Below are 121896 nucleotides of genomic sequence, written 5' to 3'. Positions count from 1 at the left end.
GCCATCAGCCCTTTCTGTAGTACAAACAGTGACTTCTTTTGGGGTTCTTCCCACAAACACACTTTACTCCCTCTGGTGCAGTGTCCCTGTTTTATTATATAATTGCAGCTGACAGCCTGGATTGGTAGTATCCAGCAAACACTCAGCAGCATCAATCACTCGCAGGGTGATTGACATGAATGCTGCACAGAGAGGCTCTCGCTCTGTGAAGGTTTTGGTTTGCAGCAGCATGATAAACAATTGGTATTACTGGAAGTGTCCTAACATCCTGCATGTTAAATAGAGAGTCATTTTCCCCCTTTACAGGGAATTTACTGATCCTGAAGCATAGGAAGAGCAAGACGTGAGTGGACAAAACTGTGACTCCAACACTAGGCTTTTCTGCTGTTTGTTTTACCCTGTGTTTTATTACCAAGTAATGTTAAAACCTGTAGTCCTTACGAAGGTAAGGCACCAGTGGTCTGAGCAGGACACTACAGCTGAGCCACCATTAATCCAGACAGTATGCAGGAGTCTGCATTCCACCAACATCTTGCTTTACCTTGCATCTGAATTATACACTTGGGTGTGCACAGGACATACATATCAGAAACTGCTATAAGCCTGATAGCTAATCTAGGACTAAAGAGTGAATACGATATAAGGGTCAGGACCTTCTCAGGGCAATGGTGAAAACTCACCTAGTATTGTAAGTTCAAGCTTGCACACCAGACTTGAAGACCGTCAATAAATTTGAGAGGGTTTTGTTCTGCAGAGGAACAAAAATAAGGGGATTGGAAAGTATGCTTGCTGAAGGGAAGATTTGTCTTGTCCCACTGGTGTGTGCTGGACCAGACTATATCTATCAAGTAGCTTCTAGTGTCGCTCTCTTCATCTTAGGTCCGCTGACATCAGGGTAGGCATGTCTGTGCTCCATCTGAGGGTCAGGCCCTCTTCTGCCTTCATCGTTTAGCAAAGGTTTTTCACATTGTTGGCAAATTGCCCTTAGAAAATCAGTCTTTTCTCTACAGGTTTACATGCAACTGAAATTGCTGGACTGGCACAGGAATATATGGGCTCATGCCAGCATCACGGGCTTATATAGCTCTAGGATCTGATGCCAAAAAAAATTTATCTGTAATTTTCTTGGCTTGCTGTTAATTCAGTGCTCTGTCTGCCATTCCAAATTCCACAGTGCAGCAGATGCACCCACAGAGAACTTCCCTGGAAAACAACAGCAACTATATTGGAGAAGGTAGAAATATTGCTAGAAGTTTTGTGATGTATCTAGACTATGGGCTTCAAATTAGGGGTTAATAAAATGTTGTTCAGTGTTCCAGGAAATTGTCGAGATCACTAAGTATTGTACTGACTTGACCTGTGTTACATTGAACTCACTCTTTCCATGTATCCAATAAAAACATACAGCAGATTGTTCCAGAACCAGTGTCAAACTCAATTTCAAAAGAAATCCCCTCGTAATTTAAACGCTTAGTGTACATACTAAATATATAGCCCAAAAATATATATCTCATAAGGAAAACTATCTAAAATATATCAACCCTGATATCTCTCCTGGGTCTTACGTGAAATCACAGGTTTCAGCTATGATTCCTAAAAATTGAAACAATCTTTCCTCACATATAAGCCACCTAAACCTATTTGTTTCACTCTGTTTTTGTAGCAACACTCAACCAGCTTTGTTTTGTTCAAGCTCAGGTTTTGTAAATAACAAATTCTAGCCCTGTTTTTCCCCCTTGAAGCATTACATTTGGCACCTCGGAGAACAGCCCCCTTCCAACTACCGGACAGTTCAGGGGAAGCGGTGGACTTGGTCTCAAAACAGTAGGGTACTGCTGACAAGCTCTCTTGGACCACTTCACCTCCTGCTCTCGAAACAGCAATCAGATGAGCCAGAGGGCAACTTTAGGAAAATATTTTTCTCTAGTAGCAGTAACATCTGCCTCCTTGGCAGCCTCTGCTGGCAGTTGTGTTGGAAGCTGTGGGTTTGCCCCTGGCCCTGCCGTGTATTTACATTGCTGAGAGGTTATCCTGAGCTCTGCTGGATCCTGTTACCTGATTTTCTTTTGTTCTGTCATTTTACCCCTCTGATGCTCTGGCTGCTTAACTCTTTATGGGTTACATGTAAAGCAACACTTAAGTGTCCAGGATGAGATGAAATGTATTCATTTATACGTATTAACTGGAAAAATCCTTTTGGATTAGAGATTCAGCTTTTCTGATCTGTTTAGCTGTATTTATTTTGCTTCAGCCTAGGCAATTTCACCATTGCGGTCTGAGCTTTTGAAGGTGCTGCTCTCCACATCTGTCTTCTTCTCTACACCAGATTCTCTTTGGCACTCTCATTTCTCTTGCATTTTACTCTCCTGAGTAACTGATTTTTGACCGGTGCTTCATTTCAGTGGAATGATGTTGTTATAAAGACAATTATAAAGTAATCAGTATGGGCATATCAATATTTATTGAAATACTGAGAGAGAAAAAAAATTCCATTGGCGATGAGAAACTCCTGGCAAGAACTGACATGACAATATGTATTTCACCGATACAGTAAGAGAACTTCAACTTCAACAAGTAACTCACTGCACATTCTAAGAGTTGCATGGATTTAAATCCAAGGCAGCTGCAGAACATCTGTAATACAAATAGTCAGACTTTACAGATTGTCTGTTTACAAACACAGAACAACTATAATAAACCAGCCAAAGCCAAACCCTTTGAATTTTAGTCTGCTTTTACTAATATGTCCTGTAATCAATAAGGCAGTCAGAAGTAAATGTCTGGTTACAAAGTAGTTAACAATTAACATGAGGGGGGGATTTTGGTGATTTCCCCCCACCCCCATGTACTTTGGGCAATCTGGTGGGATTCTTGGAACCACAGATGTTAGTTTATCTGAAATTGTTTCCATTAAACTGTATGTAAAATTCTTCTTTTCTTCTATGACCTTATTTTAACTCTTTTGTCCTGTATATAGATAGTGGTGCTGTGAATATAGTTAGCAACATTTTTTAAAGCTTTTTTCTTTAATATGCAGTGAGATTCACTGTAGCATTTCAACAGGGAAAAAAATACAGAATGCAAACACTCGAAATACACTTCGTCTTTCTTTTAAGAAGGAAGGAATGACCATACATATCTTGTACACGTGGGTATAGGTATTTCACAGGCACCGTCAATTGTCACCCGCACTTACTTTCTGTCATTGTAGTTTGTTAGAGGGAGAACTCTGTTATTTAAATAATGCTTGCATGTCTGCTGTGTGGGATGACTGAGGGAGCTGTGCTTGCTTTGCTTTTGGTCCGTATGACAGTACGTGCATTCTGTGATATAAGACAGGCATCTAGGAGTCGCAGACACTAGGCTTTGCTGTGTTTGTACCCTACGCATGGAGAGAATATTAGAGCTGATTAATACAGGCAATTAAAATAGTGTGCTTTGTACTAATGCAGATGTAATAACTGATGTCTTTGGTATACAATGTATGAATGGTTGGAAAAAAATAAGAGAAATGCACCTTTTCAAGTTCACTTGAAACAGAAAAAGCTATAACTCACATAATTTACAATAGATTTAAATAAACTACATTTAGGGTTATGAAGATTTACAGACATTTAGTCAAGTGAATGATTTTAATTTGTAAAGACCCTTGTGTGTCCCTGAACTATGTTCCACTAACTTGAAGACATGCTACAGTAAACACATATATTTGGCTTCTTCATTCTGGCTATATCTTATATAAAGATGAAACCAAAGAACAATAAATTAGCATCATAATTGTCTACAGTGGAAACTATCATATACAATATAAATAAACTATTCAAAAGCCAGCAATCTTCATGAAAAAAATTAAAAGATTAGGATTTTATACAGTTTCTACAAGTGATTGTGCAGCCAATAATCTCAAAAATTAAAGTCAAAATGAAATACCCCTATTGATTTTAGTGTCTCACGACATACAGTAATTAAGTACTGGTAAAATAATTACCAATTTAAAAGAAATAATAAGGAAATCACTGCTCTGCAATTTTATCACAGTTTTTTCCCCACAGGACCTAAAGAATGTAAACACTATGTTTTTGTTAATATTAGAGATTAATACTTTATTTTAAACTTATGTTGATCCACACCTGCACAGTTACCTTTAAGGATAATGAAATAAGGCAAGACTTATAACTGTGGCACGACATGTTAATACTGATATCTTCATTTGGACAGAGAGAGAATTGTTTGTTCTTCTCTAATATTTGTTCTGCAGCAGACTTTGGCCTACACAGACACAGCAGTATCACTCTTCTTTCTTTGCGTAAAAGGTGTGTATTACCTAACTTTTAAAAGAAAAAGTTTCATTAGATATTGGATGTTTGAGTTGAAATTTAGTTCTTAATTACTGGCAATTTTAAAGAGCATTTCTTAATAAGCTCCATGGCGTCATCAGGTCACACAATTCATTTGTCTACTCTTGCATCACTAAATGCATTTTTTAAATTTTGATTTTTAGTTTTTTAACACCAGTATTTGATGTCCTAGAAAATATATGTGTGTGTGTGTGTGTGTGTGTGAAAGAAGTTATTGTTTCTAATGGCTAAAATACCGCCATTTCTTTTATTTGGAAATGGGCGTGAATATATAGCAGAGTCATATTTTAGCCACTCCGCTAGTTATGTACATAGTTGAATTGGCTGATTTGTTTTGGAATATTTATCTTAGCTATTTAATAGCTATCCAGTAACAGCAGTAGAAGAGGGATACTGCCTGATAGAACAACATGAACATGTGACAAAACAAACTTCAGAACATAGTAAGAATGCCAAGCTAACTGGATAACAGACTCGTCATATTAGCGATTTGCAGGCCTGAGAGACCAACAGTCAAAACCAGCTTCTCAGGATTTGGTGGCGATTCTACATAGCACGTGGCCTAAGCCAGCTCTCTCTTACAGACTGTTGAATGGATGCCACATCATTTATCACAGAAGAAGTAAGTGTTGGGTTCTTGGAAGGATGACAGAAGATGCTATAGGTGCAGTTTTGCATCTATTATACCTGTTTTAGAAGTCCTGCTATACAGTGAAGGAATTTAGTGCACTCAAATCCCCCACTATCTTAGCTCGATAATACGGATCAGTTTTTTCTTCTCCTAAGTTTCTTCATATTGGCAATCAGTAGAGTTAAATATACAAGAATCATTCTGTCCTTTTTCACGTCGAATTGGTGATAGTATCCACTTGGTAAGTTCACTTCACTCCATATAAAGTCCTATATAGATTCCTCTGGGGATGTGTAGCATATGATTCACAGTTTGCAATACAAATACCCTGATACATCACTTATTTACTATTAGTATTTGATTATTATACCATTTTACAAAGTCTTAAAACCACATTTTAATTAGTGTTGCTTGGAGCAGTTCAGAATATATTTTTTCTTCTTGAAAGCAGAAGCTCTAATGGGTATAATTTATGCTCTCTTTGCATGCAGCATTTCAATGAGAAGGTTATTACACGGCACATCCCCGTTCAGGTGTTTGTAGTAGAGGTATTCTTCGGCCTGCATACTGATGGCCCGGATTTCTGGTAGTCGCAGGAGAAGCTGCCCAAATTTGTCTGTTTGCTGTGGGTAGTTACACATTGTGTAGTCCAGCAGAGCAGCATTCACTTGTTCCTGAACACCTTCCACAAGCTGGAAGTTCTCAAGATTTTTGACATCTGAATGATAATAATAATAAAAAAGTAACAATTCATTTTCATTCCTGTTTACGAAGGCAGTGTTTCACTAAATGGATGTATTTTTTTCCTCCCAACAAAAGCATACTTTACAAACTGCTGAATATTCAGTGAACCCTTTTGCCAACTTTCCTGGGAAAATGATCACAAAAGAGCTTTAGCGGAGTGTCTTGTTGAAATTCTGCATATACCTCAAATCAATTAGACACCAATGGAGTCTGAGCAAGGTCAGCTCTTTTCATAGCTTACAAAAAGAAAGGTTGAGGATTCCTAAAGTAGAAGACCATAATATATTGCTAGCAAATGAGTCCCGAGAGGAGGCCCTATCTTTAACCTAGTATGTTACACAATTCATATAATTCTGTATTAATTTTTCTGACCCAAGGTGAAATCTGTGTCCAGGGTATGATGTAGTTAATTCTAATAAAAAGTGACAGGGTTCTTGTTTCTGTTTGACATTTTCTAAATGATTCTGAAAGCCTTTGACTTGTCTAGCCTATGTTAATGAACCATCTGGTACACTCCAGTGACTGCCAAAATAATCTTCCCTACTAGAAACTCTCTAAAATATATATTTCACTGACTAATGATCTTTATAAAATGAAATCATTGTCCTTTGGGTGGAATACCAGATAAGAATGGTGCCCTTTAACCTGAATATGGTTTCTGAAATCCAACACTGATTTTTTGTGTGTGTGTGTGTGGTATTGGACAACAGGGGCATTTACATCAGTGAGGCAGGTACAGTTTGTTCACTCTGCCTCTGTTTGATTATCTTCTGTATCTATACTGCAAGTTCAAGCTCTGGAAATGCTGGTCAGAGATAAATGCCAGTATATTAACTCCTCATTATTTGCTTCCCTGTGTAAAAAATTACTCTGATGGCATTGCCTTTCGACATGTCTGGAGACTGCAGAAGTTATTCTAATGTTTGCAAATTAGAGTGCTGCAATAATGCAGAAAGAGTGAAGTGATCAAAGTGCTCTGGCTGGGAGAACTTGTTCTGGTTGGTGTTTGATCGTTTATAGCATCAGTAGACTACTGTAACAGAGTTTCTTGTAATGCTAAAGCATGGCAATACTGAGCATGCTGCTGATTCATTTTGAATAAAGGCAAATCTGCTCTTCTATGGATGTTCTTGGAGCACTGGAGATGGGGAATTTGGCAGAATTCTGTTCATTGTAAATGCCAACCTTTGATTGGAGGGGAAGTGAGTGTTTTCCTTTGCAAAACAGGAACACACGTTGGTCCCCCAGTCCATTAGTAGCTTGGGTGGCTGTGTAAATTGGGTCCCACTGCACCTTTTCCCAGAAGTACTTTAAATAGAGCAAATATTGGTTCCTGCACATAACTCTGTGCTGGAACATGAGGGAAATGGTTGGAGAAGGCAAATATTTTCTTCAGGACAAGAGGATAGGAAGGATGCCAAGGATCCCAATGGCAGCCCAGGGTAGCACACGCAGCCTCCGGGGCCTGAGTTACAGGCTTTGAGCAGGAGCCTCTCTGGAGCATGCTGGCTCTCAGCTACACTGCAGGTTCACTCTTGCATGAGCTGGGGTGAATGTTTCCTGCTGTGGTTGTTACTGCCTGCCTCTTTCCTGTCCCAGTTTCACTGTGGAAATGAAGCAAGTGGCTCCAAGATTTGTGCTGCTTGTTTGGGAACTAGGGACATGACCTCCATCCGAATTTTGCCAGCTGGCTTAAGGAACTCACTAGCAATACTTAAATTATGGCAGCTGTCCAACAAGAATCGTTTCAACTTTGCATTATCCAGAGTGAGGAGAACTGGTAACTGCAAAGCTGTTATGCTTGGTCCCTTAGCTATTCAAACTCATTTATCCCAAGTCTTTTTGCCAGTGTCCCTGCAGATCTTTGTATACTCATGTTTTCATGTATTTCACTGGAAATTTTCTCACACAAAATATAATTGTTTATTATTTTACATACCTACATGAAACTCCCAAGTGAATTCTGTAGTGAGTGTAACCTGGTTTAAAAATTGGGTGTTCTAGGCATATTTTTATAAAATTAAGAAAGAAGCAGTGTCAACTATCACCACTATTTTAAACAGGTTGCTTTCAGATGCAAAATGCAATCATGAATGAATTGTTAGAACATAAGAAATTCCTGCAGAAAACAGGGACTCCACTGGAGCTTAAACTGTGTTAAACAGCAAGATAAAATGTATAATGATTTCAAAATCAGTATTTTGAACTTCTTTTCCCTCTTAAAAATAACTTTAAACATCAGGAAGTTTTAGAAACTGTTAGCTGATTCAACCTCCTTTAAATTCAAAGGGTATCCTTCTGTTGCAGTTTGTTTTGAATCATACTGTGAGATTATTGTGCTGACTTCTTGGAAAGTCAGGTTCATTCTCATTTTTGCTCTCCGACTAAATGTTACTGCATGGAATATGTATTTATTGGCAACATCACAAAGTCAGTTTTTGCAAAGATCAAGAAAAAACAAAATCTGGGAATTGTACATTTTCTGTATTTTCCTGCAAAAGTGGTGAATTCAACCTGCATTTTATAGAGATGAATTTTGTCCTCAGTTGTATTGATAATCATACTCCAGGTCAAAAGGAGGCATAATATTTTATCTACATTACGACTGTATACAGGACCGGTGGCTTCTTGCAGTAGGTGTACCTGTGTGTGGTATTGGTGTACCTGTTAGCTCATCAGCTACGTGGCCTGGCTGAATTGCATGGAAGTTGCAGAACTACAGGGAAAGAAGGGTCTGTGTTGTTATTTTTTCCTTGTCTCAGTGGACAGTTCTTTAAATACTCATATGTGGCAACGTAAGCACTGAAGTCAGATGTAAAAACAAGTCCAATTAATACTAACAGTAAACAAAAAGTAGTTCTGGGGCTGGTATAGCACATCCAGCCTGGGGAAATACTTCTTAATATATTTCCCTTATAATAGTTAACTGGTGAAAATATGCAGAATTTTCCTCTTTCTGTACTGAATCAGATACTCATGGTCCAAATGATTACAGTTTAGAACATCACTATATAATTAATCTGTGTGTAGATCTCCGCAGGACTGCAATCATAATAGTGGGGGTGGAGGGCAACCTGATGACCAGTTATGTATTTTGGAGTGTGTCTTCAGGGAGTAACCAAGGTTTTTGGATATCACTTTTGAGAAGTCCTCTCCTCCCATGTACATTAACAATAAATGCTACAGTAAAGCAAACAAGACAAACTGAACAGAGAGAAGTCAAAGTGCTGAGAGCACTGTGTAAAGCTCCACTGTCATGTCTCAGGCTCTCGTATGATATTTTGTATACTGTTAAAAAAGAGGTTTGCTGAACACATAGTTGTAATCTAAATTGCGCAGTTATTTTTGGGAGAGAACTGCAAACTCTAGCTCTAATAAAGATGAATAACAACAAAGGAAAACGTGAATATTAAGTTATTTCTGCAGGTGGAACAAGAAGTGCTATACAGTTTTCACTCCTGGTACTTAGTATATAGCTGACAGTGATGCAAATGTTATTAAATAATAACTTTAGTTTGTAAGTAGATGGTTTCTCTGTGCTTTGGGTTTGGTTTTGTTCTTGGTATTTATTATATAACTCTGGCTAAAGCTATGTGATTTAGTTTTCCAAGTGTTTCCTTTTTGATAAAGATTCTTTGAATGCTAATGTGTTAACTTGGTGAAACATCAAGCAATACTGGTGTAAGTCTCCTACTGATGTCTACAGCACAACAGTCTTTTACACTTTCATATAATTCTTCATTGCTGTCTGCATTTTAGAATGGGAATGTCTCTTATCAATCTTTACATCGGTTAGTAACAATTTAAAGTACACATGTTTAAGCTTAATGCAAGAAACCATTTTCTGAGGTTTAGAGGCTTGTAAATTAAATGTGTAGGAATAGGTCCCCCCCTCCCGCCCACACACCCTTTAAAGACTAGCAGCTAGAAAAAGTGTTTTGTGTTGCTACAGTAAGTATCAGTCTCTTATCTCTTCTACTTTATTCACTCAGGGACTAATTACCAACTTTTTACATGAAACAGCCTTACTGTGAGCTCACAGTGGGGCGCACATCTTTTTCTATCCTTATTGGAAAGTAAACCCTTAGGTCTTCTGGAATATATTATATGTTTTACAAGAAATAGCAATTGCTTTTCTGTCAAGCAAAGAATTTTTGTTGTCTATAGCTTACTTTTGACGATTAAGACAAAAACAGTATTATAGTGTGTCAGGATCTGCTCTGCAGTCACAGTAAAGATCTGCCAGTATTCCCAGAAATCACCTTATTTTGATTATTTTCTACATCTGCTATAAAGCTGTGCATTAAGCTGAAACTGCATACAACATTCAGCCTGAGGAGAACACTTTGCATATTTTCCCCCAAAATGGGTCTGGTCTTTAGAGGGGAAAAATACTTAGGTTTCAGAGAGATTTTCTCCCTCTCATATTTCAAACATGAAATACTGAAGATTTGGTGGTCTACTAATCTGTAGAGAGCTTCCCTTGGTCTGGGAATTTTGAAAAGAAAAATGAAACAGAATGAGAGATTTAAATTTGAAAAATAGTAACTCCTTAGGAGCAGCGTAAATATTTCCCAAAGAAGGCTGGTTAAATTTTACTGCTTGCATCTTTTATCACATACTCTTTCTACATGAAGCAACGAAGAGGTGCATGCACACACAGCTCGGCTGCCTCTCTGCATTTTGCATCACTGCAAGTCCTGGTATTGCGAGGATGAAATAAGGTTGTATTTAGGATACTCCACAGAGAGAAATTGCTCACTTTGATAAGGCTGCAAACAGTCTTACAGATACTCTAAGCAATAGGACTCGATACCAGCCCAGGGTTGATCTTCCTCACCCTTGATGAGCTGACAAGCCCCATCATTTAAGGACTTTATTAAAACCCAACCAGCCCCAAAGCTTAGTAGCTCTTTGGAATGACTGTTAAATGTGAAGGGTATAATATGATGTCTCCCAAACTCTGGCGATGGTATTTTTGGCCAGGATGGCCTTCAGGCTCATCCTCCAAGAGGTTTTTCTGTTCTTTCCAGCTAGACTGCGTGGCCCAATGCGCAGCACTGCCTCTCCTCAGAAACATGCTGTTTTATCAGGGAAAGATAAAATGTGCCTCCTCAGCCTGAAGTCGGGGTTCCCATCAGGGGCTTTGGTGTGAGCCAATTCCCTCATTGAAGAAGGAATTCCCTCCCTCCTTCTCTCCTTGAAGAAGGAACATGTTAATTCTGATGAAGGTTTTTCCCCCAGAGTAGTTCAAAGAAGGGGGACTACCCAGTATGGAGGTAAATGTTACCAAACCTTCCTCTGTTTAAACACTGCTTTTTCCTAGTTTCTTTGCCCACTTTCTGCTAGCCTTGCAAACCCTCTGGGTTACAGGACTTAAAACACAGGTAGATTTTTGACATATGATGAAAAATTTTTGGAGGGCAAGAGTAATAATGGTTGATAAAGTGCCAATCTCTGAAAATTACCCACAATTCTCCTTCATTGAAACTAATGGCAACAACAGTGGTTCCATATAGCACATCTGTCACGAAGGCAGATGTATGCCATTCTATAGCTAAGCCTTCTTGACAGACAAAATGCTACAATGAAGGAGGATTTATGGTGAAGATAAGCTCCTTACTGCAAAACTCCCCTCAGTTTTATTACAGCAGGGTTGTGCCAAGTATTATTTCCTTACAAGTCATGAGAAACAATTTTTGATAGATGTGTTTGTTAATCAATGGTAAGATGTTATATTTAGTACTTTCCAAACCTTGAAAAACCTTTATATTATAAAAACATAAACCACTTTTATTGTCTTTATTAAGAAGGTGAATTTAATAACTAGATTACTATTTATTTAAGGATAGTAATAATTATTATTTATATAAAATATTATTTATATAGTATATAAATATTTATAATAATACAAACTAAATAAACTCCCAAGTCCAAACTGAATGCATAGAAAACTTTTCTTGTCTTCAGGAGGATCGTTTTTTGGCAGTGGTTAAGCTATCTGTAACAGTGCAACGATCGATCTCTGACTGTTTACTAGGGTCATAAAGTAATTTTCATTTTCAGTTGAACATAACATCAGATAATGGGCACATTGTTTTGAAAATCTTGACTAAATTCTTCTATAGCAATGTATTTCATTCACACTGTGCAAAACTATATATATTTTTAAAGCGAAAATAAGATGATTAGGAGAGCACAAGCTGTAATTCTTAGTCTGAATCCTATTTCATCTCGTCAGTATTCAATCTTGATGGACCTTTGGTTTGTTTCAGAATGACTCAGATTCAACTAAAACACACTTTGGTGTTGTTTTATAGTGGTAGGCTTCTTTCTAGTGTTATTTAAAGTATTGAAATTTATTTTTCTATTCCAGCAGACTGTAAAATGACAGATTCTTACTGAGAATATAATATACTAATGTCCATTAAGAACTGTGTTTACTGACTTTTGTGAAGAATTTTATAATTGTTTTTGCTGCTGTTAGCTGTGCAATGGAAAGGGAGGTACGGGGGAAATAAACTGGATTCTTCTCCTTGTCCAACCGTGAAATTATTTTACTCAGTTTCAGTTTCTTTCCTTGAAGTCCCAGTAAAGACAAAGGGCAAAGCCTAATTTGATCTCTTGCATCTATGACTTGTTTAATTACTGAGTCATCGCTCAGGAAAATAAACCAGCTTGACTTTCAACAGCTCAGGCTGAATTTAGTGACTTGAAAATTAAACAAACAAACAAAATCTCCACCCACTTCTTGTGCTGGCACCCCAGAAACTGACATCCTTATTACTTGCAAATGAGGCATATGGGTGATACGGTGGTCATAAACACAATGAAACAAGATTCCGCCAGGCCTCTTTGCAGGAAGAGCTGCTCACAAGCCCTGGCCCGAAGTCCACCACCAACTACACCCTTAAATAAAGTCCAGTGTTTCTCACTGAGACTTATGAAGGGACAAGCATGTCCAGGTACAGCCACAGAGGTGGCGTGTGGAGAGCCAGTCGGGATAGCTGGTTGATGAAACTATGGCCCACTGGAACAGACCACAGGCACCAAGTCCCAAGAAGTGGTTCCACTGCTGGTGCTTCATCTTAGCTATGCCCAAACTCCAGTACCACCTCACTTGCTTTCACTTCCTAAAACTTCCTCCATGCCTGGAGTTACGGTCCTGTTGATGTCTCAGACTTGCTCCTGCTTTGGGTGAGCGATGCAACGTGTTGCTTGTCTCTTGCTCATCTGGGACTGTGGGCCGCCTGTCTATTGCCTGAAGGTTTATTCTGTAGGTATTTTAATCCATGCCTAGTGTCACAGATAGGATTAGGTTCCACATAAAAGAGTAGCTGCTGCTTTCTTTGAAGACATGACAGAGTAACAGGAATTTGAACAGCCCTTGCTCTGTTGCGTCTTCAAGGAAATTCCCCAAACAACTGGAGTGTCCCACCATGCCAGTGCGTGATCTTAGCTATTGCTAGCCACAGGCTGTTCTCAGCGAAGGTGTGTTCCAGGCTTTGGGTTGGAGCTCTGCTGCTGTGCTAGAAGATTTAACCCTAGGTGATTTAAGCCCAAATTTGTAGCTTGCCTTTGTAGGCTGGTGGTGAGGGAACCTGCCTGGACTGACACGGATTTCTGGTTCCTGCTTCCAGTTTTGTTTGTATATTTGACCCAGTGACCACTTAAGGTAAACAACAGATCAATCCTAGAAAAAATGTCTCAATCTAAGTCTCTCTTTTCCAGGAAAAAATTGTGTAATCACTATCCTGTGGAGCCATGGTCAGATTTGTATGCCAGCACACGTTGATAAACTGGGGCAGAAGTGATTTAGCGAAGGTCTCACAGATAAACTGAGAAAGAATGTGAGTCTAAACTCATTTTTCCTAACTCCTCACCTAATCCCAGGTTCATGTCATATGTCTGGGCTAGAAATATTTGTCTTCTGAATATTCAGTTGGAATAAGCATAGATAAGAAAACTAGTACGTTAATTTTCATGCTATCAGCAGCCTTCCAAAAAAATATATATGCCTAAATGCGGAGCCATAGCACTAGTTTATATCAACCTTACAGTCAACAGAAAAAAGTACCACATTTGATAAAAACAGAAACTAGGCTTCTGATAAAAGGAAAAAAAAAATCAGAATAAATAGTAAATTTATTGAACCAAATGTTTTTCCCAGTTAATTTCTGAAACATCATTTTAATCTTCAATAGCACATGAACTATACAGGATTGTTGGTGTTTTAAGGGAACTGGCTGTCAATGTCTACCATTTGTAGGGTGTGAATAGTTTAAGATGTCATAAATATTTATGACGTTCCTGGGAATGTTGATAGGGACATCATACAAAATCCTTGAAGTTATGAACTGAGGCAGAAAGGGTGTTATATGCAAGTTGCAATAATAGACAGTACAGTATAATGTAGAGAGGAGCAAGAAACAATCTATTATTTAGCTGAGAAGAAGCTGAATGCTTAGAAAAAAGAAATGAAGATTTTTAGAAAGACTTGCTTTTATCTAGAAAATATTTGCTCTGCTTTTGCTTAGATCTTTGCAACTTTTCTGAATGATTGGCTTTATTGCACTTATGAGAAGCTTGCACATCATCTTATCTATCTTATTATATGTGCTTATGCACATTATCTTGCACGTTAGTTTTCCCTTTCTATCCCTCTCCTACTACTCAAATACTGTTTAAAATGGGAATAATGGACCAGATTAATCTCAGAGGTATTTCTACTGCCACCACTGGAACTGCACCAAGGGGTGATGTAGTCCTAAAAGAAGAAATATAAATATTTTCTGGAAAAATATCGAATATAAATTTCTACTGAGGGTAAAACACAGAAGTGCAGCTGCCACTGAAACCCTTTTGAGTAGCAGGCTGTATCCTTTTATAAAGCCCATCTGTCTCTGCAGAGTATAAAAAATGCATGATCATAAAAAGCAGTATTCCTTAGGGGAAAAAATCTCTCTGTACTAGTCTTGTAGTCACTTTACAAAACAGTTTTTAATCCCAAATTTGCATTTGATTTTCAGTCAGGAACTTTTGTGGTTTTTGCAAAGTTTTCTTATTCCATTAGAATAAGATATGAGGTACAGTTTGTTCAGGTGGCAAGTCCAGACTATGAATAAACCAACGTTATCATATGAAAGAGAATTAAACAGGCAGACCCAAGTGGGGATATATTAAGCCAAATTTAAGCTCCAGTAGTTGAATTTAGCCTGTACTAGATGTCTGGTTTGCCTCAGGATATATTCAGCTTTCCAGCTAATCGACTGAGGAAAACTGCCTCAGGTATGATAAAATTTACAAGAGAGCTCAGTCGAATAGCTCTTGTTATAAATACTAGCTTAAAGGCATCCTTCTGGTCTTTGGGATCAGGACTGTATTTGCATTTAATTAATATATTTCAAACTTTTTTTGAACTTGGTTAAAAATATTAGACCAGCCAGTTATATCATTATAGTGGCTTCCAGATAAGGGTAAAACTTCATACCACTTTTTTATTACTTGGTGAATTTTGTTTGGCTTCATTCTTTTGTTTAGGTCCAAAGTCCCACAGGAGCAAATATTATTACAATATATTATCTTTAAAAGAAAGAAATACAGTTAAGCAAAGGTGTTTTAGTGACATGCTGATCAAAGAGGTACAATACTATGCCCTTTTGTCAATGTAACTGACAAATAGTTTTGTGTCTTTTGCACTATTTTGAGACAAGGCTTAGAGTGAGACAGTCAACCAATCATCTTTCAGACATACTGATTTCAAAACACTATTTTTTCTCTTTTTTGAGGTGTTTAAAGACATGATTTTACTAGTTTTGTGTGCCAATATTTGCACCAACAGCTTTTTTTTTTTTTCACTGAACTAAGTTGTGTCAGTGGAAACTGATTCTAGTTTAGAAAGAACATGAAAAAGATAACCACCTCTGCCTGTGTGAGATATGAGAAGTGGAAATCACCAAAAGAACTATTTTCTTGTATAATTGTGTTGAAATAATATAAAGCATTCATTTAATTGCTCAGTCCTGAAAGCACTACAGTAGAACAACGGTAGAAACAAATATGTGACTCCTATTAGCCAAACATTTGAATTTTACTATTTTTATTTAGAAGAGCTAGATTCTGCTTGGGGCAATTACAATTATTTACTACGTAAATGTAACTGCAGGCAGCTCACGAGACCATTGATGGTACACTGAAACCGTTGTCTCTTAGATGCTGTTTCAGCTCCCTATCAAATTAGCATTGACAAAAAATCTGCTGGCTTAGACGAAAAGCACCAATAAGTTTGGTCCCATTGTATACATGTGTGTATCAGTGATGAGATCATTAATTACCACCCCTGACTGCAACAGCCCATGAATTTGCTTAAATGTAATGCACCATACACTGGTGCCTCCTCACTGAGTGACAGCAGAGCTGGTGGCCCTGAGACAGGGCTCCTGCCCTGTCCCCCTGGCTGGCCCAATGCCTCTGGGCCTCCTGCTAGGTGGTGGAAAAAAGACATACTTTGTTCTCCTGTACTCTCAGTCTTGTTTTCATGGACAGTAAGCACGACTAGGGTAAGTAATTTTCTGCTGCAGTATTTCAAAGCATATTGTTTCTGACATTGCCTATTGATCTGAGCGAAAGTTACAAATTTAATTTTTTTCTGTGACATATGTCTGCACTTAGTTGTGGAAGTGGTTTGGCAAATGAGAGTGGCAGAAGCCCAGATGGGGACATCTGCAACTACACTGGCACTCTGCAAGTGTCAGTGCTGGCACGCGGGAAGCACTGGAGAGGCACCCAGATGTGTGTCAGCCTTTGGGCTCTTTTCGCAAAGACTTTGATGCATATACCACTGTTCTTCATACTCAGTGCTTATGCTCTTAAACATACAAATATGAAAGCTAGAGAAAAGCTCACCTGAAAGTTACTCTGGCAACATGGTTGCTCATCAGTTAAACAGTGTGGAGAAGTGTGGAAATATTCTTGTATCTGTGTTTCAAATATGAGGCTCTTAGAGTTTTCTTTCTCAGGTATCTCTGATTTCTGATAAAAAGCCCTGATCAGAAAGGACTGGAGGCTCTAAGATAAGGTCATGCCTCAGCACATTTTTAACATTTCAATTGCTCAGTAAGGAACAGCAGAAATAAGTCAGGTAAACTCTAGATTTGTGCTCACTGCTCAGCTCAGATTGGAATGTTTGGTCAGATATGGATGAGAAGTTTCCACAGACAACATATAGGTTTAACACGAGGAGCATGAATTAAGGGGCCCCAGATCCCCCTTAGTCTCTGCCAAAAAACTCATCTTCCTTGCACAAGGGCAGAGGTACTTTTTGGTCCCCTGATGCCATATGCCAGATGAAGGAAGTGAGCGCACCTCTGGAACTGCACAGTGTCTGCTATGGTCTGCAGAGGGGCTTGGGAACATGAGGGGACCTCAGCCTCCTGCAAACTGAGGTTTGCACTTTTCCTGACCTGGCCAAGCTCACCCCACCAGTGACATACATACCCTCAGGGTCCTGGTGATGCTCTGCTGAGTCCCTCAATGCTTTATTGAATTAGACTGCCTTTAGTCCTTAGGATCTGGAAGGATTTTAATTCCAGATCCACCTCTACCTAAATCAACACTCATTGGATTAAGGTTGTTTTTAGCTAAATCTCACTGTACTCTTCAAAGCAGGGGTGTTGCCCCACCTGTAGGTATCTTTTTACAGACAGGACTGTGAATTGCCATTTAGAATGAAATTTCTGTTCTGTTTTTTTCATTTTATGGTAAAAGTTGTATGAGTTAGTACTATGAAAAATGTAAAAACAATTTGGATTTCTTTAAAGGTTAATTTTCCTGAAAGTTATGTCTAGGTCAAGAAACAGTGCTTTCCTGCAACCTTGTGGCCACAGCAGACAGCGGGATATGTATTTGGTGGGATACAATTCATGTAAGTACCCATGTGCACACTCGTGCTTTAGTCTCATAGAAATGCACAGGCTTTCAAATCTAAGGTATTCAGCAACAAACAATGCATTTGCAGCTGTAAATCACCATAGTCTCAAAATGCCAAAGTAACCACTAAGTCCTACAGCAGAATTGCTCTGCAGGAACTCCTACCCAGTCACTGGAGATACGGCCCGAAATGCCAAATGCTCTGGACATATTCAAGGCAAGACACTCATCCATTTGCTGCTGTTCTTGCCATTCTTTGTTTACATTTACTAACTGGAAATTAATGTCTTCCCAGAGCAAATAAATATATTTAAACCAAAAATTATACTATTTTTTTTCCAAGCTGTGTGCTGAAAAGCAACTCAGTGCTTTTCCTAGTGCACAGTCCTAGGAGCACTTTTGTGTCTATGGTAACACTGTAGTACCTGTTTCACCTCTATTCTGTGTGTCTAACACAGACATTATTGGACTGTTCACCTTAATCAAAGTCAGCTTACTTTGACTAGTAAGATATAGACCAGTTCAACAAAGTTTGACACAATTCTTACTGCTTCTGTCCAACCAAACCTAATCAGTTTACAGTTAGGCACAGCCCAGCAATACTTTATTTTGATATTAATTTCCTGTGTCAGCTTCAGGTTTAAAAAAATACACAGATCCCAGCACAGAAAAGGCAAATCAAGCCTGACACCTGGGAAAAAAAAAGTCACATCCTGGAAGAACTTGACATAGAATCCAGTGGTGTCAAAAATCCTAGATATTTGATGTTTCAAATTCAGACATTCTTCATTTGGACCAAAATAACAGACATTTATAGCGCACCTTACTGCTGGTGACTATTTAACAGCTAGGTGCTCTCACAGCATGGTACTCTTTATGTGCACAGTAATGAAAGTTCGCTATTGATTTTTCTGTAGCTGCTTGTAACTATTATAGTTGATACATCAATAGAAAAGGAAAGCACAATGTTTCACAGGAGGCAGAAAATCAGAGAATACATGATGCTGTGACAGTAAATCATGGCATAATCTCAAGAATTGATAGATGGTTACTGCTAACTTGAAACCCATGGCTTTCTCTGAAAAGACTAGCCTATAATCGCCCAATATGTTCTAACAGACTGACTGCCTGTAATAGTGGTAAAGGACACAACACAATGTTTCATCTTCAAAATAATGGTTTCCATGAGCCAGGTTGTTTTGTTGTGGTGGAATTTGTTTCGTGTGTAACTGCAGAAGGAGGGAGAAAGAGTGGTTTGAATGCCATTTAGACTAATACTTAAAGGTTGTAGGAAAAAGAATTTTTTTTTAGAAAAGAGCACAGAAGGCTTTTGTTTAAAAAAAAAAAAGAGGAAGAGAAGTTGTCATTAATTTTTAACTTGCAAAAGTCTGCAGTTAGTTGAAAAGGAAACGCAAAAGAGCTGATTATTCTTGAGATCAAAATATTGGAGCTGTTTTGTCAAGAAAGGCAAATGCAGAGAAAATACATTTACCATGGCTGTTTCCAGTTCCACAGCACCCTGAAAGGGAGCCAAAGGCAGGTAAGTAATTGAAAGCTCTTTTAAGTGTCTGCTTCTCTCTGCCATGTTTCTGAGGGGCACAACAATCTCTGAATTTTACCGTATGCCTAGTGAATTTTTAGCAGAAATGTTCTTAATTGCTTTGTTCCCTCTTTACTCCCTGGCTCATCTCTGGTAGTTTCACCTATGGTTCTAATTAATTGTGAGGGTCTTTTTCCCCGTCTCAAAACAGAAAGGGAGGAAGAAACAGGTAAGAGCTGGCCAGCTGGAGCACAGTGGGGAGCCTAGATGACACTGCTCCCACAGTAACCTCTTAGCAATGTTCCTCTCTGAAAGAATATTTTCAGTGTGCAACATTGTTTTCCAGTACTTTAGGGCATGTGAGACTGATACCTGCCTTTTGTGACCTTGCTGGTGACTCCATTCTGTAAAGCCAAATGCTTCCCAGAAGAGATGGACTTAGACAAGCGAAAAGGACTTTCTCAAGCTATCCAGCCTGCCTCAGACTGGGCTTGAAGAACAGTCTGTGTCATTTATTCTGCTTAGGCTACAGGTTTTCCCTCAGTGAAAGACTGGATAGCATTATCGGTCTTGTCCTGAGCTCTATTACAATTTTTCGTGTTGGGAGAGAGGAAAGATGCTGTTGTTGAAATCTTTCTCTTGACGAGAGACATCAAACCCTCCCAGTACTGGAGATTATGTTAAATGTAGGATTTTTCCATATTAATCTTTGAATAATCTTATAAAGAACTCTTAAAATATCCTTAGGAGGATGGCCATGTGCAGATTAAACCTTTGCAAGCCATATGGACTGTTTTGGGGCTTACTCTCTCAGTTTGTCCCACGCTCAGTGGATATGCACAGGACCAGAGCAATACTGGGAACCCCTGCTCTGAGATGTTCATCCAATCTGAGTAGCAGCTTTGCTAGGGCCTAAGGAGTGACAATTTTCACTCCCCTCCCCTTTCCTGCCAGCAGAAGCCATCGGGACATACTCCAAGCCATGAGCTTGGGAAAGAATGTTTCTGCACAGTCCCCTTCTGCCTCCCAATTCATGATCACAGCTGCGTTCAAGGCTGGGCCATAAAGTTGTTTCTGAATTTTTCTTCATTGTTTCTTTCCTGTTTGCTTCTATTTCCTCTCTCTCCACCTCTGGCTTGGCTTTGATCACAGTTCCATGGCTTTTCTTTCCTTCCTGGCCTTTCCCCCCTGTTTTCTTGACTCCTTTCCTATCCCAAGCTCTCCAAACTCTCTCTGTTCTTCTGATCCACATCACTGCTGTCCCTCATTTTCATCAATCGCTCCTGGCTCCTGCTCTGACCAGATATCCTCTTCTCTGCCACTCCTCTCCCATCACTCTTGCAGATCCTTTCTTTCCCCCTGGCCTCCTATTTAATTCTTCTGCTACTTTTTCTCCTTGTTTCCTTACAGTATTTCACCTCTCTATTTTAACTCCCTCAGAGACAGCCATTGTTTTTATTTCTGTTCCAGTGTCCAGTCTTGCACAAGCAGCAAAGGGATAAGAGAGAGGAATTTGGCATAGTCTACAGTGTGTCTCCAATAAATGGCCGACTGTCACCCATATATAAACATTCAGGTAAGAGCCCCTGCAATGTGTGTTTTTAACTAGAAATACATGAACAGCTGTTAGTCTATACATTCTGGTATAAAAAGTATTGAATAAGTTGTCCGTTACAACTGCTAAGTGGATTTAGCCATTATATTCCTTTAGCATGTTCATCATTCAGTGAAGCATTTAAGCTTATGTTCAAATTAAAACTATAGGGTGGTCTTACTGGGTCCAAGATTAAAGGTATTCATTCATTCATCTATACCTTCATATATAGCCATTTATTCCCATGCTGGGAAACTTGGCTAACAAACGCAGCTGCTGATGTTAACCACTTCTGCCCATAGCATCTAAAAAAATTCTATACAATCCCATATTTCCTCTGTTACATATATAATACATTCAAACTTGCACATTAAAGATCTAAAATGTATATTAAAAAATGGGTCACAAATTTTAAAAGTAGACACATGTAAATGTGGGTTATGTGAAGGTAATTTTCCCCCGTTATAGGAGCTGTATAAAAGTCATACTTACTCGTATTCTATAAACACATTAGAGAGGGAAAAAGTGCAGAGCACACCGGGTTATTCTGAAATCCCCACTGTCTCCACACAAAGGCAGCAGCACAGAATACAAATATTGCTTGATACCCATGTTTTAATTACTTGCGAGATTTGTATCTAACAAATATATGACCTAATTTTCTCTCAAGCATCTAATCCTATTCTTATTTCAAAACCTTCTAAAATATGCATTTTAGAAAAAAACAACATGAAAAGGAAAACTACTTGCTGAAGACGGTTAATATTTTTTCCATGGCTTGCAGCTGTCAGACAAGCAGACAACATAAACCAGTAATGATAAGATTGGATTGAATTCATGACTCAAATAATGCCATTGTACTGAACAGTTACATGAGAGATGGGTGTGCAACATTCGTTGCATTTTATGAAATAAAATTAGGACAAATCAACAGTGATTATTAAATTCCCTCAATAATTTAGTGTAGTTTATTAAAAAAGAAACCTCAATCAGCCATGAAACAGAAGGCTATCTCTGGAATTCCTGCAAGAAGTTTATCATTCACGACTCCTACACTCAGGGCTGAGGTGAATGATTAAGGATTTATTTATTTAAAAATACTGGTTTATTTCTTAACCATACCTTGTAACCCCAGCATTTTTATTTTATTCCTTTTATAGTAGGTGGGTTTTTTTTTTCCCCCGAAATAATTGATTGGAGATATCATTAAGATAGATCCCTGTAAGATAGATACTGTCCTACTTTCTCTCAAACTGCCTGCACAATGTGCGGAGCCTGCATGGGAAGCTGGACAAAAACCTGTCAGATCACTGAAAAAGTGTTGTCAGGAGCAAATAGTTGTTTATCAAAGTCATCACTCCATACATCATCATTCAGTATCTATAAGAAATTTAAGGACTGATTTTTAATTGTTTGGCCTTTCTATGGGTTTTGACAGATAAAGTGAAGGGAATATGTCTTTGCTTTTATTTCTCTATAAAATCAGAAAAAGCAGAGAAATAAAAGAAGAGGGCAAAAGAAAATCCACTTTGTCCTGCATGTGCAGGACATGCTAAAATTTACTAAAATGCTAAAATTTACTTCTAGAAATAGTCTCTCAAAAGATGAATTTTCTAACTTTTTTTTCAAAGTTTTAGACCCTAATATGAAAATACAGCAAGGAACTACTTTGATGTTGAGCAATTTATTAAGGGAAAGGATAAAATTTTCTTAAAATCTATTCAAGATAATTAAAATCAGATTCCTTTCAACAATGGTCTTTGTTACGGTATCTGTAGATATTTCAAACAATGTTGTTTCAATTTGTTTTACCTTACGCAGTAGCTTCAATACTCTGGATTTCACCACTATTTACAAAGATAGATAACTATTGTTTTCATTTACCAGATAGGGTAGTTGAGATATTGTTTAAGAGACTTCAAAGACTCATAGTCAGTAATGGAATCAGAAACAGAATTAGAGACGAGGGTTGATTTCTCTGTTGGGCAATGTTGGCTCCATGAAAGGAGAACATCCCTCATGAGATGATTCAGAAATGAGGTTTTGTCCATATTCATTTGCTTTACTTTCCCAGAGGATTAAAGTTAAAAATTGGGATAGCTCTTCTAGTGGCAGAGTGGAGTAGCCTGGCTTCTTTGTGTGAGACCCAGAGAAGTTAAATGTTCCAAGAACTTAGCTGTTCTCGGGGCCCTCATCATCTCTAGTAAGAGGTTTATCCCTAGTTTCCAAGGCAATGTGGGACATGCAGCAGCGAGGAACTATGTAAGATTGCTGACAACTGCTCACATTAGAAGTTATCGAATTCAAAGTTGGCAAATGGACAAAAGTTTGTAAAAACTGTGAAATTAGAAGGCTTATGATAAATTTAAAATTCTTGCCTATGAAATTTACTTTTACTGATTTGGGGACAAGAAAGGACCCATATAATAATTATTGTTACCTCCTTCAGCATTCTGCTCAATGCAAGCCATAGATCTGCATCCAGCAGGTAGTTGGACATCAAGTCTGTAACTTTTGGTTGAGCTGTATCACAATAATTCAGAGAAGTGGTCAACTTGGTTTCAGATTTCATTATACCAGATTCATTATAAGCAGATACCAGATATCTGATACCATTATATTCAGATACCAGATTTCATTATATTCAGATCCATTATACCCACAGATGACGTCTTCTAAAGACAGGGATCTTCACCTTTAAATTTGTCTATTTCTAATATAATTAACCCCAAACTAATATTACATAGCTAATCCTGCAAATGTGTTCTCATTGACTTCCATGCAACATGCACAGGAGCCATTGTTTACTACATTAAACTTTTAACAAATACGATGTTGCCTCATCATGTTACATCTCAATGACCACAGCATTTCTTCCTTTGGCCTTGGCAAAAGGACACTCTTCTGAGCTCATTGCTTCCCATCTTTTTGCATCTTCCCTTTTCCCTGCTACATCAGACATAAATTGTGTTCACTTTTAAGGTCTTGTAGCTGTTCCTTCCTTACCTATCAATCATCAGTCATTCAGCATCATGAGGTCACCTCCTGCCTCTGACTTGTCCACAATGCCATCTCCTTTTCGCACTCATCACCCTTCCAGACCAAGTACTTTTCTGCTTTCTCCGCTCTGTCTGTCATGCTTAATATGCTAGATCTCTTTACTGACCTTCTTCATATTCCCTCTCAAAACTCTTTGCTGTGACATTTGAGACAAGCCTGGCGTGTAGGTGTGCTGGAATTGTGCCTGTTGTGCGTGCATTGTCTGTCAGTCAACACCTGTTCATCATCACATACATAGATCATATACTTTAAAGGAGCATTTAAAAGTGTCACCTGCCATTAAGGATTCCTAATCATAAAATTAGGAAATGTTGCTATTAATAAGTTTGTCACAGGGAAAGTATTGTCCTAGCTAGATGTCTCATTCTGTGTTCACTGGTTGCATTCCCAGCGTATCTACAGATAAGACATTCATTTCAAAAAGTCTTTCTGAAATACTGTTAGTATAGCAAAAAATAATTAAGAATCAAAGGGGGCAAATATTTTGTCAGAAATTAGTATGTGGAAAAAACTTACTTAAATAAATCTTGTTTTTATCTATTAGTCAGCTGTCAGCTAATAATAAATTATATTTGGTCCCTCCCTTGTTATAAATACATATTGATTAGTTTTAAACTCTGAACTTCAGAATGAGTTATATCTGGTCATTGCTAAACTGCTCTCTTCACTATGAAAAAAAAATCCCCAACACCTATTATACTCCATTTAATTAAGACAAGCATCAGCTTTATGTACCATTATTTGCTTCTGCCAAGTCTCTGTGGTATAAATATTGAGCAGTCACCTCTCCTGAATACTAATCAATCCTTCCTGAATTCCAAATGATTACATAAAGTTTAGGAAATGTTTCTTTGCCAGTATTATCCTCCAGTGCTTACTGTAGTTAGACGTTAGGGTTGAGCTATGAGCCTGAATTTGACAAGTGTGCAGTAAGTATTTTTCTGAATTCAAATGTAATGGGGGAAGCCTGAAAGCCCTGGCTGAATGCTAATCATACAGAACCCCTTGACTGCTCACTTACTGGTGTTTACCAGGTGTAATCTTACTAGTACACTTGGGTAACAGAATGGACGAATATAAGAAAACTGCCAATGGATTTTATAAAACCACTTCATAATAACAGGCCAGTTATAATTGTGTCTTATAAATAATATATATGTTAAAAAACAGGTGTAAAAGTAGTTGGATATTAACAAACTACCAAAAATAAAAATGGCTAGAGTGACCATTTTGAAGACAACTGCATTATACCCTAAGTACTGTTTGTCACTGCAAGCAGGAAGTGAACACATTTGTGATGACAAGTCTGTCCATGGATAAGTGCTCCATTACCGGCTTGCATAGGCTTGCCGAGGAAGACTGTCATGTGATACTTTTTGCTTTAAGTTCACAGCACCTACTTCAGATCCTGGGGCTGAAGGTGCTTAATGAGGACACAGTAGCATTATCTGTGAGCTTTTTGGTATCCTGCCAAAGAACTACCAGGTCAATTTTACAGGAAGGAGAACACAGTACCCAAAAACTACAAATGGCTCACACCTACCCATTGAGGGCATGAGAATGGCCATGCTGGCACTCTGGATCATCTAGACCACTGTCCCATCTTTGACAGTGACCAAGACCAGATGCCCTAGGAAACAGTGTAAGAAGACTAAAAGCATGGAGTGATACTGCCCAGGAGCAGTCACTCAGGCTCCAGCAGCTGGAGGTTAGCAACACCCAAAAGTAGCTTTTTTTTTTTTGTATTACATAGCTTTCAATGGATTTTCCTTCTGTTAAGTTCTCTAGGTGACTTTGGTAACCACAAAAACTTTAAGCATCCTCTACATCACATCTTGGAGCAAGGGGTGCCAGAGCTGGATAATATGCTGTGTTCAAGAACAAACTCTTGTGTTTTGGACCAGTTGTGTGCTAGTTTAATTAGTTTTGTTCTGATACTAAAATATCAGAAAGATGGGAGGAAGAACCTTTCTGGCTAATATTCTTGTTCTTAGTAAGTTCCTGTGTCTAGTGGACTGTGCTTTGAAGAGCTAGTGCAGTCCTTTCAAACAGAGAGTGTAAAAGGTAGATCCATATTTGTTGAAAGTATGATGTGATTATTAGGAAGGCTGCAATAAAAATCTACATGCCAAAATTTGCTAGGTTACACCTTTATGTCTGTATTACACTTAGATGTCTATAATCCGGCATGAATTGGTTCTTGTCTAATTTTCCAGACTTGTGTTTTCCTTTTGGTCTGACAAAACCTCCTGCCTCACTAATTCCTTAATTTCATTCTCCTATTCTTTTTGTTTGTGTGCCCTTAAGCATAAGAAATACTATCAAAATTTAATCAATATTCATTGTTAAATTACTTCCAGTTGATACTTAGACACTTATTTTCCTATCTCCAAACATGATATCCCAAATTAAACCCTCAGCAAAAACTGTGGAAGTGAAAATATGTACATCCCCATGTTTCATCATTGTTTGCTGCTGCATTTTTTCCTATCTTTTCCGTATATTTAGATTGCAGACTAAGGTACAGATGCTGGCTAGTCTGTAAATCTGGTAGACCGATGGTGTTACATGAAGTATATTAAAAAGTAAAATAGCTAATTTAAAATGGGGGGGAGGGGGGAGATGGATGTTGTTGGTTTTTTTTTCAGCTCCAGAGTGTTTCATAACTGCATTGATGTGAGTTACTGGAATCAGGTGAAACAGAGCACAGGTAGGCTTTGTGCTCCTTGCAGGAAGCTCCTTCTAGTCCTGTGAGTGGTGAGGGTAGAGTCTGGCTCAAAAATCACAGAATCACAGGTTGGAAGGGACCTCAGGGATCATCTAGTCCAACCTTTAAAACGCTTCATTTCGGCCTGTTTCATCTGCAGTGAAGACCTTAACAGGCAGATTTCTGTTCCGAAAGTGCAAATAGTGAAGCCCAGTCCCTCCAATACCACCCCCCATCTCAGCTCTGATATTTTAGGGAGACTAAAAGCAAGGAAAGATCTATTTGCTAATATTCCTATTATTCAACAGAAATGGGAATGGAGCATTGCAGATCTGGATAGATTTCTGTTGAACCCTTAAGTAAGGCTGTGGTTTGTTTGAAAACTGAGTTCTGTTTTTTTTTTTTTTAAGCAAGAGTCCATTGTTTGCCATCCACAGCGATTAAATGTTTACCATTTGTACAGGACTCTCTTGTCTCATGTTAAGTGAGATGTGAGATCAATAGTGGCTCTGCAATTATTTGTCCATTGATAAAGCCTTCATTTCTTAAATGAAGTACATTTATCTGTGTCCTGACAATGATAAGGGAGCAGTACCAGTCAGCTGCTGCCTAGTCTAGTATTTCGCTCCACAGGCAGGCGAGTGCCTGGACATGGGTCAAATGATGTCTAACTTTCTTCTTATTGGCATTTCACTTTACAAACTGCTCTGATGGGAGGTTTGACAAATCATCCTTGCTGAGTTCAGATAATAAAAACTAGCAGGACAAATGGGAAGTTTTGGTAAGAGAAAACAATGGCTGATTTCAGGTTAAGTGACCAGCCTGTAAAGTGACTGGATGGTAAAATGAAGAGATCTGTTACGGCAGAACATGACAGGAAGTACCCTATGAAGGCACTCATTTGGTTCTTCAAACATCATTTAAATGTAGACATTTAGCAAATTTAATTGCTGAGAAATTGATCTGAACTTTACTCTTTGGTAGGAGGAAAATCAAAGAAACAGTGAGACAAATTTTGGCTCCAGTAAAAACAGTGCAAAATTCTCTTTGGTTTTAGGGAGGCCAAAATTTCACCCCAGCAGGGGCCAATCTATTTCAGCTCCAGAATTAGAGAATTCAACAGCACATATGGGTGTTTGGTTTTTTTTTTAATTTCTAATTCTGATTTATGACAAAGAAAGAAGGGAGTTTCCAAACTAATTTCAAATTTGGTAATGAAGATTCAAAGAAATTATTCAAACTCAAATTCAAACTGACACACACATTTGCTTTTTCAATCTGTAGTGTATCTTCATTCAAACCAGCAATTATTAAAAACAAAGAAACCATTTTTGTTTATCTTTAGGCCCACTTTTTGATAAGTGTGCTGTGGGCTATACTGATGATACGCTACAGAAAAATTAGGTGTATTATTACTCTGGGATTAGGATAAGGAAATTGCATTACTCTCAATTTGGCTAGCTTTGGGAAAGCCAAATATGTTTATTCTCATTTAGTGGTAAATTTGATAAGTAGCTATGCAACTATGTGATCAGCATCTTTCACAGATGTACTCTTTCCGTGTTTTAGACATGAGTTCATAAAGATAAAACCTGCGGATGTAGTATTAGAAGTAGGTTTAACACTTAGGTCTGTCAAAGATTTCCTTCTTCTTTTCCAGTTTTGCAGCATGTGCCTGGTCACTAACTTTCCATCACCTGGGTGATTACAGTTGCTGAGTTGTTACGGCTCTGTCTTGACCCTTTTTCCTTGAAAAAAGCCTGTCAAATGCAACAAAGTAGGCAAGAAAATCCAGGTTTGCATATCTCTTGAGCTACTGATTTTTTTAACAGCATCTCTTGAGATTGTGGGGAAAAAAAATTGGCTGACATACCTGAGTTAAGTTGTGGTTTGGTATGTTATTACCTTCACTCCCTTAGTTGAAATTAAGGGGAGAATACCTCTTTATGTGAAAACACAGGAATGATGCCCCCACAAAACAGGCATGTTTTGGGGTTTGCAAATATGATGTAAGCCTCAGTGAAAGAAAGGTTGGTAAGGATAATTGTTATCAGAAGTGGTGTCCTGATTTACCTCAAAGCAAGCTAATAGCTCAGGATAATTGAAATGGAGATTGATACCAGAAAGGACTATTTCTAGGCCACCTAAACAGAATAATTCTTTCAAATAAATCATGCCGATGGATGGATTGCTCCTTTGCAATAAAATGCTTTGGCAAGTCCAGCTCGTCTTCAAATAAAACATTCAATCGGCATCTAGTGTATAATTTGCAGCAAAGACAGATGTTGGTAGAGAATTCAGACATGTCCATCGCAGATCAAGTAGGGGAAGAAGTGACTAGAAGATGGCATAGCAGTTATACCAGTTTTGATCACAAGACCTGTTTCTTTTTGCTTTACTATGATCACTGTTGTCAGTTAGACTGGTTGATTCGTGTAATGCTGTTCTGGTGTGCAGTGGGAGAGGAAAGCAACATACATTTGTTTATGTGTAGTGAGGAGGTTTGCAGTGAGGGAATTGCCACAGAGGACCGACTCACAGAAAGACTGTGATTCTTTAAGGGAACCCTGATGGACTAGTGTAGTAGATCTATAGATCATGAAAGTGGATCAGAGTAATGTGATGGAATTTAAATTTAGTCCAAACTTCCTATGTCTTGACAGAGTAATTGACTGATGCAGTGAAGCTGTGAAATAAGGGGTCTCTGCTGGTGCTTTCATGTCTTTATGAGTCAAGGCTCTTGTTGATCTAAAATACAGCTGAGTCCAAACCATGCACAAGATGGTAATCTCCAGTGTGATTGTGATAATTATGCTGGCTGTAAGGACTGATTTATTCTCTGACTTTTTAACTTGTGGGAGCACAAGAGCTGAAAGACTGATTCAGCTGAACTGGTTATCTGCCAAGACCAGCAGTCCAGGTGTGATAGTCTTGCTCTTCTCTGGAGACTGGCAGTGACTGGACTGAAGGATGGCATGAAGGAACCACCGAGGTTAGACAGGCGATCACTGAAGTAGGAAGATCCGTGGACAGGAAAAGAGACTTTTATGTACAGAGAGGTAAGAACTACCTAGCTGTAAAGACACTTGCTTTTTATAACTGATAGAGGGAATTTAAAAGTTACCTAACTACTTATATTATATAGAACTAAACTAAAGAGATGTCACACTTAAGAAACTAGTTACCAAACTATTCTGGCTTATTAAATAATTGCTGAGTCAACTGTGTCATTATGTACTTGGCAATCTTGCTCAGATAGGCACAGGCAAACTAGATGGCCCACTGGAGAAAGGAGCTGAGCTCTTGTGCCTGGGTATATGCAGTATGACTGCAGGAAGAGCTGTGCACGGCTAGCCACAAAGGCTACTATGAATATGCATCTGTGTGAGCTTCAACAGCATATTCTTTAATGCTACCATCAATCAAAAGCATTTTCCTGTATAGACCCTTTGGAACCATTGACAAGTAGATAATGAACAATTATGTATCTCATTTAAAATCCAGCAAGCAAAACTGATATGATTTAATTGTGTTTTGAAAAATTATTTTAAGTGCTTTGGGTTTTGTACGCTATTTTACTGTTAGTTTACTATAATAATCACTTCTGAAATGTTAGGACAAAAGGCAGAGGCAAAGTTCTTTGCCCTGAAGGAGATTGCCATCTTGTGAAGAGACAGACAATACGGTACAGCCATGAATAACAAACAGCTTTACAAGACAGCCTCCTATCTGTATGGTTATAAAAAACAAACAGCTTTTTCTCAATAAATTAATTCTGTGGATTATTGACTTTGTGTTGCCTTTGAGGGGCTTTATATTAGACATTTATTTTTCATCAAGCACTATAGAAAATAACAATAGCATAAGGTTTTACTGGTTTGGTTAACACTGTGGTGTGAACATCCTTAGAAATGTAAAAAGGCTGGTATGTCTTGAAGTGCTTTTTATTCCATTAAACATTACAGGACCAGATTTTCAACAAAAGCCAGCTGAGGTTTTTGAAATATGTTTTTGATTAAGTGATATGTTTTTGGCATTAAGACCCCTTTTTTTGTTGAGATGCCTAAGAGATGTAGATATGTGTCAAATGCACCTAGATAGTTAGGTACAATAATTGCTCCCAGTTACTTATGTAGAATTTTATGCTTAGCTACTTTTGACAGCCCTGCTGAATGCCTACTAGCGTTGTCAGGCACTTCAATGTCTTCACAAACCTGACTCTCTTTTAGGATGTGAGGCATCCGGCTTATTAACTTCAGCCAGACGATTCATTCATATTTTTAGGCACAAACTTAAGTACCTAGCTGGAAAGGGTATCTGTGTTTTTAATTTCATTTTTGTCATCATTCTCATTAAGTATTTGCTTCAGTCCTGTGGGTCAAGTGGTGACATCTTTACCTTTTACGCTTTGCAGAAAAACATCTAGCTTTGACTATTACCAAATGGAATTACGCAGCATGCTAAATAATGAACTGATCTGTTTCAAATGTGTTGAACCTTTCTTAGCTACATCACTTTTATACGCAAATGATGTGACTACAAGGCTCCTATTAGCAGCAAAATTAGTTGTTTTTATTGTAGCATAAATAAGAGAAAAACTGGATAATGTGGCTTGGTACAAGCTTGCAAGGTATTCCTGACCAACTTCTTCAGAAGCTGAGCTACCACCTGGCAGACTTAGAAGAGCTAAAGGTGTAAGAATGATTCCTAAATCAATGCAAAGTACTAGAAGAGCCGATGAAAGCAGTCAAACAAAAAGGCCACCTAAAAGTCAGAATTTTCCAAATGTACTTCACTTATTCAGCTAATTTAACATATCACTGAACTGAGATGAAGTCTCTAAATATTTTACCAGAGGAAAGCTACAAGCTCTTTAGATGTTTCTGTGCCACTGTCTAATGACTGAAAAACCTACTTACTAGGAATTAGGAAATCTGAATTCTTGTTATTCATCAGATTAATTCATAAAACATAATTTCTGCAACAGTTGGTTTGCTTTTCCTTCTCTGAATCTAAGACGTGGAAAGCAACAAAGCCCTGAATACAAAATGTTAATAGTTACCAGGGAAATCCATCATCTCTTACTAGGAATCAGAATGCACAAACTTCATAACAGTTGGTTCTGTCAGCATCGTTCTAATTTTTAAAATAATTCTTAATTTTTTTCTGTGTGTTCTGTGTCCTATACGGCTGAAGTATGTGTTCTTTTATGCACCCTGTATTTAAAGAGAGCTTCATGTAAAATTCTCCAAAGCAGGTTCAAATTCTATAAACACCACATGGAGGGACATATTTAAGACAGTAATTAATGCTTTACAGTGTAACAAAACCTGTTCCCTTTAATCTAATTGCAACTGTATTATAATAACTTATTTGTAGAATTTTTTTCCTTTATAGAATTTAAAAAAAAACAAACCTGAAAATTAAAGAAAAACATTATTAAATGGCACCGCTGCTGATATTACTTTCATTGCTGTGCTTGGCTCAACTGATCACTTTCTTTGTAGACAAAATACCTTTTGAGTAAAACGGGAGGTTTGGCTATGGAGGTATGGCTGGATCTGACCTTATTTATGTTTTTAAGTCTCTCCTTTCAACTGTCTGCCAGTAAATAAAAATTCACTTGGCCAGAGTTTATTTAGACCAGCTTTATTAAGTCAACAGAGCGCACACCTGAAAAATTTGTTCCTATGAAGTCAATAGGAATCCATCTCCCTAAGCCTTTTTTTATTCCTGGCACTGGTGATTTTTCTTGACTGATTCATTGGAGGGCACTGGTTTAACTAATTTGTCTTGCATAGGTATCTTTCCCATTCTGTGTCCTCTCCACTCATACAAAACAATCTTCCCTTTAAAGGTTATTTCCAAGCCAGCTCTGTCATAAAGCTATTATCATTAATTTGCACTTTAAGAGTTCCTTTCACTTTTTAAAAACTATGAGATACATTCCTGATTTATGGGTCACGATGTGACAGCCATCATATGCAAGGAAGATTGTATATACTTACCACAGATGCCTTTGAAAAAGAGGTATATTCCAACCATATCCCTGCTCCATCTGCTTTACATAACTATATTCGATATAATAGAAAAACATGGTAATCTGTATTTCCCACTGTTCTCTAGAATTTCTAATAGAAGCTTATCCTTGTTCTGGAATATTCAGCAATCACATACAGAAAGCTTGTAATTCCAGAGGATTTAGGAGCCGTTTCCACAGAAACCTATTTTTAATTTTTATACATACTCTTCCTGCAAGTGATAATTAAAAACTAATCCTTGGATTACTCTGAACCTCATTAAATATATTTCAAAATCATGTTTTTCAGGAAAAAATTAAGAAAAGCAATATATTTTCATTTTTTTTAGAAAAAGGAACAACACACTTATGTCAGGTATGAAGGGTAGAGTGTACCTACCTAAACTAAACAGCACCAGGAATTTGAGACATACAAATTCTCGCAGATCAAACTGCAGGGAACGAAGCTTTGCTACTAGTTCTTGTGCGTGGCTCATAAGATTGTTGAGGGTAGCTCCAGCTTGGGATGCTATTATGGAATAATCCACCTGTAAAAGAGAATTGTATTTCTGTCTGGATGTCACGCCCACAGAACTGCTTCAGAACATTTTAAGCAGTCATATACAACTGGGATACTCCTGGATAAAAGAATCAGTCTCAATTTAATGATGTTACCAAGTCAAGATGATTTTACATACAAACCTATTTTAGTACAATGGTACATACTGAAAATATTATTAAACCATGTATCTTAATGGTGTGTCACATCAGTGTGAATGCTGGTTTGTCTGTATTAGGTTTTTTTTAGAACCTTTATATATGACAACTGCTCATGACACTGGTAGCTGTGCTCCATATCAGTCTGTTTGATTCACTTGGTGTCTCATGTTCTACTTGTAATTGTATGATCCTGCGAAGAAAGACTGGTGAAATGAGCCTTGCACCTACGCTGGGTGTATTAGTCCAGAGGGACATAATGGCATTCATGGGAAATGGTCCAGTGTCCATAACTTGGCCAGAAACATCTATTCAAGCCCAGAAATGTCGGTGTATTCCCACAGGAAACAGAAGTATTGTGCGGGTGGTTTCTGTTCTCCTTAGCTGCACAAAGTCCTGGTATTTGTTGGAGTTGGTTCCAACTGACTTGTTCTGGCGAGTCCTCCGCTGCTAGTGGAGGAGGAGCAGGCAGGTGTGTGACACAGCTGCACTTGCATTGTCCCGAGCAGCAACCACAAGGCACGAAATTACTTTCTCTGGGCACTGAAAAAAGCAGGACTGCTCTGGGGGTCTGCTGCCCTTGTGATGCCCATTTGTTTCCAGGGGAGGCTGACCTGTCTATGAGCTTTCCTACGTAACGCTTGTATATAGAGATCCAATGGAAAGCTGGAATTAATACACCACATTAAAAAAAGGTAATATTCACAAGCAAAGTATTCTTAAAGCCTGTCATAGCTGACACCCCTGTGCAATCCTTGAACCTTGGACAACTTCCCCACTGCTTGCACGCTGAAACTTTTCTGGCTAATGCTAGTCCCATTAAGGGGATGTTCCCATGCAGATAGCTGTACCAGCCTCGGCCACTCTGAAGATGTGCTTGCTTTGTTATAGGATGGTGACCAGCGGAGAAGTGTTTGGGTACTGCAGCCTATGGAAATGCCGTGATGCAAAGGTGAAACGTGGGGGCTGGGGTGAACTGGCTCTGAGACAGTGCTGGTGGCTGTGAGACTGGGCAGCTCCAGTGCAGAGAGAGCAGCGTGGAGCAGGGCATAGCTGGTGTACCAGGGTGATCCGAGCAACTGCTTCAGCTGAAATGCCTTCAGCTCAGCCCTGTTCTCATCAGTGTGTGTTACATATCCCCTACAAAGTGGCACTGTCCCATGAAAATGGCCAGGTGTGTTGCTTGCTCCTGTATTGAACTGCTCCTGGCCACCTGGCTGAGATCTAAATGGGTTATTGACGCTTTTAAAAAAATTCTTTTCTTGCCTGGCTGCTCTAATATTAAAAACGCCTTTCTCTTTTAGGAGCCTCCATAACAACAGGGAAATTACTCATACCTCATGTAAGCACACATAACTGAAGTCCAGCTCTAAACTAAGACTAAGCACAATGGTAAGTGCACACTTTGGGTTAATGATGTGTTTAAAGGTATCGGTGCTCTAATCCCATCTTTAAGGTCTCCCATAATGAAGTAGTTAATAATGAACAACCAGGTATCATCAGAGGAAACAGACGAATACTGCAAAATTTTGTTTTTCCAGGCACTGATCCCTTAAAATCTGGTTTTTAATAACTGTTAAGGAACATGTATTTTGGAATATGTGGGTTTTTTTATTTTTATTTTAAAACCTGTGAATTGATTTTGCATAAAAAAACTGAAAGACTTTGAACTTGACAAAATTTCAGCTAGGTAAGATAGATAGATGACTGAAAGGAACTGAAAATGACTTCTCCTAGTAATGACCTTATTATAATCAATAAGTTACTGACTTTTGATAAGACATTTTATTTATATGTACTCTTAGTGCTCCCAAGACATTGATTGAAGGTAACTGTACAAGAAAAATGAAGTTACACTTTTTCTAGTGATGTTAAGAATAACACTGCTCCAACTCTGTAAAGCATTTAAACTTGTGCTTATATTTCAATTAAATCAATGGATTATGCTTAAGTACCCTGTGAGGCAGGTTTTATTGCTCTCTTTTACACCTGGGAAAACTGAAGTAGTGATATTAAACCGCTTACTCAGGGCGAAATAAATCTGTGGCAAAACTAAGATCTAGTCTTTGGAAATCCCAGCCAAACCATCTTTCATAAACTAGTTTATAGTTCATCTGTTATTTCTCTCTCTCTCTGCACATATACATAGTTCTTTATACATTAGTGTATATATACTTATATAAATAATAAGAAAAAAAAGTACCATACCTCAAGTACTTTTACTCGAAGAGCAGTTTAATATAGTGACATGGTTCAGCTACTTCATATTGAGAAACTAGTCACATATAAATATAAACTTTCACAACTTAATTTCCCTTTTGTAATTGTCAAGGGGGAAAAAAAGCTCAAAATCCCTCACTGAGGTTCCAGATTGCGGGGGAAATATGCTATTCACTTCATAATAAGAAGTTAAGATGTCTGGATGTCAAGAATATCAGTGGCCTTAGTGCAGTGATTATGCTATAATGGAAAAACCCAGTAGATGCCCGGATCTCCCACCATCCCTCTACTGGAGAGCTCTCAGGCAACCTGCTACTCTTTCAGGTGCATTTAATAGTTGCAGCACCAGCAAATTTGTCTGGGAGGCAAGTCCTCATCTGCCACTCACCAAGAGCAGGCTGTATTAAATTTTTATATTTATTGACATTTCATTACCATAATTGACTGCAGTTGGTTCTCTAGTAGAAGGCACAGGGCTGCCTCCTAAGCAGGAGAATTGGTCCCTTGAGTAGGATTTGCAATTAAAAACAACGCAGAATAGATTTTTTTTTATTGTGTAAATATGATGAGTTGAATTTTCAGCTTTAACTAGAGAATACTGGGTGTGCAGAAGGCTTTTTTCAAGAGTGAGCAAAATTATGAGTCAGTGGAAAGACGACCCCCAAAGGTGTCAATCAGTTTATACAAAATCAACTGTGCATGAAAAAGCCTCTGTTAACGTCTGTTCTGAAAAAGTGGTCATAGCAAAGACTGTGCTGTCCTGCTTGCTTGGTCCTGTATGCAGAAATTGACACTAAAAGGTGTATTAATTCTTTTACCTTCCAATTCATGATTTAAAATGCTTTTAAAAGACAAAGCTTAAAACAGATTGGACCTTGAGCAAAATTCTTAATTGCATACAGAAGTCTTAGTATTTACTTTCCATTGTACCATTAATTTAATTTGGTAAAATCAAACCCACAACTGAAATAAATTATTCTTGCTTCCCAATTAATAGTATTACGTTTCACAGTTGATTCTGACGTTGAAGATGATATGTTGGCTGGTATTTTTGAAAACAGAAGCTTTAGTGCAGCTTCCACATTACCTAATTCAGAAGTAAAATGCTGGGCATAAATGTTTAGCTGCACAGACAAATGGAGGTGTGAATTCCTTGTGTAAGGGTACACAGTGCTATCTTGCATGATGAATGTAGTAATGATGAAGAAGTATTGAAAGAAGCTTAATTGGGTTAGCTTGGTACCAAAGCAATGCAGAAAGAACAGCACTGACTGATTTACACTGCTGCCTGTTCTTGCCATTCTGGTGCTTAAACTGGCATGTTTAAGGTTAGTATGGACATAGCTATGTATGTTATACTGTAGGCTGTGCTGTAGTATACTATTTGCTAACTGAAGCGCCTAAATCTAAAATAGATACTTAAAACCTCTGCTGTGCTGCCGCTGAGCTTTGTGCTTAAAGTCCTCGTAGCTTCATGTTCCACTGGCCCTTTGGGTGCCAAAATGCCTCTAGGCATGGCTGGGACTACTCAAGTCATGTCAGTGATAAGTAACTGTGTGTCCAGCACATGCCTCAGCTCTTTTTAGATTTATGGACTATGTGGCTTTCATCTACTTAAGGCAGCAAAAATATCAAAGGTGGGATTTGCTATTAGGCCAGGGGCTGGAGCAACCAAGATATGGGAAATCTGAGGTCAAATCTCCAGTCCAAAGGCTGCATGAAATACATAAGGCTATAGTCTGGTGATCGGGGCATCTTTCTGAAAGTGAGAAATATCGAGTTTCTTCAGGTAAATCTGGCATATCTTGTGGATATCTTCTGATCACGAGTATTGGGTAGAAAGGGGGTACTTTTGGCTTGGTTTGGAGAGCAAGGATTTGCTTAGTGCTTAACTCTAGGAGGGAACTTCCAACTGGGATTCCCAAGTAGAAAAATATGCGCAAGTCCCTTGGACAGGCAGCATTTGTGTCATACCTCTCTCCTCAGCATTTCTCAAGGCTACCTCCTACAGTTACCACCTAGTCTGCTGCTGGCCTTTCCTGCTCCCTGCATTGCAGAGGTAAGGGCTGGATGGATGAGGTCTAGGCTCTGCGAGAGGGCATGAGAAGAAACAAAAAACCTGATAGTATTAGTCATAACTTAAGAGGGTCATAACTTAAATGGGACTACAGAAAGACATGGCAATATAGTGTATTTTTTCTAAATCCTTTTCTTGATACAGTTGAGAGTGATTTAAAGTCCAAATCCCTTTAATGTCACTGAAAGGAAGTTAGGCCAGCGCTGAATGTTTATGAAAATTCTACTTTAAAACAATGCATCATAGTAAAGTATTTGGAGGTCAGCAGCATTTAGATATTCAGCTATCAAATAATTTCTCGACTGATAAACAGAGAGGTAAGAGAGTTGGAAGTGACTAATTCTGCCAGTTTCTTCTCCTCACATGAAGGTCTCATTTAACACGGTGAGATATTGTTTGAGGCAGAACAAAAGACAAACCTTTTTTACAACATGAATCTATACCCTGGGCTAAATAAATGCTGAGGCTGAAGGGCAGAAATGCAGGGAGAACTTGTGCCTATTTGTTTTGCAAATGATTTGTCATGATAATGAATGATTCCTGAAGCCAAATCCCTGCTTTCACTGGGCTCAGATGGAAACTTTCTGGTGCAGTCAGGTGGTGGCCTCTGGTATCAAGTCCTCTCTGTGCCCACAAAAAGGACTCTAACATTTAATGGTGGAATCAGGTTCCTTCCTTCCTTCTAAAATTAAATTGTGTTTGATTTGTAGTATATGACAGTGGGGGTCATATGGTGTGTGGAGTGCTGTGTAGAACTGTATCGTCCATTTTCAATACTTTAGCAAACTTGCAACAGTCTCCAGAATATAGGATTAGAGTGATTTTACTTGTTGATGGCTGTTACCAGGTACCAACTATGGCTGTTATCAGGTATCAATGTCACCGAATGACATTCCTTTCAGCCAGAACAGGAATTGTGCAAATAAGGAATAAAGCCCCTGCTGTGGCTGTATACAGTACCTGTATAACAAATAAACGTTCTAGCAGACTAAGGCAGTTCAAGTTAGTGAAAGATTGATTTCATAATTAATTTAATAAATTAGATCACTGTGTGTTTGGGGCACAAAGGCAAAGGTGCAGCAAAGGGACCATCCTGCCGCTCCTTCTCTGCTCTGCGCAACCCTGACCAGCACAACTGGCTGCTGCTGATGGGGGGCTGCTCCCCCCAACACCCCCTCCTCGGTTACAAACTGCACTGAAAGTCTGGGGAGTGGCCAGCAATGGTCTGCCCTGGGTTTTGAAGTCCTGACCCTGCTGAGAGCCTGTGAGTTGGCTCTAGTGTATGGCTATGTGGGTGGATGAGCCTTTCTCTCAGAAGGATGCATTCAGCACAGTATACAGCAAGTAAGTTAATTTACTATCACAACCGTAATTACTATTCCACTGTTTCCTGAAATATATATTTCAGTGGCAACTACAGTGCTTATTAAACTCATTTTGAGCTTTTTGTATAATTAATACTTTCATTAAAAACACTTAAATCAGTATTTGTGTCACATTTCTAAGCAAATGAACATGGAAAATCACTTTGAAGAGGCATCTATGTACAAGAAATGAGGAGGACTCAGCATGGACAAAACCAGCATATATGCTTATATCAGGTTTGGACATATTAATTAAAATTGTGATGACTTATACAGCGTAACATGCTTGTCATTTTAACATGATACACAATAATAGAAGATAATGAATTAAGTTGCCAGTGGGCCTTTCCCCATGGATGATGCTATTGTGCTTGCTAATTAGCTATAATATGCAAATAGTAACACTCCAAAGTACTGCATTTACTTTGTCTGACTTAGTTTCAGAAAAACTACTACATCAAGACTGGAAAAAGTCTATGCCCTGTAGCTGGTCATATATAGATTCATTTATAGTAGATACATTTATGTTATAAAACACATAATAATAAAAGTATTGTTACGTTTCATGCAGATAGGTATTTTAATGAGTACCATTAAATTTTCCACTCTAGTAATGGTGACTATTGGGTTCTTTGAATTATTACTATGAAGACGTTAAAGTAATGTGCAGAACATAGCTAACCTGGAGTACAACTGAATCCATTTCTTTACCAAAATGTGGCAATGCACTTTGTGTTATTTATATAGAGATGAGATGATATGTAATCACTGCTGAGTTTGAATATCCACAAACTTCACCGGAAGACAGACCATTACTGGAAATTTTTTGTGAATGTTTAGGTAACATCACTGTGCTAACTCAGACTCTTTCTTCAGGAGCTTTTAGCCATGCAAGTTCATTTCCCCTTATTTACCCTCTTACCTTATACAAATTTCTACTGTACTATTTTAAATCCTTTCCCACCTGGATATGCTCACTTTGAATCCCACCAGTATCACTACTCCAATGGGTGGTTGGGACAGAATGATGTGGTGCTTTCTTCTTTGAGCTGGGTCTCTGAACAACTTGTCTCTCATGTTGGGCAAGCTTAAAAGCAAATACAGGACTTGACAGGAATTTATATGGATAAATTAGTTCACTAGTATAGGACTTGTATGGAGGACTAGCAGCCTTGAAGAAATGCTGCCAGACTCCAGGCAAATAGCTTTTGTTCTCTTTATGGGCGCAATGAGTACAGAATACAAAAGAAATGTGTTTCCTATGAACACAACAAAGTTAGCATGTGGGAAATGGAACAGTTCTGGCGTGCAGGGATTCATGTCAGGTGCCCTCTCCATGACTTTTTACTGGAACTGGAATTTTAGAATTAAAACCATAGTGCTACAATGGTTTCATGGCAACATAGCAAAGCAGATGTAAATTGGGATCAGTTTGTTCACAGGTCCTTAGCTACGTGGACGGCTCAAAATGTTTTATGAATATTTGGACAAACCTGAACTGGGCACATCATGATTATAACTGAATTTTGATGTGGTTTACTTAGTTTAACTAAGAACATCTAGTTTACCCCCAAAAAACTAGCATAATATCTTCATAAGGTGTGAGGCATTTTAACAACTAGCACAACCTTGTTTTCCTTTAGGGAGAAACCATTAGAGTGGGGAACTGTGCAAGCCTGGATACAAAAGAACAAACACCACACTGAACAGCAGAATAATGATTGCTTGACCTCATTTGCATCCACCTTGAATCAAATCCTGTGTTTGTTTGCCTATGTAAGGACTTCTAGATTTGGCCCCCAAACGCCAATACCTCTTTTCTGCCAGCTACAACTATGAAGCCTCACTGACTGCAATCACAGATCTAATGGAAAAAAAAAACATTAAAAAAAATATTACTAATTTCCAAGAACCTAAGAAGTAATAGCTTTCCATTAGATATCTATTAGATTTCTTCACCTATGACTAGTGTATGTATTTTTAGTCATTTCTTAGGATGAACAAAAAAGCCTGTTCCCTTATTTACTTTTTTTGCCAGCCCTTTCTCTTGTCCTTTGAAGACACTCCTTCCTCTAACACTCTTGTAACTTTTTGTACAACAGTGATACTTCTACAGGGGTGATCTCTCTATTTGATACAGTCATCTGTAGCCCACAGTTCAAAAGTTCAGCTGCCTCCTGAGAACCTTTTCAGTGGCAAGGTGATCTTTCCTTGAACTTGCAAGTCTGTCGCCTAGACAAACAGATTTTCCAAAGGCCTCAGCAAATATGGCTACACTGGGATAGTAAAAGCCTTCTTTGCAAATGAGTAAGTCTAACAGTAATTACATTGCCACAGAAAATTCCCCAGGCCACACATCATCACCTTTCAATATGGTACAGCTGAAAGATTTACAAAGTATCCCATCTAGGGAGAGGTTCAAGCCACAAAATTCTGATCTAAACTGAAGTTAAATTTTTATTTGCTTCAAAAGAGAACATTGTCAAGATCCTGGTTCTCTCTCATACTCTTCTCTGGTGCTATGCTTTAGAATACAAATCCAGGTGGCAAGATGTATTTGTGTGATGACTTTAACTAAAACAGTTTGAACAATCTCAAAAAAATCTGAGATTTAGGGACATTTTCGGATGGCCTTTTTAATATGAAAGACTTTGACTAAATGCAGCAGAGGGAAGATTTGGAAACAATGAATTGAAGGTAGGTATGAACAAAATGAGCAGCTTGTGTCTGGGCAATACATGTGCTGTGTGTGAACTGCTGCATGAAAATGCATGAACAATGATATTCCATACAGAGCTGTAGTATCTGCCCTGTGTGTGCTGGATCTTGGAAGCTGGTAGTGTATTACTGGTGTAGAAGATACAAAAGGGAAGTACTCAAGTTGGAGGAATTAAAGTTCTATAATTAGAAATGGTCTGTTAAAATTACATGCCACATAGCAAGCCTATGAAACTTGCCATGTGGAGAGCATATTGGCAATGATTTACAATTAACCACCACATTGCAAATCACTCCTTAGCTGTTTTCTATTATGAAATTTGGAGAGCTGTAAAATGCATTTGTGCTACTTTATTTCCTTTTGAAATGGTAATTGCTACTGCTGAGGGGCAGTACTTAGTGCAGAAAATGAAGTGTGCAGCATAGGGAGGAACTCGTTTCTGAGGAACTGCTGAGGAATTGTAACGATCTGAAAAAAAGTGTTTTCTTGAAACACGTACACACAAAAGAGCTTCATTTATGAAACTCCAACCAAACAAATAACAAAATAAAATAAAGCATAGTCTTTTTTTTTATTTTTTTGTGCATGGGCCAATGCTTACTACTTTGTTGCTGACTGCACTTTTTCCCCATCGAAGTGGGAACAGTGGATTGACACTGGGTAAAACTCATAAGCCAGTGGCTTGAGGGAAATGCAGATGTATGGAAATGTGATAGGAATGCCCTAAGGTAACAGATTTTGAGCCAGTGCGTTTGAAAATTATTGAGTGTGCTTCTAACTACTAGCCCATTTTAGATACCTAGTACAGAACTGACAGTGGTGTGGCCCTGGGGAGCTGGATGAAGTTTGACTTTTGTGTCTGAGGAACAGAGGCTGTGCAGCTTAAGTGGAGAAAGCAGGTATGTTCTAATTAAGTGGTGGTAAGTTCCCCGCTTACAGCTTCCCCCTTGATTGTGATTGTAAAAAGGACTGTGTTTATGAGTAGCTTTTATGGAGGGATATATTAAGGAAAGCAAGGAGTGAGGCTTCTGAGGTCTTAAATTTGCTAACTTGTGACAATAATCATGATCTCTCAGGTAATAAAGTAGGCTATCTAGCTCAGGTCCTCAGTTTAAAGTTAATATCTTTGAAAGCCAGATGATTGACTGTAATTTTGCTCATAGTGCTTTGCCGGTAGCAGTAAATAAAAACATCTACAACACTTTTCATCAGAAGTGTCAGAGTGCTTTCCACTCCTTAATCAATTAATTTTTATGAGATGGTGGCATGGTTATTTCCATTTCTCTACTGGAGGAATTGAAAGGATCAGGACTGCAACCAGAAAGCATACAGCATTTAATTCAATAGCAAAGACTTATAATACCTGGGTCTAGAAGTGTGGCTTTCCAGAAATATTTTACAGTTAATACAGAGCAGACAGACACGGTCATAACTGTCCTTTCATAAATACATTTGAACTGGCGTTGTGTCTTAGAATGACAACAGACTGAACTGATGCTGCCAAGATGGTCCATCCTGACACTTAGGAAAAGAGGCAGTTGTATTGGATCAGCTTGCCTAAACAAGTAACTCACAACAGAGCCACAATGTAGAAAGGTGGTATTACAGCAGCTGAAGCCAGGAATGGCTCTGAACAAGTAATTTAGAAGTGCTGTCCAGGCATGTAGGGATGATATTAACAAAGCCAGTGTTCAGCTACAGTTGAGACTTGCAAGGGATGTCAAATTGCTAGTTACGGGATGAGCAAGGAAAATATGTGACTGCTGCTGGATTCAGCTGGTGATTTAGTGGCAGCAAACACAGACCAGGGTACAGCGTTGACTTTGCCTCAGTCTTTACTAACAAGGTCTCCCAGGATCTATGCTTTGCAGCAGGGCCCAAGGAGGAGAACAGTGACCAGCATCGGGTGTATGTTGGAAAAAAAAAAAAAAAAGAGATTTAGGCCTGAACTAAGGAAAAACTTTCTCCCCATGAAGATGGTCGGGCAGTGGCACTGACTGCACAGGGAGGTTGTGCAGTTTCTATCCTCAGTGGGGTTTACAAAGCCCTGAGAAACCTGGTTTGAGCAGGGGGTTGTACTAGAGACTCCACAAAATCTCTTCCAGCCTGGATTATTCTGTGATTTTAAGATTTCTGGCTCTGGCAATTCTAGACATTTTAAACCTTCTGCTTATAGCTCACCTAGCTTTGTCCATCTAAATAGAAGAGGTTCTTCAATGAATGATTTTCACCCATGAAAATAATTTAGATAGAGGATGTTTTAAAGTAAATGCTTTTGAATGACAAATTTCATACAACTCGCGTACTGGCATAGCGGTAGCATTTCTGCAGTACCTCAGCTACCAGCGGTCTTTCTGTGAGCACACGTGCCACATACAGCCCAGCGAGAGCAGGCGCAGTCCGTGCAGCTGTGCCCACTCCTGTATGCAATCTGGCTTTTAATCTAGGATGACAGTGACCAGAGCTGAATGAAATCAGAACACTACAGTGGCATTACATGTAGATTTCAAACTCTTTCCGGTTTCAAAAACAGCAGCCAGAGACTGTGTATTTACTTCAGGTCTGGTGTCCCCCTATTTGCCAGGCAGAAGCTCTGGTGAACACATGGAAATATTTTCTCCATCCATTAGCAAGCGTGAAAGAGGAAGGAGTCCATCCATAAGGAAAGGGACTGACTGCAGTGTTCTTGTTTGGTGTTCTCGTAATATGACTCCTTGCTCTCCAAGCAGCTTAAGTGCAAAGATGAATGTACAGAAGATTATGGGAAATACTGGGGGTGCTTGCACTGACTTCAAAATGACAAACTTTGGCATAGGAAAGTGAAATTGGGTTGAAAGAAAATGGATGCAATCAGTCCAATTTAGCCAGGTTTTAATTTCGTTGGAGACTATAATTCTGCCTGGAAATATACAACCTCCAAAACCAGCTGATGATTTGCAAGCAGTACATTTAATAAGCATCCTGCTACCTGTTGTCCAACAGTGATAAAATGCTCTGCTTTGCCTTGAGATCACGTACAGCTGGGTTTTTTTTTTGCAAGAAAAGATAAAAGAGGCTAATGAGGTAAGAATTATTACTGTGAAAATATGGGGACAATGGCTAGAATTTAAGGGTATTTAGATGTCTCTAATGATTTCAGTGGGACATAGGCACTCAGTACCTTTAAAAACTAGCTAATCACATAACCACTGAGACACTAATTTAGCAGTTCTCTCAGGAACAGAAAACTGTCAATATACTTACAGCTTTATAAACAAAGGAATAAGCAAGCACCCTGTGTGGTAAATGCAATAATTGTTGTACAATTGTCCGTGTCTTGCAGATAGTGAAATGGAAAGGGGATCAGTAATTTTCTCAATAGCACCAATATTAATCAAGAGTAATGAAACCGATTTTTGCTCATATAATTAGGGAATACAACTTTATCTCAGAGAGGTTAGTGACTTTCCACAAAGGTGTGGGAGCCAGTTCCATAGCCAGAATTTTAATTTGCCCACTCTTCTTAGACAAGTTGATCATTGCTGGAGCGTGTCCAGAGAAGGGCAACGAAGATGGTGAAGGGTCTGGAGAGCAGGTCTTATGAGGAGACGTTGAGGGAACTGGGGTTGTTTAGTCGGGAGAAGAGGAGGCTGAGGGGAGACCTTATTACTCTCTACAACTACTTGAAAGGAGGTTGTAGTGAGGTGGGTGTTGGTCTCTTCTCCCAAGTAACAAGTGACAGAAGAGAAAATGGCCTCAAGTTGCACCCGGGGAGGTTTAGACTGAAAGAGCTGTCAGGGATTGGAACAGGCTGCCCAGAGAGGCGGTGGAGCCACCATCTCTGGAGGTGTTCAGAAGATGTTTGGATGTGGTGCTTGAGGACATGATTTAGTGTTGAACTGGCAGTGTTAGGTTTATGGTCAGACTCAATGGTCTTAAAGGTCTTTTCCAACCTATACAATTCTGTGTAGCTGTGTAAGAAATGGCTACGGTTCTAAAATTATAACTAAAGCTATAAGCAGATTCCACAACATGCAGCCACAAATGATGTATCTTAGAAAAAGGAGCTCTTTCCCGTGTGCGTATAAATTGAGGCAGTTCAGTTTGCGGTTACTTAAATACCAATAGGCCATTGTTTTCACTTTGAATCAGGAACGTAATGTACAAGCACACTTTGCTTCTCTTTGATACTCATTTTTTTTTTTTCTGTTAAAACCAGAATAAGAATATTAGGGAAAAGGTTCTTACTTTACTGTCAAGTTCTTTGTCCTTTGGAAAGTATGAGGGAGACAAAAGTTTCTATTTCCTTTGGGTTTTCTCACAGGTTTCCTAATATTTGCCACATTATTGTTCCTGGATTTTGGGAAATCTACGCATCTGACACCTGTAGGAAATTAACCCTTGGAAAGCTGTGCAAAAACTGCAGGGTGCATACCCTGAGACAGCTCCTGAGACAATACCTCCATTTATAGCCTAGGGACTGAATAATTTTCCTGGGATTACATGTCTCAGCTCCCCAGTTTCTCACACGTGTGCATACTTCCCTCAAAGTAAGATATTTCTGAGGTAGTAGCTGCAGGTTCTCTAGGTTTCTGACCCAGCTAGTGATTCTTTTCAGTAAACTACAATTCTGAAGGGAAAATAATCTATAATTTCATAGACATAAAGATTCAGGTTTGGGAGTTTTGTTGTTGTTCCTGTCAGAAACAATTTTAGCCCCAAGGAAATACAACTTCTTGAGAAACACTTCTCATCTGCTATTTTTCAATCACTGAAGTATACAAGTATATTTGAAAAGGAAAGTGCTTATGATTATATCTGCTTTTATAAGTTTAACTGTAATCAGCAGACTAGGAACAGAGTGCACAAGCCATTTTATCTACATTATTTGTGGAGAATCTCTGAGAACACAGGAGTGCTTCTGACCTAGTTAAACTCCTGCTATTTTGAAAATGATTATTAAAAAGCCATCAATACTTCTCTGAGCCCACATACTCACTTGTTGCCCGGTAACCAGAAGGATGGAGCCTTCTTTCCCGTGTACCACTTGCCGGTAAATATGATCTAGAATTAAGAGTTCACTCCAGCAGTTCTGAAGCAACTTCATTTGGTCATCAACCTGTAAAGCAAACATGAACATTGGTGGCATCACTCTGGGAATAAGTCTTACATACATCACACTATAGAGTCAGTCCTTCTTCAAGCATCTGGTTAATGTCACGAGAACGGAAATGCTATCGAAAATTATTCACCCACAAAATTGCTATTCTCAGCTGAATAAACAGGCACTGCTGAAACCCTTATCCATAAAATGTATAGAATATTAACAACTTATTACATCCTAGGAAAGCAGAACCACAGCATTGTTACGCAAAGTAATATAATAATAATAGTATATTTATGAAATGTTCATGGAAATGGGATATTTTTTTTACCCTAAACAAGAATAGCAGAAATAATGCTAATGTGAACTTTCCCATACTCCCCATTCTTGAACTTCAGCTTCCGGAAGTCGTAAGGAATCTGCAGATTCAAGAGCATTATTGCTGCAACAAGGCCAAATCAGAGATAGGTCGCTTGCAAAGGGAAAAGTGAAGAGAGAGGTAAAGACTCCCTCTAAAAATGGTTGTGGTACTATGAAAAAAGAAAAAATACTCTTCATAGGCAGAAGCTGAGCAGCTTCAGGTGTCACCGGTAGGGCAGGAAAGGGCTGTGCACAAGGCAATAGTGAGCAGTGAGAAATATCACTGACTGCATTTGGTAATACAAGGAATACTGGGCACTCAGCACAAGCAACCTACCTTAAGTTTTTGTGCAATGTTATTTGGGATGTACCCATTATAGGACAACATTATATCACTAAACTGATTCCTATTGCAACTGGATTGCATTCAGTTTTATTCGCTTTAAAGACTGAAAAACAATTAAGATTTCCATGGAAATGGAAGAGAAAAAGATTCACCAATTAGTGGAAGGCAGACTATGAATCTAAGTCATGGTAAGCACCAATATCCTCTGGACCTGTTCTTACTGAACTTACTGATTTCTTCCTAAACTCAATCAAAGTCTTTGTCTTCAGACATGTGTCCTGAAAGAGTTAAGAGATGTGTACATCAGCCTTGCTACAATTAAGTGTCTGGTGCAGAAGTGGTAATAGCATGTATATAGTAAAAAAGACTCTAAGAACCTGCATAGATAGCAATTGCTGAACAGATTAAAAATGCTACAAATTAGGAGAAGTAAAAAAGAAATTAGCAAAGAGAATACTTAAAGTGGAGAAATGCCTAGAATTTCTTAGGCATGGAATTATTAAAACTGTTTTTCAGGGGTTCTAATTTCAATTGCTTTAGTGCTAGATTTGATAATGCACCAGAAACTGCATTATAAGGAGCAATCTTGCATGAGCTGAATTAGCTAATGCAACAGATGTTTTCAAATTTTATCACCTATGACCTAATGAATTTTTGAACTTTATTCTTTCAAGCTTGTTTTCTGGTTGTGTGGTAGAGAAGGAAGTAATGTTTGTTACAAATAGAGTTTTGTAGTGTCATCTGTGAAAGTTAGCTAGTATTGTCTCCCTCTTTCCAGTCACATAGCTCAGACTTTAACATCTTAAACATTGAAGTCTCTGCTTGCCTCCTTCATTAATCTTAACTTCCCTTCTCCCCGCTCACACTCTTCTGACTGTTTTTGTCCCAGTTTCTCCCCCTTAGGATCTGCCTCAGTTTATTCCCTCTTGCTGGACTGTGCAAGCAAATTAAATCAGGAGAGAAAGGGAGCAGATTAGCACAAAGCCAGTGGGGAGAAAAGGGCGGAAGAACTCGTGTGCCAGATCATGTTCTCCTGCACAGCCTGCACTAGGACCCTCGGCTCCTGCTTTTGCCTGCTCCATGACTTCAGCAGGTATCTGTGCTGGAAAACTGTCCAACTCATTCCCTTCACTACTGCCTTACCTAGAGAATGATATATTTTTCATGGGTTTTGTTTTGTTTTGCTTATATTCCCCCCAATTTGCTCTTCAAAAAAAAAAACAAACCCCAAAAACAACCCCCCCCAAAAAATATATCCAAATATCTATGCCAAAATAATAGCTTACCGTTGTAAAATCAAACACTGCAGAATTAGTTAATGCTTGTATTAAGATTGTCTGTCCTATTCTTATTTCATCTTCAATCTGCGTTCGTGTTATAACAGATTTTAATGCAGAAACATAAAAGGGCTGAATTAGTGTTGTGCAAAAACACTCTGAGTTCCGATATTTCAAATGTTTTGCATGCTTTGGCTTTCCAGTATTAAGCATAATGTTTTATCACAGTTGCTGTTCTGCATACAGTAACAGTTAATACATGTATGCTCAGATAAATCCTATAAGCTACATATCCTTTGGCAATAGAGATGGAGGAAAGACAGAAGTGTGGACTCTGTAGATGGATGTATTACTAAGTCAAAGTAAAGCTACTGCTATCACAGTCAGCCTTGCTCCGTCCCTATGCTGCCTATGCCCATGACAATTAATTTCTGTTCAGATCACAGACCAAGGCTGATTCTGTATTAAAGATTTCTTCTTCTGCCCACATGTATTCGACTCAAACCTGTTTCAACCAAGTGACTTCTTAGCTCAAGAGAGGACAGTAAATTACCACATCGATATACTCCCTATCAAAACATGGGCCAGGTTTAAAATAAGGCATTATTTGAAAAAAATACTTTAAATTTACAGATTCTAGTACTCTTGCTTTTTCCACGGAACTGTTTTGTGATCATTTTCTCCTCTGTACAAGTTGTTACAAAAATCAAATAAATCATGCTAACATGATAATTTCATCCAAAATTAGCATTTCACACAAAGCTATCACAGCTTACATCTGAACAAAACAAACTGTGCGACAGTTTAAACACTCAGTATCCTTGTCATAACAACTAATACCTGAATAAGAGGTCAAGCATTTGAATATATTATAAATGACATATTTCCAGCTAACCCATCTGTCTCAGCCACAGGCTTTTGAAAACAAACTGCACTTTACAGGTCTGGCTTTCTGAAGGCCCCAAGAGCAGCTAGTCTGCAATCAAAGCTTACCTCCCAAGCTTTGTCATATCATTACCGAGCCAGCGCTGTGAGAACAGTATGAGATGGCAAAATCACAATAAAAAAATGTTTTGCACATAGTCTGTTCCTGCTGTTCTACAAGACTCATAAAACTAGCAACAGCGAACATCTGCTAGTGGTTCACAAAATCTGCTCCTCTGTATTCACTGATATTTAACCAGTGAAAGCCTATAAAATGGATAGCATAAAAAGCACAATACACATCCAAACACAGTATTGCTGTCAGAAGACTATTAGGTCCAGCTGCTTTTGTCATTTTAAGAAAGCTGGCAGGGCAGCAGAATGCTTCCCAGTTTGCCTTAGGAAGAAACAGAGATGACTTTAAGGCAGGCCATGGATTACTAAAATGTAGGGCAAGTGATCAATTCTAGCCTATTTCTGAAAGGCACGTAGATGAGGAAAACCGCATACTTTATCTCTGTTAATGCATACGAAATAAAAAATAGAAAACAACATAGATCATATTGAACAAAAATGGAAATGCATCACTTCTTACGTTAGAATGAGCTGGTAAGCTTTATGATGTGTGTAACTTCAGCCAGAACACAAACACCTTTGTGTTTCTGTGGCATGTCAATAAATTAGTTGCAGAAGCATATTATCTGGCAAAATGAAAAAATCAGCCTTTCACAGAACAAGTATGTAACTTAAACTGATCCTGAAGGCAATGGGGCTTAATTTTGGTGGCCAAGGTGCAGAGTGAGTTTTGAAGAGGAAGGCCCTCTGCAGAAAAAGCACCTTGTGGACTTCAGTCTTCTGACTCCAAAGACAAAGCATGCTAGTCCACCATTAGCAGGTTAAGCAGGAGAAAAGATAAGATTCTGCAACCAAGATAACTTAGCTCCAGTCAGGGACTTCCTTATAATCAACATTATTTCCAATCATGGTATACATTGAATTAGAAATGAGCTCATAAACTTGTACTACTGGCTAAACTTTGAGGTTTTTCAGATTGTGCAGATCTTTAAGAGTATTATCGGTATTTTAACAACAATGAGAAAAAAAGCACCCTTTGTCCCAACTACTGGGAATGCTTATAAATAAAAATTGAACATCATATGTCCAACAACGGCTGCTGCAAGAACACTCCCCAAATTTGCAGCTGCTCCCTGCCATAGCAGAACATTGACACAAGGATAATGTAACCCATGTCTTACCTAAGCAAGTTGTCAAATGAGATACCCGTTTGACAGCTATCTAGCCTCGAGCGAAAGTGCGAGTATATACCATGCCCAGATGGCTAAATTTAGGTCCTCTCTGGCCAGTGGCATTCAGATGAAGACACACCAGTGAGGATAGCATAACTGGAAATTGTTGCTGAAGAAATGGCTTTTAACGGAAGATGTGAAGGAAGCTAAGGGAGGGTGTGTGACTCAAAAGAAATAAGAGACCATTTCCAGCATGCAGAGTGGTAGGAAAGAGTAATGATGTTAGGACTATGAAAGGAGTGAAACATCACACTTGTAAAACTGCTGCTAAGTGACAAGGGAAGCAAAGAGAGTGCTTAGGAGAAGGCTTTAAAGGAGGGGAATTAGGAGGCAAAGACTGCTCTGCAGTGGAAAGAGGAGGCAGAGAAAAGACATAAGGGAAGTTGAATGTCAGGTAAAACCTTGAAGGTGAGGATGATGAGACTGGATGAAGCACAGACTTAAAAAGGTTTGTGTGACAGTAAGTGATGTTGCTGGGGCAGAGGAGGAGCAAGTACTTTGTGTTAGAGAAGATAACCTTGTATCTCATGCTGTTCCAACTACTTGTAGCATATTCCCCATATTGTAAGCCTGAAGACAAATGGTCATTGCCACAACCATCCAGTGCCATCCCACTAAGCTGCCTACTAACTACCAAGCTAGCCAGAATAAACCAATGTGAGAGCATAACTCATTATCCAAAAAGGTTCTCCCAGCATCTGGAATACTGATAGGTAAACAGGTAGACATGGTGAACGAGACACTGCCTGGCAGGATGGAATGCATTTTATTCTGATAAGATTTTGTCCTTCCCGTGTTGACCTGGAAACATATCTTCAGTGACCTCATGGTAGGAATGTGCACAGTATCAGTATTTGACTGTATTTCAGTATTGTCCTCTGTGAAAGAAACCTTTGGCTTTTTCTCTCTCTTTCATCCCACCCCAGCAGGGAATCAAGATTTGCACAGCCTATTTGTTGCAGCATTCAGGAAGGGCTGGCTGCAGCCTGCATGCTCCCCTTGTTGTCCCAGCCATTGGCCATCCCAGTGCCTTCTCAGTAAAGCACCAGAGCAGAACTGCTGTACAGCTCAGCTGGAAAGAGTTCATGTGTCTTGGGACAGGAATGGATGAGGGTGGGTCACAGTGCAATAGGAGAGCCTATGCCCAAGCATGGGAGGGTGACTCTGCTCTCTACATTAGCTTACTCTTAAATTTGACTATAAAATAGCATTCCCCATTTTAAAATTAAAATCAGATTTGTGAAGAGAGAGAGACAGAGAGATGTGCCTCTTCTGCTAAGTCCGTTGACCTTTTTCCTGGGGGTTTAATAGAGCCATGGAGCCTGATGGAACTGTGATACTTCGTGTCCACTGTGAAAGATTCATATGTTATTGTTCATCTACACAGTGAACTTAATACTGTTAAATATCTGAGTACAGGTTTGAACACAGAATTCCCTGGCAGCACGCCCGAGTTCCACCACTGCAAGCTGGAACTGTAAGGTGACTTTAAATCAGCTTCCTGAGTTCTCTGCTAAGAAGGATTAGAAAACAGGCATGCATGAGAATACATTTAGATGCAACTCTTAGCTTGCATATTTTGTTACCAATATAATGCAAGCCACACAGGATATTTCCAGGAGTGGAGGAAATAAGACTCTTAATTTGAAGTGTAAAGGTCTAATCCTGAGCATTGTGGTGACACACTATCTCTTGGCAGGACAAAATGACAGTCGGGTTGGGGATGGGAGTGTGACGTACATCTGCTAAACCCCAGACTTCCACTCAGCTAGGCCCTGAGCTTTTGGTGCAGGACTCAGTGGAAGTTTGTCAGGCTTGTTGAGGCCTCTGTTGACACTGCAATACACAATCACGCATTATCAATTGTAGGTAAAGGAAGGACTTATCTCAGAAATGCCGGTTACTCATCTGAAAAACTATTTGTGCTGATGTTATAGATGAGGAAGGCTAGTGCGACACAAGAGTAGTATTGTTGTAGAGTGTATGCTTCCCACAGCACAGAACGTTAATCATTATAAATTTTTGTTTTCTCTGAAGAAGAGCATTGAAATTGCCAAACAGTAGAATGAAGAATGATGTGTATGCTTTGCTGAAATGCACTTTAATCTTATCAAAACCACACTGTGTCTTTCTTTTAGGAAAGTGTTTCACAATATTTAGCATACTGTAACCAACAACTGCAGATTTTTATTACAATTTTTCTTCTGAAGAAATATTTTCAGCCTGACAGTTGATGAATTACCTGATAAAAGTTTTGGGGTAACTTTTTTTTCTTGTGTTGCTCTAAGTTAAATATTTTCCTTTTAATTATTGCTGCAGATTCAGTTAAACAATGCACTCACCTTTTACCCAGTCTACACATCCCTCTCTGAGAAGTTGGAGATTCCTTTTTTAATCTCTTTTCATTTGCATCAACTTACACTATAGCTGTGGGCTTTTCTGCTTCTAAAAATTTAAAAGGGTATCTAATGATTAAAAAAAAAAAAAGATGAGTGAAATTTATGTGATAAAACCGTGTTGGATTCAGCTGAATTGTTTTTACTTATGCTTCTAGAAGGGAATGCCAATACAGAAATAACATGAAGCATTCATCTCATAGTGCCACTTTTAAATTCTACGGCCATTGAATAGCCATTTCCTAGTGAATATGAAGTGATTAAACATCTGTCTGAATTGTTCAGCCTGAAGCATACAGGTTCAAGGGATGGTTGAACTTTCTTTCAAATGTAGTTAGGAGATCACTCACAATTCATTACAGACATGTAGCTAGAGATGTTACTCCATTTTCTTATGCTATAGTGAAGCAAATCGCCCCAAATCAAAGTTTTACAAGACAAGTGCACTCCAGAGGCTAATTTTTACTCCTGAATGCATGCATGGTTTCCAAATCATTACGTAGGTAGAGAAGGATTTGGACTCTCCAGATGGGTTGCTGCTAACAGTGGAAAACCTCTGCTGCAAGGTTGCTGTCGAGAAGCAGTATGTAACACCCCATGTGGTTTTAAAAGTAAATGCATATAACTTTCAGAATCAGTGAATGCCCTAATAAAATGTGATTACTTCCTATAACCTCAGTAATAAAATGCTACAAAGTTAAAAAAAAATTTATTTAATATTAACTATGATTGTTCCAGCTCTTTACTAGAAACCTGTGTTATATAAAATTTCTAGGTAAAGGCAGGGAGCGATCTTTACAAGCCCATGTTGGGTTAGACAACTGTCCCATTGCTATCTAGCTCTAGTGTGAAGTGAGTATAAAATCTGTCCAAGTTTGGTAGCATTTTACATTTTTTCATGATTTAAAAATGAAAGGAAATGCAGAAATACTTCAGTATGTGCCTTTTCCTGCTCCTTTACAGCATGTAAAGAGGTTATTATAAAGGTGCAATTATATTTGGTGTGTGCCTGTGTCTGTGTGGATACCTCTTCCTTCAATAACTTCTGAATTCATCACTCAGTGTCAGCTTATTTCAACAGGGAGTTCATCCATCCAGGATACTAAGTTTCTATATGCTTTGTGTGAATCACTATCCAGACAGAAGAAAGTAACTGCTCAAAGAAAAGCTAACATGCTCACCCTTTATTTAACAGCAGAGAACCAAGACAGAGGAAGAGAGAAGGACTAAAATACTTCATTAACTCCCTGCTCATGGAACAATTAGTATTTGGAATAGCAAGCCACTTTTCAGCTTTTTAAAGGATGCAGATAAGGAATTTATAGCACAAAGCAACATTATGGCTTTGAAAACCCCCATGCTTTTACCCTTCCAAAATACGAAGCCGTGAATATGTGGCGCCCATGCTCTGAATGGCGTGTGGTGTTTCCTGCTTAGCAAATGTACATGGGGACAGTGATGGCTTTGCAACTGCTTCTCCCCTCGCATGTTCCTGGACAGCTATGTGTAAGAACATTGTGGAAGAGGGGATCAAAGCAGGAGCGACCAGCCATTTCCCAGTTTCAGTGCTAATCTTCCATTGAGTCAAAATACTTTAATAAAAAGCAGCCTTGAGCATCAGTTCACACTCATCCCGTTTTCTTGCAGCAATATAACACAAGGTGCTTCAGATTGCTGAAGGGAGTATGGGCAAGCAGCAAATGGTGATCCTACTAAAGAGTAAGACCTCTCTTTTATGGATCTTTGGACTCCATTTAGAAATTATTCCCCTCTATTAAGGAGAAGGTAAACGACACATCTCAGTTCTTCAAACATCAGACGAAAGGACTGTTACAATATACTTTGTGTGTGCGTGTGTGTGTATTATACAGCGTGTCAAATGCAACATATAACACTCCTATTTTTTCTCCTTTTCTTCACATTTATCTCTGTGCAAACTGCATGAAAATGGCTTAGTATTTCGCAGTCAGCATTATTTCTGATGAATTATAAATGTGTTTTTCTTAGGTTCTTTTTTGGGTAGTCTTTTCTTTAAAATGAAAATAAGAAAAAGATTTCCTTTTAGTCCCAACTGAAAATTTTGCTTACAATGCAGTGTTTCTTCCCTATCAAAGTGAATGCAAAGATAAAGAAAGATGAAAAATAATTCTTATTCTCAGCTTCTGTTTCACAGGGTGAAGAATGAGGTGCCTTCTTCAGGACTGGACCCACAGAACTGACCTTCAAAATCCTACTCCTGTAAGAATCTCTACTGATGTTAGTGCAGCATAAGTTTATGCATAGTTGGGTCTGGAATTTTAAAAAAGTCAGATAATGCTACATAGTTTGTGTAGCAATTTTGGTACTAAAGCTGTTTTTTGTTCCCTTGAATTACTCCAGAAATACACCTGTTTGTTCTGATGTCAACAAACTAACTGCAAAAATATGCTGGGCCGTATTCTTAACCCTTAACTTGCATGAACATAAGTCCTTTTACTTCCATGTGAACAAAATCAGAATTAGGCCCACTTGATTAATCGTCAGCCTTGTGGGTCTGATCTGCTTTTTAAGATGCACAATTATGTCCTGCGGGGAATCAGAAGACAAGACTGAGTCTAGCAAATTTTCATGGTACTGCTAGTGGATTTATTCTCAAGATATTGAATCAGCAGTTTCACTCTATTGTACAGCAGCCTTCGATTAAAGTCTCTGTGGTCTTCTCCAAGTCACACAAATTTTAGTATTAATCTGAAAGGATTTCTAATATGTAATGTTCCTTTCCTGTTTGGTGATTTATTGGATAAATTATGATTTCATTTTTCTTACAGCTACCCCATTTTTCCAGCTGACACTTATTCTAAGAGTCTATAGGTAAACTTCACCTCCTACATTAGCGCTCATTTGTAAAATTTCTTAGAAAACAGCAACATCAAATTTTGACAGAGATCAATACAACCTATGGTGGATTGTTGATATTAAAGACAAAGTCCTAGTAAGAACTAAATTTATTTTCCACAAAATAAATATTCTATTAAAATTCAATCGACTAAGTATAATATGTGACACAAGAGACATGCTAATTTCAGAAAGACTCTTTAATACGGTAACAGGCAGGCAGAGTAATCTCTCAGCACTGGTAGGGTCCTGTTCTTTCAAGTGCTGCATGCCCTAGAACACTGGCATTTGCATGCATTAACACAGGAGTTACTTAAATTGGCTCTTGTTTAAATTACACTATGAGGTTACTCTTCTGTTTAATAGGGTTTACATTTACTTCCAGTACAGCTATTCAAGCGGGTCTGGAATAAGGGAAAAGGGCAAGCCATAAGAGAAGTATAACCTTACTCTTTTAACAGGGGAACACCTACAAAGGTTGGTTTGTGTGCACAGTGTAGGACTGTATTCACAGTTATGCACTGGGAATATGCAAATAAACTTCTGATGTCATGACTAAGAAGGAGTTACTTTAACATTACAGCAGTGTAAATGAGAGAAGAATAATTTTCCAGGTAAGTAGTAGTGATACCCAGGGTTGGACACTGATAAACCACACAAAGAATCTAACACATTGGATGTTCCATACCATTTCTAGGTATCATCAAATCAGCAGTTCCGTAGTTTAAATGCTCTTTCTTTTTTGATTGCACAGCATTGCAATCTTTTTCAGGAATCAAAATACGTTGGTTTATATTTTACTTTTCATAGTCCTCTTAATACTTTTGACAAACATCCAACTATGTAAGGGCAAATATTTCCTTACGCCCATACCTGAATCACTGAAAAATGGATCTGAAGTCTCAAGACTGGGAACTATAGTGTGCTGAACAGGACAGAAAGTCACCTGCAATACACCTTTGGCAACAGAGGCTGGTGTTACTGCAAAACACTGCCTTTGCCATACAGATGCATTCCATGGTGGTTTCCTCTGTTTTGTAATATAACCGCCAAAAAAAAAGCCACAGCAAAAGCAGTAAGGAATCATGAGAAACAGCATCTTCAGTCAAGATGTGAAAGGAGATGGTATACCGATGAAGAAAGAAATACAGAAAGGTTGTCTTACATCCCGAGGGCTGCAGCAGTAACATTAAGTCACTGGGGCAGAGATTAAATGAGAAAGACCCAATGATAAGGGAGAAAGTGAAAGAAAATTCAGCATTATGAATGGGGTTGTCATGTATTAAACCAGTATCCATCTGACTTGATAGAAAAAGTTGCTTAAAAACACCACCAAAGACAGCTGAACTCATATTAGAAGGTTGTGGAGAAGTAGTGAGAACCAGTGATGCATGATCCAATGAGCTACTGTACATGGGAATGATCCAGAAGACTTAGTACTCCTTTTTACATCTTAAAAGCATTGCAGGAGGTTCTCGGCATGCAGCTACTACCATCTAGCTAAATCCTTTCAACTATGAACATCATCTTCAAAAAAATTAGCTCCTTTCCCAACAAAGTCAAGTGTAAAAGAGCAGAAAGAGCCATGCTATTAAAAATCACAGGAAGTGTTGATTGAATTAATGTTTAAGGAATAGGAAAGTATGTATTAAAATGTTTTTTTCCATTTATCCTTTCATTTGGCTTTGTTTCATTTATTCCCACTTCCTGTTTCCTGTATTCTAATTTGTAAACCTCTGAAGTATCATTAAAATAAGGTTGTCACAACTCTGCCTAGGTCCCATACAGACATTAGCACTCCAGTTAGCATTAATATTAATGTTTGAAAATGTCCTTGAAGAAACTGGTTTTATTTGGGCTGCTTGTTATATTGATGAGAGGAACTTTTGCCGTATAAAACACAGAATAAGCAAGAACCTTACACATAAAAATGAGCGTGGACTGTGACAGAGCTCTCAGCCAGCCTCTGACTTTTTCTGTCACAGCTGGACACTGGTATCAAAAGTTTGAGTCTCTAAACTGGGTTCCTACATGCCTGTATGCAACAGAAGATTAGCTGTGAGTTTAGGAGAAAAGGAGACACATCTAATTTATTAAGTTTTTCTTATCTCATTTCTGAATGACAGCAGGGGCAATAAACAACAAAATCACGTTGCTCTGATTACTACCTGTTCACCCACGAGTGCACCATACACCACAACTGTGGGAGCTAAGTTTTAATCAGACTGGCAGAAACTCAGTCAATGGGCAACAGCTTGTAATAAAATGGCAACTTTTTCTTAAAAAAATCATTTTTTGCATAGCTTGTGTTCCAAGTGTCTGGCAAGCTACCACTAATCAAGGTCTGAGTACCAGCTGCTTTGGTTTGTAATTAAGTTTAATATGAGTTTTATTTTTGAAGATTTACCATGACTAAAATATTGCTTTGATACTGAAATGTAAGAAGATTTATTGCTTAGTCCCAGATTTATTGCAGGAAAATACATCATGACTCTGCCTCTAATAAGTTTTTCTGAGGTGTATTAGAACTTTTTTTTAGTATAGCTACATAAGTCTATACCAGGGCAATTTTCCTGGTACATAAAATAGCCTGAATGGTTGAGAAGTATAAATGAATGCAAGATTAAACAATTATTCAGCATCATCTCACTGACAGGTAATGGACTGAATTCTCTCTTTGGCTCTCTTCTTTCTTTTTTTAACTAATTTGCCTGAGGGTCTGTTTCTTTAAGAATATAAGGTCTTTAGGGAAGGGACTGCCTATTACTATGTTTTTATGCAGTACCTGTTTACGTTACCATAAATCTAACAGTAGAAAAGGATTGCCTGACTTCATGGAGCATATATAGACACTTCTGTGTAAATAAAATTATCTATCTTTCAACTTAAACTGCCAGCCCCCAAAATAAACCCAGAATGGCCAGTTAAATACAACAGGATATCATTAGTGAAGTACACTGTCTCCTTACATAAATACATCTTAACAACACTATGAAAATATTTTGCTCAATATTTTTTGTACTGTGGCATAACCATATAACCTGACATCCTATGTAACACCATCCTAGGTATGGTATTATACTGTATCATGAGCTTGGATGTTATATAATAAATTATTTCATTATAAATGTCTTTGAGACTGATTCTACAATTCATATGCAGACAGAAATACAAAAATGCCTGGGCTTCGACAGAAGATTTCAAGGAGCCAGTCTTTAGTTTTATTGCTTTATATCTGTGAAGGCTCTGATAATGCACACATTTTTTAAGTACAACCTAACATAAGCCAACTTCTAAATTCAGCTTCTGGCGACAGCTGCTTTTATATTTCCTCTTGCATGAGCACACACAGCACCAAAATCCAATCTCCTGTGTCAAATATATGCATTTTGCAAATATATGACTATTTGATAAATGGAGTTGAATCTGGGTTTTTAAGGTTACTTTTAACAACTGAGAAATGTGCATAGTTTATTTTTTAGCTCACATGATGCATGCAAATTACCTTTTTCTACAGTGCAATGTGCATATGAAGTTCCCTGAGACGTCTGAACTAGATTCACTGTACTTATCCAGAATATGCAATTAAGATGTAATTCATTTCTAGATATCATCAATATTCTGTCATTGCATAAGGGGAATGGACTAGATGACCCATGAAGTCTATTCCTACCCTCGTATCTATTATGATTACCTTATATTAGCAAAATTGCTTTTTAAGGTCACTTATATGTGGTGGTTCCCTTTATGCAAATACTTGGTACATTTGGTCACCCATGTGTATTTCTTCATCCTCTGTTTAGAATGGGTTCAGTACAGGTAGAGCACCAGATTAAGCAAAAACCTGATACTTTGTTGTAAATAATTCATAAAACAATGTTATGACCTTTATTCCCCGTGAGGCATCCACATAATGAGCCACCCAAATGAAGCAGCGAAAACATCCACTTCCCCTGCCATGGGTGTGCCCCTGACAGACTCCTCAGGGTCAGAAACCCATCAATCTCTTTTCACACATGAGCTAATCAATTCAAAGAGGGAAGTGCCAATGAGCTATTAGATCAATATGGTGAAGTATGGAGATTGATCTTATCCCAGAGTGACTACATTAACAGACTCGGCAGTGTGACCTCTGCCCTGCGGTGCACATTATACAGGATTGCAAGTCTGATATCTGAATGAAGACCTCAGGTCATTGCTTTTAATAATTTGCTTTGCTGAAAGAATTAAAAGTAAATCTGTAAAGGGATGACTAATGAAAATATGAAGTGCTTTCTTCTCCTCTAGTCTTGGAACACCTGCAGAAATCACAGAGCTTTTCACAGCAACCAGCAACATCGACTGTCTCACACAGAAACCTGCTCAGCTGTGCCTGGCTATCGGCATTTGAGATAACACATATAATACAACCAATGATATTTTGCTCTCCTGACACAAAAATTTATAAAAGAAACCGAATACGAAATGATAAAAAAATACTGGCTGTGTCAAAATCGATTAAAGTTTTAGGTAAATTACTCCAATTGGTTTATGTGAACTGCCGGATCCAGAGCTATACCGGAGTCCTGGTGGTCTGAATTATTTAGCTGGTGTAAGTGGGATCACAATAGCTGCCACTGCTGTGAAAGTTGCTCACACAATGCTGCCATGTACTGAGCATACTGCCCGGCAAGCAAAACGCTCCCAATACTTGCATCAACTCAAGGTCCAACAGTCTTAGTCTGTTTTCATTTAGGCCAAAGGCCAGTGACTGTGGGGAACAGATCTGATCAGAGGAGCCTGGCTTCGTAATATTTAGGAGCAATAGGTGCATACATCCTATAACACTTTTCTGTCCCTTAATCAACCTATGCTCGTGTCACCAACTTTACGGGAAGTCTGTACATGAAGTAACCGCAGGTAATACCATAAGCAACCATTTCAGGCCTCTTGTTTTAAAGACTACTCTTTTTGATACGTAGTTTCAGAGGTGCTGAAAAAAACGTCCACTTTGTCGTCTCAGGGCATGATATTAGTATTGTTAATATTTTTAAAACCCTGAATAATCTCATTGCAATGAAATATTTATGTATATATAACACATTTTAGTACTGTATTTTTATTATACCAAACATTTTTATTGTTTGTTGTATAATTGAATCAATGAATTAGAAGAAGGTTACTAAAAAAGGATTAATGCATTTTTAATGAAACTGAATGATATAACTTCTGTTAGTCACTAAGAATAATGGCAGATCTATCAGATTTATATAGATAAGAGCTTTGTGAGTTTATCTGAAAGCTCACATAATGGCTGTCACTTAGCTGTAACCTAGAAAAACAGACTTAGCAATCCTATTCAGGGTTTAAATTCATTGTTTATGTAAATGGTCCTTCTTCCACCTTGTGATCAGATCACCTGTCTAATCACGAAAATATGAATCCGTTTAGCAGTTACATCTATTTCTAGTTGTAAAACACTTTTTGAAAACAATGCTCTTTCAAAGTCTAAATGGAAGAACTGAGCTAGCTATACAATACCACTGGAAAATGTTTCTGAACTCTTAGGTTAATAGACGGGGGAACTGAACTTTGTACATTAATAGTGAGAATGTAGATGTTTCAGTGCTCACACAGCTTGAATCCTTCATTAGCCCACCGGCCTAAATTATAAATACTTCCCAGGTAGAAACTGCTATGCTTAAAAATATGCCAATAGAAAATCCTTATATTAGTGTAACACCAACTGAAATTTTAACACTGCACAAAATGTTATATAGAAAATTAAAACAGCAGTTGCAAACTTAGCTCTGAATCCTACACAGATATTGTGTTCTTTGCAATGTAGCATTTAATTTTCTATTACTTTGCAATGGATATAAAAATAGATAATGAAATTTTACATTAGTACAAGATATATATTGTGGACTTTATAATGACACCCTTAAAAATATATTTGCGTTTTTCAATGGGAGGTATGTTATCAAACTTCTTTTAAAGAGAAGGATTCTAATATTTCTTCTATCTTTAAGTACAAACTGAGAGAGTACATGCATAACACACACATGTGTATGGCACTCAAGGTGCTGTAGTATTGCTCAAGGACTTGTGTGAATTTTGTGAGACCACATAATTCATAGTGGTAAACCACAATTAAATAAATCATACCACCAAAACGGGCGTACATTTTTTTCTACCATTATGATGTGGTTTTTACATCATGTTCTTTCCAAACAAACTAAGAAGCTATTCTATAATAGAAGTGGTTTAGTTTTAAAAGGGTTTTAGAATACTGACATATTATATTTGTATCTTTCCACTTAAAAAGCAAGGAACTTAATACACATCCAATAGCACAGGCCTCAGGAGGACTTTGATTCAGGAAAGCACTTTACACGTTTATTGAAGCATTTGTCCTGATCTCTGATGGGAAGCAGGTGCTTATGTATTTTCACTAAAATGAAGGTGATTCTTCTGAGCAGGGGCAAGGGAAATTAAATGTACAGCATATACAGAATTAAAATACCTTTTCTGTAAATAATAATAATATCTTTTTTAAATTCAGTGCGACACACTCAACAAGTGCTAGAAGTAAATGCTGCCTCCCAATGGAAATGTGAAGTTTGTTTCCCAGTAAAATAAACCACACAGTTTCTAATCCTGTTGTTTTATCAGATGTTCGGTCTTTAACTTACTTCTAGTAAGAATTGAACAATTGTGATTCTGGATTTCATAATAAAATGTTTTGTTTTATGAACTTCATACCATGGGCTCAAAATGCACAGTTTCTGGAGTAAGGAAGATGTTTTTTCCCTTTAAAAACAACTTGAAAACTCATCAGGAATATGAGGAAGCAAAAATGAATTAGTCATAGAGTTCAAATGAGGTCATGAAGTTCATGACAAATATAATTTATCTTATCATTTTGCAATTTACCACATAATGCCACAACTCATAACTGCAGTATCACTGTCAATGTGCTATCAACAGATCCATCTGTCTGGTCACAGAATCTGTGGCTGCATTAGGGATATCTGCTAGTGGCACCTATTTAGATGGTTGTTTGGATTCCGAGTACAAATAAGTGATACTCATTATTTTATAATCAATGGAACATGTTGCTAGCTTCTGTGTAACAGAGGAATGGCTGAATGGATGTTTCTTTTAAAACCCTCTTTCCAATTTCCACTATAGCAAGCGCTTACAGGCAGAGAATGTTCATGAAAACTTTCAGAACAAAAAGATAATCTTCTGGGAAAGTTACAATAGATTGAAAATACATGTCTAGAATTGAAATGCTTCCTCAGCCTCGACAGGATAAATAATAAATGCTTTCTAGGTAACTACTGCAGCTCTTTTGATAACATATATATTAATAAATTAAAAATGTCTGTAGATTGACAAGTGTTTTGTGGGCTTATACTGGAAAGCCAACAGCTAATTATGAAAGCCTGACTTGACTAATCAATTATTCAGATGAACATTAGGTGCCTATTATATGCGTAAACATGGGAATTATATTTCCCCTAAGTAACTTTCTAAAATAACAAACCCAAAACATGCAAATTTGAAATAGAAAGAAATGGCATTATTTTGCACTTATTGCACATGCAGAACTCCCACTGAATTATTCAGGGAACACTGAATCGGGAGCCTCAGTCTTCTGACTCTGAGCAACACAGCAATAGCAGCACATGCCATATTGTATTTGCTATGCATGTAATATTGATTTAGCTCGTTCTTGCTGGTCATGTTTCAAATTCATTTCATGTTTAGGAGGTAGGCGAAAGGAGAATTATCCCTGGATTGATATTTGCAATATATTTTTACGCCTGTTGAACACAAGATTATCCGATAAATTAATAAGACCATGGCTTTTGAGTGCAGGAAGAATAAGCCTTTGAAAAGGAGGACAAGTGAGGTAATGAACTGTTTTGAAAAGGTTTATATTAGCTTCATTCCCCACCTCCTGTATGTAAGGATTGGGAGAGTGCTAGTATTACAGAACGGATTCACTGGTGTTTCATTTAATTTGCATGGCACAAAACACAGTAAGGTAGGGCATAATTGTCCTTTGCATTTAGAAGACACCATGCTCTTAAACAGAATACAGCAACAGGGAAACCAGAAATAGATGTGACCAGACACCTGCTGACAAACAGTGACAAATCCCACTGACACTGCAGTGACCCCCAGTTAGTCAAGATTTAATTAAGGGGTATAATTAAGTCAGTGGAACAGAACACTAATGAGTGGTGGTTTTTTATATGGGTAATTACACATAAGAATACAAAGTAAGCTAGGTCCCTAAATATATCATTAAAATGAACAGTATAGAATGACAATCAGAGCTTTAAGTACTTTTTTTTTCTTTCTCTGCAATAATGCAGGTTGAAACAACACAGCTCATCAGGCATCTGTGCACATGCTAACAAACGCTGTTGGCCCAATCCTGCATGTGCCCAAGCATGTTGGTAATGTGACCGTGGTGTCACAATACACACCAGTGAGGCTAGGCGTGCATGGGTGTGCTGGGCTCGGCCCATCATTGTGTTTGCATGTGTTTGTACCATGCAGGGGTCACTTCGGCTCATTTTCTAACAAACTACATTCTGTTGCTATTCTCTTACATCTTCTAGATTTCATTTATCAAGTGTGTTGATTACAAGGAAGACATATGTTACAAATTGTTCCTATGATTATCTGCACATTGGGTGCAATATACCTTTACAGTCAAACCACAGAGATACTTTACAGCAGTGGTATTTTATGCCTGAACCAGTTCTCTGGAATTTATTTTGGAAATCTTAGGCAGTTGAATGAAATAGCTGAAATATCTTTGTCTACATGATATTTGCTTATATTTCAAACAGGAAAGTATTGTAAAGTAGATTTACTTCAACAGCATTTTAAACTGGGGGTGGAAAACATCATCATGAATAATGATGATGATGGTAGGGAAAAAACAAATTTCCTACAGTCTCGAAGATTTAAAAGAATGCCTGTGTAGTTTGTGGCCAGCCCTCTGCTGGGATTACTCTATCTGCTCCCAGCTGGTAGCCTGCAGTTCATGACAGCCTTTTATCCGTTATCAAAGCAACAAGTGGAAAAGCAGATCCTCCTGCCTGCTAACACTGTTCAGTTCTCTCTGTAGAATTTCTGCTTCTAAATCTTTCCTTTTAACAAGTCCTTAGATTTCCTTCCTACTGCTGCAGGAGATGCTAAATATGTCTCTCGACTTCAGCTCAGTTGTCTAACCTAAACCCTGCAGGACACTAAAGGAAGAGAGAATAATTGAATTACAACAGGACATTTTCTACAGGAACTGACTGAAATGCAGAATGAGCATGATCCTGCTCATGCTAGAGTGCTAAGAGTTTAGCAACTGAGGTCAGTGACAGCAAAACCAGATCCTAATTACGCAAACAACACAGTACCAATATAACACTTCAATTACAACTTCAGACTGAGACATGAGTTAGGCTTAAATTTAACCTACTAACCTACTAATCTACTTATTTATGAGTACAAATTTTACTGTAACAAAAGCAAAGCAGACAAACTACATTGAAACTTATGACATATATACTGTGCTTACTTTGCTTTTTTAGTAGTACAAGAAAAATAAAACCAGGTAGAACTGGGGGATATTTAAGTATAATTAATGTGAATTCTTTCAAGCAAAATCTGTCCACTGAAACTGAACAGTTATTTGTTATTAAAACAAATCTAAGGTAATATAGTTTATATAGCAAAACTATACATCCCACTTTCCTTAAACTGTGCTGTCATAGAGTAATGGGTCTTAGAAACACAATCCTATAACAGTTACTACAAGTATATTTTTAAAATCAAGAGAACAACATAACAAGCTGTTACGTAGGCTATGTGAAATCATACTGTATGTTAAAGGGTTTTCATTCTTTTTTAAACTCTGATTTTTTAAACTGATTTTCCCATGATTTATGACAGTTATGCAATGACAGAAGATGCTGTGGGAATGCCAGCGTGGCAGTGAATCCAGGACTTGCTCCCTCTCTGAACTGAGGCCTTTGCCACCAGGCTTCTCCGTGCACACTTAAGTGCCTCCTCCAGCCGGCCACAACAGATGGAGCAGGGGCCAGATCCTGCCAACACTCTGCCATGCCTGCAGTACAGTCCTATCACACTTAGCAGAATTTGTCCTCTGTATCTAACCCTACTCATTTAAGCCTGTTAGAGATCTTTTAATGCATGCAAAAGCACGATTTGGCTCTGAATCCTCTGGCGCTTTGCTAAGACATCGGCAGTAGTGTCTCATTTTTATGAGGTGCCTGAGTTAACTGTTCCGGATAGGGCAATAAATGTAATCCTGAGGTAGAGAGTCACCATTTTTAGTTTTTCCCATGAGTTGGAGCACATGTGAAAAGCCTAATGAAGCCGAAATACAATAAAAGGGGTCGCAAAAATTATGTAAATTATTTCCCCTTTTTTATTTTTCTGTGGGCATGTATAAAGTACGGGATTAGCTGGAGCGACTTCTGCCCAGGCTGCAGACACACGTACGCATAATGGATCCCTGACATCTTCTTCTCCCCCATTTTCATCCCTGCGAGGCCACCCCTGCCCAGCCGCGTATGAATGAACAGAAGCGCCTTTCATCCCCCACTTGCCTGGCGCTTCAAAAGGAACTACGAAAATAGCAGCAACAAAAATCCACCCGCCTGCCAAAAGGCCTGCACACGTCCCATTCTCACAGGCATGCGAAAGGTTGGAGAGCTCAGCAAAATTTTTATGTACGGGAGCAGGCCCAAGGAAAACTCACACGCCATAACCAATTGTGGACAGAGGATCATCTATCAGCAGACAAATGCAGGAACTCCAGAATGTCTCTCCTCAAATGAAATAATATATCTTTGAAAGCCAATGCCCGTTTTAGGCCTGAGGCCCATATATCAAGCCTGAGAGGCTTGTGGATACGCTCCAGGGCCATTAACCTTCCACCTGTTTCCCCTTGTCCTTCAGGATGAGACCCTGCCCTTGATTTTACTCCCTTCCCCTGTTCATCTTCCGACAGAGTGTAAATGTAAAGCAGAGGACCTGCGAAATAATTCAAAGGCAATGGACCAGGGACATGGTTACAAATCTCTGCCACTGGCACTGTGACTTATGCAGGCAGTTTGTCACACATGAGCCAGGTGACCTCTGTGACATAACAGAGAAAAATATCGCCCGAGATCAAAAGACGAGATTCAGGGCACTCTAACTAACTCTGGTGTACACAGCCGCACTACGCGGTGGCCAAGCGTTTCCTCTCTTCCGAATACTGCTCGCTCTGATCGCTAGCGGGCAGGCCGTGCTCCTGCTAATTTCAATAATCCCTTTTTCTCTCACGTCTTCAGAAATCTTTCCTGTAACCTGAACATCAAAATTTGCCTTCTCCTGAAGCGTCTCTTTTTCAAAAAAGATAATTAAATTGACAAGGAAAGACAGCAAAATGTCATTCAACAGATAAAAATTAACACAAGAAAATCAGTATCATTGAAAATGGTGGAACAGTTGCTTTTGCAAACAGGTCTGGTTTAACCTGGTAATTTTTGAAACGCAAAGTAATACTAAAACTTCATATGAGCACATGCTGTCTCTGGTGTTGCAACGAGAAGTCTTCAAGTGTAAAACATTTATTGGGATTCAACTGTCACAATGGTTAAAATGACAGTAGAGTGAGTATTAAAAATGATGTAATGCACCCAGATAACACACACCTGTACTGATTTGGCTTTTACAAAGAGATATACTACAGAACCAGAATAACAGTAATTTGAAATAAAGCCTAATCAGATTGATTTTTTTTTTTTAATTTTGAATTAATTTTTCAAGCTGTGTGTTACATAGGAAGTTTCCCAGCTGTTCTGTACATTCAGGACTTCTCTGCTGGGTGCAGACAAAAGAATAAGGCCTAATGCAGTGTTTCTCTTTCACTCCCCATAACCTAATGGTATGTCTGGTATGAACATTTAATTTCGTCTATTTCATAAATTAAAAAAAACCAAACACCACAACTGTCACAGTACTCCTGGCATGATGATGAAATGAGAAATACAACTGGAGCTAGATCAGTCTAAATCCTGTTCTAATCCTAAATCACTTTGGCACTTGCCAACATGTAGTTGATGAAAAACCCAAGAATATATATAAAAATACATGTATGCAGGCACACACACAAAATTCAGCACATTGCTTGCAAGCGTGCTAAGCTTTATCTCATCAGCTAATTTCATTCTGTCTTATCACATGCTGACTTTGAAAATTTTACACAGAGTTCATGCTCTTACACAAAATAATCTGAAGGGGTAGTGTTCCACTATGGAAATATATCTAAATTCACTAAATCTAAAAGCATAAAAAAGTTGAACTATGGATAGGACTTGAAGCTAAATCATGCAGTAGTTATAAAGAAATGCACAACTGAAAATCATTTCATGTTTTCCACTGACTAAAGCCTGACGTAGAGCACTACATGACTCTGCTGCAGAACAAGGCAACAGTAAATGCAAAATTAATACTACAAAAAGATTAATGTGAAGTGTTACCACATGCATTTGTAAAAATAAGACAGTTGTTTGATTTTACAGTGCTAAAATCTTTTGCTTCTGTTCAGGCCTTGTGATTACACATACTTTTTCCTTGTTTTAATGTCTCTAAAGAAAGCCTGCCAGAGATACAACAGTGAGCAACTACATGCGAGTTTTGTCACTGGTTTCAGTGAACTCTAATTTAGATCCCAGATGTCTTCATTTTTGAAAGTACCTAGAGCGTTACTTTTCCATGTAAAATATAGGTGATATATCCAGGAGTTCTGGCAGTTAGATCTTTAGCTCTCTTTGACACTCCTACTTAGGCTTTCTGCATCCTTTTTTTTGTTTTATATTTGATGTATACCTGAAAAAAATTAATATTTAATTTAAAGACCACCTAGCCCAAGCCATTGCCCTTTACAGTAAGTATGATCTAGTGCATCTGTTTTTGTAATATTCATGAAATTTGGAAATCAAGGCTAGGCATCATATACTACTCTAATAGAGGATTTTGCTAATTTGAGTGTTTGATCAGTTTTGAATGCTGAAATGACCTATTAGAATTTCCAGGGCATAAAGAAACTGCTTAAAATGTTATTATATGTAGAGAAATACTATTATATGAATATAATAAATTATAATCTTTATAAATACATACTCAGATACACATGAAATTATTTGTCCCATTTACCTCCTACCATGTGATTTTTGTGTAAATAGCTACTGAGCATCAAATATTTTATAAGACTAAAGTTTACAGCACCCTGATTTTAAAGAAAAGAAATTGACTCTTGTTAGTTTTAATATAACATAATGTCTTGTCTTGAAGAAAAAGTCCTTACATTAATTGGTTGACATACTACACAGATGCTACAAGTCCAGTTAACTGTATTTTTGAGCACCTATGCCTCTCTGATTCAGTCATTTAAAACAAAAGAAAACAAGGAGTATTTAATATTTAAAAATAATAATAATAATATGGGGCATGAATCGTTCCTTACATTCTTTTCCAACTACAGACAATTTCTGTTGGGAAAAGTGCCATAGAGTATCGACAGTGACAACAAATTGTATTGTCCGGTGAACATCTGTTTCCGACTCCCACACTGATATTGCAGGTTGGGTACTTCTGAGTTAGGCTTCACAAGCTGCCCGACCACAGAGGAACTGGAAATTACTGGTACATTCAACTTTTATTATTGGAACACAGGAAAACTTTATCATCATGCTGGGAAGTTCTGTGTCTTTTGAAATATTGGAAAGAGGGTTATCTTAGCACAGAAAGCCACATGCGATAGTTCTTATGAAGAAGGAAGAAAGTGGCTCCTGTTCATTGTGTCTGTCAGTACATGCAGGTATGCAAGACTGAGATCAAAATCTCAAAATAGAACAGTATTTCTGTTTTCAAGATGCAAGGTTTGGTGGCAAGGGTTTGTGGGAGGGAGCGTGTTTGTTTTTAATAAAACCAGTGGCACTGCAAAAAAGGATCTGATTCTCCCAGTCTTGCTCAATATGTAGTATTGTGTCTCCGTACAAAATATCTCCAAAATCCAAAGCAGTTTCCACAGGGCAGAATAGGCTGAGGTTTAGTATGGGTTGCAGGACCTAGTCCTACAGAATGTCAGTCTTAAAGAAATAACTGATCTTTTCTAACTCATATTTAAAGCACCAAGCTACTATGATAGCAACTGACAAAGAAAGGCTGTGTTAACTAAAATTATTACAATTAAAAAACCCAAAGACAATACTAAGCAATCGTTTCAAATCTGAGGGGAGTTTGTTAGAATGATCAATGTTGTTTTTCTCATAGTTATGCCACCATTTGTTCTTCAGCCTGGAGAAAAAGGTGAAGTTGTGCTTTGGCAGGGACAAAGAAGAAATGAAGATACATTCTTGATAGGCACCATATGCCACTTTGATAAAACTCCAACTCCTGATCTGTAAATACACCAGCCAATGCTGGGATAAACTACTGAAAACTATCCTCTTTCACAGAAAAACAGGGAGAGAGAGAAACTCTGCTGAAACTCCTATTAACACTAATTAGTGTTGCCAGCATGCAGGGGAATCAAAGGTAAAACATGTGGAGCTCCCACTGAAGTCCGGAGGAGAAGTGTATGCCTTAAAAGAGAGGCACGCAAATTAAAAATAGATGCTGTTCAACACTACCAAATGAGCTACTCATGTAAACACTGACTTTGAGGTCTAATCCTTCCTACTGGGAACTCTCCCCCTGAAAGTTCATTCCTGCTCAGGAGAGAGCATTGTCCTTCACCACGCTTGCAGAATGAGAACCTATCTTATGAATGACAGGTCCAAACCAAAGTAATTGCCACGTGTGTGTTTCTACTTAAAGTTGTTACTAATATGGGATCCTGTTGTTAATATTCCTGTTGTTTATTCACTGTATTATAAACAAGGACCATTGTTTTCCAAGTCCTGCATCAGAAAGACAGTTTTTTGATGCTATTCCTTATAGCGATTTTGGATTTCTCAAAGACTAGAAAGTCTGGGTAGAATCTTAGCAATATGGCCAATATTCAAAATACTGCTAGGTCTGAAATTCAAAAGCAGAAAATTGCCTGATGTTGCTTTTCATGAGTGTAATATATACTTACATATGTGCTAACCCGAACAATACTCCAATAGTATTTGTCTGTGAGTAGCTTGTTTTTTATCTCCCTCTCTTCTCACCATATGTAGATGGACAGAACATCAGTGGTTGTGGAGTGGTTACAAAAGAAGCTGAAGCCATTTTATACTGTGGTGACCTGGGTATGAGCTACACACTAGTCTTGGCTTCCACTTGCACACTAGATGATACGCACCACACCTAATTTAGTCTCAGGCCTCCCAGCAGCCTGTCTACTACATCCCTACCACCTCCCACAATTCTTTCCAATGTCAGGGTTGTTATGCCCTAAAACTTCTGCACAGACAAATAGGAGTAGAACCAGAGACTCTGGACAATTGTTGCCTGTTATTCTTCCTACCTGTTTTTGCTGTTACCTGAAGGAAAGTTAATAGTTTCGATTGATGATCTTTGTGGTTTTACTGTGACTTCTACTGAGCTCCAGGAGGAGCAAGATGGAGACTGCTGGCCTGTCTGACCCACCCACTCTGAACCTCTTTCTCAAAGATTTCCACCTTTTCCCAAAAGGGTGCACAAGGAGTTTAAGGGGTTGGCACTGAAACACACTGACTGTTGTTGAAGATCTCTGTGGGATAGGTCAGTGGAGCCAGAGACACAAATAACTGTAGCTACTGCCTCCTCTGTAGTGGCTGGCTCTGGTACTAACATTTTTCCCCAGAAAGAGAAAGGAAAAGAGGAGGAAATAAATAACAAAAAGGCATTTAGAAATAACGCATAGCAAATGAAATATAAAAACTTGTCACAGGCAGCTTTACAGAAGAAAACAGGAAACCAGCAGATGCTGTGGGTAAAACTGGAAATACAGTACTCAAGATCTTAACTTGCACTTCTTATCCAGACAAAATTCTCATTGGCTTCAGTAAAGTTTTCTTCTGATAAGCAGCACAAGACCGCGCCCATAAGCACAACCTGACTTACACCAAAAATTACTATATGCAAGACTGACTTGTTCAGCTCTCTATTTAGGAGAGTACACAGTTGCAGGTACACATTTATTTCCTTGTACAGGGAATTCTGGTCATAGCATGGAGATGAGGACGGTTCCCAGCACTCTTACTCTTTTGTCCCCATACCTTGAAAAGGGATGAAGTAGATTAGTGGATGACTAGACAGCCCTGTCTCTACCTCCCCTAAAGTGCTGGATTAGCCCTAAAACTAAATAAGCAGCTGGTGCACAAGGGCTGTAGCAAGCTGCTTCTCGAGTGGTGAGGGATTGTGACTCAGCACCACCAGTCACTGTGTTTGCTCATTACTCAGGACAAGTTGTTAGACTGGAGTAAGTATTCCTCAATAAATACCAAAAGGTATCCAGATGAAACAAACAGACAGTGCTAACTGCAAAGCCAGAATAAAGATACGATTCTTCGTCACATCCAGTGTCACTTAGTCAGGGTGATGTTTCCTGTATTCAGCAAACATGCCAGTAAAAGAATTTCCTTGGCATACAGACAACATGGAAACGTCCTTTTAAAAATCAGTTAATACCAACAGAACTCATGAGCTAGCTGGAACCATTTCCTATGCTATGGAAAGAACACTTGAATAAGGTTAACCAAGACATTTCACCCTCCCAACCTCCCCCCTCCCCATCTATTTCTGGATGTCTTCTTTTGTTCACCCTTTGCTAATTATAGTGGCCTTGCTTAGGTGATATTTATAGTCTTAAAAGAGTTGCCTGACTTTTAGAACACTTTATTCATGTATATTTCCTGTGGTTATTGTTGCCTTAACTAATTTTTTTAATTAAATTTACTTGATCCAAGATTTTATTTAGCAACAAATATCAAAGTAACTTTTCTTTCAACAAATAGAAGAGCTGTATTTAGATGTAAAAAACATTTTTCTAATTCTGAGTTAGATTTTAGTTTCTTTCCCTCTCCAGCTGATGGGTATGACAGATGATTCCAGAATTAGATAAAATGAAATTTCATTTTTTACTACAATATGATTATTTGGTATCTTATTTGACTAATTTATCATATCTTTTTTTGTCTGTAATGGTTGTTTTAATGACTGGGGTGTTTCCCAGAGACAGCATTAAACATTTTTTGCCCAGACTGCCCTGATGTTTACCTAACCACCTACAACTGAACTTCTACCAGTTACAGAAGTGGAAAAAAGACACTGAGGATGTCCACCAAAAATTAGAGCTTCACTTCCCCTCCACTTTCCCAGCACCATACTTTATCTCTCTTAATTTTCCCCTAATTTCTTCTTAAGTCTGCCTTTTTATTTCTTCTGTAGTCACCCTACAAATGTGCCTGTATCGATGCCAATGGCAACAACATTCAGTCCCTGTTTCAAAACAGCAAGTAAAGAACATTTTAGGGAAAAATTTGATGCACGTCTTTCAACTCTACTGAAAGCAGTTGGATTTGGGGAAATGTTAAAACAAAGTGTGAAACTAACTGGCAGTTTGCCTTTCAGCAGAGACCCTTTCTCCTTCCCTGGTAGCTGCCACCCACTCAGGCACACACAGGCAGAAATAAGGGCACTGCACCTCTGTGGAGGAAACACCCAGGCAGCTATGTCCTGTTCAGTGTGCCAGTGCCCCGATGCCTGTGTACATACCTCCATTTTTCACCCAAGCAGTGCTGCCTAGTGGGACCGGTGAAGGGCAGAGCAGCCCATTGCAGCCCACTCCTAGTGGCGATATGGGAAGGGGGTGGACCCTTCCCAGCCAGACTGCTAGAGGCCCTCAGCCCTGCTCCCATGCAGGTTGCATGCATCTGGAGCCTGGGGTCAGGTGCCATCCCCAACACACACCTCACCCTGCCCTGCAGCAGGATTTGAGTGCCATGCAGGTGTAGAAACACAGGCAGCAGAGTAGCTGCCCTGGAGACAGCGTCCAGCCTTGTGTGGCACCTCAAGCTAACCCACCCACACCCATTTTACACAGCAAAGAGTCAGTCTCAGGTCAGGAAGAAGAAACACATGAGACAGAGCCACAGCCCTTGAGTTAGCTGCTTTTTTAGGGTTTGCTCCTGGAGTTATGTGCTGATATCCAACACAGAGCCCAGCTCCTCTTCCTGACACAGGACCCCGCAGTGCACCTGCAGGCCCTACCAGCACTAATAGCCCCACCTGGCCCCCACCCACAGTGCCATTTAAGCTTCAGCCAAAGATCTGGCTCTGCTTGAGCTGCCTCCCAAAGATTTCTTTTCTGCCTGTGTGTGCCCTGGTCTTGTCCCTTCAAACTGTACCTTGTCCCTGGGGCTCAAGAGGCCATAAGTGAGGATGGTAGGGTGGGCCAGCCCTGGTTTGGGCAGGGGGGTGGCAGGCCTGTGCCCCTCAGTTGGGCTGAGGTGGTGGTGGGGGCTGCTGAGCCTGTTGGTTTCTGTGGAGAGCAAATGTTTCTGATTAATTTTATGTATGTGGTAAGACAGCATGTTGTGATTTAGCCAACATTAATTTTTAATAAAGCTGTGCTTTTTATTCAGAGTTGAAATGAACCTTGATAATTAAGATGTTTCTTATTAGATAAAAAAATAAATCAGAAAACAGTTAAGGGCTGTCCTAAGGATAGTGATGTTCTATTTCAGTTTGCTTTTAACTGCTCTTTCCAGCCAGGTGTGGGAAAAATGGGAGGGATTGCAGAGCTACTTTATATGCCACTTTAGTAAAAGATCTATACTGTACTCATTTAATGGAGTACCAGATTTTGGACATTGCCACTGTCTTCACACTGGCTGTAATGGAGTTCAAATCAAATGTTTATCATTCATTTGGATATTTCTTGAACTGCAGTCAGGTTTAAATTAATTTTTGAAATATTATTTCCTCTTGTACTGAAACTTGCCCTTTCTTGAGGTTGCTATTTTTGTATATTGGTTTATGGGAGGTGGGGGGAATAAGCAACTGAATTTTATTTCCAGCACGTGAAATTTTCCTTTGCTTCCTTTTATAAATAGTCTTGTAACTTGAGGCTATGAACTACAGCAAACCATGATAGCTTCAATGCATGACCAAAAAAAAAAATAAAAAAAAATTGAAATCTATGGTGAAGTTTTTGGCTAGCATAAAATAACTTGCTTGCCTGGCAATAGATGGGTGTTCTATGTTAGAAGTTTGAAAATCTACTTGTTAATGCATACTGGCCAAAGTTTGGAAGTAGAGAGATACCAGATAGATGTTTAAGTGCAGTCTGCCTCTTGATTTTACTCCCTTCACTTGAAACTCTATTTTATAATAAATTTAAAATTGGAAGTGGAAAAGACTTAAGCCCTCTAGTATGTTCCTGTGCCTATATAGCTGTACAGTGCATCCAACCTGTTGTGAGTGATCTTACAATTTACAACACAATTTGAAAGCTCTCAGCTTTAGGTGTTCTCTCCAATAATCAGCCTCACAGTGGAATATTGTGGAAAGTGTCTTTCTGGTACTACTACAGGTAGAATACAGTTCCTCACTCTCCAAGGTCTTTGTTTTGTCCAGATGTTGTGCTTCTACACAGCTGCCATATGGTTGTATTTGTTGCTTTGTCAAGCTGTGAATATTCAGATCTTTTAGTCTTTCTTCATAAATCACTTTCCTCTGCTTTTCTTGTCATCTGTCAGCATTTTTCAGCCCTAGAGCTGAGTGGATTATGTAAACTATTGACTCCACAGTGCTGTATATACAAAAATGATCGTACCTTGATCTGGAGCAGCTTACCTCTACATATGAAAGTATAGAATAACATTCATTTATATTATAGGGTTTCAGCAGGGCTGATAGGAAGTCTGTTAGTGACTTCATTATGGCGAGGATTTAATCCTTACTGTAGGTGATTCTAAAGGCTATATGTTAACAGAAGAACATCCTTAAATCTGAACAGCCTGCCTGAATAGATTTATAGAGGCAAACTCTCATTGTAACTGGGAACCATGCCATACAACAGAAATATCATACAGGTGTTGTACACGAGTGCAGGATCTGAATGATACAGGTATCATACAAAAACTTTGGAATTGAATGAAGCAAGTTCTCTTCCTGTAGTAAGACATACTGTCTGGTTGTAAGAAATCTCATAATTTGCAGGGGGGAAATGGCTTTTTTTGTGGCAGAAACTTGCAAAAAGTTGAGTTCTTTGCAAGTGAAGGTCTGTCATTCTAACAATAAAACTGTGACTTTCTTAAGCAAAACTGGGAAACATAGCTATGATTTTCCAAGAGACTGGAATTGTTTAATTTTTAATGTGCAAAGTTCTCTCCATTGTTTGGCAAAAAAAAGCAAATCTTCACAGCAGAAAATAACAATTACAAATTGTAGTCTGGAAATACAGTAGATCATGTTAACATGGTGAGCATTTGCTGTTCAGTTTCTTAGCCAGTACAGCAGCCAGTATTAGAATTCACTTTAATGTCACTTTGGACTAGCCACAGCATGCAAGATCTAAAGAGCACTATTTTTTTATCTTGCCCTACAACAATATACATTTGGTAACGCACCCAAGTAATCTTCCTCCTGTCACTGCTGACAATTGTCAAACTTAAATTGAAAACTTACACTTTGAAAGAAAAAATTAAACTGTAATATTAAACTTCTGTTTTGTGTATCAAATGCCCCCAACTCACAGATGAACATGTAAGTGTGGTTCTTATCTCCCATAAACGCTGCAGTGTCTGCTTCAGGCCATGTGGCAGGAGTGGCTGTAGGTATATAATTCCCCATGTCCATATTACAGCCTGCTATATCTCTGCTTGTCACTGGCATTAGGATGGGCTGGACAGCTTTTGGAATTGTTACTTGCTCAAATTTTCTCTAAGAAGTAAAAAAAACATTGTTATTGCAGCATGGCTATTCATGGGAACCTTGTGAAGTTTGCTACACTGAACTGGTGCCTGCAGATCCACTCAAGTGTAGAAGTGTCAGTCCTTCAGAAAAAACACCTGCATGGAGGATGGTTCTTAGTCTCAGCATGATGCTGAACATTGGGTATTAGATGGAAAAATGTCTAAATCCAGAGTAACTGAACTCAGTCTCCTGCTATCAGAGGTGATAACATCATATGGCAGAGTGAAACTAAAGTATCCAGCTCTGACACAAATGGGCACGAGAGAATGTCATCTTTCTTCTTACCCCTAGAAGTGCCAGAGGCTTAGCACTGAACAAACTGTTTAGAAAGGCTGCACAATTACATGCCCGCCTGCTGAAGTACAGCATTTAGTCACATCCTTTTGTTCAGAGGAGAGCCAGAAGAAGATTATGAAGTTAACTACTAACAGTGTTCCCCTACAAGGTTCAGCTAGGTGGCAGGTATAACGCCATGCTTCATTAAGCCCTGGTTTCTCTGCTGAGGCTTCTTTCTATAGCAGTGATCTTACTATTTGTGAAATTAAATTAATGACTCTAAAGCAAAGAATTATTTGGCAGTGGAAGAGAAATACTTTTCCCTTTCCCTGACATTTTTTTGACTATTCGAGAAATATTTTTTCTGATCCAGATACACACAAGCCAGACTAAAAAGCAACAGTTACACATAACATATTAACTAATCTGATTACTGATATTAAGGGAAGTCCTGGACCTCAGTTTCTGTCAGCTGCCCTGACTGAAAGAACACTGCAGAAGTTTTATTTCATCAGTTATGTTAGTTACATTTCCTGTCCTGATAAAAGCACACTACAAAGTCCAAAAGCACTTTAAGTTATCAAATTGCCTTTGACTACTTAAGTCTAAATAATATGTCAACCTTTCACCACCCTGAAGAAGAACTTTTAAGGTATTCCACTGCTGACATTTTTTTCTCAAAAAAAAAAAAACCAAAAAAACCACCTCAACCCTATTTTTTCCTATTCTGTGCTAATTCAGTTTAATAGTTGGATTTCTGTACTGTAATTCCTTGTTTTCTATGCATTTGTGGTTACTTACGCAGACTGAAATTTGAAATTAAAGCTGGTGAATTGAGTATTATATTACTATATCTAAATACATTTAACAGAAAAAAATTAAGAGACTCTAGGAGTTCTGTTCATCCTGTTCACACCAAGTTTGCACTGCTTTAAGAAATAATTTGAAACTTTGCTAATATAGTTGTTCTTATGGGGAATATGTAATACAAAACTAGGCTTCTGTTCACTTATTAGCTACCAAAGAATCTGTGCTACCACGTACAGTAGTTCTATAGATAGGGATATTTTGAGAAACGTGGTTAAACCATTGTTTCTTTGAAGGCCACACCTGCAGCCAGTGTAAGCATGGACAAATTTATACTTACAGCAAGAAATCTGTCCCAGAACTGATACCGTCTGACATCAATGAATGGCTGAAATTAGCAAACTCAGTGGATAGTTCTAGGATGAGCTGCTTTAACGTGAAGTACACCGTCTCTTCCTGCAATCAGTCACTAAGTGGGTTTGTGCTCACATAGTACTTTGACCTATGACATCGTCACTAGAATAGCCAAATAAGTCAAGGTAATATTTTTTGTGAGTCACAAGTCCTTTAGTGCCTTTTTTGTAACTACCAACATATAATTTTCTGATCCTCAGCCAGAAGAAAGTATCCTGAGGACTGTTCTACATTACAGGTCCTGTTTTCTTCCTGCCCCAAGCAGAGACTGCTTTCCTTTATGGGTTTAGGAGTACTTAGCTTTGGGATTAGTTGTTGAATTTTCCCTGATGCAGGCTGATGAGGAAAGGCCAGTCCGGTGGAACTGTCTGCATCCTTTCTTGGGGCCAGGTAACCTTTGGACTCTAGAAACTCTTGCAATATTTTCTTTTTAGCTCTGTACAAAGACCTTTCACCTGACTAAGACAGCTGGCTACAAATCTAGCATCCCCAGGGCATTCCTGAGTTTTCTTAGCTGAGGATAAGATGGATATATCTTACTTTTATATTTACTGAGCTTTCAACAACTCCAGAATAGCAAACAAAGGCCTTCTTTACTATTATAATTAGTATCATCATGAGTCTACTAGGTTATCTCCATGTTCTTATTTCATCTGTGTATGAAGAACTATGCAGAAACATTTCTCATTATGAATAAACAAGTACTATGTGATGTCAAAACCCAGAATTTATGATGTAACTACTAATTAAAAAGTATTCTGAATTCGCAAGACAGATAGGTGTGTTTGAGATTTTAGCAGGTGTTAAATTCAAAGTCACTGGATTGCCACTGGCTGCTTTGGACCTTACTCTAATGTTATTACCAATCCTGACTAGTTTGCTTCATTAATATTTCCACTAGTTTCTGATACCCAACATGAAGGTGGGAGGATCTGCTCCTTAGCAAGTATGAGCATTAGCCTTAAATTATGTACTGAAATTCAAACACAGGTCAAATTCTGTAAAATGCAGTGCACGCTGTGAGTAGTTCAGCCCAGTCACTATTTTTACCTTTTACATGCTTACTTGACAAATTGTAGAGCAGCAAGTGAAAAGATTGTGATAAGCATAAGCTGATAAATGCTTCATGAAATAAAGTTTTGAAACATGTTTGTTATCACTTGAGATCTCTCTCAAAAAAAATCAAATTTTCAGCCAAATGGAAAGAAAAAGAGAAAACTTAAGAACTGGAGTTCACTGGTGGTTTTTAGTTATTACCTCTAGGGTAAACGTGACCTAAGCCACTGATGGACTGGGACAGCATTTTTTTTATCGTGTCTTCCTTTTCAGTCCCTCCTGAACTCTGCTAGCTACAAATCTCTAGGTGTGACAAAAAGCAGAATGTTTGCCTCTTTAGGTGAATTGAGACAAAAGTCTAAGACTAAATTTAGAATGAAGTGAAAGGATACAGTAAAGAATTGCAAATATGCTGTTCAGTAACTCACAGCCAGTTGTGCAAAGCATCCCTTATCAAGATAAAATCATGATGAATTTCATACAAACCACATTTGTACATTTTACTGTTGAATTAGTTGAGTATTTTAAAATGTTAGTCCCAGAGATCTGCTAATGCACCTGTCTTAACTGAAAGACATCTCAAGATTCACTTGTTAAGTTTAGACAAGTAGGAATAATAGGAAAATACCTTCTCAAGCAAATGCATAGTTCTCAGCTGTGTATAGGTAAGGAACAAAGTTAACTGTTCTGAAAATCTAGTTGCATCTTTATTACGATTGCCTTTTCTCTTCCTTCTGCATTTAAAATGTCATATCCTTAGGTGTTTTTTCCCCTTCCCCCACAGGTATTAATGTTCTGTGGAGCAATCTGAAATAGCTGCTTTTGCTACCTTGATCAGAAGGAGATGATACCATGGATAGAAAGAAGAGAGCTGTGTTCAGGAAAGGTTTGGAAACTCTTTGTTTAGTTCTGATCCTTTCCTCTCAGCTGCAAAGAGAGATGGTGTTACCTGGTGCTGTTAACAGAGCCTGATCTAAACGTGTTTTGAGCACCTCACTTTTTTGAAGCTGAGAAGCTTAAAGTTCTTGGCATTATGTGTAATCTGGTCCCTAAACATTGGATGTGGATTGATTTCCACTGGAGTGCTGTGTAGTTTAGTTGATCGTGTCCAATTTAAACAAAAAAAAAAACCCTGGATATGCCATAAGGTATGAAACTGTCTGAACTCTGATTTTCTAAGATGTAAAGGGTACAAATACTGAGATGAAATTAATGCCTTCTAAAAACGTGTGGAAGTCAGTCCACTAGCCAAAAGCTATACGTGAATTTAAATGAATATGAATTCCTAGAATATATGTCTTTCCAGAAGTCTGTATGTACATGGTAGTGTATAGATATGTCCAGAGCCAGAAGTTGGTCAGCATTTTCATGAAACAAATTTCTGCATCTTTTGTGTCCATACTAGTAAACATATGTTGGTGGAAGAATATCATTCAGGCTGGTTGGAGGTGAAGACCATCTCTAAAGCTATTTTCAGTATAGCATGTTGAATGCTTATAAAATCTGCCTATAGATGAAGCCATGGAACCATAAAACATAAATGTTTCTTGAATATATTTTCATATTCTCACTTTAGTCATAACCGGAATTTTGAGGCAGATCATAACTTCAAAATTCTTACACTGAGGAGTATCTTGTTCTGCAACTCTCAATGATTTTTAATATGACTACTCCAGACTAAAGTGCTCCCCAGTGTATGGGTAGAATGATCTGGTCCCTGATATTTAGGACACAATTTATTGGAAATGTAACGTGCTTTCAATTTTAATTTTTAAATTACTTCATGGGTAGCATTGCTTATAGCTTACAATTTAATTGTGTGAACAACTTGGCAAACAAAGATGTCACAGTCTTTTCTTCTCTTTAATCCATTTTCTTTTTCCCCCTCTGAGTAAACTACCTCCCTTATTTCTCTTTATACAGACTGAGTTTTTAATGGTTCCTGCAACCATTCTCTCGAAAAATTGGAGAGAAGCTGGAGTTGTGTATGCAACATATACAACTTGCTTTTCTTGTAAGCAGGCTTTATTTCATGTGTCTGCATCATGATGGTTATGACAGAAATACTGCTGTGGCAAGCATGCTGACTGCAGCTATTTAATGGGATCTCTCCCTTCTGTGCTCTTGGTTCTTGTAGATTCAATTCTCTGTGAACTTCTACAGTAATTGTTGTATTTAGATATTTTATTATTGTCCCTTAGCTTGACAGTAGTCAGCAAGAAATTATGGATGGTCACAAAACTTTACAGATTTCAGCAGCAAATAGTTGTAGTAAAAAACATCTGTGTAGCAGACAGAGATTCAGTAACTAGCAATATAATAGGGAAATTCAGATGTGATTTGAGTTCATCTTGAGTGTTTTTCTGAGACAGAAGATCTTTTATTCATTCCAGAGCTAATTTCTGGTATCAAGAGATTAGTTAAAAAACTGTAGTTTATCTCTATTGTCTGATCCCAAATTTCTGGCTTAAAATTTCAGACCTGACCACAACAGACAAAACTGCCTTAATAAAAGTCCAAGAAATGTAAATGGAAGAATTTCTGGCTGCCAGAGCGCTGTTGATGAGGATTTATCAGGTGCTTCAACAAAATTAAGAGCCTAAAGGTCACTATAGCCAGCCTAGATTAAAGGAATCCCTCATATATCAGTGATGAGAAACAAAACGAGTCCTTAAGGTTTCTTCCTCCTTGCTTTCTGTTCTGTGTATGCCCTGCTTAGGATTCAGCCTTCATGGCTAACTACACACATGAGAATGTGCAAAATAATATCCCAGTGAGAAAGTGAATATTCAAAATGTGGACTTGTATAAGAAGTGTACAGAGACATACAGCAATGATGTTCCCCCATATGTTAAATGAAGTAATAAAATAATTGCATAAAAGAATGTAGAATGGTATAACAGGCATGCGCACAACTCTGAATACAAGCCAGACAGTGAGCAATACTGACAGGGACGGAGTAAAATTTATGTGAGGCCCTATGGAGGTTAGTAACAGTTGTGATAAATAGTAAAGTACAGAAGAACTGAACTTTAACTTGAGCTACAGCTAATTACAGGCTCAGGTGGAAGACAACTACAAGTTACTACTCATAATAGTCTGCCTACTTCAAGCCAAATAAATTTAAGAATTAGATGCAGGGGGTAGGGTGGGTGGGAGGGAGATAAGCCATACTTTCTTTAAGTACAACATTTGTAACAAATGGTACTTTTTTTTCCTTGACTGAATGATAATATAATGTAAGATTTTTACCTACCTTAAGTTCTCTAAAAAAGATGCTACTCCTAGCCCACTCAACAATGGAGAAGAGAGTTTGGTCAGCCATTTTACACATAAGCCCAAATGTGTTGAGCTTCTCGTGTTTGCTTCTGTTGGCTTGCTCTTGCTGCAGGTATGCCATGATCTTAGCTTGGACTTGCGGCTCATCGGGCTCACATTTCAGGAGTTCCAATATGAGATGTGGAATACTTGCTGGTGAGCTTGTTTGATAACTATCCATGTATGAGTAGCCCATTATTGACTCTGGTGAACTAGTGTAAGGGTCAGGGTACTCGGACTTGATAGCACGGCTTGGAAAATGGCCATAGGTTTGGTAACCTTGCAAGCTGCCATGGGGCGGCATTGTCATACTAATTGGAGAGGTTACGAAGGGACTTCTGTCATAGTCTGTAGGAGGCAAGGCAGTATGGTTCAGAGGTAGGCCTTTGGAGGCAGAATGGATGTTCTGGATTGCAGAGGATATTGTCAGGTCAGTCGGCATTGCTTGGATCACCTGAGTCATGGCTTCCAGTTTAAGTCCATTTGCTCGGATAAGAGCTTTCTTCTGCTGCTTCAGTGCCCTGTCTCTCTTGTACATTGGTCCAAACTTGTTTCGACCGCCACGCATTCGGTCAGCTCGCACAGCTGTCAGGGGAGAGAAGGAAGTAAATAATAACTAAAACTTGGAATCAACATTCTTTAATGAAACATATATTACAGCAGAGCAGAAATATAAAAATGTAACTCCTTTTTTTTTTCTTCCAAATTCAACGTAGCACTTTTACTCCTAAAGAAAAAGATTTATTTTGACTTAAAAAATGTAACTTTTTTCTGGTCATTTAAATTTCACATGCATATATTACTGACATAGAAGGACTTCTCTTTACATTGATTAGGACACAGGGACAAACACAATGGTTGGCTACAGGAATTTCACACCTGCTATGGGATCATGTGGAGATCTCAATGTATGTTTGGTTTTATGTCAAGCTACTATGTCATTAAGAAACAAGGGCTGATGTCCAGAATTTGTCTGAGACGTATCCAGTGGACCACATTGTCTCATTATAATCATTCCATTACTGCCTTCCACCGCAGCAAAACATCTGAAACGTAAATTGCGAAATGTTCAGTAGTCACAAAGGGGAATACGTTTTTCTTGGCAAAGAAGGGACTGTTTCCTTTTGATGATTCTGTTCAGGTTGGTGTAAAACTTTAAAGGATTTCTAGTTAGCTGAACAGCTCTACAGAAATGTTTAGCTGCAGTTGGAATGTGCAGAGAGAAAGCTGTCAGCTTGCTGCCTTCCACGCAGAAGGTGGAAGTGAAACAGAAACTATTGACACTGTTCTGGCTTGTAATATCTCTGGAATTAGAAATAATTAAAACAAATCCACCTCAACAGCTGCCTTGGGAGTCATACTGGTGGTCTCTGCCACAGCAGTGTCTGTCACCATGGTATATACGTAATGGACTGGCGAGAAGCTCTCAACAAGCCCACCTTGCCCAACGGCAATTAGATTGAAAGAGGAACCTTAGACAGCCTGGTGACATGTTGAGACTGCTGAGATTGCTGGAGGTTAAGTTCTTGAGCTTTTTATCTTAGGGATTAGTAGAACATTAAAAATTTATTATGAATGCTAGATACGCATAATACTGTACATTAACATAAGGACTTTAACGTTTAATGATTTATTTTTTTTTTGGTCCATGGTAATATATGAACTAGACTTTAGGGGTGTATATATATTGCTATCAGGGAAATGGACATATAAATGTCACAAGTATTTACAATTATGGAAGCACGCATTCTTCCGATTTTCTAAGCAAAGGAAAAATTGTATAGCTGTGTGGATAAGGAAGCTAAAGTACATTTTCTAGAGTATCTTCAAAACTACAGGAACTTTGCTTAAATTTGTAGTTAAAATGCTGCTGCTGATATTGCTGTTGAATGTTGATTTTGACCAGAATGGAGGAAATTAAAATAATTAAATCACCATGCTGGTAAGTGTAATTAACTTTAAATCTGTATAGATAGTATCCTCCCAGGTATCCTACAAATAAAAACTGTGGGCCAAATTGCATCAGCAAACACTTCTGTATAACTCCTGTAAAAACTAAGGGGAACTGCATGTAATCACAGAAGACAAAATTTGGTCCTGTTTCATTGCCAGCAATTGAGAGGAGTTAAAAGTAGGAGTAGATAAATATATTTTATCCTTATTATTAACGTCAACAATGAGAAAAGGATTCCAAACGTCCTGTTATTGTACCATTTGAATTTGGAAGGACATGCAGTGATTCAGGGTATTTTGTGCAGTGTGTCAGTGCTAGCTCAATCTTGTGGGCAAACAGAAGAGTATTGAATCAATCAAACTGCAGGAGGCTCATTCTTCTGTTTATCTTCAGTTATATCAACAGCTTTCCTTTGCCAGACTCTGGCGATTGGGACTTATCCTTTAGGATTCCCTTAATGGTTTACGGTTTCCCTCCTTGGCCTGATTGCTCCTGGTTAAGCACCTAAAGTGAATGCCATTTCAGTACAATTTTAAGAATATGGAATTTAGGAGCTTGTCCTTGGTCAAGCAGAAATGTCATTTGCTGTGAAATCTGAACTTTTTAATAGTTTACATATCAAAGTTCGAATGAACTGTGTATGGAGTTGATGATAATTTTGCATTTTGTTATCTCAAAGGGTATTGTACACTTTTCATTGTTCTCTGCATACGAGAAAGTGAAATGAAGGAAAAAAGTATACTTCAAAATGCCTTATTCTCTTTCATTCATAACAGTATCTCAGGTGTAACACCACTAAAATACAGAACACAACTTTAGAGATTATTTGGTTCCTTAGTACCAAAGGCAAGTTGGTGTGAGAAAAAAGTATTTTATCTGTTTCTCTGTTTTCTGCCTTATTATCAGAAGAATATATATTTTAAAACAACCCTAGGTAAAATATAAATAAAATCAGATCACCCTCTGTAGCAATGACTAATTTTTTTTCTAATCTGGAAACTTCTTATATATTTTATGTTTAATCTAAATAAAGTCTTTTTAAAAAGCTGCAAAACTATTCTATCTAGATCCATTCATTCACAAACTCTACAATACTGAAATATCAAATTATATATACATATATGAAAAAATGGATTACGGTTTTGACTGGTTGTTAGTGATTTACCATTTACTTGTTAGGTTTTTTTTATAAAGCAACAATTTAATTTAGCATACAAAGTCACCTTTTACTATAATTTCAAAAACACAATATATATTTTTTTATAAAATAGCACATAATAAGATGTAATCCTATACTTTTCAAAATTTATCTATAGTACAGTTGACAATATCAGCAAGACTATAGCTCTTACCTTCCAGTTTCATTCCAACACTTAGACATTTTTGAAATCGACAGTAAGGGCATCGTTTTCTCTGTGTTTTGTCAATCTGGCAATTCTGATTTTCTATACATGTGTACCTTTTGTTATTCTGGACTGTTCGCTTAAAGAATCCCTGTATGACAGATACAAAAGTTAGCCTGTTTTGCTTGAACAGTGTATTTCAGCATTTTATTCTATGGAAATCATTGTAACATATTTTTGAGACACCGCTCAAGCACTTAAGAAGTTACATAGTTTATTTTAAATTACAGTGAGATGTACCCAGGAGAAAACCATCAGACTCCAGAGGAGTTTTCTTGTGTTAGTGCTATGTTTTATAGACTTATGTCAAAGCTTGGTAAGACTGGCTTTGCCCCTAACAGTGGTAGCAGAAATAGTGAGGCTGACTGGTTCCTTTTTTATTCTTTAATCATTGCAAAATTATCAAAGTCTTCCTTTTAAACTAGTTTTACATTAAATAAGTAGAGACACTGTTGCAAAGATAACAGAAATACAGAGTACCTCTGGCTATGGTACATCCCAGTGGTACATGCTAGAGGCATAATAAGTGCTTGCTGATCATTTCTCATTGATTATTTTTTAATGAAAATATAATGTGCAAAGTTAGTTTTGCCATGCAACTAAATATTTTCAACTGCATTGTTCTGGCAAAGGAGTTTCCTTTACAGTGCATTACTTAACCATAAAGAACTTTAAAAAAAACAAAACCAAATAAACTTATATTACAAATTTGACGTGTCAAATTCATAAGTATTTAAACTCTGTAGTATAATAGAACCATGCAGATACATTTATCTTCCAATATGATAAGTTGCATTTACAAATATCTTATGCTCAAAATTAATGAATGATCTAATAAAAATTATACGTTACTTACTGGACTTTGCGTGTCAAGTGAGCTCTGACAGTTATTGTTTGTATGAAAAAAGTGCATGGTCATTATAATCACAGAAATTTACATCATAATAGTGAAGGATGAAAAAAATCTTAAGAAAGCTGCATTAGATTTTGCAAAACTAATCTGGACTGAGGATACTTTTCCTACTTTATCCTCCAGAACAGAAATACTCTGAATGTATATAAATCAACCAGATCAATATTTAGGACTGTTAGGAATGAAAGTTGTTCTAGAACTACATCACAACAGCAAAATACTTAAAAGCAATGATAAAACTACAGTGCAAAACAGTTCAAGTTGCTTCCATTTGTGCAGATGAGATCTCTCCAAGAGACCTCTAAAGCTTTTTGGTGGTTAATTTTTTTTACATGAATGTAACAAGGAACACATCAGAAATAAGCCAAATTGTTACACAACTGTTTTCTTTAATTATCACTATTTCTGCTTATATTTTGAAACTTTTTTGCTGTACTTGTATTTGTATGAAGTAACTAGTACAGAACCTTGCAGCTTTCACAGGTGAGGAGTCCATAATGGTACCCAGACACTTTATCTCCACAGACTGGACACAGTTCCTCAAGGTCTTCATCATAAGAGTAATTCACCATTTTAAACTGAGACACTGGGGAAAGGAGAAATAGCAAATTAAATTAGAATTTGTATTAAAAAATTTTTCTGCAACTACTCTCATCTAGAAAGAAAGCTCACACACAACACAAATGGGGAGGGGGGGATATTTTTAAAAACACAACTTGCATTGAGACACGCAACTTTTCACCAACAGCAAATGTGCATGGCACTTAGCAGGTGGAACAAAACTCATCCACTTCTCAGTTTTACGTTTTAAATGCTTATAATTACAGAGTACCCTTAACCTAGTCCTTAGTTCATGGAATCAAACTGAATTAATTCATTTAAATCGGAAAATGATCAAGGGCAAGCTTTAAAAAAGCAGAAGGAAAAGATTGTGTCACTTGTGTATTTAAAAGAAACGAACTGAGTTAAAGTTTTCTTTCAACATCAGCCTACAAATATTTACTTAGCCTAAACTTGTATCTTACAGACCCAGCACTTTTGCGCCGCGTTAAATGCAAGTGACTCACTTGCAAAACCCGCTTAAAACAAGCTCCTCCGCGCCCCCCCCCCCCCCCCCGAGCTCGGCGTCTCGGGGTGACGGCCCCCCCTCCGCGCCAGCTCGCCCTCCCGCCCTGCCCCAGCCGGTGGGCTGAGCGCTGCACGCCCGCACCCCCACGTTTCGCAGCCCGTGGGCCGGCGGCGGCGGGAGAGACGCTTTTAACCACCCGCCGTCCGTCCGTCCGTCCGTCAGCGCGGGCCGGCAGCGGGAGAGCGGGCCGGGGCCGCCGGCCGCGGGGGCTGCGGCCGGGGTCTGTGCAGCCGGCGCCCCCCGGTACCGGGGGCTGGCGGGTAAAGTGCGCGCCGGGGCCGCCTGAAGTTTCTGCCGCTCGGGGAAAAGGCGGGGAGGAGCCGGCCGTGAGGAGGGGACGAGGCGGGTAAAACAAGCTCAGTGAAGGCACGGAGCGCGGTCACTCGAGCCGGGCTCCCCCACGAAGAGCCCAGTCAGCCGCTCCGGTTATTCCCAGAAAGAAACGCCGCCGCTCACCGCGGGGCCGGTTTCCTTCCCCTTCCCCGGTGCTTTCCCTCCGGCCTGCTCGGCAAGCCCCGCGGCAGCGGAGGGCTCGCAAGCGAGGCGAGAGACGCCGGGCATAGCAGCGGCACCCCTTAGGATGTCGCCTCTTCGCCCACCCCGCGGCTGCCGCGGTTCGGGGGCACCGGGGCAGGCGCCCGGCTGGGAGCGCGGTTGGTGCGCGCCCCCCCGGCAGGGCAGGGCAGCTGCCGGGAGCGCGGGGGGCATTCACCCGCCGGCACACCGCCGCAAAAACGTTTGCAGAGCGACCTCGGCACGGCCGGGGATCGCCGCCGGCCAGCGGCGTGGGGCGGACCGGGGGCGGCAGCAGGCGGAGGAGGAGGAGGGCCCGGCACTCCCCTCTGCGGCCGCGGCTTCAGGGCCCGGCGCTGGGGCGAAGTTCCCCCTCCTCGCAGGAAAAACAAAGTGGGAAAGCAGGGGTTTTCCGAGCGCCGTGCCCTGGCACGGAGCCTCCTCCGCGGGCGAGGAAAGGGGCGGGCTGGCCGCCCCAGCACCTCCGAGGCCCCTGGCCCACCCCGCCCCTGCTTCCCACTAGGCTCCCGGGAGGAGACGGGATAATTTCGAAAGAGCAGCCGGGACTGGAGTTTCTGTCCCGGGAGAGGGGCGCGGCGCGGCTGGGGGTGTGGGGGGTGGGAGGGGGAAGCGGGCAGTGCCCGCGTAGCGGGCTGCCGGCTCCGAGGCAGGGAACCGACCCCACCCGGCGGCCCTCGACGGGACCCCCGCCGCCTGCCTCCCCGCAGCGCTCCGGCCCGGAGCAGGGCACCGGCAGCGGCCACGTCCCGCCCCACGGAGGCATTTCCAGCGCCAGCCGAGCTCGGGCATCCCGCTGCCCTCGCGGGTACCCCGCAAATCCGCCGCGGCGTCGGGACTCTCTGCTGCAAAGTTTCGCAGCGCCGCCGGTGCCACCTGTGCTGTGCCTGCGGGCGCCGCAGCCGCGGGGCAAAGCCCTCGGGGCCCCCATTCGGGACGTCGTGGGGCACACGGGGGCTGCTCGGCAGGGCTTCCCCGCCTAACTCCCCCTGCCATAAACTTCGAGTCAGTTTTGCGCGGACCGGGGACAAGCCCGAGCCCCCCTGGACCTGCAGCGGGGCCGGTGTCCCTGGGCAGTGCCCGGCGGGGCATCTGCACCCCGGCGAGGGCTCCCGCCGGCCAGACGCTTGACGGTTCCCCGGCCGCCGTTGCGTCTCCTGGCCGGGGCCTTGACTTCGCCGCGGCGCTGGTGCCCCGGTGCCCGCCCGAGCCACGCTGGAAGTTGGCCCGCGAAGGCAGGGGCTCGGCGGGGCGCGGAGCGGGCGGCGGCGGGGGAGCTCGCAGACAGCAGCCGTAAACTTTTTTGGCAGGACGAAGGGGCGGTTTGCCGAGGGGGGCCCGACCGTGCGCAGAGGGGGAGTGCCGTGTCTTTCCCCCCTTACCTTGCATGTTTTCCGGCATCTGCCCCTGTTCCCCATTCGACCGGGCGAGTCCCAGGGCCTCCGTCTCCACTTTGGGCAGCATGACAAGGCGGCTGCGGGCCGGGCTGGGGGCTCCGTGTCCGTCCGCGACACCAGCACCTGGACACGGCAGCACAGATTTAGCGGGAGCAAGGGGCGCTCGGCGGCCGCCGCTGCCTCTTCCTCCTCCTCCTCTTCCCTCCCTCTGCTCCACGCCAGCCCTTGCCCTGCTGCAGCGGGAGCACCGAGCGGTCCCGGCCGCCGGGAAGCGCCGCCGGGTGCCCGCGGCTGGTGGAGCCGCGGAGCGGTAGTCGGGCTGCAGGCGGCGGGGGCGGAGAGGAGAGGAGGAGGAGGAAGACCGGGGGGTGTCAGGGAGGAAGGAGGAACCCCGGGAGCCCGCAGCAGCTCCGCCCGGGGCTCAGCGCGGCGGCAGCCCGGCGCCCCGATCCATGCGGAGAGGCACAGTGCACAGGAGCGCTCTGCCGCCGCTGGTGCTGCTGGACAGGGTTCCCACCCCCGTCCCCCTCCTCCCTTCCTCCCTCCTCCTCCTCCCCCTCTTCCCCCCGCCACAAGTGCGGAGGTGCCGAGTCGGGACCTCCAGACCCGGGACCGTGGGGAGGCGCTCCCGGAGCCCGGGGGCTGCCGGGCGCGGGGGGCTCCGGTGAAGGGGGGCCCCGACACCTCCCTTGCAGCCAATAAGACAGAGGCGGGATGAGCAACACCCCCCGCGCACCGCACATACACACGCACAGGAGTACACACGCACACTCACAATCACACACACTTGCACAGCGCGCTCACCCCCTGCCCGGCTGTTAAACCGGGCTGCCGGGGGGTGGGGGGTGGGGTGGAGGGGGGCTGGGCTGCAGCCACCCCTCCCTGCCCCAGCAGAGCCCGACGGGCCTCCGGTCCCGCAAAGCCGGGCCGCAGCTGCCCTCCCTCCCGCCGTGTGCCCCCTTCCCGGAGGGCAGTCCGGCTCCGGCGCCCTTGGGACCGGCGGGGCAATGCCCCTGCCCGGGCAGCTCCGACTGCGGGAGCCCCGGCCCTCGCCTTCCCTCCGGACGGGCGGGCGGGGGTAGGCAGCCGCAACCCCTGCGCTTGGAGAACCGCAGCCCCTGCGGCCACGTTGCCGCCGCGCAGCCCCCGAGCCTGAGAAAAGCGGGCGGGAGCCGCGCTTGATCTGGCTGTACCTATTCTGGCTTTTTTGGGTCTCCCTCCCCTAAACTTCTTGCGAAATCTGTCGGTGCCAGTTGCATCGTTTGCACAAAAGCCGATGCCCTGGCAGAGCCATCGCTTGAGCAAGAGCCTGCCTTCCCTGGCTCACGGTGCAGCAAGCGACACTCGTTTCCAGGTTGTCCCAAAAAACTCGTTTCTCGCAAGCGGCTGCCTCAGCGGCGAGAGCCGGGCGGCCCCGCGGCGCGGCGTGGCGTGGCGGGGGCCCAGGGGCGGCGGGGTGCCGAGCTGGGCCGGGGGTCCGCCCGCCCCCGCTGCCCTTCCCGCCTCTGCCACGCCGGGAGCGCCCGGGGGGGCCCGCGCCGCTCCCGCTGCGGGGCGTAGGTTTGGCGATGTGGGACGGGCGGTATTTGCACCTTCGAAAGCATCCGAGCCCCCCGCCCGAGCGCTCGGCTGCCCGTACTCCTCTGACACCTCGGTCTCCGTTGGGTATATTAAAAGCTGAAAATATTTAGCGGTGAAAATTGCTTCCGATTGAAAGTGAGGTGCGGAACTGTCTCCAGCGCAGGGTATAGCATTTCCCATCGGCTGGGACAGGGTTTGCGAAAACTGACCCTTGTCGTAACTCATTAGACACTTGTGATGCTGTCAAGGTGACCGGCGGTGGGACAAGCCCACCCCCTGCACCCGGCCGTGCTCTTTCCTAGACAGTTCAAACTTTTCGCATTCAGTAACTGGAAGACGAGACCTTTGCTTAATTCAGCGCAGATCCCGAGCCAACCCAACGCCAGCACCACTGGAGTACAAAATGTCTCTTTCCTCTCTGTGCAGGGTTGCGTGTTTGGGGATGGACCCAAGGCTCAGAGAGGCTCGGACCTTCCGGGCTCCCTCCGTTCTCACCTTTTCCCCGTTCCCCTCCGGGCGGGAGGGCGAGCAGGAGAGCTCTTCATCTATATCAACACGTTATTTCTCAAGTGATAATTTCACAGTTTAGCGGTTCGCCCGCGAGTAAGTTTTAGCACGGCGACACGGCAAGCTGCGGCAGCCGCCAGCTCGATGGCCAAGGCGGGGTGGCCGAAAACCATCCCGAGGGAATGCCCTGGTCTCTAGGCAGAAGTAGGTCGGACTGAGACCCCGTCTCGACCCCTGGGGAGTTGTTCCCAGCTACATTAATTACACCCAACCCCTCTCGCCGGCGTCGCCGTGTAGCATCGCCCTGCGCGGACCCCGCTAGCTCAGCACTGGCCGTTCCCGCCGCGCAGCGGCGGCTCCGCTCCGCACCGCTCCGCACCGTACCGCACCGCTCCGCTCCCCGGGCGCCCTCCGGCAGGGGCCGGGGCTGCGGGCCGGGCGTCTTCGCGGCGCGGCGGGGTCGCGGCCCTCCGGCCTTGCGAACCTGCGGCCGGGCCGCTGGAACCTGCTGCTGGCCCGACGGGTGAGCAGAGCAGCCCGGGGGCGGCTCGCAGAGGAGCTTCGCCTCCTCGCAGCCCTTCCCCGCAGGAGAAGCGTTGTCAGAGCACCGCTCCGGCTGCATTGACAGCCGACCGTGGGGAGTTTAGTGCACACCGGCAGGACACCGCCGGGCCTGGGTCCCGCAGCCCGCGGGGCTCCGTCGGGGAAAGAGCCGGTCCCTCGCTCCCGCTGGCCGCCGGGTGGGCCACGCCGCGTGGTGACGCCCCGCCGGGGCGCTCCGCGCCGCCGCTCTCGTTACTGCTGCTCCGCGTAAGACACCCGCGTTTGAGGCGAAACCTGGGGAAGGAAAGCCCGCGTCCGGACGGGGCAGCCGAAACCAGCCCGAGCGCAGCCGGGGCCAGGCCGGCCCCGCGGGCAGCCCGGCCGGGGTGACCGCCTGTCCCCGCCGGCGGCTGGCCCGGGCCGGGCCGGCTCCCCCGGCCAACGCTCCCCCTCGGGAACGGCCCTCGCACCGGTCCCCGGGCGCTCCGCTCCTACTCGTGGGCTTAATGCCATTCTGCCGGGGAAGGGTTTGGGGAGAGTTCAAACCGTACATCGCAAAGCCACTCCCCGAGCTTTCGCTATGGATGAAAATACTTTGGAGTGGTTATTACACATCCACATTTCTCCGAAGTAACAGTTTAGGGCAGCACATACTATAAATGATACCTGGTCCCTTGTGGCTACATTTAATTTAACATGGAGTTCTAGCTCTCACGACTGCCTTGAGCAACCTTAATTACCCTTTCTTCTAATCTCTTCTCCAGTCCTAAGTTCTCCAAACTTTTTTTTTTTAATGTGATTTCTCTCCTGAGTTTGCCTGCCTTCTTCTGACTTTGCCTGAAGGTCTTGATTGACGCGTGTAATTATAATTATAAAAGATGATGGCTCGGGGAGCCTCCAGCAGCCTTGATTAGTACAAGGAGCAAGACCTGGAATATTTTATACTTCCCTATTTAAATGTATGTACATTTACATTTAAAAACCCCACTGTCTAATTTTAAATAATCTGAAGCTTCTTCCACCTCTTTGTTTTCAAGGTAGAAGGTTCTGTGTGATGGTATTTCAAGGCAAGCTCCAGTTTCTTGCAGCTTCAAAGAGGCCACATAACCTGGGCAAATTTCAAAACCCTTTTCCCTAAGCAGAGACATTTCCAACTTGGAGGGTCTGCTCGGTGAGCAACAAATAGCACGCTCCCTTCTGGCTTTGTGTCGGAAAGTGTCCCGGAGAAGGTTTGATTTATCTTCCCAGTAAGCACACTCTAGTAAAAGAGAACTTTTTCGGAGGAATGTTAAAGACAAACTTCGCAGAAGGAAATGAAATAAATAAATAAATGGAGGACTGAAACTTTTGTGCTGGGAAGTCTAAGTCCAAAGCCGATCAAAAAGACTTAGAAGTATTTAAGGAGACGAATCCACATCCTGTCCGCCTTCCTCTCCGGCTGAGCATTCCCCGTTGCCGCCAGCCGCTCTGAGCAATCACTCACTGACACCCGTGGCTTCAGCCAGGCGCGGAGCGAGAATTACCGCCACGCAGTCTGTCCCCGGCGCAGCGACACGGCCCCGGGCACAGCCTGGCACGGCCCCCCGGGCACAGGCCAGGCCCAGCCCCGGGCCCAGCCCCAGGCACTGAGCACAGCCGCGGGCACAGACGGGCGCGGCCCCGGGCACAGACGGACCCAGCCCCGGGCACGGAGCGCGGCCCCGGGCACAGACGGGCGCGGCCCCGGGCAACGCCCCGGAGGAGGCAGCGTGTGCCAGCGCGGCGGGCACAGGACCCCTCTGCCGCTGGGAAAGTTGATAACGCGAGTTTGCTGCTTCACCTCACACACCTCCCATGCCAACTTTACAAGACTGTTTACACCAGGAAGATTTAATACAGGCTCTGCTCTACCCTTTTCCCCCTCGTTTCTTTCTCGTCTTGTCTCTTTTTTCCCTTTTGCCCCATGTCTTCCCCCCTCCGCTCCTCATCATAACCAGATCACCCCTACAGTACGAAAGGGAAAGTACCTCGAAACCTTCCAAATCCCGTAGCCAACGGGCTCCTCTCATCACTTTGTAGAGGAAATATTGCTTTTAATTCCTAGGGATTCATTTGAGTCGAGGCTGTTAGTGCCTCACACTCAGGCTTTAGAAAGTAAACTGTCCCCTCTAGAGAACTGGCAAAGAGAAAAAAAAAACCCACCCCCACCCACAAACAAACAAAAAATCTCCCACAAAAATACACTTTTTTTCGGGTTTGGGTTTTTTTTTTTGATCCATTGTCAGCGAAACAAAGCGGGTGCTTCAGGCTGAGGTAGTTTCTGCATAAAACGCACACCACAGAGGATCGGTTTCCAAAGTCTATTGCCTTATCTCTGCGGCGAATCTTTCACTGTTGCCTTACGGAGGTGTCGATCCTCTCTGGTCCGAAACAGAACCATTTCCAAACACTCAGTTATTGACCGAGAAGCTGTTTTAAAAGCCCGGCCAAGCTTTCCGCTGCACGCCGGAATGCACCGCAGCCTTACGAACACCTGGCAGCCGCGTCACGCGAAGCTACGGGGGACTCCGGAGCGAGAGGAGCGAGCCGGGCCAAGTGGGTGGCAAAGCATCGCTGTGATTGCCTTCCTTTTACTGCTAAGTGAGTCATCGGTGAGGTGTCGTAACACCTCACCTCGTCCTGCCACTGTCTGCTCCGGCCCGCGGGTCGGGGCGCCGGGGCCGCCGCGCCCCCGGGCCCGCACCGCCCGCTCGGGGCGCGCTGCCTCCCGCCGGGCCGCCCGCCGGACGGCGGCACGCCTCCGGGCAGGGATGGCCACTCGTTTCTCGTGCCGAGGCAGCTTTCCGACCGAGGTTTTGCCGAACAAACTGGAAGGCGTGGAAGGGCTGAGGCCCCGCGGGTGGGGCGGGGGGAAGCGAAAGCTGCGGCACCCCCGGGCGCCCGCCGGGAGGCAGCGAGCCCTGCCCAGAGCTTGCGGGAGGGGTTCCCTGGATCAATAGCATCAGCAGCGAACCGCAGCCTTTTCCACACGGCAGCCTTTATCCATTAGGACACCAAAAGATTCAGTTCTGCAAGCAGGAACTCCTCATTCTTTTTTTTTTTTTCACCCCTCCCCGCCCTGATAAATTACACGGCTTCCGTGGGGAACACGCGTCCCAGTCCTTCTAGTCGTTCTAGTCCCGCACTGCTCGGACCTGTTGCCACTAACGGCGCGACGGGGAAAGGTGCTCGCTCTGCTCGCTGCTGCCCGCCGCTCCTGCAGCCCCCCCGAGCCGGAGGCGAGGAGGCGAATCCAAAAACCGGGGCCCCTCCCGGCGCCGGCCCGCCCCGGTGCCCGGCGGTGCGGGTCACGCTGTGCGGGCGGTGCGGAGCGGTGCGGGGGGCACCGCGGCCGGCGGGAGACGTCTCGGGGCCAGGCCGAGGGGACGCCGCTGAGGGCTTCGGCGCCCCCCTCCTCCGCCGCCAACCCACCGCCCCTTTCCAACACTGATAACGATTTACTTTTCTGATGAGGCTTTTTTGGTTCTGCCTGTGCCCTTTTGGAGCCGAATGTGGAGGAACATCTAGTTAAAAAAGCTAGAGCTGGGTCTGGAAATATAACTCCAAATATATTTGTATATAAAGCAAGGCTCCTGTCAGGGCTAAGCGCTGGTCTCTGTATCATAAGAGATAATTGATTTCTATCCTGCACAGACAGGCTTAAAAATGAAATTTCTTTTGCAGAGGCAACTGACCTTGATACGTTGGGAAAAAAAAAAAAAGGATGTTTTAGGTCTGCTTCTTCCCCCCCCCCCCCCCATGTTTTGAAGCTTGGAAAACTTTATTTTAAAATAATTTAATAGTTGATTTTTTCACACAAAAAAAAGTGTAAACTCATATAAGATTTCTCTGCACATAAGCATAGAATCATAAAACAAACCATGAGAAGATAAACTAGGCATAGTTCGTACTGAGAAATCTTAATAAGGACTGTGTACATATGCACCATGTCTGTTCATTGTATATAAGCACATATTAATATATATTAATATATAAGGTTGCACATCTATGTAATATATATAATGCAGTCATGTAATATGTGAGTAAACTCTAGACATTAATAATAATCTGGCATAAGAAGTTGTAACGGTCTTCCCCACACTGCAGCCAAACACAACTCCAGCTGCAGATAATTCTTCCCTTTCACCCTGTATAAAGACAGGTTTGAGAGCTGACCTTTAAATTACCCACACGGACGAGTGGCTGGAGGCATTTTGCCAGCGTTGGAGGTTTCCCTCTGGAGACCACAGGCATCATCATTGTTACATTGCCTCATGTATATGGGTATTTACAAACAGACTAACTGGAAAAAATCGGGTGTAAATGTGAATACTTCCTCTTTTGTAGATAGCTCATTTGCACTATAACAGCAGAAAAAGTATTTAATGGGAAGAAAATTGATGAAAGTAAAGAATAATCGCAAAAGTTCATTGTCACAAAAAAATCACCTGCAGCTCACGTCTTGCAGTTCTCACACTGCCCAAACTGTTCACTCCTCTGGAAGCTTTGCCTGCATCGTTACCATCCAAAATCCTAATCCAAGCTTTTAAAGATAATATTTGCCGTCTTTGTTATGAAATTTCATTACATATGCATTCTAATAATACTAATAATACAGAAAAACAAACCTTGCCAAACTCAAGAGCACTGATTATAACACTAAACTGCCTGAGGACATACATTAAAATTAAGATGTCAGTAAGTATTATACAAGCTGAAAAATTTCACAGTAAGAAACTACAAGTAGATTATTTTCCTTTTATATAACCATTTTTTCAAGTTAATGAAACAGTTATTTCTGTTAAATAATCATAGCTAACGCTTATAAAATTGCATGGTGTCCCAGGGACACTAAGACAAGAGGCTGATTAGAGGAAAAATAAAACTAGTCAAGTAGCTTTGTATTGCCCTGGAATCTGGTAGAAGAAAAAATCATGGCACTTCCCGTAACAATTTTCATAAGTCCATACAGTGTTCTTCATTTGGAAGATAGGATGTACTATTAAGATTTCAGGAATTCCAGCTGCTTCTTTGACTGTATGACTTACCCACCTAAAAGCAGGTGTCAACAAAGGGTAGTACCCACTCACTCCAGCTCCGGGCTGGTTGTGTTTGCTCTCCAAGGGACTGCTCCACTGCCATTAAAATTGGCGGAGTCTGATTTGCATTCATGGGAGCCAAATGAGGCCCTCCTTGCTCGGAGAAAGCTAGATCATTCTTGGTGGCACATCACTGTTTTATACCAAAAACTAACTTATCGCCAGATGGGCGAAGGCACTGGGTATGTGTCCGCCAAGCAGGTGCTCCCTGGCAAGGGCACCTCTCAGAGAGGAAAAAGCAAAGGAGGTGCTGGGAAGGACTGAACAAAAATGGAAGTCCAGGGATGGGATTTACTCTTAAGAGCACTTGGCCCTGCTACTGATTGTACTTATACCCTGGGAGGACAGCTTTTTCTTCCAAAGAATTACCTCCAAGTGCAAATAAGAACAGAATCCAGCTCCTTCCTATTTGGTTCCCCCACCTTCAAGCAGAGGCCTGCAGCTTGGTGCCGATTACATTTAACCCTTACAGGTACGTGGTGATCAGTTTACAATGCTGAGTTAGATGCACTTCTCAGGGATGTCACCATGGGCTCGGACTGTGCAGTGTCACACAAGGACAAAATCCTTCCCCTGACCCAGAGCACACAGGATTTCAGAGAATTTCACAGGATTTAGACCTACTTTTTCTGGGCCATGAACTGCAGATCTGTCCTGTCTGTGATATAACACACATATGAGTACATGTTGGAGGTATGGTGACAGCAGCGCTCTGCTAACTTATGTCTCCCACCAACCTGTTTCTCATGCACAGCTTCCCACCAACCTGTTTCTCATGCACAGCTTAGGGAATCCAGACCTACCAGTCTTTTGGAAGCCATGAAAATAGCACTTAGTTGGTCTAAATACGACAGATACGAGTGTCTTATTTTCCCCTGTCCTTGGGTTGTATCTCCTTTCACCCTGGTAACCGTCTCTGAGTGACCACTGTTCAGATACATGAGATGTATTATTATTTTACTATCCCATGATGAAGGCTGAGGACCAGGGACTCCTCCAGCACCCTTCTCTCCCTGGCAGTGAAAAAGAGCAAAAGTCAGAGCAAGGCCCAAGAAAGCGAGGCACAGCTGGGAGGCTGGAATCACCCCCCTTTTCATGTGTTTCTGGGGGCAGAGCTCTGTGAAGGAGCACCCCACACCGGTAGAGAAGCACTAAGAGGGCTTTGCCTTCTCTGTGGCTTTGCTGGGATGAGACCTCCTGGCCAGTTATGGCCTGAGCCATGTCCAACAGCCTGGGACCACCCTGTGCAAGGCCTCTGGCTGTTGAGGATGAGATGCCCTGATGACACTGCTGGAGAGTTCACATGGCTCCCTCCAAGAAGAGGCATCACAGCCCACCCTGGATTGGAGCTGGCACCAGGCACAGCCAGCCAGAAGGCAGGCAGTTGCAGGCCTGGTGGTGTGATCCACGGGGCATTACTCCTCCAGCCATCCATTTGTGTAGCCCAGTTCTTGTGTGGGAGGTGTAGGGCAGGTGAGGAGGGTAAGAAGGGAGTCCCTGGGGGCCAGCTGCCTAGGACACAGCCAAGTCTAAGGTAGGGATCCTTCCTGTGGGCACCCTTCCCTTCCCTAGGAGAAGGAGCACCTCCATACAGGAGATCAAGATCTGGTTTCAGCTATGTTTGAGGATGTTTCCTGCAGCTGTTGCTGTGCCCTCCATCCCCATGGTCCCAGAGCCTCCCTTGATGACGAAGTGCCCATATCACACCCAGCATGAGTGTGAGAGCCTTGCCTGCCATGTGATGATGCACTTTGGAGGCAAGAGGAGGAGAGCAAGCACCAGTTCCCACACATGGGCTAAAGATCCCTTCTTTTATCCTTGCCAGAAACTGCTGTGCTGAGATGCAGCCTTGCAAAACCCTGAGCCGTGAAACCTGCAGTGCTGCTGGGCTGGCTTGTGAGGAGCTTTTGGCTCTGTGAAGGACAGGTTTCCCTTGGCAAGCCATCTCCAGCCCCGGCACAGTCTGACAGGGCAGGGGATGCTATCGCTCTGCCAGAGGAAAGGCACCTTGCTCCCGGCGTCTGGTGAGAGGCAGAATGACCCAAGATAGGAAGTGCAAGGAGAAGGGCAGGGCGGTGCTGGGGAGAGGCACCCGCTGGGGCTCAGCCACAGCCGATGCAGCCCTGGCCGCCTGTGGCAGCTGAGCGTGCAATGCCCCTCACACCTGCAAGCCAGAGCAACCCGTGCCTGCTGGTGTTCTGATGGGGAGTGGGTGCTATTTCCATATGCTACTGAAAGTATTCACTTCTTCGCTGCTCTGAAGTCTTAACTGACTTTTATTATCCAGCTGACCCCCACTGGATGATGATACATCTGCATTTTAGCTATAAAAAAGAATCTGTGTTTGATATGCGTGTTACAGAAAAGACCTGAAAACATTCCTGAGGTTTTCTTCAACAAGAATAGTCAGGCCAGAAGCAATTTAAATCTGATTTTTGCAAATGTTTATGGCGAGGTGCCCACATGCACATACATACAATTTCAGTTATTAGCAATTGTAATAAAGATACTATTAATTATCCAATCATATATTTAATAACCATTATCTTTGGAGAAAAGTGTTATTCACAGAATCATCAGCTGTTTTCTTACATTTTTATATAGTATTGTAAAGTTCTTTTTCACCTAAATACACATGCAAATAAATGAGTTCTGTTGGCTTGCCCAGTTGTAATGATTTTTTCAGTTTGGACAGTCTCAAGTCTAATACATTTATGAAGAGTCTTCAAAACAGAAAACTATTACTTACCAATTGATGTAAGTCCATGTTTTATAGATTCCTGTATGATGGCTGCGTGGGAACCAGAAGACATTATTAGGTGTAAATATACAGTACCCTTAGGTGCAAGGTATACAGCATTGAGTACAGAAGAGGTGCAGCCTGTAAAGTTTTCTGGCCTTGAGACCCAGGCTATAATAACCTTCAGTGAAAGTCAGCGTGATGAACAACAACAAAAAAAATTATCCAAGAATTCAGAAAGTAACAAGCATGTCTTTGAGTGGACTCTGTACTTTTTCCAGCATTAGTGACCTGCTGTAAACCATGTATCCCATTTCATGATAGTCTCTAATCAGAAGAATTGGAACTTGTGATAGGTTTGGCACCGTCACGTGATTTTGTACAGCTTGATAAGAGAACCCTGTTATAAAGTGACAGCAAAAGAGATAAGAACTCTTGGCAGATAATGGCAGAGAAATGATTAACCTAGAGTGGAGAGGTGCTATGAAGCCCAGAGAGTGGAAGGTTGTAAAGTTGTGGGGTCATAAGATCATACTGAGTGGATGAAAAGCCATACCAACGTAAGTGTAATGACTATAAACTCAGACTTGTGACCTGTCTTCTTGATGTCATCACCTCTTTGCACAGTGGACAGCAAGCATGGTTGTTTTGGCTTCTGTAAACACTCTTTGGATGGCAAAACAAGCAAGCATTAATTCCTTAAAGGAGGCTTCTGAACGTGCTTGGGATTCTACACTCTGAGTAAGAGCACCAGCAAATCTCTGATGGTGGTTTGTCAGACAAAACCATTTTATTGCCCCAGTCCCTCAGGCTGGAGACTAGCTCCAGGTTGTAGGCATTTAGTTGAAAGCGTACTGTATTTTCTCAGTAACGAGCTTTACAGCATGGCTAAACATTTGTATCCCAGGATTATGATACACAGACAGTATTGCGCTCACCTCTAAGGCTGCAAGGTACAATACCGATTCACAGCATGTCAAACAGCTGTCAACTGTTTTGCTGTAAATAATTGTTGTAAAGGTGGGCATCTGTGTAGATGACTGGGTGATTTTTCAGCTCAGCCGTGAATAGGTCAGGTTCTGCTTTCACACCCACCAGAGGAAACACCGGGCACACTGGCTCCCTGGGTGACACCGTGCTGCATTTACAGCAGCCTGAGTGCAGTGTGGCTTCTCCTCGTGCTGCAGTGCCACTGGCAGCCTTTGCAGCTATAGCCTAATAGATTAAGTCTGCATACAGTTTGTTAGATCAGGCTCAAGTCTGAATAATCAGATGATATTTGACATTTCAAGTCTCTTGAAAAATTGAGAGAAGTTATTCCACTGTGGGCTAGATCTGAAGCCTCTTGAAGTCAGCAGGGGGTTTTCTTCTGAAATTTGCAGAAGGCTGTAAAGCAGCATATGCTCTTTTATATACTTTGTCATGATAGTTAGACTTCAATGATAAAGTGGCAGACAGGTTAGTTCGTGCTAAAACTGGACTTTTCAGGCTTCTTCTGGCCAGGGTGAGAGCTAGAGAGCAGGTCTGGAAATGGGGTTGATGGGGGAAACTGTGCAGTGACAGTACAGCCGGGAACCCTGAATTATCACTTGATCTGTGCAGTACTGCCCTCTTCTAAAGCCCCTCATAGCAAGGATGGCAGGCTGTAAAGGGATGGACTGATTTTCCAAATTCTTATTAGATAACTGCGTGTACATCTGTATGCTTTATTTACCATGCTGGAGTGTATAGATCAGACATTTGTTCACCCAATTCATAAGTCACAATCATAAATACTCATTTTGTCTATCATAAGTGCAGCAAGTAAAATCATATAGATCTGTGCATCAAAAACTTCCAGAAATCAGGTTTCTCTTCCTCTTTTTTACACTTGTAATTATACTTGTAAACTGAGCAAACTGTACCAAGCTAACTCACAGCAATGCTATGAATATTATTGAGTTGCAAAGTGTATGAAATACTTTAAAAGCTAAACATGCTATGTGAGCGTATATTCCTATTACAGGAAAAAAGTTAATTTACAAGTCTGGTTAAGCAGATACTATGAGTGCTTTTTCAGGGTCACTGATAGTTTTTATCTGTTTAGACTGAGGGAAAGCTGGAAGCTAGCTTTTACAATGGATTTCATACAAGCCTAAAGAATGTGATTCTCTGTCTATTCTAATTCATTTGGTCATCAAACAGATTTTCAATTCTATTCATAAAAAATGAAAACAATAATCTATTCCATCAGAAAAAGCATGTCTTTGGGGACTGGGGATAAAATGAATGAGAAATGCTGCAAACGTACTGTGGTTAGAAACTTTTCACTGTGTCATCAGAGACACTGCTGGCCCATATACAAGAGTCTCTATAAAGGAATCTGCTGTATATGGGGGAGAGAGATATTAAATCATAGGAAATATAAAGAAACTTCATGCTTTTGGCTTCAATGCTGTCATTCCTTTCCTTTTTTTTGCATCAGTATCAAATGTCAGGGTCACTGAAAAATGTTCTTTTTTTCCCTTTCTGATACTTTGTCTCCATGGATAAAGGAATGTATGCCAGGTGCATAAGCAGACAGGCTTTCCTTGCCTTTCTTTATACCTAGTCCAGTGGAGGAAAAGAAACTCATAGGGAAACTCCAGAACAATCTATATCAGCCTGTGATCCAGCAGCTCTATATGGTTAGCAGTGATATGTTTTGGCCCCATCTGAAAATATACGTATGGGTGTGCATAATAAGGCATATGAATTGTACCGCTGAAGCTAAGTACCTGAGTTTATGGCTGAATATTTTGCTTGACCAGGAATTTTGAACTCTGGCTTTTCACATGGAAGTCCCTGGTAAAGCAGCCACTGACCTTACTGGGAGCAGCTGTTCCTAACCGTCGTTGAAGCATCATAAACTCATTCTGTATCTTGGTCCTTTTCAGGCCCCTTCCTCCCCGCCCCCAACCCCCCCCGCCCCCTTTCATCCTGAGAGGGTGAGACAAGGCTTTTAAAAGGTAATTTCATTATTTCACACATGCTTTTCTGTCTCAGGTTTTTCAGGAAGGTAATTAATTGAAAAACATTTACTGTCTTTTTTTTTTTGGTCAGTTCTTGTATGATGAAATTGTCCCTTGTTTGTCCCTCAGACAAACGTCCCTCAAAGAAAATGTACCTGATTTCAAAAGCTTGGCAACAATCCCTCCTTTGACTCTTGCACATCAAATTATTTTGCAACCGTTTACCACAAAAATGGAGTTTCTCCTCTTGTGGGCATTTTCATAAGTGGCATTTCATTTGGGCATGTAAGGATGTTAAGAAACAAGCTCTGGAAAAGAACTGATGAATGAACAGTGACCTTTTTGAAGAGTTTTAATCCCTGACTTGTATATACTGGTGTAAATTTAGTGAGGTCGGTCAGGATTTTGTAATTTTCCTGTGACATTTTAGATGTTGCTCTTCTGAATCCAGTATGTTCCTTATTGCCCTTCTATGCCATCTCAAGGTATTGTCGCCTTTATTATCAACACATCTCAGGAAGAGTAAGTGTTCAGCACAGCAGACAAAATGAGGGACATGATTCTTGTTCTAGTAGAAGTCCAGGGCAAATGTGGCATTGACCCTGGCGTGGCACCTACCAGGCGTGAGCTGTCTGCTCCTGAGAGTTGTCCAGTTGGTTTCAGCCAGAGGTTTGCTTAGGTGGAAAGAGATTTAAAACTCTGTTCTTTGATCTGGAAATCACTCTTTTAAAACTTTTCTTCATTTCAGTCATTCCAATATTCCTCCTGATCTATCACAGATATTTAAAATTCTTTTGGATGCTTTACTGTATTTTCTCCACCTTCATGAATTTTGTATTATTTCACATGTGCAAAACCAAGGCATTAAAAATCCAGTTTTATGCTTTTTCCCCAGTAGTTCTGTAAAAGAAATTATGAGAATCTGATATATCTGCTGATCTGCACCTTTTGGGTTCTTTGGTGAAGTAATTACAGTACTGAAATGTAAAGTTTTAATTTATTACGTTATTTCCATCAGTTGATTCTCAGTTCCTGTTTGGTCTTACAATATGTCTGCACTATTAAATGCCTTGTTAGTTTTGTCTTCTTACATATATATATTTTACGTGGTATGTTTATCACCTCAGTAAGAGAATGTAATGGCATCCAAGTACATTTCAGCATATGCTACTCCTTACTTGTGATTTTCAGCATTTTCAAATGCAACTCTGGTGAGCAGAAGCATGGTAATTTCTTTGTGGGTGTTCAAAATGTGAACTGTTTTCCCTGATTACATCAATCAGAATATTTTAGTCTCTCATATGTTTCTGTTCTCTGTTTGGATGACCACAATTTAGCAGGAACCATATTTGGACATGACTAATGGATTGTAGAAATTATAAAATTGCTTCCTGGGACTTTTCCCTAATAATTACTTACAAAAAATTATTTCACTGAGTATTTCTGCTAATAAATTAATATCTAGAGGAGGAGGTAAATGCAGACATTTGTAAGTACTTTCTTAGGTTAAATGAGCAATCAGTAAACCTTCAGGATTGCTTAGGAGGAAAACTCAGTTCTGGGCAGAAGGAAGCATACAGCTGTGGATCACAGATGTCTTCTTTTGGCCTTAACTGAAGGTGGAGCATGAGCTTTGGTGGGACACAGATTTAGTGCTAGCTCTCTGCACTGGAGAAATAAAACTTTTTATTGGTGTGAGAAGAGCTATTTAGGCAAGGTTTATCTGCCTCTCTGTCTATGTGAGGAGCTTCAATTTTAATTTATTGCACTCCTCCTTTTCTTCAGTAATCTAATTTATTGGCGTACAAAGAGAAATTATATTAATTAGTTACTCACAGAACCTTTTCAAAGCTTATCTAGGAGATATTTACTAGAAATAGGAGCAGAGTGTTTGACTTTGTGAGAAAAGAACACATTTCTGTGAAACAGGCAGAGGGAAATTACTTCCACGTACGTAGCTGTAACAGGTGGTGTGAACTCATCCATCATCTCACCGAGCACACAGGAGCAAAAAACAGTTTCTTCTTAGTGCACTATTAATAAAATATCAGGAATATATTACTTTGGAAGGAGGAGAGGAGAAAGAGTCTTAAAGTGGATCTTAAGTGGAACTTAAAACCTTTTGAATTTGGTAGCTAGATTCTCTGTTTTTTCAAGACACATACATACGTGCAGGGATGACACAATTTCCATCCCCACCCCACAAACCCAAAATCCCACAACACCTTAGGTTAAGGCAGGAGGGAAATACCAAGTCTTACTTCAGGAAACTACATCCTGAAAGACCCTGAGTTCTCTGATGAGTTTCTGACTAATTTCTACCCCTGAAGAAAGCCGCATGTGACTATGCCACACACTGACCGGCTTTGCTTGAGACCATGGAGTAAGCGCGAGCTGAATGCTAATGGAAGGTGAAAGACCAGCAAAAGAAAGCAGTTCAGAGTGGCATTTCATGTCTAAGCAGAGGGGGTCTCCTTGCTGAAACTTATTTATTGAACCAGGAGAAGAGGGATGTCTGGAGGCTGATGAACTGCAGAACAGCATGTAACACACGCTTGATGGGCCACTTTCCAGCCGGAGGGAGGAGCAATCAAGGTTTAGTGCTCAAGTGATAGGCCAGATCTGGTGCAGACAAGCGCTTCCTCTTCTTTCTATCTTCCCAATTTGTTCCAATTTCAAAGGGGACTTTTTTTTGGGAAGGACACTGGATGGGAGAGAAAAGTGGGGTAAAGGCCACTCAGAAATAAGGATTTCTGATGATTTTATTAATAACTGTGAGAAATGTAGCACCTGGCAGGAGAGATAAATGGATTTTCCTAAGCTCTGTTATAGGCAGGTAAATATTGCTCTAGTTTATGGCACTAATAATTAAACAGAACACTAGTTTTTTCTCTTGACAATTCAAAATTTAAGGTGGTTGTTTTCTGGAGGCATATGCTGAAATTTGAACAACACTATCTACTTTAGATGTAAGCTTCTTAGTAAAACCCCCATATATATTCTGTCCAATGGATGTATTTCATAAGCATATATAGCACTGAAGAAACAGTTTTTTCATTGTCTTCCAAGTCATCTAGGCACCACTCTTGGTAAATATTGTAGTTCTTAAAAAACAGAACAAGTAGACTTAAGATCTGAGAAATACTTAATTCCTTCAAGAACATAGTCTCTCTAGTGCAGTTACATGAATAATAGATTAGTATAACATATTAATTAATATTTTTATATCTTTTTATACAATGTGCCCACAGTTTGTTAGACAGTATACTAATTTTATTTTATATACTTAGACCACAGTAAAAAAATGCCGATGACCCTGGAATTAGGGTGCCTATGTTTCTGGAAAGAGCAGTAGGCCTGGAATTTCTAAGGAGGCCGGACTTTCAGGTAGCAGCTTTAAATCAGACTGTTAATACATCTGCAGTAGCATACAAATCTTTATCTCCTGTTCAGCCATTTTGTCTGTATAGTGCCTAGACCAAGTTCTGCATCTCAGCCTAAGGCTTCTGGGTACTTCTACCACACCAGGAAATATGAACAGATGTTTGGGTACCCTTATTAACTGTAAACCCACATCAATCTCATCCTAAAACTGTTACTCTTGCTTTCCTCTGGTCACCACTGCCTACCTTCCCATTAGACTGAAATGCTTTACAGTGGTCCAGACAACAGTGTGTACAATTAAGATGGAGACCTGATCATGACCTCTGAAAATACTATATTACAAATATATACATATATATACACACAGTAAGAGGCATTTAATAGAGCAATAGTAAAAGGATGATTAAAAAAAAGAAACTTTTGTCATGGCCCTGAGGTCACTAACAGGCCCTAATGGCCCTGATCAGCTTCACCTGGGCCCCCAGTGACATGCTCCCCACCCACTGGGCCATGGGCTCATTTAAGCTTCAGCTTGGGGCTTAGGTCCCTTCCCTGAGGTGCACTGGATGGGGGTCTGTTCCTGAATTATTCTTTGGATTCCCTGGCTTGATCTCAGATCTGGCTGATTTTATTACTCTCACTTAATGACCACTGGAGCATCGGTGGAACTTGCCACTACTCTTCTTGACCAGCTCCTGTACTGTGGTATTACACTCTGTCGGTGAGTTCCCTACCCAGTCTGTGTTGCTGCTGCTCTTAGCTCCCAGTTTGCCTTCCCTTAGGGTGCAGCTGGCCCTTGCTGTTCCCTGACAGCTTTTGTAGGTGGTCTCCTCATCCCTTCTTAAGAATGGGCAAAAACTACTCCAATGAGGCATAGGGACTTGCTTGGAGCGTGTGTGTACTTTTCAGTTAGAATGTGGAGGCTTTTCAAATAGTCTGATCCTCTTGGGATCCTCCCTATAGATATACAGTTTTGAATTTTTATCTTTTGTAAAAGGAGAAGCAATTTTTCTCATATAGTTCACAATGAAGGGCAGCTAAGAAGAACATGCTCTTTCCCTTTGGTGGTGTCTGGACCAGGGTGCCACTGACCTTCACAAGATCTTGCTTGTGAAAATCTTGTACCAGCTCTAAACTAGGTGGTTGCTGTGTGGGTACACAGCCCTTCTCAGCTGCTCACTAGTGCCTTGAAAGGGGATGGAGTACTTGCCCAGGTGAGAAGTTAGGGCAAGGACATGTGTAATGTGCAGCTCAAGCCTAGTTCTGAAAAATAACTCCTGTGCCTTTTGTTACCATTAACTAGCTGCCATGTTTGACACTTGTGCATCAGTTGATGGAAGGTAATGACTGAACAATAACTATTGATTTTTCATTTCATATTAACGGCATGGCAAGTTCTGAATCTGATAGTGAGGGTAGGATGCCAGCATCTACATTCCTATTTGGCTGTAAAAGAAGTGCCTTCTTGCCTTCCCTGGATCCTTACCTTGTATCTCCAGAAGCTGTATAGAATTCTCCTATTAACGCATCACAATTTCAGAAACTATAAAATATACACAATTTTGTGATGATTTTCAGTCTTTGAGTAAACATCCATTAAGCTTAAAATAAATAAATGTACTGGATCAATTATTTACCCAAAGCACACGGAGACCAGTGACAAACACTGACAGAGGAGGGATGGAATGGGGTGGAAGTTCTTTCTGACTCAAGATCAATGCTCAGGAAAATTTAGAGGGATACGGACTTCAATTGGTAGAGATTCCAACTGTCTCTATTGTTTTCTTTATAAAAGAAAAAAAAAAGACTGGAATGCTTTCCTAACTTTTCCTGGTGAGAGTTGCTTTAGTCAAGTCACAGACACTGTAGTTGCATAGAATGTTGGGAAGGGACAAGAGCTGAGACTTCATTGTTTTTGAAGTTTCAAAAGGTTGGAAAATGTTCTGCAATTTTGCAGTGGACTCCAGGATTTTGGCAGGCAGTCAAGCATTTCTGTATCATTTCTCCTATAGTATCAGTGGACTTAAGAAACTGGCAGAATTCAAGTGAAATTGTTGTAGCTTAAAATGTTTCCACAACATGAATAAAAGTACATTTTGTTACTTCAAACGCAAACATTTTTATCTCTTGTTTCTTCATTCTGTTACTGTCTGATCTTATTACCCCTCCCTTCTGACTTTAGATCTCATTTTTCTCTCTTTGCCTACTCCTACGCTGTCTTCTGCTGTGGGCAGCTTTTCTCTGGCTATTGTTTCCTGTATAAGTCTGGAACCTTATCTTGGCACCTGCACTGAGAATCTTCTGAAATGCAGATGTTGAAGATGTTCCCAAGTTGTTCTGCTTGCAGTTATAGCACTGCTGCGTTACTTGCAGTTATTAATTTATATAAAAAAGGGGTACAATAAATATTCTATATATACAACACTAAAATAGCAGACAACAGTAGTAGCATAAGGCTGTACTCTTGCACTGTAGTCTTTGGAAGAGTGAGGGTTCCTTTTAACCTTTGAGCTTGTACTATATTTCTTCACCTCCTTTGATTAGTGTTTGCCTCAATTGCAGAACAGCATTTGCTTCCCCATGGTTTTGTCCTGCTGGAAAGTTGCAATCTACAATGGCATTTCAGTTCCCAAGTTCCTCTGACTACACTGGATGCCAGGGGCTGTTGGGACCCCATTCATGATCTGGTTTATGCTGGAAGCAGCTGCACAGAGAAGACCTGTCTTCAAGCAGGACAGTTTGTGAAGCTACAGCTTCAGTGGTTCTGCCACATAAAAAGGCCCTGTTCTGTTTAAAAACAAAACAAACAAACAAACAAAAAACCCCAAACCCACCACCACAGCAAATGCTAAAAAGCTTTAGCTCTGGGGCTTTATAATAGATTCTTATGAGATTTGAAGCTAATCCTGATCCTATTGTAAAAGGTCGTTTGTTGAGAACGGCTTCAGCTCAGACAGCCATGTCAATATGTCTAACAGGGAGGTAACTGAGTTGATAACATCAAAAGTGAGTACACATTTATCGTATCTAGAAGGGGTCTGTTGAGTTAGTTCTAGACAGTCTTTGAGAGAAGGTATCATATCTATGAAGCATCTTTTATGCCTTGATTGCTATAAAAACAACTATGATCCCACTTCAGTATATTACAGTTTGACCGACTTACCCAAAATCTGAGCATCCCAGAATTTCCACAGCCATGCTTTTGATTCTGCCAAAACTATCTTTGAGATGAGCTGACTAGAGAATACAAGTTAAGCATGTTAAAATGAAACCTCCAAAACACCTGAGCCCTCTGTGCACACAGGGGAACTCTGAGACCTGGTACAGTTTCGCAGGTTGGACCTGTAAGCCTGCAGCTTTCTGCTTATGGAAAATGAAAAGAAGCATCTTTAAAGCAGACAGACCGAAGTGGCTGGGTAATGAATGAGGTTATCCCCGCTTTATCTTATTTGATTTCATTACCCACAATGTTGAAAGCGGTCTGCAATATATGGTACTTTGTACTTCTCCTTAAGCCTCAATGGCTTTTATGCCATTGTTCTGAGAAGCTGTTTAGAGAATTTTGAATCTCTGATGATATGATTCAGTCCTAGAGTCACTCCAAAGCACAAAGGCCCTATTGTCCTACCAGGTTACCGAAGTGCTGTAGAGGAGAGTTTGCTACTTCTAGTTTTCAGAATAGTTACCATGTTTCAAGCATGCTACACGCGGAAAATCTTTAATAAAGTATATAACTCGGAGATGAAGCCTACTTGGTACCCATCCCACGCAGTGCGAATGTGCCTTTAGACAAGGCACCACTAATACAGTTTACAGTTCTTCACAGCAAGTGTTGTATTTCCAGAACCATTCACCTGCCTCGTAAGTGGGTACACAGATTCATTCTAAGGAACTAGGTTTCATTAGATATATTAATGATTTTATTATGACCTAGTGGTTTTCACAGAAATTTGCACCAGTTTTACAAAGGTGTGCTGTTAATTTAGGGTTGCATTATTGGCAGAGGTATTTTAATTGACATTTTAGTAGAAACCAAGTGAACTGTTGTCATCCCAGATAACCCAATGGAAGTACATCTGAATGCTGAGTTGTACTGATTTATCGATGTTTACCAAGTGCTCTAGCAACATCAACAGCTCTAGCTGTAGCCATCCTAAAACTGAATTTAAACAAGACAGCCATAATAACAGAAGGGGAAATTCATAGAAATAAAAAACACATCTTCAGAATTGGAGCAATGTGTTAGAAAGGTTAGTAGAATTGGTTTGACTGACTTACAGTTTCTGCTGGATTTACAAGTGCTTTGTTATTTACCCATTTTAAATGGGATGAAGTGTTATTAGCTGAAATTCAGCAGATATCTTCTTAGGGTGAAATGGTGGTGGTGGGTGGGAGAAGACAAAACCCTTTCCTTCTTCCCTTAGAAATCTGAACATCAGCAGGGCACAACTCCACCTCATGCTTCCTGGATGAGTGGACAGAGAGATCCCTCCAGTACCTAAGGAAGCAGCCTTATGCCACCATGTCACATGTTTTTACAGGCATTTACATCATGTTCTATGGACTCTTGTATTTCTTAATCATGATTTTCTGTGGACATTTTTTTGGTGTGTTATTTTATTTCTTCTTCTTTGTAATTATCAGATGAATTAAATCTTCACTAATGTTCAGGAAAAACAATAGTGTGAGGCAATGCTGTTTTCACTAATATAAGCAGTTTCTGTACAAAGAAGATTAATCTCTGTTAATAGGGAGGAACTATTCTGTAGCAGGGTTTCCTGTACATCTGTGCTAAAGTGGAGTACATCTCATCCTAGTGAGGGAAGTGCAACATATGATGCTATCAGAGACAACCTGTAATATGGAGTAGAAAACAATGTCCAGATAAATGCATAAAAATCCCTTTATCATGCTGGCATTTGTGTTGAAGCAAACTATTTTATAATCCAAGCTGTCGTGAGGGGCTGCCCTACCAGGATGAGTACAAAGAGAAGGCAGAGTAGTTGGTTGATCTGTCTTTGTTAGGCAGTATATATAATGTGCACTGGAGTTAATTTGAAAAGCATCAAAAGTGCATTTTTAATTGTGTGACATGATTTGTTTTACTGGAAAGCACCCCAGATAAGACAAGCATAATGGTGTATAACATGCACAAGGTGGTTAGAATGCTTTTAGTGAGCTTTAAGCAGTGTTTAAAATCACAATTCCACTGGAAGTTTTTATCTTATAAAATACTAGCAGTGTTACAGCTGAGATCTACTGTGTTTTAATGTCATGTTATTGTTACATGTCTCTTATCTGTCTACAGGACTGTGCAACGTCAGTTAATCACTATTCAGGTAGTGTGATTCAAAAGAATTTTATTAAAGTCAGTATTGAGCTATGCTGATTCACACTTGCTGAAGATCTAGTCCAAGGTTCATAAAGCTCATTGAAATAAGAGATAACATGTACCACAGAAATGCAAAATACTATATCAGTGAGATAAATGGAAGAAAAATGTCTTCAATTTTTACCAATGAAAAAACACAAAAGTCTGAAAGAAAGTTGTAGGCACATTACAACTTTAATCTGCAATGACTTCTGTTTTTCTGGTATCAATTCTGTATTTTGTTATATATAGTAAAATATCCTGCTTAATTCAACTTCGTGCCTCCATCCCAGATTAACAGTAGTCAAACTGGTCCTCTGGAATTACAGTGCTAGATCTTGGGCATGAATAGAGTTTTCTAATGAACAGACTGAGACAAAAGGATTTTAGAACTATTTCAATTTAAAAGGGAGAAACTGTTTGAAATGCTATTTGTACTTTCAAAATGCTTGGTCAGAAGAGCCAGCTTTATCGTGTTTGGTTTTGCTGGGGGATGGGGTGGGGAGGTGGGGAATGCACTTCACGTTACAAACTTGATTGATGCTTCTACATGCTATCATGATACAAATAATTGCAAAGAGAAAGGTGTCTCAGTGACATATGTGGTAGTCTCTGTCTGTCTTGAGGCCTGGCTATTCTTTCTGCTTTTGCTCCAGTTGAGTATCTGGGAATTTATTTTGGGAACCTTGGCCAGGGAGCTTGGGAGCCAAAACAGGAATGGTGTCTATTTGAACTGGCAGACAGTGAATGACTGGTGCTGAGCATAAGTAATCCATGTTGTGAAGCTTTAAGGTGCCATTAGTTTTGAAAAAGTACTTACTGTCAGTATTCCTGAAATACTAACTTTCTGAGGCATAGAGGTCTGTCCTTTTGAATATTCTTGAATAAAGCATAAGGTAATCCCTCTTGTAGGCATTATGCATGTGCATCCCGCAGTGAAAAATGTGTGTCCTTGGGCCTGGTGGGACAAATTCTTCCCATGGTTACATGGGAGAAAATGCAGGGTAAAGTCATAGCTGTTGCTGATTTCTTCAGTGCTCAGTGATGCAAATGAGAGCTGAATTCATCCCACTGCCTATATCTGGTATTTTGCATAGAAATGCGCACTGTGCTGAAACACACTCGCATTTGCAAGAATGTGTCTGTGTAGTTTACATTTCCAATTTTAATTTTTGAGCCATGCGTAAGAGACTCCAGGGAACAGTGTGTACTGTCAGCAGAAGTTATCTTTTTGATGAATCAGGCACATTGTTTGTACCCCTGCATTTGATAGACATGTTGTAATAAGGTCCTGAACTGCTTACTGTGTCTTTATGTACCTTCCCTCTCAGCAGTTGTAACTATTGTGCTGCTTGACCTATATTAATGGTACTACAAACAACAAGTTTAACCATTAACTTGTGAGCCCTGTTTAAATGGATTTTGCCAAGAGATGAGAACTGAAGATTTAAGGAGGTGAAAATTAAAGAGGGCTACCCAATGTGAAGTTTTTTAGTACTTACTGATTTTACTGATCTGATGTGGAGGGTGGGAAGGAGTTCAAAGACCCAAGAATAAAACTGAACATCACATGACTATGGTCTGAACCAGTGCCATTCAAGGTATGGAAAAGTGCTATCTTAGATGTTTTGTTCGTAAAATAACTTGTGCATTTTATCTGTTTGGTTATTCCAATGAGGCTGGCTTGCTGTATTATCTATATCCACACACTCTGTAGCAAGAACTGGCTGAGAGGGTTATACTGAAGGGTATAAATATTGCCTGCTGCTGCTGCCTGGGAAAAGAGAGGCTGGTTCTCAGTAACTTGTGAAAGAGAGTGAAAGCTAGAAAGAGTCCAAGTGAAAGGAGCTAGTGTCAGACTAGTGCTTTAGGTATAGAAAGACAGTCTGATTTAGCTTGATTTAGTTGAGCTGCATTTCAGGAACTTAAGATCTGCACACAGAACTTGAATTTTAGACCATTTAATAATAGCTAAAACTCTGATTCCTGATATATATGACTACATCACCTCAGGAATAAGCAGCTGTGACTGATCCATGGTAACTGCCCCATGTGTGCACAAAGCCAACAGCAAATGTGTGATGGTTCAATACCTGGTGTGATTTGATCCTTCATGGAAAAGTGATCCTGTGTCTCTAAGTTTATTGACATCAGTGATTTTTGACTGAAGCCTTTAAAGGGTGGGCATGCAAAAGTTAAATGGTGGGGGGGGAAGTGGCATGCTCTGGGTTGTCCTTCCGAAACCTCTGTCTTCCCTGATAAAGCTGTCTCACCTTATGTATGCAGGCACCTAAATCTGCTACTGTTTTCATTTGGTGGTTACCTCTCTGCTAGGATTTCACCGTTCTGGCTCCACAAGGCATACGTTGGTGTCTTGTGCAATCAAATAGTGTGTGTCCTGCTGCGTCCTGGTGATTGACAGTGCCAGAAATGTGTGCTTTAGCTAAAAGTAGCAGCTGATAATCATAGGTGCAAGTGTCTATGGTTCATTCGGTGCAGCTGAGCTGTGAGTTAGGCATTAGGTAGCCCTGTGCACGTAATCAAAACTGGGAATCTGAGTGAAAATCCCTCACGTGTGTTTAAGAGTCTGTTGCAAGGGCTGTTGCAGAAACACAGAATTGCCTATTTTACTTTGTGTTGGCAAAATACAGTTAGAATCCACGCTTTAGAAATGTGTGCTATTTGTGTGTTGGTCTTTATTCCGATGTAGTTAAACCAAGGTGGGTAGAACTTTATCTGTCTTGTCACCAATATAGATTGTTTGTTCAAACACATAAACTGAGACAAATCCTTGTCATCCCTGATCTCAAGAGTTGTTAACTGAGTAATACTCTTTGGGCCTTGATTTGAGGATTGCAAACAGCTTGGTAAACATTTAATTAAACCATGAAGAACTTTGTAATAGGAAGGGAAGCAGTGAGCAAGACTATCAACAATTTAGTGATGTATAAGCCAACTCAGGGAAGGAAGCCCATGAGTCTGGCTGCCAGACTTCTTTAACACCAGTGACTTGTTGTCTGTCTTGGATTCCTAGAGAAAAAGAGGTACAAAGTCACCCTTACGAGGAAGTGATCTCAATTAGACTCAACAGGAAGAAACAGAATCATTGGGGAAGGCTTACTGGGACCAAACAAAAATGCACCGGTGCCAACAGAATTTTTCTTGCCTCTATGTTTCTGTAGTTGTACTTCTCTCTCCTCTGATGCCAGTCATTCCCAAGGTTTACATTTAAGCAAGTTCAACTGGTTAAAGGCAGTGTATAGGTGGTTCCTAAGGGTTATTTCAGCTTACATTAGGTTGTTATTCCTGAAATTCTACAGAAGCAAGTTTAGCTGAGGGAAATCTGTTTAAAAGTTTGTCCATACATGTAGCTGCATTAATTTCTTTAATCTGGATTAGCAGGCACGGTTTTGCTTCACCTGGAGCAAGGGTAGGAGCAGGGCAGGCCCCCATGGCTACTCTTCTCTTTTCTTGTCTGTCTATCCCTTCAACTCAGAAACAGCTATGTTCAGAATGAGGTCACAGCATGGTGATTTTGTTCTGAACATTAACTTTTGTTCTAGCAGCTGTGCTGGCTGGCACCCGTGCAAGGAAATTTAGCATTTCCCACTGTATTGGTACAACAGTATAATTTTTATTTCGCTCTGAGCCTAATGGGCACGTTCCGGCTTGTAATCATGAGAGGGACTCGCAGATGAGCTTTTGAGATGTTTGTTCACAACTCTGGTGAGCAGCACCCTACAGTTTTGTGTGTTCAAACTAGCTTGCAAGTCATTAGATATTTTTTTTCTTCTCCTTCTGGTGACTCTAGGTGGGAAGGCTTATTTACTTACTGGTTTAAAGCACCTTGTTTAGGTGTTCACAAGTTAGCCTGATGGGAAGGAAAGGAAAAATCTGAAGCTTAATAAAATGACCCTTTTTTTGCCAGTTTTCAGGTATGTGAGAAATGAAAGAAATTTAGTCACAGAATGTGATCTGTACAAATATGGGCAAGACAGGTTAAATTAAAGCAGTAGACTTAACAGGACGTGAAGTTATATCTTGCAAAACAGTTGTCTACCACGAGGAGTATTCTGTGACCCAGTGACAATAAACTGGCACAACAGAGCACAGTTCAGTTACTTTTTGCTTGTTTAGTCAGTCAGTCTATCGTGCATTAAGTCAGTCTATCTTGCAGCAGCTGTCATGACAGGACAGCATCTTTTAGTATCTTGATACTTTCTATGCTAAAAGGTTAGTGTGAGCTGTCTTGAGAGAATTTTGTCTCATATCAGAGCTATAAACCTTATCTCAGTAAATAGAATAAAGCTGGCTAATGATCACCAACTTTATGTTCTTTTTCTTCAGGGGATAGGTTTGAAAAGGTAGTAATTTCTTTCAACAATACAAAAAGTGTCTTAGAGAAAATAGTCTTCATTACATACCAGTAAAGATAAGTAGCCTTTCTTAGGCTACTTATCGTCTGTATTTTCATGTAAAGAGTGTAAGTATGTTGTGTGTAGCTAGCTTGATGGATACATCTGTTTCTGAGGATTTATATCTCAAGTCCATGCTCTTCTTAAGCAGACCTCCTATGGAAGTTAGTGGAAGTCTTGCATGCCTTAGGATTGTGTGATTTTATTTTTTTTATTGAAGACATCTCAGAGAAGACAAACTCATTAGGACCATCAGGGAGAAATGGAAGCAACTATGTGGCCCTTCTGAAGTGGAGGGTTGCCAGCTGGAGGCAGCCATATGTATGTGTAAGATAGCAGCTGGGAGAGCAATCTAAATTCCTTAAAAGCAGCTAGATCATGTTTGCATTTATTACAAACTATGTGAAAGGTAAAGCTCAGAAGCAGGGAAATCTGTTGTGAAATGGCAAGAAAAGGATCATGTTTTGCAAACAACTAAATTTTAAATAAGTAGTATGACAAAGTGAGAATGATATCCAGATCTTGTGAGGTATCTTGGCATCCCCGTGTGCATGTCAAGCACAGATAGATAGAAAAAACTGTACAGCACCAGGGTGTCTCTATTTGTACCCAAAAGACTGAGGCATAATGTCAGTTACTCACTGAAAACCAGGACTTTCTCCATCTCAGTATATTTGGACTTTTAATGGCATTCAAATTGACACCCAGAAGCAGGTCTTTTACTGCAAGAACCTTTTTTTTTTTTTTTTCCTCAGCCTCACTGAATTGCTTTATCACTGGACTTCTTAATGCTTGCTTTCCCCCTCTTATCACTTGCTCCTGCAGAGTCTCTTTTTACATAAGTTTTGGCTATGCTATTCACTCCAGTGATCTTATTTGGTAGTTATTCCAAAGGATGCACTAGTTTCTAAATGAAACAGTTCTGCTTCATTTGTTTTCTTGTGCTTGTATCTTCTACCTTATGAACTCTACAGTACTACACACAGGTTATCGAAAGCTGTTCTATTAAATTATGGATTAACCAACAGTATATGTTTACAGTTTGTGTGTGTTTAATAGCATATTCTAAACATCACATAGTATAGGGACAGTAGCTCAGCAAAAAGTATATTGTTATGAGCTAAAAACCTGAATTAATCAGGATTTGGAACTCTAAAATGTGAAGTTTGGATAGACCAGCCTTGGGAGTTTACAGACTATAAAATGTACCCTGTGCAGACCGTCTTCCCCTGGCTTTATGTGGGAAAACTCCTAGGACTCATTGGGAGTTTTGCCTTTGTGAGGTTTATAGGGCTGGAGATGAAACGCAACACTATAGAACTTCAGCTGTGCCAAATTATGTATTTTGGAATGATTTGAACATTTTTATAACTGTTGATATTTGAAGAATGCTTTAGTGCTTTTCTTCACAAAGCAATCACCTTTATCAGCACCATATTAAAGGGGTGCTGAAAGCAGACGATGAATCTCATATGACCAAACGTTGCAAACCTCTGAGAAATATAATCAAACTGGATTTGGTAGGATATTCATGAAAAGGTTCATAAGAGAAGAACCATTTATTTGCAAGCTGCATCAGGAAATAGAGATCTGTGCCTGTCTCTACTGCCCTGTTGGTTGATTTTGGTTGTATAGAACTAGCATCCAGGCATCCAAACCAATCTGTGTCTCTGTTCTGCTAGCCATTAGTATGTATGGTGAATATTACTATTTGCTCAGAGGTTTTTATGATCTGAGGACATGAAGGTAAAAGCAGGTGTTATTTTGCTTTTGGTTTTTGATGGGGCTAGATACAAAGTTATTAAGTACTTTACCAAGTACTTAATTGAAATGAGAATGAGATGAGAAGCTGAGTTAGTTGTTCTGATTACGGTCTGATGTCTTCTTCTGGAAGACCATTAAAGATGTGAAGCTCCAAGAGAACTTTTTCTTCAGAAACTGACAATTTTCATAGCAAATGGCACACTGCGTTGCAGCTCAGCTCTTTCTTGTCCTTTTAAATAAGATTCTCACAAGACAGCGTAAGTTTTGTCATGAGCGTTATTTTTGTCCCAGCTGGTCTACTTGGTATATCTGGTCCAAAACTCCTGGTCTTGGCCATCCACTGGCTTACTTCCTGGCCATTCCTGTAGTCCTATAAAATACATACCCCCTGCCCCAACATAATAGCTAACATTGTAAGACTTAATGTTTTGAGGGTGAAGATAAGAAATTTAATGCTCTTAGTGTGGTGGATATATTGTGGACACTGGTTGATTATGCACTAGAGTAGTGTAGATCCTGAATGTCTCTATCTTATATATTGGCAGATTATGTTGGCAGGCTCTGGTCAGGTTTCCCTGGTCCAGGGCTACTCATGACTTTGTTCCTGGAGTTGTCAGCTGTGGTACCTGTCTTCCAGCCATGCTCATCGAAGGTCAGTGCAGTGTCCCTTGGTGTTTAATGTGGGAAGTAGGCACCAAGCCTCATGTAGTTCTGCCTGAGTACTCCTCTCTTGCCCTATTCTAGTCATAAGGAGTTTCCCGTTTGGGGAACTGCAGCTGCACTAAAGTTTTGAAAACTGAGGATTTGGGTTTTAGTCAAATCTAAGAGGTCTTAGTTTCTGTGACATTGCATGGGACCAGCATCCTGAGACCATTGTGTTATCCAGACCCATCAGAAAGTCTTTCCTGGAGACATGTGAAGAAAGTAAAAATACAGCTTTTACTGGAGAATAATCCTGAGTTCCCCCAGTGGCCCAGATATTGCGATGTGACAGAAGTGCCCATAAAGCTCACTTGTTTTCTGGCAAATGTTATTTTTACTACGCCCACCCAGAAGTCTGTTCCTCATGACCACAGTCAGGCCAGTCTGAAGTTACTCGTTCGTGACATCACTTAATAAAAGTGACATCTCTTATTACAAAAGACTTAATGGTGTTTTTAATAATGTTTTTAATATTTTACTGTTCAGGGAGTAGCCTGGACATGTCTATAATGAAATGAGCCAAATGGTTCTTCACAACAGCTGTGGTAAACTTACAAGTGATTTTTCTGCTTTGAAAACAGGAAAAAAGCCCTCTTGAGTTGCATCATTCTGGCTGGGAAGTGCTCAAAGTTATTGTGACAGGACTGTATTTTGAGCAATTGTTGGTGATTTGTTTTTTAGCACACAAAGAAAGTAATAAATCTGTCGCCCTGAAAAATCAGGTTGTGACCTAAAGGAAGGAGCAAATTGTGGCTTTAGGTAAAAAAGAGTGACCTGTCTATGCGGGTCATTTATCATTATAACAAAATTGCTGGTGCTCTCCTAGCTGACCAGGAAGAAAGGCTGTGGTAAGCAGAATCGAGGGATGCAAGCATCCGAATATTTTTAACTGATCAATATTTTCAGGATTTACAAGCAGCCAAAAACCTGTCAGCATGCAGAGTAAGTGCACTATTCATCTCTTCTAAGAAAGAAAACAAGGGAGAATGGGTTTAATTCGGCAATTAAAACTGAAATACATTTTAGATTTGGAATAAATAGTTTAATTCAAAACTGTATCATAGATGCAGTTTAGTATGCAGTTTAGCATAGATGCCCTTAACAGCCTGTATACCTTGTACAGTGGTACAGAAAATGGGTATACCAAACTCCCAGGAAGGTTGAGAACAATAAATAAGCAACAACATAAATCACTTCAAGGTGGTGTGAACATCACTTTCTCATACTGCATGTTGCACATGCAGAGTGTCTCAACTCACTTGGGATACGTGGTTTCATTGTTTGAAAGTAATAGTCCCAGACTGGTTTTGATTAGAAAAGAAACAAACCCCCAGACTTTCTTTCTTAGCCCACCATCGTTTATTCCACGTTATCCTATACGTAAATAGTTTTACAGGCATCTTATAAAAAAAAGAATAGCAGAACAAGTTCAGTGCCACAACTGAGGTTGGCAGAGACTGCATCCATTGCAAAGGTTATGTTCAATGAGTTCAAGTCTGACTTGCATGGCATATTAGCTGAATATGTTTTGAAATAAAAGATAGAAAAGATGAGTAGTTCTTGTTTCATTATTCTTAAGTATCAAATCTCTCTCAGAATTAAAAACACTTCTGGTTAATTCTGGAAAATATTTTCCTGCTCTTCAGTCTCCTAGCTGTGTGTTTTCAGTTTAATCTGTGTTTTATAGTTTGCAAAGGCATAATGAAGGGAGAGTGGGGGGAGAAAAACCCAACACAGTTTCTTGTGCAGTAATTTTCATGCCAATTGGTAATTTCCGCTGACTGCCTCAGTGCAGGAGTGTCTTATCAGACCAGAAAATCCAATAGTAAAAAAATTTTCTAACATGTTTAGTAAAGCATTTATGATTCAGGCTATCACCTATTGTTAGGCATTACCAGTATTATACTATGTTAGGAATGCTTAACAAAACTTTTTAATACAATTTATAAGGGTATTTTAATATATCAAGGCTGGTAAAGTACTGTAGACTTTCAATGCATGATAAAGACATAAAGATAAAAATCATGTAGAAGGTAAAATAATTTATAATATGAACTGACTTTTTAATACACATTGATAGTACTCTGTTCATTGTGCCTTTATTAAGGAAATCACTTTAGCATAATTTTAAGCATAAATATAAATTCCATTGATTTATTCAGACTTGACTACTTGGCAGTGCCAAAATCTGGTGTAATTCTGCACCAAAGCACCCTATCAGATCTTACCACTGCAGAAGACCAGGCTGGATTGAAAGCACTTAACTGAAGTTTCATGACTCATGCTCTAAAAAGGATTAGTTTTTTTTTTCAGCAATTCCTCCAACTTGAGAAGTTAACAAAGCAACCCTGGAAAAAAGTATCCTAAACTTGTCA

General features: G+C 40.5%; 1 protein-coding gene across 3 annotated transcripts; it reads right to left on the bottom strand.

Annotated features, from left to right (window-relative positions):
- Window positions 1-2442: 2442 nt before the first annotated feature.
- Window positions 2443-101196, bottom strand: NR5A2 (nuclear receptor subfamily 5 group A member 2). Of its 3 annotated transcripts, XM_075097233.1 has the most exons (8): window positions 100905-101195; window positions 90393-90530; window positions 87818-87936; window positions 86387-86528; window positions 83019-83665; window positions 46657-46776; window positions 32982-33129; window positions 2443-5707 (listed from the first exon to the last, which is right to left on the bottom strand). In XM_075097233.1, exons 1-8 carry the CDS (start codon window positions 100966-100968, stop codon window positions 5460-5462), a joined length of 1626 nt encoding a protein of 541 aa, XP_074953334.1. In that variant the 5' UTR covers window positions 100969-101195; the 3' UTR covers window positions 2443-5459. The 3 variants fall into 3 exon arrangements, with proteins under 3 accessions (XP_074953334.1, XP_074953335.1, XP_074953336.1); XM_075097234.1 differs by lacking the exon at window positions 90393-90530 and having other exon boundaries at window positions 100905-101196; XM_075097235.1 differs by lacking the exons at window positions 90393-90530; window positions 100905-101195 and adding an exon at window positions 88936-89217.
- Window positions 101197-121896: the final 20700 nt, after the last annotated feature.

This window comes from Phalacrocorax aristotelis, chromosome 6, assembly GCF_949628215.1.
Source record: "Phalacrocorax aristotelis chromosome 6, bGulAri2.1, whole genome shotgun sequence".
Taxonomy (NCBI): Eukaryota; Metazoa; Chordata; class Aves; order Suliformes; family Phalacrocoracidae; genus Phalacrocorax; species Phalacrocorax aristotelis.
Note: the sequence above shows the minus strand (reverse complement) of the source record. Positions and strands in the feature narration are given on the sequence as shown.

Coding starts and splice junctions, on each gene's coding strand:
- NR5A2 (XM_075097233.1), bottom strand. CDS start 100,968: ATGTCTTCTGGTTCCCACGCAGCCATCATACAGGAATCTATAAAACAT. Junction 46,777..83,018: donor TCTTTTTTAGAGAACTTAAG/GTAGGTAAAAAT, acceptor TTTGCTTTACAG/GTTGATGACCAAATGAAGTT. Junction 33,130..46,656: donor TTCTGGTTACCGGGCAACAA/GTGAGTATGTGG, acceptor TCTCTTTTACAG/GTGGATTATTCCATAATAGC.